The sequence below is a fragment of the Anopheles arabiensis genome, chromosome 3 (genome assembly GCF_016920715.1).
Source record: "Anopheles arabiensis isolate DONGOLA chromosome 3, AaraD3, whole genome shotgun sequence".
NCBI lineage: Eukaryota > Metazoa > Arthropoda > Insecta > Diptera > Culicidae > Anopheles > Anopheles arabiensis.
The window spans coordinates 56,262,497-56,406,675 of record NC_053518.1 but is presented as its reverse complement, the minus strand read 5'-3'; the positions used below and the strand labels follow the sequence as shown (position 1 = coordinate 56,406,675).

General features: G+C 37.2%; 5 protein-coding genes across 25 annotated transcripts; 3 read left to right on the top strand and 2 right to left on the bottom strand.

The window, feature by feature from the left end:
* The first annotated feature begins 6,137 nt into the window (after positions 1-6,137).
* On the top strand, positions 6,138-20,323 carry LOC120903697 (calpain-C). Of its 8 annotated transcripts, none has more exons than XM_040313280.1 (10): positions 6,138-6,201; positions 6,267-6,381; positions 16,845-17,496; positions 17,591-17,858; positions 17,942-18,425; positions 18,507-18,870; positions 19,206-19,317; positions 19,401-19,591; positions 19,662-19,846; positions 19,950-20,323. In XM_040313280.1, the coding sequence occupies exons 3-10, from the start codon at positions 17,033-17,035 to the stop codon at positions 19,955-19,957; spliced, it is 2,076 nt and encodes a 691-aa protein (XP_040169214.1). In that variant the 5' UTR covers positions 6,138-6,201; positions 6,267-6,381; positions 16,845-17,032; the 3' UTR covers positions 19,958-20,323. The 8 variants fall into 8 exon arrangements, with proteins under 8 accessions (XP_040169214.1, XP_040169212.1, XP_040169213.1 ...); XM_040313278.1 differs by adding an exon at positions 7,083-7,363 and having other exon boundaries at positions 6,145-6,381; XM_040313281.1 differs by lacking the exon at positions 6,267-6,381 and adding an exon at positions 7,083-7,363 and having other exon boundaries at positions 6,182-6,201.
* A 15,251-nt stretch (positions 20,324-35,574) lies between these two features.
* LOC120903690 (patched domain-containing protein 3) lies at positions 35,575-73,060 on the top strand. 4 transcript variants are annotated; one of them, XM_040313267.1, is made up of 10 exons: positions 35,575-35,642; positions 36,696-36,837; positions 49,037-49,167; positions 49,820-49,965; positions 52,303-52,520; positions 52,613-52,974; positions 53,086-53,249; positions 59,250-59,588; positions 69,601-70,127; positions 70,197-73,060. In XM_040313267.1, the coding sequence occupies exons 3-10, from the start codon at positions 49,037-49,039 to the stop codon at positions 71,880-71,882; spliced, it is 3,573 nt and encodes a 1,190-aa protein (XP_040169201.1). In that variant the 5' UTR covers positions 35,575-35,642; positions 36,696-36,837; the 3' UTR covers positions 71,883-73,060. The 4 variants fall into 4 exon arrangements, with proteins under 4 accessions (XP_040169201.1, XP_040169199.1, XP_040169200.1 ...); XM_040313265.1 differs by having other exon boundaries at positions 36,467-36,837; XM_040313266.1 differs by having other exon boundaries at positions 35,580-35,642; positions 36,682-36,837.
* A 1,305-nt stretch (positions 73,061-74,365) lies between these two features.
* LOC120903689 (telomere-associated protein RIF1) lies at positions 74,366-81,350 on the bottom strand. Of its 5 annotated transcripts, none has more exons than XM_040313261.1 (5): positions 81,170-81,350; positions 80,075-80,937; positions 79,649-80,006; positions 79,379-79,557; positions 74,366-79,195 (listed from the first exon to the last, which is right to left on the bottom strand). In XM_040313261.1, the coding sequence occupies exons 2-5, from the start codon at positions 80,905-80,907 to the stop codon at positions 74,539-74,541; spliced, it is 6,027 nt and encodes a 2,008-aa protein (XP_040169195.1). In that variant the 5' UTR covers positions 80,908-80,937; positions 81,170-81,350; the 3' UTR covers positions 74,366-74,538. The 5 variants fall into 5 exon arrangements, with proteins under 5 accessions (XP_040169195.1, XP_040169192.1, XP_040169191.1 ...); XM_040313258.1 differs by having other exon boundaries at positions 80,075-80,958; positions 81,230-81,350; XM_040313257.1 differs by having other exon boundaries at positions 81,230-81,350.
* Positions 81,351-83,586: 2,236 nt separating this feature from the next.
* On the top strand, positions 83,587-86,908 carry LOC120903708 (calumenin). 3 transcript variants are annotated; one of them, XM_040313304.1, is made up of 5 exons: positions 83,643-83,703; positions 83,859-83,892; positions 85,189-85,483; positions 85,627-86,148; positions 86,211-86,908. In XM_040313304.1, exons 3-5 carry the CDS (start codon positions 85,254-85,256, stop codon positions 86,434-86,436), a joined length of 978 nt encoding a protein of 325 aa, XP_040169238.1. In that variant the 5' UTR covers positions 83,643-83,703; positions 83,859-83,892; positions 85,189-85,253; the 3' UTR covers positions 86,437-86,908. The 3 variants fall into 3 exon arrangements, with proteins under 3 accessions (XP_040169237.1, XP_040169238.1, XP_040169236.1); XM_040313303.1 differs by lacking the exon at positions 83,859-83,892 and having other exon boundaries at positions 83,587-83,703; XM_040313302.1 differs by lacking the exons at positions 83,643-83,703; positions 83,859-83,892 and adding an exon at positions 84,300-84,893.
* A 1,379-nt stretch (positions 86,909-88,287) lies between these two features.
* LOC120903706 (LIM/homeobox protein Lhx6-like) lies at positions 88,288-135,365 on the bottom strand. 5 transcript variants are annotated; one of them, XM_040313295.1, is made up of 6 exons: positions 135,199-135,365; positions 134,448-134,889; positions 116,001-116,136; positions 95,382-95,856; positions 95,146-95,287; positions 88,288-89,521 (listed from the first exon to the last, which is right to left on the bottom strand). In XM_040313295.1, exons 3-6 carry the CDS (start codon positions 116,023-116,025, stop codon positions 89,078-89,080), a joined length of 1,086 nt encoding a protein of 361 aa, XP_040169229.1. In that variant the 5' UTR covers positions 116,026-116,136; positions 134,448-134,889; positions 135,199-135,365; the 3' UTR covers positions 88,288-89,077. The 5 variants fall into 5 exon arrangements, with proteins under 5 accessions (XP_040169229.1, XP_040169233.1, XP_040169230.1 ...); XM_040313299.1 differs by having other exon boundaries at positions 95,161-95,287; XM_040313296.1 differs by having other exon boundaries at positions 134,448-134,786.
* Positions 135,366-144,179: the final 8,814 nt, after the last annotated feature.

Here is a 144,179-nt window from a genome sequence, read left to right as displayed (position 1 = left end):
GTTCAGCCGGCGCCTGTCTGAAAATGACGTCACGGACTGGTGCTGCGCATGTTTAGCCGTATCCTATGCATCCTTGAAGTGCGCTCTTCTACGAAAGAGCTGTGATGTTATCTGTTGATGAAAATTAACCAATAATTAAACCATGTGTTTAAAAAAAAAAAACTAAACAACATTTTGCACATAGGATGATGGAAACGCTTACCTTGATATTTTAAAACCGGACACCGTCCTTCCGTCGGCAACCGTCGATTAAAATGCGCGTGCACCTGTAACTTTTTAGACGACGAGCGTTAGTTGAATGTACCCATTGAAGCACACACGAGGATAAGAAACTTACCTTAGAAATTTACAAGGATAAATCATTCCATAATTGAAGAAGAAGGAACACGGCACAAAACGTAAACGAGCAAAGTACGGGGCACAAGAAATCACACATCACTCCAACACACCCTTCCACAGTGAAAGTTCTGGACAGACTGAGGATGCCTAACACCCGGATGAGCGCGATAGCAGAAAAATCATGGGAGATCGAGAGAGATGGGTAGTCTCGTTTTAGCGGAATACGCATGCAGATGCATGCGTGTGTGTCACTCGAAGGATATCGGTTTCCCCTTCTCCCGTTTTTCGTTCATACACCACACGATCGGCGTTGTGCCGTCCAAAATCTAGAGAAAGAAGACATGCTCTCTCGCTTTGGCACTCATGAAAGTTTTCCAATAGCTTCGGTTTTACTGGTTGGGGGGTCGGAATGCGAGCGCCTACACACGTAGTCCAAAACAGCCGAAGTCATACAAAATCATGAAAAAGTCTGTGCCCTTTTGTTCCGGCATCCTCGTGAAGTTTACCGAGCCGAACCGAATAGTTGTGTTCGATAAACATGTGTGCGTATCAGGTAGCAGCATTTGTACTGCTTACCTGCCATATGCCGCTGTGATACCGAGCGAGACGCATAGACAACGCATCAAAAGGACATGTGTAGCCGTGAGGAATTTTTTCTGTGTCTCTTTTGCCTTGTCCTTGCCTTTAGATCCTGATGAGTGAAGCATGCATACCTATCGGGTACGTTCGGGGTATAAGCTTTGTCCCTCTCATGTTAATGGTAAAGATAGAATCGTATGCCATCGGCTCTGCATTCGGGCGTGGGCAGGCCCGTGGACGGTGTCTGTTCGCACGCAATGAACCCACCTTGGACAGACCCAACCCGAATTCGCTGCACCAATGGGTCGGAGTCATTTATGCTTTTTTGCACCTACCGGACCTTTAGAGGCGAAAAAACTCCGTTGGAGCCAAAGCCTTTATAAACTGTTCAAACAACAACAACCTACCGGACCTACTAGCACCTTTCGGGTAGTGATGCGACTCCGGTGCGTAAAATATGACTCCGACTCCGGATCATAACCGGATTTGACCCCGGATCAGTCCGGATCAGTCCGGACCAGTCTGGATCAGTCCGGATCCGTACTAGCGTATCTCTTATACGCGGATTCGGAGATACACGGTTTTGTAAATTTGACAGTTCTTTGTGCAACTTGTACTGATTTGACTCTTCAATTGTAAAATTCCAAAAAATTTCCCTTTAGATCGAATGCTAAAAACTATTTCAAAAGGTTCAAAACTGTTATATTCAGTCAGAATCATATCCACTTCTACAATTTTTTAAGTATCTTTAGATTCTGGCACTTTTCCTGACGTAAGGAAATCGTCAACTATGTTCCCGGTACATAAGAAGGGTGACAAGTCTATCATTGAAAACTATCGTGACATCATATCCATGTGTGCTGGAGCAAAAAAATTCGAAATTTCATTTAACCAACATGGGTTTGTTCCCCAGCGCTCTACTACCACAAACCTGTTAAATTTTGTTTCATCGTGTGTGCGCTCCTTTGACTGTCGACTTCAAGTTGATACGCTTTATATCGATCTTAAAGCGGCCTTTGATAGTGTTAACCATAAACTACTTACCTTGAAGATTCTGCACATTGGGCTTTCTCAGCATACAGTATCATGGATAAGTTCGTATCTCGAAAATAGGCGTTATCAAGTCAAAATCAAAGAATATACTCCCACCACGTCGAGGCAACACCAAATCTGGCAGGTTCGACGATGAATGCAGACAAGTGACCGAACGTAAGAATACTGCATACCGAGCAATGCAGGAATGGCTCAGAATATTCACGGCTCAGACGCAAAGATAAACGAGTTCATCGCTCCAAGAAGCATGCTTTGGAAGAGCAAAACATGCGGGAACTCGAGCAAACCAGAGAGGCGTACGGACCGACACGAAAGTTTTACCAAGCGATAGCAGGTCACCGAAACAACGTTGTACCTAAGGTAACCTGCTGTCGCAACACGGATGGAGATCTGGTCAGTAACCAGCTGCAGCAGCTGAACTGGTCAAGAATGCACGGTGCACGACTAGAAAACGAGATTCATCATATTGTTACTGAGGTGTGGAATAGCGAATCGATGCCTTGTGATTGGAATCTCGGCATCATCTACCCCATATACAAGAAGGGAGACAGGTTGGACTGCAACAACTACAGGGGTATTACGGTGTTGAATATCGCATATAAAATATTCTCCCTGATTCTTCAGAATCGTCTAATCCCGCATGTCGAAGAGGTAGTCGGAAACTATCAAAGAGGATTCCGAAACGGAAAATCAACCACTGATCAGATTTTCACCATGCGGCAGATCTTGGAGAAGATGGATGAATACAGACACGACATATACCATCTCTTCATTGACTTCAAAGCCGCATATGATAGCAAGTCAATCCAGATCCTGGCATACGTTGGTGATATAGACATCATTGGTCTGCGGCTCTCCTATGTAGCAGAAACTTACCAAGGGATCGAGCAGGCGGCAGATAAACGAGGCAAAGACCAAACTGATGGAGGCAACATCAGCAGACCTAGTAATAAATAATCATGGCCTACGTAGGCGTGACGTACAGTTAGGTGAACGCACGTTATGTCTTGAGCCTTAAGTCGTTGTTTACTTGTCTTGTCCGCTGATAGGTGAAGTCTTTGGTTCCCGAATTGCACTACGATGATTAACAGAATAGAGGCAATACAACGGAAGTTTACAAGACTTGCTTTAAAATGTGACCAATTCAGAGGACTTACAACCATGCTAAATTATCGTTCATGTTGCCTTCTGCTTGGCCTACAGACGCTCGAACACCGTTTTAAGGTTAACCAATGTGTATTTGTTGCTAAAATATTAAGACTAGAGAAGAACTAGAAAAGATACGCACTTTCGAGACCTCTTTGCTCTTGTCAACTTACTTGTCGGCGAGAACAGGCGTACCTTATATGGATACAACGAACCGTTACTAGCTATGACAAGGCAATTCAATACATGGTCCCATCACTTTGATTTTAATTTAACGACCAACGCATTTAAAGAAAAGATGTTATTAATATTCTATTTTGACGACACCGGATCAAGGGAGATGTTAGGGGAATAAGTTAGGGATTAGGTGTAGGATAGCTTTTAAGTACTTAGTTTGTCTCAGCCTCAAGAGCGCAAGACACATATATTAGTAAATAAATAAATAAATAAGAATCGAAAATTAATTAAGTATCTAAAATTACCCATATGTGCAAAATTATACGAAAATTTGTGATATTTTGGCTGGAAATATCGAGATTCGACTTACGCGGATATTCGAGATATGCGGTATTTTCTGCTGTTTACGGTGTATTAGCCCATTAACCGTGTATCACGGGGACTGCGTGTATAAAGGACATGGCGGTGTAATCAGTCTTGCACAAGGACGATTCGCGCTGCAATACTGTTAAACCAAAGATGGGCACGATGTTAAGTCGTGAATGTAACATCTTGATCACGTGATAAGCCCTTTCCTTGCTCAGACTCAGTCATTTTAATTATAAAGTTGTTCGATGCGTTTAGAAAGTATCTCCAGTATTTAAATTCCTTGTCGAGGAACTTTCGTTTTCGTCATTCGCTGAAAAACGACTAACAACAAAAGCGGAGTTACAATCACTGATACGATTCCGTTTGAACCGGCACTTTGAATTGATCAATCTACGTAAAACAGACTATTGTTTTCCCTTTCCTATACACCTGATAGCTACATTTTTTGCCTTTCTTAACAAGCGCCTTTTGCCTTCCTCCATGTTCCAAATTAAGTATACACCGATTGATTTAAAGTGAGGACGAGTAAAACTTATAAATTTCTTTGACTTTTGAGATAGCTGTCTACAAAAACAATTAGCAAATTATGAAATTTGATTCCAGTTATTCATACTGTTGGTGGAATCCCTTATTTTGGCCATTAGCAGTTGGATGATCTTCTTCTATTTTGGCTAAACAACCGTGGTCGGTCAAGACCTGCCTGTACCACTAGTGGGGATTGGCATTCAGTGATTTACAGATTTCCATCCTTAGCAGGATAGTCAGTACCATGTATGGGGGCACAGTCCGTCCGGGGCTTGAACCAATGACGTACGAGTTGTCGACTGTACCACGAAGTAGGCCAAACGTAATCTATGTTTGCAAAATATTTGGTGTATCACTAATGAGTTAAATGTAAATGAAAACCATTTATATCTAGGCATTGTGTATTAAATAACACTTGTACTTTCTAAGCTAATCCAAACTAGTTTTAAAAAACTTTATAATAATAAAGCATTTGTAAACAAGTATTTCTTTTGAGCGATCGGTATTTGTTTAAAGAGTATGAATATATGTTTAGTTGATTGTCTACTAATTCTTTTATGATCTGTGTCAATGTCAAGTGTTTGTTTACTCTTGTGCATTAAACATGCAGACTTAAATTCATGTTAATAGATGGTACTGTTCATAATAGAGTCGATAGTCAAGTTGAAAGCTTTCACATGCATTTTTCATATTATTCACATCAATACCGGTATTTCTTCTTTTAGAGGGAACTTAGCAGAACATGTCAGGAGGAGAAATGCTCAAGCAAGTGATGGAGTGGTTAAAAAAATGCGTACAAAATTCAGAATCTCCGACCTAAAATAATTCAACTATCGATGAGAGAGCATTCTTACTCTCTTGAAAGAGTAGTTTTTTGCGCAAATCTCTTTTGAAGTTAAATGTGCGGATAAACGCGAAGAAACGTACACAAAGTCCGCTATGAACTTACTCATACAGCAACATAGTGCCTACGCATACATGAGCATCAGAGTATGTTGAAGAAACATCAACATTATGCTTGCCACGAAAGTTGCAATTCCAATGCGTGCCGTATTACTTTTTTGTGAAAATAACCCAGCCTTTAATATTATTATTTGAGTCATAATTTGCTGGGTTTTTTTATCGGACTGATTCTAAAATAGCTTAAATTTCTCATGAAAAGTGTATTTTGTAAATATGTCTGTAAAATGCTCCTAGCAAGTTTTTAAACGTGTCAGACATTAGAGAACATGAGAAGATCAGAGCATTGTTGTTGCACGAAAAGCTAATATAAGGCAATAAAAAAAGAACTGTTATGAGAGAATCATCACACTCTACAGAGAATTGAAAAGAGAGGTTAAGAAAATATGACTAATCCCCCTACAGTATATATTTGGCACAAGTATGTGAACACTTATTAAAAAAAATAAATAAGATGAGATTTAAACAACCAGATCAGTCTTTTGGCAATTTTTGTAAAGTAGTGTTGTCGTTTTTTTCATTTTAATTAAATTGAACAGTCCTACGGACTGGATGGTACAGCTAAATCAAATAAACTTTGCGTGTTTTTAACTATTCCACCTTACTTAAAAAGTTATTATCCTAATAGCGAATCAAACTAATTTTGGAAATAAAAATTTACAATATAATGTATAGAGTTTTTAGGACTAGAACATAGTTCTGAGCTAAAACACTAATATGAGCTTAACTCTGTTAGAATTACTCATCAATAATTTAGGAACATTTTTAAAGCGCAACATTTGAGCTCTGAGCGTTCCACAGCAGGAGGTATGAATCACAATACTTTTCTTTTATTTCATCATATAACCATTATGGACTGGAATTGTAAAGAGCACGGTGGAGGGAATGAAATAATATACTCCTACAAAACCAAAAGGTAGAGAGTGCGTACCTGAGAGCGAGACCGAGACAAAAGCATAGTTTCTTCATGCTTTTGTGTTATTAGAGAGAGAGTGTGGCCAGTACATTGGAATTCCTCGACGGGCGTAGTCACGATCGCTGATGCTTTTTTCAGTGCGTAAGACACACATTTTTCTCTCTTACGAATGTTTAACCTCTCAAGTGTTCGAATGTTTCAGTTTTGTTTATAATTTCCGTGTGTTCAAGTTCTATTTTTCCATTTGGAGACATCAGTATTTTTGAGTAATACAACAACAGCTCCTCAATCAATGTACGTCAGCTAATACGAGCAAGGTAACGTTTTGAAACAGCTTTAATAGAATGATCATTAGGCGTAATGCTTAATTCAAGGCTCGGTTAAGGTTCATGCGATTTAGACAGTGTAATTAAAAGTCCCGCAAGTGCCCTCGCATACAAATGAAGTGATGATCGCGAATTTCCAGTACTACCGTAAACTTTAATGTGCCTCAAACGGAAGAGATTTTCCCTCGTAACCAGTTCATGGTAGGAAGAGTCGTGCGAAACGCAAGACACGAACCCGCTTGCGCTAGTATTCACCAAACATATGTGCAGTTAAGTTACGTGTTGTACACAATACCTTACCGACTAGTGTGTTAAATCTAGCAGTGAATGTTAAAAAAAAGTGTAGTTGTATAAAACTAAATAAATATTATTAACACGTGTGAGTTCGTAGTTTCACCGCAATCCATCAATAGTGGGTCATATATCTTTGCAATACTAAAATGCATCAACATCCAGTGAAACTTGCAGCAATCGGAATTGAGTGAGTGTACAAACGACATCATGCTCATGTGGCTGTGTATTCATGCTCCCAACGTCATCGTTGGCCCGAGGTGAAGTGAAATTCAGCTCAACGCACATCGCCCATACTTTCACGCTTTGCGGGTCGTTACCTTTCTGGCGGTTCATCGTAGCAAATTGGAAAACACACATTAATATTTCATATCATATTTTGGATATCATCCCGCAACTAGGTTGCCGAGTTTTAAGCGTACAGTGAACAACAGTAAGGTGTGTTTCTGCAGAAGTGGAAAACAGTGATGTGATACAAGTGCCAGTGTATGTCAATGGTTCATTCTGAACGATCAGCTATCGATTAGCCAGAAAGTTGCTGCTGGTTACGTGAAAAAACCTTCAAAAAATCAATCAAAATTTGTTGTCTCGTCTTAACTAACTGATATTTTATGATAACATCATTATTTTTAAATTTGTTTTGATTGTTGAAGTTGACGTACCAATCTTATCGTAATTTTAGGTAGGTTGAAGCAAGAAAACGTGGTTTCTTTTTCTTTAAAAAATTAAAAAATACAAAACAGCAGTGAATTTGTTGTTGAAGAAACTTGAATCATACAAAAAAGCTTTGTTTATCGCAATACTCTGGCATGTGCTGGTTGCCTCAATTGCATGGTTGTTTGTGTGTGTGTGTGTGTGTGTGTGTGTGTGTGAATGCAACCACAGCATGATGCAGCTGACTAATTTTACCGTTTTGTCGGCGAAGCTAACGGATAAATTATCAGAGCAGTATCTTGACCGACCCTATTCTACCATAGCAGTGCTACGCAGCGACGGATGATTTTATTTCTTTCGTTAATAAACTGCGTTTTCCTGATTTGTTGATTCTTTTTATGTCTGCAGGGGTATAATGGATTAATTGTAAGTCAGGAATAATTCTTCTTTTTTTAGATGTATAGATTATCGAATAGAGCAAAACTATACCGAACGTAATATTAAAACAAAGACAAACTACGGTTCCGTTCTGTTTAATCGGTTTTAAAATTGGGCATGTAACAATAACTACATACAAACCCATAAACAAGAGACACCTGATTTCGTCCGTATTCCATCGAGTATGGCGAACACAGACATGAAACGCGTAAGATATGCTCGAACGAAGAGCCATGATCAAAATGCAAAAATTTTCGTCCACGTCGACATGTCCACAAAACCGGTAACAGCTATTCCCTACGCAGTTTCGATACTCGTTGACCCTGGCACATTCACGCTTACCAATGCGCAAACGTGAACGTAAAAAACAATTGGACATTGCGCAGGGTGTCGTTGATCTCTCCGTTTTGGGAGAGTTTCAAAATGAACTCTAAAAGAGTTTTGACACATAGATTACTTTCGCTTTGCATTTCAGAACTGAATTATCTTTGGTGGGACATTTCTTCATGTATCGTTTAAGTAATCCAAAATTTTGCATAACTTGTTCAACCATCTTCTCATCTTAACTGCTTTTGCAATTGCCCCAAGATGACATTGCTTAAACCTATACAGTTTGTAGATCTGTTGCTCAACTTAAATGCTGTGAAGAAAGACATAGATATTGTTTCCAGTACACAGTCTTTTATCATAACAGTTGCCATAATTTTGTGGCCGCTCATCTCACTCAATCAAATGAAATATGCCTGATGGCCTTCTGTGGAACTTTTCATTACTCGGGGAACTAGCTGCTTAGTCATATGCTACGGTGCATTGTTTTCTTGCGTTTCTCTCTTTTCTTTCTGCATTTGTTTTTACCAAAGTGTGGTAGTTTACGCGTATTTTATGCAACACTCGTAGCCCACTTGAAAATTCCCCAAACGTCCATTCATATACCAAACAGTGTAATTATGGAATGCAAAAATGTCTACGTTTTCCAATGCAACCTTTTTTTGTTTTGTTTTGCAGCGGAATCTGGGTGTGATGATCTCGAAGCCCAATAACTGCTCATGATGCAACGCATTTAAGACTCCTACATGTGATACTCCTAATAGCCCAAGCGAGGCAGATGAAATATAATGGTGCTTTAAATTATAATAAATGTTTGGGCATTTCATAATGAACTTCTAAGCTATTGCTTATTTTGTGTTAATTTCTCTTCAAAATGCATCTTTTGTACTGCTAGATTGCTGTTTTTTCGATGAATGTGTTATAACTATGAATATTATGAAGAATACTATAGGAACTATGAATACTATGTGTTATAACTATGAAACTATGAATAGGAATATTTACAAAAAAAACTGTTGTGTTCTTTCACAATCAGCTTCTACGGCATATGGGATCTTACGTCAACTACCAATTGTATATTGCGTAGACCTACAAACGGCTGTCGAGTATGCAGAATTGCCAGGTGCAGTTGGTGCCCGGTAGTGAGTGGGCAAACCAGTTTGTTGCCACTCAAAAATGTGGCCGTCGGATCAAGTACTATCGCAGACTCCTACATGCTTTAATTCCGTGCACTGGCCAATCGCGACCACACATTCCATACTTGGAAAGTGGTCGTGCGTTCAAGTTGACTCAACTTTGAAACGTGTTTTCTATTTTCTGTACTGCCTCGTTGTCATTTGTTTTATACTTACACAGCCTGTACTCAATGTCTCTAACCAGCTTGATTCAGAATTGTATGAACAGATGTTTGGTTGTTGTTCTTCATGATGGTGTGATTGTTTGTTTGATTGTAAAATATACCATTTTTACATCATACATGACTGTGGCAAGTTTGGATGTTTTGGGAAACTAAAATCACGTGTTTGATGTTCATATCCTTAACATTTATTATCAGCCCGGTCTGGCTTTCTCTTGCATCGTTATTCCAACTATTGTTTGACTTTCTTTAGGGGTATGCTCTTCAACTCCAAATTTATCTTCACTTTTTTTAAACTTACAGCGTCCTAAACAGTGAATGTTAGAAAGAAGTGGCTATGATAAATTTCTCCCTCACACGCAGCCATAATCTAGCTACATATGAATGGACTAAGGTGACTATAAACATTGAATGTCACATGGTATCTCAAAACCACTGTCAGTGTGTTTGACTTTCATTTTTTCCGTGTACATGTTTCCTTTGTTTAAATTCAGTGGTGTGAAATGTATGGGGGAATTATTGAGCCAAGGCAATTATTTATCAATTGTTGACTTAGTAGTATCGCGTGTATTAGCTAGGAAAAGTTTTTCACAGAACTCTTTATTGCTCAAAATGATTTTTTCCGATATTAACAAGGTCATCAAATGTAGCAAAATATTAATACAAGTAGATATCAAGAGGGAGTAGAGATACAGTTGCACAAAAGTTAACGCACGACTTAACAACATGGCCGACATGGGTTGAAACCCCGTATGAAACGTGCCCTTCATATATAGGATTGACAATCCTGCTATGAGTAATCAATAATCCACTGATCAAGATAGTCACCCATTAGTGGTATAGGCAGACTTTTACCAACAGTGTTTGTTGCGCAAAAAAGAAGTAGAAGAAGAAGAAGAAGATATTAAGACAGCTGAAAACTTTATACAACCATATTCTATTGTGATATGATGTCGTTATTGAAATTCAAACATACATCACTAAATCACTTTTGTTACTGTATCTTATCGTATGAGCTTTACAATGTTTAGTATCTTTTTTGACTAGTACCTTGCAAACTGAACTCGTTAAGAGTAGGTTCCTAAGTATTGGAATCGAGCATGAGCAGTATTGTAGGAACTTGCGCGTCCATCGAAATCACTACTTGGTAGCTCGTTTGTGCTCTTGTAACACATTATTTTCCAATTATTTAACTATAATAGTCAAGTAAATGAGCTATGATGCGAGTTTTTTTTCAGTTATTTTAACATACCATTATTTGTCAAACTTTTGCCATAATGTGCTGTGTGAATTGAGTGCAAACAACAAACATGTTTTATAAACGCGCATCTAAAGCAATACACAAAAGCACCTCCCCAGGTAGCGTGTACGTGTATTGATTATAAATGATGAGTACCAAAAACAGAGGTTAAAATGGAGGTAATTAAAAATTACCGCTGCATTTCGTTTTTGAAATTAGCTCTGCGACTTAGTGAATATGTATTAATCGAACGTCGATCGGTAAGTTAAACTGATTTATGGAACATTAGGTTTGATAATTTCCAATAAACAAAATTGATATTTTACACTTAATACTACTACATCTTATGCATGACCAATTATAAACATAATTTGGTCATGGTTTATATTAATCTTCATTATTTAATATTAAACATTGAAGAGCATTGGTTAAATAAAATTTTACTTTTGTTCACTTTAGTTATTGTATCTTTTTTGAATTACTTTGTTTAACATTTCAATTAAGTCTTTTCGCTATTCCTATGCAATAAGGTGTAACAGCGTTCTGCTGATAAGTAGGAAAGCAACCTTTTCAATTTGCACGGTTGTTAAGAAACGCGCTGGATGTGCCTGTTGAAAAGAAATACAATATACACACGGTTATAGTGGCAACTATGGTGGGAATAGATAAAAGAAAATGTGCATAGCAAACTTTATATAAACAAAGAATCTTCAACCACCGAGATGGTTCAAGTACTTTCTACAAATGGAGCGATGGTCGTAAGAACATGCTCTTTACTATGTGAGTCTGTTTAGTGCTGGAACATGCCGCAGGAAGGTAATGATGTAGCAAAAAGGAAAACAGTTATAAGATACTACTTGTTCCCGATATTTCCCGTCCCATTTCCTTAGGGTATACTGTTTTTTAGACACATAAACAATCCTACCTTGTTCACCTGGTTCGCTTGCCATAAGGCAGTGACGATTAAAATAGCTAACCGTCTCGGAAATCAGACGATCTACAGTGAAAGCAGAATAGCTTGCATGGAATAGAAGCATGCAGATAACATATAGCAACCACATTTTCCATATCCAAGCTCTTATGTTCATGGGGTTGAAGGTTTTGGTGAGTAGCAATATAGAGGAATGATACTACTATTGGACGGGTTTAAATTTTAATATTTGATGTGTCTGGACTAGTCTTGTGCTGATCTTCACACGCAAATATAGTAAAATGTAATATTTTTTAAGACGTGCTGAAATAAACTATGAAATTTAATCCTATCAATTAAAATTCTTTTATCACCAATGGCATAATTTCTATTTCATACAGAAAGCAATCTGGCTGTGCCGTAGCGTAGAGCAAACCAAAACTAGTTACAATTTATTTCGTTTTGATGAAAACACAAGTTTATGGTTGTAAAAGATTGAATCAAGTTCCACAAAACTTTCACAATCTGTTGCTCTTGAAGGCAAGGAGTGTCAGGACAGCGTGGATTCGTCGAAAGCGAAAGCGAAATCTTTTTGAAATTCCGGTGTTGGGAGGAAGCCAAGAGAAATCGGCACAGCAGAGACGATCGGGTACTTCGGATCTATCCAAACAACTAACCGCTACACATTTCGTCACTGGTATTTCGATAAGCAAAATCAAATAACGTTTGTCTCATTCTGCAGAAGTTGATCTCTGTCTTGTTCCCTGCAAATCAGGAACACCACAGGAATACGCTGTAAAAGTTGATCATATCAAGATTTCACTTTCACCACCATCTTCAGTGGAAGCTGTATCATGAATATATGGAGTCGCTAGCAATACGGCTCTTTTGGACCGTTCCTCCTTAATAAAAAAAATTGAGTCGATATCAGACGATTTTGGAAAACGTATTTAGTATTGTTAAACATCAGTAAATGTCACTTTATCAGATGTTTTAATTGGTTTTAAAAATACATATTTAAATATTTTTAAATTACTATGAAATTAATTGAATAGGCAGAAGCTGTATTTCTGAATAACAAAAAAAAATGAATTAGAAAAACCGTATTCAATAGAAGATTTTGTTTTCTTATAGTGTGCAGGACGTTCATAGGGATAAGTACCTTTTTGGTAAGAATTAACTACATTCTGTTCCCGAGATACACCGTTTCCGTTTAACTCAAATATACGCGCAAGTCGAATTTCACAGTTTTTGGCCAAAATACAATTGAATACTAGGTACTAGGTAGTACTTTTATACACTTTATTATTTATTCGTTACGATTTGTGCAGGACATTATATTATTTTTGGCTTTTTCGGGGATTAAATTTATAAGAAAAAAAAATTCACTACATTGGATAGTTCTTGAAGCAAATTGTACTGATTTGTCATTTGATCTGTCAAAATTAGAGTCGAGAGCCTGGATTAACTCGGGAACATTTATAAACTATTCAGTTGTTAGTGATGATCATTTGTATGATAGCAACTTATTTCTTGTGATTTTAACAGACAAGCCGAGAATAAACTTTTCCTAGTTGAGTGATGTGGCATAATAACATATGAACTTAAGCAATAACGAAGTTGAAGTTCAAACTGTGGTCGGTATTGTTCTGGATATGTTGTTTGCATGTGTATACATATTAAATAGAAATATTTTACACTTATGTTTTATTAAAATAATATTTCAATAGTTCCTTATTTGCATCAATGACCTCTCAGCTATCTTATCGGTTGGATATTATTTGATGTACGCTGATGATATCAATGTAGACAGTAGACCCTAGTGATTGCTCGGCCTACAAAGACTGCTTACATTGTTTGGTAAATGGTGCAGTAGGAATCATTTGCTTTGTAAACTTTTTGTAGAAAAATGTGAAGTTATTCCAACATATCCAAAAATTTGCTAGCACGCTCTTCATGCATCCGCGATCTTGGAGTCTTACTCGCAAGTAAACTCACATATAACGATCACATTCAATATGTAACATGTAAGGTAAATCAAGGACTAGGTCTGATGATAAGGACTGGTAAAGAGTTTCGTGACCCAATCGGCTTGAAAATTGTGCTTTATGTCATTGTACGTGTTAGAATATAGCTGTTTTGTCTGGAGTCCACTAACTGCCTATTCGATGGAGAGAATAGAGCGTATTTGTTATTTATTGTTAAAATTTAACAGACCACATGTGGCCCCTTTGAAGCAGTCTTATTTTCTAATATCTTAAATTAGTACAATCATGACAAATCAGTAGAGGACGCACAGAATGAATGCAACATAAACGAAGATCGCGACATGTCAGATTCGTAATGATCACGTACAGTATTGAATTAAAATGAAATGAAATGAAATGAAATCCAACATTTTCAATACCCTGAATTTCATTTAGTGTTCATTTTGTAGTCAGCCTGTACTTGAACTCCATAATTTTGTGCTTTAATTTGAGCTGAAAACGCAGACAGCAATGTGCTCAAAGGTATGCACGATGGAAAGCATGTTGAAAACGTTTTAATCCAGTACTCTCTCAGCGCATCGCGCGGCCTTGCAATGGTTTATGTAAACAAAGCTGTAATAAAACACAAGCGTTTCTTTTTAATACTTGGTACTATTTACATTTCTCTGGAGTCCAAAACTTCCCTGCATTTCATATAACCGTGTACATAGAAGAATTATTCTCACGTAGTGTTACAAAACAATTGTCAATCACATAATATTGTATGGGAGCATAGCATAGTCATAGCATAGCAATGACGGTTGTCTCATGTAACAATGGTATCGAGGTTAATCGCTTTGTTCTATGTTCGATCGCGAATTGTGAAAAATTCATATTGCTCTGATTAGTATAGAAATTTATAGAAATAAACACTAGCGCCGACTAATAATATTTGCTAATCTTTCCATTGGCGAGATAAATCATAAAAAAACAATATTGAGTACAATTTCAAATTCGTTACATTATTTGCTTTAATGTTGTCCATTCATGGAGAAATGTGCCTTCTCGAAACAATTTTGGGCACTTAACAGTTAACAAATTCCAGTGAATGCAACGTTACATAAAAGCATTTATATCTTTAACATTCTCTTCGATATTTTGATAGATCTTTGAAGCGATTTAACGTTACGCTTCGTAGCAAATATCACTGTTGTAAAATTTATTAATAAAGTGCAATAACTCTTCGTTCAGACGTGTGTTTGATTTTACCAACCCTTGGCTTAGACCACTATTAAACGGTTTCTGCTGTAAGCAACACCCCTCTATGAAATCCAGAAATAGGTTAATCAAATACATTCGTATGTCATTCATGGTTGAGCTTTATATAACGGCTTGTGCTTTTGTGCATCTTCGTTAGGGTTCCGTTAACATAGCTCAAAAATTTGATGATGGTATCATATCAATATTTCTTCCGTCCTCTGACCTATCCTGTATAAATCATCCAATGTAATAGCATATTTTTATTTTTGCCACTGAAGTTATCGGTTTTGGCCTGCATACTTTATCATTTATGGGAATAGCCGAGCTTTCACTGACCTATAGCATTTTTAAATGGTGCTATCCGGTCTAATTTACGATTAAGTAATGGGCCTTAGGAATGGCACTATACGCATAACGGGTGCTGTAAGACATATTTGCAGCGATACTGTTCTATATCGAGGATTGTAAATATTCTTTTGATGATCTTCTATTTTCATCGATAACACTATGAATTATAAGAAACTAAAAGCAGCATTAACCCTACTGAAATATCTTCTTAACTTTAATTTAATGAAAAGAAACTTCTATTTGAACAGTCCTTACTACGGGGGATGGTACAACAATGTTTCTGCTACCAATTCCAGGGTCGATACAATCTGAAATATTGCATTAAATATTTTTACTAATAATATCTTCAGCAGTGTCTTCAGCAAATTTGATGAAATTCATGTTTTTTTTATTCATAAAGAACGGCTTCGGCCGTATTGCTTGAAATTCATGTTTGAATAATAGTGAAATTTAACAAGAGCTCGAGCTATTTTTGTGTCATTGTTGAAAAGCGTTTGATTCCTGAAACAGATCTGATAAGCTTAGTGTTAGCTTTTTTTTTTTACCACGGACGAGCCGAATTGATTTCCGCAGAAAGCATGGCACGTGGTTTGCGCTTATGCAATATAATTGTTAATTGAGTAACGAGATTCCAGCGCTGCTTTTCGAGTAAACCGATGGAATAGTTGAATCATAAATTAAGCTTTGGCTATGATTACGTTAGTTAATCGAAAAATTGTAACCAAATAGTCTTAATAGAATAACAATCAAACAACCAAATCTTAGAAAATTATCTAATGGTTGGGAATCAAGGTTGTTGATTCCATCTAACACATTTACTTCATACAATTAGAATCAAAGCAAATGTAATAAATTGAAATTGAATGAAGTAATAATTGCGCGTTTTGCGTAAAATTGATGAACACATATTTGCAGTCCATTGAATAAAAAGCTACTTACAAATATAAAAATAACTTGCTTATCTTGTGCATTCGTTACGCGATTTCTTGACTTTCTTTTCCGTGCATTTCAATTGGTACTGTTGCAATAAATGAAGGGTTAGCGTTATACTAACGCAACCAGACAGCGACATCACGTTTGCTTTGTGCTGTTAGTTCGTCACGCTTTACTGTATACAAAATAACATAATGAGCTCATCACATTCCCATCCTTTCCTATAGCAAACAATGCGAACACTTACGTAGGATTGCTTTACCATGAGAAACGATCACGCAAAAGTGCATTAGTAGTCATGGTTCCGTTCATGCCTTAAGCTTGCTTCGACCGTTGACACTTGCATACCATGCGTAAGACTTTGTTAACAAACGTCTTAACGCAAGGAACAGCGTTAATTATAATGTGTGACATTTCATATACATAATTTATCGTGATTTGGGTTAATGAAAAAGAGGTATTTTTTGTTTCTTACCAAAACAAAAACAAAGGAAAAATAAAGTGAACTGGGGTTTAGTCTACCTATTATGAAATGTTTATGTAGAGAATATACAATTAAGTGGTTTGTCTATGAAACCCAAATAAGAAATTGTGGTTGCTGATCATTTTCCAATATAATTTAAATGTTTTAATATGCTCCAAAAAGAGATATGTATGAATGTAAATAATATAAGTATGACATTGAATTTTTTCACACTAATGTTTATTGTTTGTTTGTTTGTTTTTCAGATAGACGATACCAACATTATGAGATGAATGTTTTGTATGGTTTGGCGCGCGAGTGTACAACGCAGGATACAGACAAATATACAAACTTTCAATAAAAAAAATTGAAAGTGCCGCACCCATCTATTTATTCTTATTGCTGACACACTAGCGGCACTCCCTCCCATCTTGAACGGCTGAAAGGCTTCATAATGACCTCGTCCTATGAACGTATCAAATCTGAATGCAAGCAGAAAGGTGTTTTATGGGAAGACGAAGATTTCCCTGCAACGCAATCGTCCGTCTTTTACCATCAAACGCCACCGTTCACCTTCCAATGGAAAAGACCACACGAGATCGTCTCAAATCCGGTATTCGTCAACGATGCGTCCGCACAGTTCGATATTGTGCCTGGCAAGATGGGCGATCGTTGGCTTGTGTCGTGTCTGGGCGTACTCTACCTTTCAAAAGGGTTGTTTTATCGAGTGGTACCGGCTGATCAGAATTTCGACAAACCGTACTATGGAGTGTTTCGTTTTCGACTTTGGTGGTGTGGCGAATGGTTAGAGGTGTTAGTTGATGATCGATTACCCACAATAAATGGCAAGCTGGCCTTCCTTCAAGCGCAGAACACCAACTCGTTCTGGCCAGGTTTGTTGGAGAAAGCTTATGCAAAGTAAGTAGCCCACTGAAACATTTTCCAAAATAGAATCGCCCGATTAAAATATTATCTACGTACGTTATTTACATCTTTCATTCTTTCGGTATAGATTGCATGGCTCATATGAAGCGTTGAAGTATGGTACACTGCTGGACGGATTGGCTGACTTAACTGGTGGTATCACTGAGTCAATATCTATCAAGGTAGAGAGTAATATCCTCATACGACCACCCCTTCTGCATAACCTATTGGACACAACGAGCATCATAACCTGCACAATCAACAATGGTACCATGACACAGATCCGTAATCAAACAGAGGCTTTGCCGAACGGAATCCACGTGGGAATTAATTATCGTTTGTGCTCGATGGACAAGGTACGTATGCCGATGATGGATGCAAGTTTCCGGAAAGCTGTGTTGCTAAAAGATAGTATTTATTTTCTACTTTTTATGTACAGGCCGAAACTATCATGGGTGACACAGTTCAGCTAGTACGCCTACGAAATCCTTTGGCTCAAACGCTCAGCAAATCATTTAACTTTAACGGCGACTGGTCATCATTTTCCAATTCCTGGGAACGTGTAACAATGAACGAAAGGAATCGGCTCATTGAGCAACTCGATCAGGGTGAATTCTGGATGTCATTTTTCGATATGACCCAAACCTTTACGCATCTTGAATGCGTTCATCTTGACTCGGATACGGCTAGGGATGAACCTCAATTAGCAGATAAAAGTCGTCGCTGGCTAATGCGACTGTATCAGGGTGCTTGGAAACGGGGAGTTACGGCAGGTGGATGTCGCAACAATCCGGACTCTTTCCACATCAATCCACAGCTACAACTGTTTCTCAGTGAAAAAGAGGATGTCATCATTTCTGTGAACCAGCATAGCGTGCTTGAACCAAAAGTAATCGGTTTCACAGTATACAATCTGAACAGCGGTACGTGTAATGTTATATGATATACAACACGCTCATAAACTTTTGATATTCATCACAATTTCATCTCTTTTTTCAAATTAGTGCAAAACATCAACGGTTGTCTTTCGAAAAATTTCTTCAAGAAGCACAAAAGCTTAGTCAACTCTCAATACACCAACTCGCGACAAATTAGTCACCGATGTTCACTTGATCCTGGCCGCTATCTTATCATGGCCACCACATTCGAGCCTGCCGAGGAAGCATCATTCAGTGTCAGAGTTTTAGGAAGTACCATTCGATTGGCTCTTCTTGAAACTCAAACCATGCTTTTACTAGATCCGTTCCCACTGCTCAACTCTAACACCAAGATTACCATTGATTCAACAAATAATAACAACAATAATGGCATCTCTTGTAGTACTGCGCAGTATGAACCAGTTTTTATGCAACTTGCGGATGATCAAAGGTAGGATATATAGGAGTTAACGAGTTTTTAATATGTTTGTATAGCCAAATTATTTGCCCACAAGAAACTTTTCAATATCTGTCATATGTTTCCATAATTTTTACACATTTTACACTAATCATATGAATATAATTTACCACACATTTTCCACACATTAAACATGATAAAGACGAAACACAATACTCGGATGGAATCTAATTATGTGGCAGATGTTGGAAAGCACCTTTGGAGAAATATATTATTCTGTTCATATTGGAGATTCGGTTCCTCCTACATGGTTGATTCGTGCAATATAGGTGTATTAGAAATAATTTATCTTTTAAATCTCATTTAAGAACGCTGAATTGTTTTGACCTGCAAGAATTACTCGAAGCGTGCCTTCCTAATGATTACATTCGAAGCTGTGCCAGTATAGATGTTTGTAGACAGGTGGTATGTTTAATGGATGTAAGTATTATTACTATGAGGTTGCTATTGCTATTGAGTCGATTAATTTCATTTACGTATTTTGATTCCATATATTTTCTCAGAAAACCAATCGTGGTCGTATAAATTTTAACGATTTCAACAAGTTTATGATCAATCTCAAAACTTGGTGGGGAGTATTCAAGATGCACACAAAGGAAAAATCGGGCATACTGAAGGCAGAACGATTACGAGACGCACTTTTCGATGTTGGATTCCAGCTCAGTACGGATAACATTTCCATCCTTATTTTACGGTATTTGTAATTTAATAAATGTAATATTAAACAGAATTTTGGTACCTAAATGCCTCATTACTCTTTACAGATATATGCGAAGGGATGGAACACTTCGATTAGCTGACTTTATTTCAGCAATTCTGCATCTAACTATGGCTTTCGAGTTGTTCAAAGCAAAGGATACGAATCAAGATGGAATCATTAGTATGGGAATGACTGAGGTATATCATCTTGTGATACTATTATTTGATTATGTTTTTGTCATTAACAAAAGTAAATCTTTTTTTCTTAAATTTCAGTGGATTAAATCTGTTTTTATGTGCTAGATTATGCACAAAGTGTATAAACATATCTAAGCATATATTTTTTTTTTCAGTCATTTAACTTTCGACCGCAGCAATCATCATGAAGTATCATCTTTTGATGACTTGATTACGAAGATGATGAAAATGGATGTGACATAACTGAAGTGCGCTCAAAACGGAATTTTAGTTGCTTTGTTTAATATACTTCTTTATGTAATATATCTACTGTCAAACTTTCTTTACTCATAAGATAGCTATTATTCCGTCCACAAAACCATAAACATAAGTTAAACGTTGTTGTTTCTACGCAATTGTAACCGAATGATGGTAGTAGCGCATAACACACAACACGACACAACATGCTTCTACAAAGCAGTGGAATTCTGAAAACCTGGAGTATGGTGGTATCAGGAATGTAAATAAATTACATGATTAAGTTAAACTACGCACGGATATAAATTATTGTAGAGCGTTAAAATATGAATGATTACTAGAACATATGGCATTCAGCAAACCAATTACTATAAAAAATGAGGTTTGTAAGATATCGATAGCAGCTAGAAACGATAATATCACTGTTAATGTTTTTTTTTACAAAAGTCATCGAGTTACTATAGGCTTACACAACTTATTTCTATACGTTACAGTACATCACACTGATAAGACGAAAGAAATAAAATAAGTATTAACTAAAAACAAAAAAATAATAATTTTGTTAAAATGCGCTTCGCAAGAGTGATTTAAGTTTGTTCACACTAACTTTAAAATAACAGTGCAAGAATGGTCATGGCCTAAAGATTCCACTAGGTCCGGGGTCGGCAAACTATGCGACTGGAAGAACCAAATTGTTCATAAATGTTCGCAGAGTTCCATGTGAAGAGCCAAATAGATAAGGTAACAGTAAAAAATGTGAAATTTCTTTGAAATATTTAAACGGCTATGAGCCCTTATCTCGAATTTAAAGATGAGGCACTTTGCCGATCGCTAGACTAGGTGCACGGAAGTTTCGTGATCAACTATGGACGAGGGCGTTAGTCGATCCTCTAAGTAGCTAAGTAGTATGTACACACTGTGCCGTCATCCGTCTATATTGGAGAGACTCCAGTCCGAAAAGGAGGCACCTGTAAGTAAGTGGGATAAGTACTATCGCAGGACCAAGGCAAACGATAGTACAATGCGCGTAAAAACCTTCTTTGAATTGTTTCTAATCTAACTTATGTTTATGTTTATTTTTATTCCGGTCACCGTTAACGGTTTAACTGATATCTTAAGTCTAGATACAAACACGTTTTACATTTACAGGCGATGAAATGATGAATATACGAGGGACATTTCAAATTACGTTATTCGCAAAGAGTTTTTGAACATGGGCATAGATATGGTAAAGTCAACCTGACCGGAATTTAGATAGAATCTACGAATCATAGCTTTGAGAGAATCTACGAAACCCTGCTATGAAGCAAACTTAAGCCCTTCCGCAGCCAATTTTTAAAGATTTCTGGCCCAGAAGTAGACAGCTTTGGTGGTAGGATGGCTACGTTGATGCATCTGTCCAACCTAATGTCCCGATGGCGAGTCTTGTAAATTTTGTTAACAAAATTTGAACTTAAATTTAAGACATTTTTTTAAAAGAAAATCCGTTCACAGTTTTTAACATACATAGAAACCCCGGTAATGTTGCCATTCAATAATCAAATGTTGCCGCATGTTCCTAGACTCGGGCCTCAGACGAGAATTTTAACTATAACTACAACTAATTCTTTATTCCGTTGAACCTCTGTACAGAACGTCTGGTCAGCAGAACCCACTGAGTCATACACACCTCCAAGACGGCCAATATAGTTCCATCTTATATATAAAAAAATCTCGTGTCACGGTGTTTGTTGCGAGCAACCTCCGAAACGGCTGGATCATTTTCAACGAAACTTTGCACACACCTTATTTTGATATGAGAATAGATTTTAGGACTTACAGAATGTTCAGATGTTTCACTAAACCAAATTTAATTGCAATTTTCTAACTTCTATACAAACAGTAGGAATGTTGTTGCTGTATACAGTACTTTGACACTTGGTGTAAGATACCTCTCGGTTTATATTCGACGATCGAATACTGTTAGGATACGGGCACGGTACAATTATCCCAAAAAGGAAAGCAATGATGTTTTTTTTTATTTATTTTTTTTGAGAATAACTAAGTTTTCCACGCCAGCTAGTAGTAGATAATAATGAACTGGGTAGTTCAGGTTCTTCAAAAATGAACGACTCTATTTTTATTAATACCATTATTATCCGAATTTTGTCATTTCTCAGCAATAAGCTGGGAAAAACTCACGTACCCAGGGTTATTCAAATGCCAAAAAGGGATTACTCTTCCCTTTAATCCGCTGTGCCTTAATGCAAGCTAGTGGTGCACAATTTTGGCAACGTCGTTGAGGCGATCGAGATACGCTGACCCAGCTAGCACTGGATAGCCGACAATGACATGTTGGATCGATTCACCTCCTGAGTTGCACTTTCTGCACATGTACTCCACGTCAATGCGCAATACGTTGCGACTTTTTTTATCAGTAGCAGTGTTGCAGTTCAGCTGGTAATCTTGCTGCGCCAGATGCAGGGTGCTGAGCCCGTGGTCTGCTTTAAACAACGAGTAGTATAGTTCATGTCGGTCTTGGCTTTCTACGAAATAACTTCGCAGCAACTGGATCTGAGAAACACAAAGAGCCTGATTGCCAATAATGCCTACACCTCCTATTTTCATGGCAGGTTTACTTTCTCGACGGACGCTTTTGGGTGGACGCATTCGGTGCTTAGTGGAAGCCACATGAACTGTTCGCTTCAACGCTTCCAAGTCAGTCTTAGACCATTTCACCACCCAAAAGCTGTAGGTCAACAGAGGCACCGCAAATATGTTTATTACTTTTACCTTGTTGCCGGTTGACAGGAAGCTCTTCAGGATACGACTAATACGATACAAAAACTTGTCTTGCAGCTCCTTCTTGATCGCGGTATGGTGTATACCCCTCAGCTACAGAAAACCGAGGAACTTGTTCATTTCACGTTGAACTATGTTGAAGATTTCCTGTTGTTCTTTGACACGTAAGCTATCGGCATCCACTACTTGACCGCGGTGTAGATGAATTGATCGACATGTCGATACCAAACTCCATACGGATGTCGTTACTGAATCCCTGCACGGTCTTCAACAGGTGGTGCAGGTTCAGTACTGTTTCTGCGAACAACTTAAAATCATTAATAAAGAAGGTGTGGGTAATTCTCGTGCTTATTTCTTTACTCTTGAGTAAGTACCCATAGTTGCATTGCTGATTGAGTGTTCAGCTAAGCGGGTTCATAGCAAGGCAAAACCACAGCGGACTAAAGGTTTCGCCTTGGAAAATACCCTTCCTGATATAATTTTTGATCAATGATTTTTTATTTTTAACCGACGGACCATCGTGTCTAATCGGCAATCTTATAATTATTTTAAGGAGCATATATACAGAACTCAAACATTAAATATGACGCAGACGCAATTTCTCCTTGAACGTAGATGTAGACATACTAAAATCGAACAAATCTAACACTTCATTCAACTCGAGGGGCATACGTATAATAGAGTGTCCTTGGCTATTATTGTTGCGGGTACGGGGTATACGGAAATGGAAATTGGATCTAAGTATCCGACAAGGAGCGAACAGATTGGTGGTGTATAGTAATGCCGGGGAATCGATCTCTCCATTAAGGAGCCGGAATATGAAAAGGCATTGAGCGTTTTTACGTCGAGAGCAGAGTGGTTCAAGTCCGAGAAGTAGACACCGTTGATGGTAGGAGGGCCGAGCGTGGTGGGTTTGCCATGGAAGGAGTCGAACCGCATACCTGTTGATTCTTCGTTGAATGGCTTGGAGGCGATTGATGTCACCAACGCCAAGCGGGCACCAGATCGGGCAGCAGTACTCCAGGCATGACCTTACGATGGCACAGTAGATCGACTTGACGCACATGGGATCAGTAAACTCGCTACAGGTGCGCGTAATTAAAACGAGTAGCTGATTTCCCTTCGCAACAACGCTGTCAATGTGAGGGCGGAATGACATCTTCTGATGCATGTCGAGCGAACCAAAACCTTGTTGAGCATAGTGTATGTAAACGGGATAGGGTTACGGGCTCTGCTGAATGATATACACTGGCATTTATCGGCACATACTTGGAGGGCGTTTCTGCTGCACCAGCTGTCGAGATCCTCTAGGATCATTTGAAGGCACACAGTCAGTGTCGTTTCTAACTGGGGCGAATAGTTTTACGTCGTCGGCTTACATTAGGTGTTGGGTTGGTGGTAAAATAAAACATAGATAAGATTTATTTTAATTTTTGGTAATTAGATTTTTGGTAATTTGTTCGTATTATGCCTAGGAAGAGAAGAAAATTCAGTAGCTATGGTTAATTCAACTGACTGTATACACGTTTGGCATCGTCGTTTGGGACATGTTGGATGTCATAGTATTTTAAAAATGACGGAACTATCAAGAGGAATTATATTCAAGAATTGTACTTGTTCGGATATTTGTGAAATTTGCCTGAAAGGAAAAATGCAGCGAATTCCATTCCCGAAGCAATCTGAACGAAAAACAAATGCAGTGATGGATCTAGTTCATACAGATATATGTGGACCTATGCGCAATGCCACTTTGGGAGGAAAAAGATATACAGAGATAGAGATGACTATAGCAGATACAGTCATCTATATGTTACATAAAAAATCCGAGGTAATACAAAAATTTGAACAATATGTTGAACTGGCCAAGACTCAATTCGGCAAGAAGCCCAATACGTGGTGAATTTACTGGAAACATTTTCAAGGATTTTCTTGCAAATCAGGGAATAATTCAGCAACTAACAGCCTCTTATTCCCCGCAGCAAAATGGAGTAGCGGAAAGAAAGAATCGCACGTTAGTTGAAATGGCAAAATGTATGCTTATTGATGCAGGTTTGAACGAATGTTATTGGGGTGAAGCAATTAATACAGCAAACTATTTACAGAATCGCCTACCAAGTAAAGCTATAGAGGATACTCCGTACTATAGGTGGTTTGGACGAAAACCTGATCTTGGACACGTGCGAGCATTCGGAACAGAGATATATTGTCATGTACCAAGTTTGCATCATGGTAAATTGCATGATAAGGCGGTAAAGTTAAGATTGATGGGCTATAGTGTCCAATCAAAAGCTTATCGTTTAATAGACACTACAACTGGTAAGATTACTATAACCCGTGATGTTAAATTTATAGAATCGAACAATTACCAAATACCTAAACCCAATTTAGAAAAATCAAAAAATAGTAATGAAGTAGTAGTGTCACTACTCGATAATTCTCAGGAAACTAAATTTCAACCTAATGAAGATGATGAAGCTCAAGGGGATGTAATACTAACTGATAGCGAGACGGATTATGATACTATATCCGAATCGGAAGAAAATTATTCAGATGAAACGTCAAATGAAGAACAATTGCGTCGATCTACAAGAGTTACACGTGGACTACCTCCAGCACGATACGCATGTACAGTGAAACCAGAAGAAAAAGAACCACGAAATTTTAAAGAAGCTCTTGAATGTGACGACAAAGAAGAATGGAGAAAAGCAATGCTAGAATAACTAAATGCATTGAAAACTAACGACACTTGGGATTTAGTTGAATCACCAAACAGAAGACGTCCAATTGGTTGCAAGTGGGTATATAAGATAAAACGAGATGAGAAAGGTAACATTTGTCGATACAAAGCACGATTGGTGGCAAAAGGTTTTAGTCAGCGTTATGGAGTAGATTATGATGAAGTTTTTGCACCAGTCGTTCGGCAAACTACTTTTAGGACATTCTTGTGCATTGCCGGAAAAAGACGAATGCTTGTAAAGCAATACGACGTAAAAACAGCTTTTCTACATGGCAACCTTAAGGAGGAGATTTATATGGAACAGCCACCTTTCTTTATAATTAAAGGTGAAGAAAATAAGGTATGCCATTTAAAGAAAAATATTTATGGATTAAGGCAAGCAGCTAGAATTTGGAACGATCGTTTGAATACAGTTTTACAGCAGGAAGGATTCAGTGCTTACGATGCAGATCCATGTTTATATCAAAAATTGACGGATGAAATACACTGTTATGTGTTAGTTTATGTTGATGATCTGCTAATTGCTTGTAAAGATGAGACAATTATCAATCAAGTAGCTCAAGCACTTTCAAGATCGTTTGAAATAAGAAGTTTGGGTGACATTCATTATTATCTTGGAATTGAAGTTGAGCGAAATGAAGCTGGTGATTTTTACATAAATCAGAAAAAATATATTAACGAAGTAGTTGTATCGAGTGGATTAGAACAAGCAAAACCTTCGAATATTCCATTGGATACGGGATACGAAAAACACGAACAAGGAGCATTTCTAGAAGATAACGAATTATATCGTAAGTTAGTAGGACAATTGCTGTACATTTCAACCAATACTAGGCCAGATATATTAGCTCCTGTATCGATCCTGAGCCAAAAGATTTCGAAACTCACGAAAAATGATTGGATAGAACTGAAAAGGATAGTGAGGTATCTCAAAGGAACAACTGATCTAAAGTTACGTCTTTCCGATTGCAATACAGATTCTGGACTTTTTGGTTAGGCAGATGCAGATTGGGCGGAATGCAGAGTTGATCGGAAATCAAACAGCGGATACATATTTAAATTTTGTGGTGGAACAATATCTTGGAGTTGTAGAAAACAGAACTGTGTTGCGTTATCAACTGCAGAAGCAGAATTTATTGCGTTATCTGAAGCGTCACAAGAGGCAATTTGGCTACAAAAGTTGTTGAAAAATCTTGGAGAAGAACATTTTAACATTATCATGTATGAAGATAATCAAAGCTGTTTGTAGATGTTAGAATCAGAGAAATATAGCAATCGGGCGAAACACATTGATACTAGGTACCACTTTGCGAAACATTTGAAGAAACTCGGGATAGTGAAATTTGTGTATTGTCCGACTGAAGAAATGCTTGCTGACATGTTAACGAAACCCTTATCGAGAATCCGCATCCAGACTCTGAGACAATTGTGTGGTTTAGTATTTGCATAGTGAATATTGCAAGTAAGAACACAGCGTTGAGGAGGAGTGTTGGATATATCATAGAATACAACGTTGTGTTGTTGAATCAAAGTAGACTTTAGTTTAGAATAAAAGGTTTTAGTTTTGTGTGTAACTTAAAAGGATACAGAACAGTTTAAGTTGTGTCAATTATTTTATTTGAAAAATCTAACAGTTTCGTCATTGTAGCTCAGGGACGGAGGGATACTACTTATATTGCGCCGTTTGTTCCAGAAGCTCCAGAACTGTGTCAGCTTAGAAAAAAAGCTGCCTTTCAGTCCGGCGGTATGAAGGAGCGGCAGAGCACACGGGTTTGTCGCCGATTATAGTTCAGTACATAAAAAAAAAATCTAATATGCAGCGATGATCTCGTTCTGCTGTAATCAGCGTATGCTTTAGATTTTATTATTTTCAACCGTCTTAAAGATTCATTTGACCAATTGGAGCCAGACAATGATGGCCTGGTCTTTGCAGCCTTGCGTGTTTTTTCGATATCCATTCATAGTTTAGAAAGTCAGGTACAGTAGGTGACCGCTAACAGGATGTGTTTTAACTGGAGTAATTTTTAACTGGAGGTTCCCTAACTGGAGTGATTCTCAGTTTAAAAACACTCAAACGTCAAAACACAAAACATCTGGAATCTCATGAAGAGAAATTCGTCGCAAGTGTCCATGTTTCACACAAATTTGGGGCCTTTTGCCGACGTTGAGGTCTGAGTATCGAATAATGTGCTATTTCGAACGATTTTCTTCGATCAAGAGTATCCTTCAAAGTATTTCCCAGTGATATGGGAAAATATAATAAAGTCTCTCTAAAGTTAATCTTCTGAAGGTATCTTCTGAATATGCAGGTAACATAATACCTATTTGCCTAGGGTCATTCAAGACATTTAAGATGAATAGATAAAACATGTATAGGTGCCCTCACACAATACGGTTCTTTGCATATGAATCTTTTCCACACCACTGCCAAAGAAGCATCGCAATCCTTTGCAAGAAATATTTCCATAGTAACCAGTACCAAAGGTTTTTGTTGCTCGATTTCTTCCTCCACGGAGAAAAAGACAGTAAGGTGGAAGATTTTCGGGCATAAACCGTATTGTCTATGGAATATGACTGTCATCTTATGGAAACTACATCCTAGAGAGATTATCCGGAATGCTTGATTTGATGCAGAATTATTTAGACAACACGTCGTATTTCTAATTTTTGGTACTAATAAACCTTGGACAGCCGTGCCGACCCCTGGACTTGCCCTACCACTAGTATCGTTAATGGAAACGACAGTATGCCACGCACACTATCATACGAAAACATAGCGCGAGACGTTTAGACCCGGGTCTATGAAATATTGTGGTAATATTTGTAGCCAAGTACACTAAATTTCATAATAATAGCCTCACCTGGCAATTTTATTGTTAATGACACTAAAAATACAGTAGATTTGCACTCCCATGGAGCAAATTAAATTTAAGGTGAATCTGTTTAAATTTACCATAAATTTGCATTACGTGGTTTGCTTGGACATACACAACATTTATCATCTTATTTTCCAGAAGGATCAGGCTGCCCAAACATTATACTGAGAGCCTATCAGAAATGATCGAATATCAAAACACTAAACTGGCCTCCCTTTTATTCAGACCCCAATATAATAGAAAATGTACATGGAATATTAGTCAAAGTGGTGTGGTGAGATAAGACACATAACGACAACCTTTTATGAGCTCAAAGAAGTCAAAGGAAGCGCACGTGAATTCATCGGTTTTTACTTTTACAAAAAAATTACTAAAGGATAAAATGTTACTTTCTAAGATTTTGACACTGTAAAAAAGCACAATGTCAGATAAATCATCTATTAGTTCAATTTTAGTTGTTTTAAGGGGAATATTCCAAGTAAATTAAAGTGAGTTATTATTTTATTAATTGTTGTTTTGAAACACCTACATTTGAAAATTTTTTTCTAGAAAATTTCTTACATGTTTTTGGCCAAAATATTGTTTAAAAACAAAAAAAGAGTGTTTTATTTTTAAATTCTTTGAAACTCAAGTATTGCCGAAAATCGACAAAAACTATGTGTAGCTATCATTTTTTGAAACGCAGTATAGTGTGTCAAACTCATTCTGCAAAAAAAAAATTGTTAGAAAAAAAAAATCGAATTGTTTCATTATGGTTTGTTTCAGGAACTTTGTCCGATTAGTTTGTAAACCAAAACACATATGCCAAATGTTGTCGCAACATGTTCATAGACTTGGGCCTTAGTGTGGGTCGTGTGTTCAGACAAATCAGAAGGTGTAGCGTACAGCCGGTCAAGCAGGACTCCCGACAGGGCACAGTAGGGTTGGCGCACGGCCGAAGTATTTTGAAATGTTTTGTATAACGTGCTTTTGTGTATGTATTTATACCGTTTTATTTATGTTTTAGTTAAAGCTTCTGTTAAAATCGTTAAAATGTACCAAAATACAACATTTAGCCATGCAAAGGTGTAATCCGTGTAGCACATCATGTGTTACTCGAAAGTGTTAGATTAAAACAAAATACATAATCTGGTATGCATTCTATTGTATTCCAATTCAATTTATTTTTCATATGTTTTTTGAACATCAGAAGCACCAAAAAACAAATAATGATGTACATATAATTAAATCGAGAACAGCCCCACATATGAGGTAATAATTTAGTTTTCATGAGAAATAACGGCTAACGTCATTTTCAGGCTACATATTAACAATGAGAAATGTCTGGTTTAGCCATTTTCGGTGCCGTAAAACTAAAAAAAAACATCAGTTAAAAGGAATGAGATGTAAATTGTCCGTACAAAAAAAAAAAAAAAAAGAAACAAAACTTTTTTTTTTTAAAAACTTTGTTGCTTCATCTGAGCACATGATTAAAAAAAACCCCATGACCCAGGAATGTCTTTTATTCCGTGTATATTATTGTCCCATTACGCGTATGAAGGCCCGATCCATGGGAAATATAAACTTGTTATATGCATGTTTTAAAGTTGTTTACTTAGCCCTAGTTATGCAGCTCCGATGGTTTCACTATTGCATTGTACCCAGCATGAAAAATTGCAATTGTTAAACGTTCATAGCGTACGATTTTGCAATCCTTTCAAGAAAGCATTTGACTGCACTTGGATGATGGTTCGAAGCAAGTACATAATAGTTCGAAGCAAGTCTTTTTATTTAAACGTTTTGAACTATACTACTACGCAAGATAAAATGGAGCGAGGTAGAATCTTTACCACAAATTTATTTAGAATCACTGGGAATAATTTGATAATTTTTTATACAACACGTTGGTAGAAGAAAACAATGATGTCTTTCGATTTGAATACCTCAATGATTCAATCAATCTACCATTGCTTGTTGCCTCGAGGAAAGGCATCCCCTTTATGAAATAAAAATCATCCAAGCACCCATATTTGGTTAGCAACACTGTTCTATAGTGAGTAACTTTTTCGTACACATAGTTTCTATAGTGAGCAAGCGTCACCTATGAGCGTAACGTGAGCGTAACGTGAGCGTCACCTCTTACTTCGTTTTGTATAGGGAGATAATACCATACACAGAAAGTGGCCAAATCTGTTTAGGTGCATCAACTAATTCAGGAATTTGTTTCAAATTAGGCTTTACTAACATATTAAAACATGTTTAAATTGCCAAGGTCATACGGCCGACGTCTACCATTTCGAATACAGTCTACTGAGATGCAGCAGCAAAATCTCGTGTAACGGTAGCACCATGATGTCATGATACTAGAACTCAGTGAAGGAAGGTGAGCTTGAAAAATGATTTATATTCATGCAGTTTTTAAGTACTTTGAGTCCCAGTTCTGAGAAATTTTATTTCAAATGTATCAAATGTTTCAAGAACAGTTGAACTGGAAAACATACAGAGCATTGTCATTTGCCCGAAACACCAAACCAGCTGAAACCAAACTGATGAAAATGATTTAATTGACTCTCAATATGATATCAGTTGCCATTTTTTCAATGGAACTTGGCCACGTAGTCCGGAAATGCCATATTTCTACCAGAGAATAATTATAACAAGTCTTGTAGCATGAGTGGGTCAAAAATACGCCTTTTTTAAGGTTCAGATGAGTTCTTGCTTTGTGCAAGTAGTCACCAATAGTCATAAATACAATAAGAATCAAGATCAGGACGTTTTTTGGTTCCATAACCTTTGTTTTCATACGCATTTTATGCCAAAAGTCTGACAGACGAATACTTTCTGCGCACCAATCTAATGACTGTTTTTAGTTTTTTTTAAATAATTTAGTTGTTATTGCACTATTTATATATAATGCTTATTTTTGGCAGTACGTGTGTATTGATAGTCCCTTTATCAAACCCCATAATTACTTTTACCACCCCATGCCTTTTGCGGCCATAATTCGCTTTTTCCTGCAAAATATTCAGCTGGACGAATACTTTTTGGACTGACTGTATATCATCATATAAAAAAAAACATGTTACTCATTACCAAGCTTGCAATATTTTGCATATGTTATTCTTTTTCTTCTTCTTTGGCTCAACAACCGTTGTCGGTCAAGGCCTGCCTGTACCACTAGTGGGCTTTGGCTTTCAGTGACTAATTGATTTTCCCCCATAGCAGGATAGTCAAATCCTACGTATGGCGACACTGTCTATTTGGGGTTCGAACCCATGACGGGCATGTTGTTAAGTCGTACGAGTTGACGACTGTACTACGAGACCGGCTAAGTTATCATCAACAATTTTGAGCCATAACAAAAGAGTGATTTTATTTATAGTCAGATAATGAGTGAATGTAAAAATACATGTTATGCGTCGAAAAACTCATCGGTTGGATAAAAGTATAGCATCATTGTTAACGAACAGTTTTACGATTGAATTTACGGTGCACACTGACTATACACGATGGATTATTTTATTTGCGCTAATAGCTGAGTGCATTATATATAATTTTTTATCAGTCTTACTCGAGACTCCATTAGCACCGAGACTATTACATGATGGCCAATTAAAATGGACGGTAAAGTGTGTGTCAAGAATGCCGTTCAACGTTTTGCGATGAGACAATTCAAGCAGTCTAGCTGAGGTCCTTCAAAACGAGCTAGATCTGACAGAGCAGTGCTGTGAGTTTAGTTTTGTTAACCACAACAATAAGCTCGAGGCTGTTGCTCTATGGATTTCAAGGTCAGAATACGCCCGCCAGAACATACCCCGTTAACAGTACTTTTGGTCTGGTAATAGACGTGTACCGTCTAATAAAATTCATGGGCACTGTTGATGAAATCTACGGACATCAAGTGAGACTTATCGGAGTTCATAATCTTGTCTCATGCATTACGGATGCGCTCTATGTTACCTTTGGCAAGATACTAAACCTGGAAATTTTTCTTCTTCTTCTAAAACCATGCGTAACGTAAATACAGGATTTACCAAGTTATGTTGCGATGTGCGCTGCATATTTTGTCACTCATGAAACTTGTTAAAACATTTACTTTTTTTAGATGGATTAGGTTCGGCCCCAGTTATATGCTTGTCTATGTATTCAACATTATTTTACACTGTTGAAAATATTTCGTGTTTTACTTTCCATTTCTATTTTTTTTTTCCATGTGTAAAAATATGTAAAAAAATAAGAAGACAAACCTGCATATAAATGTTAAATGTTGTCAAATCTAAAATTGAACGTGTGAACATTTATATTATACTTACACAAATACGTCGTAGGTGTCAAAATAAGGTTCGTGAGCGACAAAATGTGCAGCACTTATCGCAAACTGACATGGAAACCCTGTATCTTATCTTTTTATCAATAAAAATGAAATATTATAGTTTATGGTAAGTTTTGCCTGTTTGTGCAGGCTCGCATCATGCAATATCGACAAGGTAGATTTGAGCCAAATTTGGCACACATCTAGTTTATTGTTCTGGGTATGATTTGTTGTTTGATGTATTAACACCCTTACACTCTCCCCTTTCCCAATGCAATGACCTATTTTTGTTTTTTTTTGGCTCAACAACCGTTGTCGGCCAAGGCCTGGCGTGTACCCACTTGTGGGGATGGCTTTCAGTGACTTTTTTTTTAATTACCCCCTTCAGCAGGATAGTCAGTCCTACGTATGGCGGCACGATCTATTTGGGGCTTGAACCCATGACGGGCATGTTGTTAAGTCATACGAGTTGACGACTGTACCATGAGACCGGCGATGACATATAGCAGTGATAAAAAAATATTCTTCCGGGATGGTGTGTGGTTGCTGTAATTCTTAGTTCGATCTAAATAAAAGCCCTTTCATTTTTTCTCTGTTAACCTATTTGTAGTTTTACATACCATTTTTACGCTTTTTTTGTCAATCTTTATTTTTAGAAAAAAAATGTGGATTCTTGGATAATGTTTTTAGATTTCATTATCTTTAGATGATAAAAATTCAATTACGTGCATTGTTTTGTCAAGCTTATGAACAAAAATCCTCCCCTCCCCTCCCTCCCTAAATATTCCAAATTCGCCCTCTCAGGAGGAAGAGTTCTACCAACAAAGGTGAATCAAGCAATACGCAAATTAAGCGGTCGCATTGGGGCCCTCAATCCTTCTCTGCTACTCAATCCTTCTCTGGATGACAATCTTTGATACTATCTTGCTCGACACTTCAACCAGACCTATATTCGTGTGAACGCTCCACTTGTCTTAATCCGCCACTGTCTTTCAATGTTGAAAACCGCAGTCTTAGATGTTTTTGAATTGAATGAATGAATGAATTGTAGAAATCCTGAATAGTCAATCAGTATGTATACGGTCTATTTATATTTAGCCAGTTCATTAAGAATAACAGTAAGAAACACACATGATATTAGCACATCAACCATATATATGCACAATTACTTGTATTTCAGACACAAATAAAGGAACTGAAAAATCTCTATTTCGATGAAACAATTTTTTTTTTAATAGATAGTGGGATCCAATCAGAAAGTTTTAATAACTCTTACAATTTACTTAATAATGCAGTGAGACTGTGTTGTTTTTAAAATGTTTGTTCAAGACAGTTGGAAATGTTTCTATTTCTCGATGCTGAATATTGAATAATACACATGACGTAGTTCATGGCAATGATCTCATATCAGTTTCATTAATGACATGCAAACTCACACAAATAATAAAATTTAACGTCTTTTTACCATATATTTTATCTTCTATATCTGGTAAATCATCATTTAAATATTAGGTAAAGCATCAGATGCATAGTTTGGTTAATTTATATAAATTGTTAGTAAATTAGTTAAATTTTTTAAATTAATTGTTAGTAAGTGGCAATTGCTTTTTAAGCAACTGTGTATATTCTTCAATTATAAAATTCTACTTTCAAATTAATAATTGTTGTACAACCCTGGAATTCATTGGATATGATGGAGGAATGAATGAAGGCGATGGTTGAGAAGTGAATGAAGCATATGATCGTGTTTCACCATGCTCACTCACACCAAAAAAAAACACAAAATAAATGAGAGAGAGAGAGAGGGAAATGTTCATGCATGTGAAAATGACAGCTCGTGCACAACTACACGCTCTGCTTTAAAAAGCATGTGTGGTATCGCACTTTGGGATTGTGTTATTGGAATAATTCTTATTAATTAATTCTTATGAATATAGTTATTAATTATAATTCTATAATTTTTATTTAAAAAAAGCTATCAAATGACACATATTATTTTATAATAAATAATAATATATAGCTGTATAATGAGTAAATACATACAAACATATAATTCTTTTCTTTTTCACATGAGATATGCTTTCGTATATTTCATATTCTATACTTATCATATTTTAAGTTCGTTGAATAGTGATTTTGTATCTTTTTATTCACATTTTATATTCATATTCACGCCTTCTGATTTGTACAGCACAAACAACATAATAGCTTCTATTTGGTTAAGGCAAATATGTGCTCAAATAATAAGTAGACAATGTGAAAATATATTTAAACACTACAATAAAATTATATTATTATACCTAAAATTGATAACTTAAATTATTGGCATATTCAACCTGTAGAAAAAAAAAACTGGGTTGTTACTATATGGTTAAAGATACAGCAAAGCGTCGATTGTACGGAGTGCTCGGGACAGTACAGTTACCGGTTAAACGATTTCCACGGATAATAATCCAAGAAATGTCAATTTCATATAAAAAATTCACCAGTTCTATACAAAATTGAATTAATTCCAATCGACATCATTAGTAGAACTATAATTAAATTACTAAATAATGTTTTAAAAAATAGTTTTGGAAAATACTTTAGTTCAAAAATATTTCTAACCACTGGATATCGCCACTGTTTTTTTCCTACCATTCTGACATTCGCTGCAAATCTTCACCACGATTGAAAAGTTGTCAAATTCATGCGCACGGTTGAGCTGCTGAACGGTTAATCCGTTCCCGGATAATCGACGTTCTACTGTATCTATGGTATGGTTGCGATGGTTCAAAATGAACTACGAACCCTGCTGAGTTGTGCTAAAGTCTATTAGCCATGCGTCGTAGTGAGATGCGGTCTGGAAATGTTTCGAGTTTCGAATCAGCAGTTCGAGAGTGCGCACGCGTGTGCTGTGTGGTCCCCGCGTAGATCGGGTTGAAAGGTACCGTTTCCCGCGTACAAATTGTGGATTGTTATCATTCGCATGATTGAGTGAAACGTTGAGATCGGTCAAAAAATACAATTCATCAAAATGATTGTTGGAAGAGCGGTTTCTGGTGCTATCTTTACACGTATATTCGTGTAGAGAATTTGCAGAAGGTTGCTTAGCTATTCATGCCTCAGTTTAAGTGTGCGTGATCCGTCTAGTGAACTTTCATTGATATACTTATCAAACGTCGTTCAGTTTTTCTTCGTACAGTGTTGCTGAAAAATGCAGCTGTGATTGTTGCACTACAGACGGCAATTGAGCTGTTGGATGTATGTTGTGTTCTCTCTGCACAGTAACTATCAGCGGTTGACTCGATTGTTTTTTATTATTATCTTGTCATTTCATTAAAATAAAATCATAGCGGCAAACGCAAGCAAGTAGGGCAAATGCATAGTGTGAAACAGTAGTTTCAGCCTGATTGTTGTGTTGCGTTGTTTTTCCTGAATCCTGCTGTTTTGATAAGTGCTTAATGTACAAAAAAGTAAATATATTCGTGTGTGATCAGCTTAAAATAATATATTGAGCTGATGATAATTAAAGTTTCCAAACATAATGTATGAGGTGTAATAAAAAGCTGCTACTTGTACACAGTTAAGAGCGAAATAGAGAAAAATAAAAATCTAGTTTTAGTGCATCTCAAAAGTGGTCTGTGCAGTGTTTACCAACGTGCTGATTGGTTGTTTTAAATACATATCCTTAACATAACCATTATTACGATTCACTGAATGCTCCCGCTTAACATACTACTTTGTGCGATGTTTTTTGATCGACTGTAGCGTTACAGTGCAGTTAATCGAATCTATCAAAGTGCATTTCACACATATGAACAAACGTACCATCAAGCACGCACGATTGCTGGCACGCATCGAGCCAGCCAAGTGCTGTTGATCGGCATTGCAGGCGAGCAAGTGTAGTTGCTTCAGGTGCAAATTGTATGTCAGCGTCGGTGCAATAGTAAGTGGTTTGTTTCTTTCGCAAACTATCCATATAGTATCACCCTCGCAGTAGCTGTGAAACGAAACGAGACGAAAGAAACGTAAAATAGCTTGTGAAAGGTGCCGTGCAACGGCACACCGACAACACCACCACCACTGCACTTGTGCACCAATCCGAAGATCTTACTCAGGACAGTCAAAAAATAATCAAGGTAAGGGCAGAAAGTCAGACGTAAATAAGTCGTTGATTTTGAGAGCGGTGTTCTTAGGCTTAATGAACTTTCTTTCATCTTGCTCACGACTGAGCAACATTAGTAATTAGTCCTCGCTAAATTCTTGGGACTGAATATTATGGTAATTTAATATATTCTCATACACCTGTCATATTCCTGCGAAGGTATGGTGTACATATTAGACCCAGGCAATGGAATGACCGTAATGGAATTTTTTCTCCAAAGGAGCCATTCTGTAGTGTTTGCCAGGTGTAATGTATTCGTATTGCCGACTATGAAATATTCGAAAGATTGTGTTAAACCCCTTCAAGAGAACCAAATAAACCAGGTACCTCTGGAAAACTTTTTCAAGATAATTCACTTTTACACCTTCGATCTCTCGACCTTCGTTCCGGGGTGACACAGGTCAGTGAGCAGAGTGGGCTCATATTCTCCCTTCCTTTGTTTTTACGGTTTCGTTGCCTCCTGGAGAATCTGGAAATCCTTCTACACTGACATGAATCATTATGACCTGGACCGTCAAAATGTGTGTCGTTAACAAAAGTGCAGACAGAAAACAACACCGACAGGATACGGTTGTCCACGAAACAGGGTGAGACAGAATACGGCAAAATGAAAAGCAATGTGATAAAACCTGTTAGCCCCTTTTTCGGGAACAGCAGGTTTCCCGGGAACGAATTCACTTTCTCCGTGGCTGTATAGTGTGACCCCCAAGTTTGGCCGGCGTTGTTGCTTGATGTTGCAAGTAAGGGTGAGATCATTCCTGATCGTTCCCGAAATGTGAGCTTTTAACTAATGGGTCAGGAGTATGTTGAAGGGGCCAGTTCTTGTTCATCTGCATAGTATTGGATCAAGTCGATACGCTTGTGTTTCCTATTTAACATTTCTTGTACTGTCGCTATCACTAAGCGTAGCATTTTTTCCGATAATATAAGCCTTGAAGGCGTATGGTCATGTGAGCTGAAATATGAAGATGTATCATAGAAATCAAATTAATGTATTCGACACACATTCCCTTGATTGAGCTTGTGGGTTCCATGACACCAATAGTTTGGTCGAAAAATCGTTCAAAAAATAAATAGAAATTTTTTGATGTTCGAGATTGATTTCGGTATTCTTAAATATCTTCGATATGTTATAGAAAATTTGGAGAGTTTTCATGTGTTAGTTTTTGTGTTTATGTAAATATTAAAGTTGTTCTTTATATTTCTATTGAGTTTTTGTTTAAATTTAAAGAGAAAGATCTGAAAAACAGATTAGCATAGACTACCCTGGTTATTTATCGCATAAGATCACCAGAATATAGTTTATGTCACTTTAAACTGTTAAGTTATGCCGACTATGTGGATTCATTTTAAAAATGATCCTAAGCATGATTGACTATCTTCATTAGGTGTATTATTCACAATATTTTTTTTATTTTTTCTGCATTTTATCTGTGCAATGTAGGTTACATTTAGTTAATATTTAAGACATCACCGTTTTTTCATTGCTCGGCACTGAGTGTAGGACCATAATATATTTATATCTATTAGGTGCGTTCCACAATCTATATCTTTTTTAGCGAATCTTTCCCCTTGCACCAAAAATAAGCGATAAAAAAAGATTCGCCGATCTTTGTATATGCCGGTCCCGTAGTACAGTCGTCAACTCGTATGACTTAATAACATGCCCGTCATGGGTTCAAGCCGGCGATTGGTCCATGCCCTCATACGTAGGACTGACTATCCTGCTATAGGTAATCAATAAGAGGCTGAAAGCCAAACCCACCAATAGTACAGGCAGGCCTAGACCGACAGCGGTTGTTCTGCCAAAGAAAAAGAAGAAGAATCTTTCATCTTCACATACCACGAGTTTTTGTCGGATATACAAACATCGTAATTTTACAAAATAAAAGAAAATGCATCGCGTGATACAATAATTTTAGCGTAATGGTTGTAAAATACGGGTTCTTCTTGTAAGAAATGCACTATATTTTACCGTTAGGCAATTGGTCTTTGGAAGCAATCGAAAACATTATGTTTAAACACGAATAAACACAATTTTTTTCTCGGCAAGTCAGCAAAGATTGCAAGCAAATATTTTTGCTATCCATCTACCGAAAAAGATTCCCTGAAGGCTGCTAGACTTCCCCAATACATCTAAAAAAATAAACGTTTGACTGATATTCTCTAGCAGAATATGCCGTGTGAAAACGCAGCTATTGACAGGCACAATATTTGCTTTCATGACTTAATTAAGTAACACTCAGCCTGATAGCCAAGTCCTTGCTACGGACGCTCCATATGGGATTTGAGCCAACGACTGGCATGCTGTTAAGTAGTGCGAGTTGACGATTGTACCACAGGAGCGACCCTTTGATTAAAGCAAATGAATTGCATGAGCCCACCCAAGAATCTGAATACATATCTAGTAACACATTTCATTATAGATTCATATTTTGGTATATAAACGTAGTACATCGCATAATCTGATTAATAACCCATTACATGGGAAGAGGTGTTCTCAATTTCAAAGTTTTTTTAGGGTGCCAGCATACGCTTGAACTATATGTAATACGCTATACGCTATATTTCGTATTTAATGACGGTGGCTCAATAACAGGAATCGGGGCCACATGAACAAACAATACCAAAACATGAGAAAATAGTGTATGCCGGTAGTTTTAATGCAGTTAGGCTGAAACATTGCGGTTCATCACCTCTTGCCAACTTGAATCAAGCGCTCTGTACGCTTTTATACACTGTGCGTGTAAGCTATAAACTTAAATACGAGTTAAATTTTTCGCAATCCGCAATAGTTCGCAAGTAGGCAAAATATCAAGCTCCTATACACTTACGTTGCTAGACTACAAAAATGACTACTTGACAACCTGCTAAAAAGTTCCAAACTTTAAGCATTTTGCGCTTGTTCCAATAGGTTCATATACCGAAGAAAGCAGCGGAATGATGAAAGAGTATGTGTTATTAATTAGAGATAACCAGTAATGTCTTGTACTATTTGCTTAGCGGATAAAAAACTCGTACAAAAATGATTTTTAACTTCACTTTCGCATTCGTATCTCGTTATTTACGCTCTACGTAAACAGATCGTTACGTGCTTATAATGTTCTCTTTCTCTTTCTCCCTATTTATGCCTCTTTCTCTCACACACACTATCTATCATTTTCACTCTCTCTCTCTCTTTCTTTCTCTTTCAATGTTTCTAATTGTTAGATGTTTGTGTTTTGGTGTTTTGTTTTATATTTGTTTATATTTGTATGTTTTGTTTTATATTTGTTTTATCGCAGTAGCACCGAACTGAAGTCAAAAAACATTATGTATCGTTTTGTTTTTGATCCTGGAATTTGAGTTTCCATTATTTTGTTAGCTATTTTATTCTTGAACGCATGTTTGACCACATTTTGACATAAAAATTCAAACGAGGTTGCATACAAGTAATATTTTTACTTGGCACATTTTTCATAACCTGTACCCATAGTAGTTCTATTCCATATAATTACGAAATATATTACTATTAATTACACCAACCTTAGTTGTTTCAAACCTGGATAGCATTGAACGAGATGGCAGTTAGTTACTTGAAACAGGCATTTTATACTTTGTATAAAATAAAAATAATGAAAATCTAGTACTAGTAAATTGGCTGTGCATTATGGTTTTATAGTCGATAGGATCATATAAAGTACTCGATGTTGTCGGTGTTTTAATGTCATTGTTTAATTAAAACTTTAGGATTCATAATGATTTCATACAAATATACAATAAGAAAAACTTGCTTTACAACAACGCAAAATCAACTGTATACCACTGTCTTAAAGCTAGCGGTACTAAACACACTTAACTGACGAAGGAAAACGGTAATGCTACTTCGTTTCAACTACAACCATTGCCAAAGACTAAAAAATGAGAGGAACAAACATGCAATGCGCGAGAAATCCAGTTTCAACACTTGCTATAATCAAGCACAGCACGAAATCTCCACTGAATTGCCCTCATTCCCTTATTCATTCAACCGCGTGCCACCCTGGTTCAATTATCTAACAAGTGAATAGTTGTAGTTATTTATCAAAACTCTACAAAAAATGTTAAATTGTAACAAAAAAAAGGTGGCACATATGTAAAATATGGGTACTGGATAGTATCTAAGGCTTATCGGTGACAGCGAGAATAGGGTTTACCGAGATATTTTGTGAAGTCCCTAAATTAATACTAACACGATTCGTAAGAATCGATGCGTTTAACACAAATTACACTTAAGACGCCAAAGCAAAATAAAAATTAAACATACCAATTTGGAGTACTTAATATTTTCAACTACTCATGATTTATGTAATAAGGCAAGTTATGGTTGAAACGATAAATTGTAATAAAACTTAACTCTCACCCCTTCCATATTTTAAAAAAATATGTAAAAAAAATTAAAAGTAATGTAGCATGAACAGGCAAATATGCACAAACCCCGTGTTGTTAAAAATCAAATTGAATAAATAGAAATTAGTGTGGATTTATTAAGACACACAGTATTTATCAAAACACGCTTCGTGAACGATAAATCATCTAGCTCATATCACAAAATGACTCGGATACCCCTGTATCACTATCATAGTTTAGTTCTGCAGATGATTTTGTTAAATTGAGATTAAGAGTAAAACATTTATATAAGGCCGAATTAAATAAATTTGAAAACGATAATTTGTAATACAGCAATCTAACATTTTTTATGAAACATTTCAAATCATCTAGCACAGACATCTTTCAAAGTTTGTACTTTGTAATCAAAAATAGCTCTACTTTCATTTTTCTTTTCTGCCAAAATCTATTATTTTCATCTTGGAAGTAGGTGTGTTATTATGAGACAAGTCAAGCTGTTTTCACTTGAACTTTTCTGTATTGCTATGACAGTCAAGATTGGTTTGTAGCACTCGGTCAAACGCACGGCTTTGTACGTGTGCGATAATTATGTCTCCCGAAAGATCAGATATTTAAGACTACGGATCAACCAAGCTTACCAGCTACAAAGCCAGATGGTACAACCTTAGCATTACTACAAATTATACATTACCAATCGCCTGAAAACACTTCCTACACGAATATTGCTTTCATCAGTCTTCGAATTCCGGTATGGAAACTGCAGGGGTACTAACCCAGATGGAGTTTTTATCATTCCTTAGTAAGATCTTCTTTACTTTTGTTAATTACGTGCTCAAACGTTTAACCGGAAATCTGAACACGAAAGTATTCATTCTACCACACACCTATGCCTCCTAGATTGTGATAGCGGAATTTCCAATTATTAATGTATTTTTCTCTCTCAGCTGGTACAATACAGCTTTGAACGGGATAGCTTATCTAATATACTATGTAAAACAATTAAAATTTGAATTTAAAAAGTAAATATTTAACGCATTATACATAAAAATGAATTTTAGTTTTTTTAATTTTTTTTTATTTATTATTCTGGAGTAACGGTCTTTATTTTTTTATTTTAATTAATATGAATATTTGGACAATATAGTCCACAAACTTAATAAACGATAAATTATTATTATTTTTCTTATTATTATTATTAAGGCATCGCGTCTACATGGCCTACACACAACTACAACTAATGTCTTATAAACTATAAATTAAATTATAAATGTTCTTATGATATTTGAACATTTTGGGACAGTATAAGGCAAATAATAAATGGATCTTCGAGCAATAAAGGGCCCCAGCACCCTCATTACTTCATCATTGTTTCATCAAACATGTGTTATAGAGCTCAATACAGTAAAATATCGTTTAAATTTACTACGGTTGGTCAATTTGGTTACTCGGTTCGGTATACTAGTTTTGTTATACAACCAACAACCAGTTAGCCGAGCACCGCGTCAAGTACCTACAACATACTTGTGCCTTTCGCTCTAGTCCAGAGATCAGGGCAGGGCTCGCGAGCCATGTGCGGTTATTTTCCCTTCATTAGTTTCAAATATGTAAATGTTACGCATTTTATACTTTTTTTATCGATTTCGTTCTTTATTTGGAATTCTATACAAAATTATAGATGTTGACATTTTCGGTCGTAAAGTTTTCCGACCGCTTTCGATATAATCTCAGCAATAACAAGAAAGAATTAAACAATGATTTTGGTTAGACGAAATAAAAACTAGTGGGTTAGTTTACCACATAATCGATACATGTATAATTGCTTTCTATCGACAAACGATCAAAGCTTGAATTAGGGGCGGTAACATGCTACAGTCGCCACCTAGTACGACTCAATAACACGCCCGTCATGGGTTAGAGCCTAGAACAGACCGTCTCCCCGTAGCAAGGACTGACTCTACGACTGCGTGGTACTGAATTAAGTCTCGAAAGCCTGTATAGGCCGGCATGTCCGCATAGGGTACCTTTTATCCGGCTGTCCGTTTATCCGTGCTGTTGAGAACGTGCGTGTAGGAACGAGGTCAAAAATTATTCAACATCGGTTTGACCATCTTGGATGCCATTTGGCAAGAGAAAGCCATTGAAAATTAATCAAACCCTTAAACATTTATTATTACTAGAGGCATACATACTTTTCCTGTAAAATTTATAAATCAATTAAAATTGCTCTTACGATTACCAGACCGATTCATCATTACAGGTATAACCTGAGATACACGGTACCTTTTAAACGCAGATTCGGAGATACGCGGTTTTCTAAATTTGACAGTTCTTTAAGCAAATTGTACCGTTTTGACACATCAATTGTGGAATGTCAAATAAGATTCCTTTTGATGGAATGTTGAAAACCATATTCAATCAGAATCATATAAAAAAGTTTTAAGTGGTTAAATCATCCCCTATGAGCAAAATAAAGCAAAAATTAGTGATATTTTGACTGAAAATCACGAGATTCGACTTATACGGATATTCGATATAGGCGGTATTGTGCAGCCGTTTTCGGTCTTTATTAGTCACACATCTCGGAGACCGCCTGTAAAATCATATTTAAAATATGAATCGAAAGGGACTTTCAGATGTCAAACACCATGTAACGAACTTATGGCTAACTGTCAAATCGTTCTACATCACGGGATGACATTACGCCTCGTTGCTACACAGTCCTTGATTTCAGCCCGAAAAATATATAAACAAATGTCGATTTGCCGCAGGATTGATCAGAGTAGCTCATAGAGGGCCGTCCCGTGGTACAGTCGTCAACTCGAACGACTCAATAACATGCCCACCATGGGTTCAAGTGCCAAATGGACCATCCCCCCCGTAGCAAAGATTGACTATACGGCTGCGTGGTAAAGAATTAAGTCTCGAAATCCTGTATAGACCGGCATGTCCGCGTAGGATGTTACGCCAAATAGAAGAAGATCATAGAGGAATAAATTTTGTAGCTCAAGCATAAATATTTTATCAAGGTAGGTTAAAAACTGTTTGCATCGATATTTTAAAATTAATTAAATGTATAACACGCTTATTGCAAAAAGAAATATCGAAGATAAAGATTTTAAATGCATATCTATTTGCAAACAAATGGTGAAATCCAACATGGCGTTACTGTCAAACTGATAGAACCCGGACGATCAATATTGTTCCACTGAAAGGCTGAAATTTCTGCTTGTTGGCTTGAAGCATAAAATGAGGCCAATAGTGGACTAATAATGAATCATTGCCACATTTTATTTTTCTTGAGGGTAAGAATATCATCATTAAGCATAACACTCGCTCACGGGGTTCACTACATACAAATAGAAAATATGTGTATATGTTAAAAGATATTTTAAAATCGCTGTTTGTTTGGCAGTTTTTTTTTAATAAAATGGAACTTATAAAATTAATAGTTTCCAGATTCCACTTTCTGAAATTTATAAATGGTGTAATCAAATTCATTTTTGGCCATAAATTAATAATAGAATAATGGATAACCGAAATAAATTAACACAGACAGATGTTGGAACCAACACATGGCGTTAAGCAAGGTTGCCTGTACTTTTAACTGTATTTTACAAATACTGGTTTCGTTGAGTTGTTATGTAAATATTTTGACCTTAAAATGGTACTACTCAGAGAAAGAAGCATTGCGACTTGCTGTCTCATTACAGCAAGGTCTCGCAAGGCCTTTGGTATCGATCACTGTTATTCAACACAGAGGGCTGAACAAAACAAACACGGAGCGATCGTATCTGACTGATTCGCTTAGATTCAGTCGACAGACAGTATAGACGAATGATTTCCAGCTTTTACCCCCATGTAAGGTGCATGTAGGATTTCATTCTCCACTCACAAGTTCATCAGCGGGGGGAGAGTTTGGCAACCCATGGTATTTAGCGAAATTTTAATCAAAAATTCCCCCACTCCAAGAAAATAAACATTCCCCCTTTGGAAGGATTCCCCACCGGGTGAAAATCGCTGGTATAGTTGGTAACTTAAAGGGTACCATTGCAACTTACAGCCAACCATAGATCATCATCTATTATTAATTACATTTTCCAATGCAATGTCTTTAGTGAAGTAAAGAAAAAAAGGTTTCTTTAGTAAACAGTGAGTTGATAATTTTTAACAACGATCAAACAAAAGTGAAATCAGTCATTCTAAACCCGCAGAGCGTAAAACTGTAATATTTTCATGGGTTATCCGTTTCATAGGATATCCGTCATGCATTTCATTTCTGTATTATTATACTTTAATTCGGGCTTAGCAATGGAATTAAGACTAATGTCTAAATTATGGTTCAATGACGGTAATCTGTGCCAAATATCAGTCTGAGAAAGACCGTTTGTGATAGCGTCAGCGTGTCAGCTACAGCGAACTAGTTGTAAAGAAAAGAGAGAAAACTCGCAAACAACATTGTTATTGTTGCTGATAGCAAATTTTTTGGGTTCGTAAGTCTTAACAAGTCATGATCATGTCTAATGGGAAGAGACGGAACAATTTAAGATGAAGAGACAGACCGAATATAACGATCGTTTACAAAAAAGTCCACGTTGGTCTGATTATAGCAGTCATCTGAAAATAGTGCAAGGTTAATGATGTGAAAACTCATAAATTTGAACAGTGTAAAATTAGTGTTTTATTGCTTTTATTTTTCATGCAGCTCGCACTTTTCTTTTGTAAAATATATTTATATTCGCTTCCACGGTTCATGGACAACCTTAACACTACCAGCAAAGATTCATTCAAACATCTTTACTCTTTATAGTAAGGCATTTATTTCACTCCGTGAGAGTTCGCTTCATACAGGTTGATCGCCAAAAAGGGGAAACATCTTCACCCCATTAAAACTTAATCTAGAGCCGTGGTTTCAGACGAACTGGAGTAATGGAAAAAGTGGAACAAACTATTTGACGTAGACTGTCTTGTCATTAAAAATGAGTTAACACATACTTAAAGCTTATGCCGAAATTTCTATGTAGATCATCGATCAAAATTTCTTTGGCAGACGTTTAAACTAATCACATTCCGTCCGGTGAAACTGCTAATGAACTCGTCCATCTTGGGCATGCGATGGGTTCATTGAGCGTCTAATGAACTAAGACATAATTCTTACGATTTTTTTTCTAACCAGAATATAAATAGAAAAACATGTAAGCATGTATGTATCTTTGATACATATTCAATCATTAATTGTTTTCCTTTTTTTTCAATTTTATTAAAAATAAACTTATTGGTTAGAGTATGGTGTTGATTTATCGATTTCATAGTACCCGGTATAGACTGCTTCGATACCTCCTGACTCCTTGAGAATATTTAAAAATAGGTCAGACATCTTATGTACACAAAATTTTTTGACTTACTCTTTGTAAGGAAACAAGAAAACTAACAAACAACACTGATATTGTTGCTGATAGTAATCTTACTGGCATGAACAATTTTAAAGTGACGTAAACAAATTAGTGAATTGCATTTGTACACTTAATTTGAGTTGCTGTGATTTTACCCTGAATAATCGTTGCGGAAAACCAATTAAAAAAATAGATTGTGAGGTGCCAGTTATGTTCGTTCTGCGATACATTATGTTATTATTTAATTTGCAACTTTACTGTAATTCATTTTTAAGGGGAATTAAACGTTGTTTTATTATTATGTTATATTTCAGAAATTTTATTAAAAAAATATATGGTATGGAAAACAAAATCCCAGATGAATAGTTGAAATAGTTACGAAGAAAATTTAGGACAAGACAGCAGGAAATAGCTTTGAAAGAAGAGTGATAGATATAAACTGTTGGAAAAGAAAAGAACAAAAACATAATAGCCAAAACAGACAGCAAGCTTACCAAAAAAAGGGTCAGTTCGGTAAAGGTTACTAAGCAGGGTCACGAATGGCTGGCAATAACCAACGCGGTAGTAAAAACTAATGCGAAAGAAACCAGCTAAATTTTTAAAATCTTCACCGAAATAAGTAAACGAATGTTGAAATGGGTCTGAAATGAAGCTCTTTTAATATAAATTATTACCAGTTGTAACAATAGTTCATATACAAACACTGTAAATCGCTTCAACTAATATTTCTTACCTCTATAAAATGATACGTGCAGTCTACACAATAAGTAATCACTCGCGTTGTAAACGTATAAAAGATACTAAAATATTCAACATTTTCAAATTTTAAGATCACTAAACTGACCAACTTACAAACACATCTGCTAGTCTCGCTTCCTTTCTCTCGATCGCCACGGATTGTCGACCTCTGCGAGCCGGTTGCTACGTCTTACATAGCAAGCAAACACGTTTATGTTGGAAGACATTCAACGCATAAAATGCCTATCGATTCCTGTCCAGTTGATAGAAAGTGAAACGGATATGTTGATCCGGACACCTTCTGCTTCAAGAAACCTTAAGCTTGAAACTCCTCAATGCTGTCATTACCAATGTTCAATGTCGGATAAAAATCGGTTCATAATTAGCATTAGACTTTCTCGGATAACAACATAAACATTCAAGCGCAGGTACAAACTTCTCACCTCAGCAATATCAAAACGGATGTTTTAATCATGTTCGTCCGTTGGTCGCACATAATTAAAGTAACTTACATTACACTCAGATCAGTCACATGACATTAAGCATTCCCATTAGATTATCATCAAGCAAAGTGGGTCAATGTCGGATGTGATATGTTTTTTGCGTGATTGTGTGCACTATTGTTTGCTACCCAGTGGTTTGGGTAACTTCATGCCATACTACGCAATGTCCGACTGTTTACAGCTTAGGAGTAATGAAATTTTGTTTTTATTATCAAAAAAAGAAGACTTGGGTTGACAAATTAAATGAGTTTAATGCTGATGGTAGAAAACATGCAGAATAATTAAAACACAAAACTGTTTGTACAGTTGCCTTCAGATTCCATATCTTGAAACATATGGACACATCATTTAGTCCGTTGTTTGAAGTGCTTGCAGTTCATAAACATTGTATGAAAATGACGCGTATTTAGAAATATTGAGTGACAATGACGTTGGGTTTTGACACATTCACAAAACATACTTTGAAAACATATTAACATAAACTTGTTGTTCGTTGACTATTGTTTAGTTGAACATGTGATATCTTCTACGCTTGTTAAACACTTCTTTGCTTCTTTGCTCGTAGCTCATTGAAAACCAGGAGGTCAAAGCAAGCATTCATGATCTCAATAACCTTATCTTGCAGTACCAGCAGTCGACCATGGCCCTAACATAACTATTCAAATCGTGCAAATAGTGGGAAATTAACTTGGTTGAGATTTTCCCTTTCGTTTGCAGTCAAAGAACTTCGGCATGGTCGGTACAAAGCATACCATGGAAATGGAAAGTTTGGTTTTGTTGTGCAGTTAGGGCGTTTACGTTGTACAATTAACAGTACAGGTATACGGTCGGTATAATCAAATGAGAAAATCATAGCTTTTCACAATGTTTATGTTCGTCCAGCATTTCAACATACACGCAGCAGACCAACTTCGCTTTAGGGTACTTTCAATGTGGAGTACGCTCATTTTGTTCCACCCTACTTTGCTTGGACAAGTTAGGTTGCTTCGGTTAAGAGTGTAAAAATGTATCCACGTTTACCGATTGTTTGACTGGGTGCGTGTGCGTCACGTCTTTAATGCATCATTAGCTGAAAAGATTGATGAGTTCGATTACCCTTTTCACTTCATTTGTTTTTATATGTACACATGTATTGAGTCTCTCTTTTACTTTAATGTAATTTTCTCTCTTACAGATGACTTGCGGCATTTCTTGTGTGGACAATGCGTTAAACAAATCCTTCTTTAAGCTGGGTCTCTTCATCGGAAGGCATCCGGGCTACTTTCTTATAGTACCTGTTTTACTAGCTCTTCTGTGTATGACTGGGTAGGTAGATGTAGTTAAAATCGGCATAATTTGCGGCATTTCTGCATGGCCACACATTCCACATTACAAAATAAAACAATAATTTGGTAACCATTTTAATGAAGATATTATTTTATCAAATAGGGTGATATCATGTGATTAAACGGTTTAAATCAAATTCAATTTTTTATCAATTTTTGATATGTTAAATTTTTTAAGCTTTGTGCAAAATATGAAACAACTGAAACACACATAAATTGATGTGTTATGCTTACTGATGCACTAAATTTATATAAATAAAATGATAGTAAAGTAAATTTACACAGTTTAAAAGATCGTTAGCTAAGGCTATTCATTTTTTTCTATTGGCTACTCCTTATCCTGAAAAAAAGTTGCAATATAACTAGTCCCTCAATAGAATAGAAAATTATTGAAACTAACACCACTATTACTTTAAGGATGACTGTGCTTCATGAAATTTGTGATTCGTAATTATCTTTATTTAACTTTAACGTCTAGTTATGGTGCATGATTTAACAAATTTCCTAGTTAATTTACCAAGGTGCTAGGTTACGGCCAAACTTAAACATTATCGTTACAATGTGGTACATATTTTCTCATATCATGCATATGTTTACCGATATTTGTCTCTTGTTCGCTTCATGGATTCCAGCTTTCAACAAATAAAATACGAAATCGATCCAGAATATTTGTTCTCACCAGTCCGAGGGGAGGGCAAATCAGAACGTGCCATCGTTGAAAGCTACTTCAAGGTCAACTATACGCACCGTTTCAACGTTGGAAGAATTACTCGCCCGGGTAAGGATGAAAACAAGTGCAGTTATAATATCGGCAGGAAACTTAGTAGCATGCAGGGCAATTATACCGGTTTTGCATGCTGTCCTTTGAGTCAGTTCTACTTTTCAGTATATGATTGTCAGTGCCGCTAGGTCATATCTTGACTACTTTCATTTCCAACCAATCGACTCTAACTAACGGGCATGTTAAAACTGGCTTTAGTTTGTTCCTATCAAGGGATGGAGCAGTTTCGTCAACTAGTATTTCTGCGATCAACACTTTGGTGGGCTGATTGTATGTAATATGGACCGTAATATGGATTCAAATAATTTCGAATTTGTTGCTAGATTACTCTACACGATATCCTGTATATTTTATATATTTTAAGTATGTTTCAGTGATGATAAAAAAGTATTTTTCTATCTCTTATACATCATAGGACGTTTAAAAGCATTGTATCAATAAGTAGTCGGTTGCTGCTTGATCATCTATCTGTAAGGGCGAGATACAAAAAAATCCTGTATAAAACATGCTTAGCAATCACCTCAAAAGACGCGTAAATTCTTACATGGCCGGATGAGTTCGATTCCCATCCGTCATCCAATAGCAAGCACTACAAATAAAGTTGCGTTGTCATGAAAAGTCTTTATAATTAAACCTTCATATGTGATGGTTAGTATGACCGCAGTAGGTCGTAACGCCAAGTAGTAAAATAATGAATCGGGGTTCGTCGCTTTAATTTTAAGCGACAAAGTCGTTTGTTTTGCTGAGTCGGGAAATGCAAAAGGCGAAAAAATCGTTTGAAGAATAATATTGTAAAGCATACAGCTTTTGTTTATTTGTGTAGATACAAAATTCTAGATTGATTTTGTTGCTTGATATTTCAGGATGGTAAAATCATATTAGTGTTCATAATATTGAAAATCGTTTTGAATTTCCATTCTCACAAAAAATGCACATTCCTAAAAGGAACTCGGCATTGTTCATAATCGTTGCTGAGATTGTTAGAATCAAAAATTATCCGCACATACCGCACGTGTTTGCACAGATGAATGTGATGATGAATGACGTAAATAAGAAAACTGTAAATCATTATTTATCCCTACGATAAATCCCACAGGTGTTTTTGTTTTTGTTCGATCCGCTAGGCGTGCTGTTTCAGTAGCTCACAGAAAGCAACGATACGCTACATCTCCTTTGCAGTGAGGAGATACTAGCATTGTTTTACAACCGAGAGCAATTATTGTAGATCAAATTTAGTATCAGTTTTTGCATGGATGAAGTCACGTGTAAATTTGATAGTGCATCGGACAATACACAAATAGAACCGGCAAGTTATTTCAGATTATGAACACATGCACTAATCGTTGTGATAAGTTATTTGATTATCATGAGTATCAGGTTTAAAGACATTTTGGTCAGTAGGCAAGTAATTCAGCTACCCATTCCACATAACATTTTTATAATGTCAAAACTTCATTCAGATACTTTATAATGTATCTGAATGGTCAAAAAGGAATTTCTATACTTCTAATAAAACATTAGTTTTATTTTGTAATGACAATAATTTTAACCAAGTGATGATATCTTTGATTCATGATTTAAATCTAGCAGGAAAACAGTTTTGAATAAAATAGCAAATGCCAAAGATATCAAATCTTATTTAAACAACTTTGAACAAAGTCGTGCAAGTATAGTGGTACAATTGTATTTGACGTTTAGAAATTTTGTTTGTTTGAAAGCTAAGAAGTAAAAGTTTTTTTCTTTGTCTGTAATACTACCACTATAACTTTAGTAATTGTTCTAGAGGCAAAATTTCACAAGGTAAGCAGTTATTAGTAGTCGACTAATAGACTTGCGCGTGTTGCTGAAATATGTAGATTCCGTTATAGATACCGATGATCGATTCGTAAACCAGGAAACTGAGGCAAGGAGTATATAAGCTCTCTTTTATGATCGATTTTTTCAGTCAATATATTATATGCTTACTTGCTCTAACAAAAGACTACATGCATATAAATGTACAACAGGCAATATTCATGGCTGATCGTAGTATGTGATGCTCATTCGCTAAACAAGGTTCCACGACCATACAAGACGAGGTGAAAAAAGCGCAATATGATACAATCGAAACGGAAACGGAATCGAAAATGTCTCTCTCAATATTACAGCGTGATACAACTTTTGCATTCCGTGCAGGCAAAACAAAAAGCAATCAAAATTTACCCTTGGGGAAGGAAATTGGGAATTTAAAGCCAGTCACAAAACCTTGCTTCAAATGTCGAAATAGAGCAGAACATTGTCATTACAGCTAGTCTCATGCTGATATTCGTTCATTCATTTTACCTTTCCCTGTAGGGAGGTTCGGTCGAGTAATTGTCATTTCGAAGGACGAACACAACAAAAATCTCTTACGAAGCGAAGTTTGGCAGGAGTTACGACTGCTGGATGGAATTATACAGAATGCTACAGTGCAGTACGACGGTGAATCATTCACGTACCGTGAAGCTTGTGCTCGTTGGGAAAATGAATGCTTTACGAACGATATACTAAACTTGGACAAAATAATCGACGAGGTAAGATGCATGTTTTACACTAGAGCCAAGAACACAACAAAAAGTGACAAACAATAACCATGAAACAAACAATAATATCATCTTTTCAACAGGTTGAAGCTGGCGATCTAAATCTAACTTTCCCAGTAATGTTCAACCCCGTGACGTGGGATGCTCACGTCTTTCCAGTATTCTTCGGGGGAACGCAGGTATCGGAAGACAATCTGATCGTTTCAGTGCCATCACTGCAGTTAGTGTACTTTGTTACGGCCGACTCCAAACGACAGGATGCTCGAGGAGCGGCTTGGGAAGAAGCGTTTCTGGAGGCTGTTGGTTATGCCGAAGACCATGGAGTCTTCAAATACATTTCTGTTGCACGTTTCGCATCACGCACTCTGGATCACGAGCTAGAGAGAAATACGCGAACAGTTGTTCCGTACTTTAGCTCTACTTTCGTCTTGATGATAGCATTCAGGTAAGGAAGATCGACATTTTTGTAGTAATAAAGTAGCCATCTGTGAAGATGCAATTTTCACTATTTTTTTTTATTGATTATTTCGTAACTTGTTTCACTTTTAACCAACAGCGTTGTGACCTGCATGATGGGTGACGTAGTGCGATCCAAACCGTGGCTCGGACTGATGGGTAACGTATCGGCTGTGATGGCAACGTCTGCCGCCTTCGGTTTGGCCATGTATCTGGGCATTGAGTTCATCGGAATCAATTTGGCGGCACCGTTTCTTATGATTGGTAAGTCTTGCTACATTGCTCTAATTGCACCTGTGTGTAGCGTACGGAGGTACAATTGTCTGTCCAAAATCGTAACCCATTCACGCATCATGTATGCGAAGAGTACAGCTAGCTTGAACGACTCGGTTAACAGTCCCCGTTTGATGGCGTTTCTCTAACACCCAATGGCAGTCAATATAATTCGCCCGTAATTGATGCCATATTATGTAAGAAAGACAAAATATACAGGCTACCTTTGTATCAGCTATAGATTTCAGTTGACAGTCAGTGCAATACATATTTCTGACGGTATAATGAGATAATAATATCAAATTTGCACAATCAATCCACTCCACGAAAACTAGTTCTATTCAATAATTGATTGCTATTCGCACAAAGCTTCACTCATCGTTCAACTGTACTTAATGTGATTATGGCATTACGACCATGAGTACTACCAATAGCATCATCTGCAGGGCGACATTGGGTCGGCTATAAAAACCTTCCCCCAAACAATGTCACCTCAAACGGTCAAACTTTTCTCTCTGTCATGCTTACAATGCTCGCCAATATAAGGCGCGCTGTGCCGTGATCGTGAGACAACAACACAGTAATTCTCATAGCATATGACTTGAATACTAATTACCGTTTAAGTAGGCAAGTAACCTATTACAAGGTGCATCATACTAACCATTCATGGTTGGTTGTTTGTGTATCAATACAAACAAACCGTGGTCGTCGAAGTGATTTTTTTATTGTTCACTCGCAGGTGACTATTCTTTTAGACGATAAAACCGTACATTCGCTTGTATAACTATACATATAGTATAAATTTTCAATTTTGTTTAATGGTGTTCGGCCCAAACTTTTCCCTATGTTTACGAAACATACTCTCGTTTTGATTGTGGAAACAACTCCATTTCCTAAATCGATTCGATATTATTGTTATCATTAATTGTTTCTGGTAGTAAAACCATTACTCATCCTTCCTGGTTCACTATACTATGGTCCAATATTGCGTTATGATCTTAGATTGGGTAACACTCCTCTCATAACGATCAGCTTTTCACGCGTAGCAATTCATATCAATCTAAAAAAAAAATCCTTTTGCTATCACACGTTTGTTGCGCCGCGTGCCGGAAACTGTCCGGAAGCTATTTTGTTTTTATTTCTTTTCTGTTACTTTTATGCGCTTTTCTGCTTTCTTTCCTCTATCATGCACGAGACGAACGCAAACAGTACCCGTTTTATAAATACTCACTATTACCGTAATACTGCCTGCCTTGTCTGTACCGATCATTTTTGAATTGTTTGCTCATCTTGTGCATGCAATGATATCTCAATACATTACGAACACCACTGTATATACATACATACACACACGTACAGACGTAGACACACGAAAAATAAAAGCTTCGTAAAAAAGCATGGAAGAGTGAAATGAACCAAAAAGAAATCAACCAACCAGCATGCCAATTAAACATGTGAGGAAAAACTCCCATTTCGATAGGGTGCCCACGAGATACATAGCACACAATGTCAGTTACATAACTTATTGCCACTCGAGAAAAGAAATACGTATACAATTACCAAACTCTATGGTATTTGCCAATGATGCCGAAAGATAAGTGCCAGTGAGCAGTGTAAGACGAAAAGAAACACTGCCAGGCGCTTGGAAAGCTCTCGTTGCGAACAGTGGGTGCGAGCGTATGAGAGAGTTCAACAATCAACATGACCGATGCACTCAATTGCCGGCAATTTACGGTCACCGAAGGTGCGCCGCAAACTATGAATGCAAGCATAAGTGCATTTGCGAGCTAACTCCCTTGACTGGGGGTCCTGCTGGCGGGATGGTTTTTTTTAAATGTAATGTACAAATAGATCACCATTTCTAGTCCAAGTGTGATAGCTGAATGGAACTGGTGAAGTCTTTTCCTGAACAATACAATAACATAAACTTGCTAATGTGCAACGAATAAAAACACAATCGATCCCTATTGTTCGTACTTAATGTGCGAATCTATTCACCGAGAAAGCCTCAAGTGAACTTGAAATCAGTCAGCTCTTTGCCAAAAAATTTAGTTCAGTTTTCGACCTTCAATCTTCGTCACCAATTAATATTGCAACTGCCCTGCAGCACACACCCGCGGATGTTCTAGATATGTCTATAAATGATATTGTCATCACAAATGAATCGGTAGAAAATGCAATCAAACAAATTAAACCCTCATTTATCCCGGGTCCGGACGGGATTCCAGCAATAGTCTTACATAAGTGCTCAATTTATCTTTCAGAGCCACTGGTCCATCTGTTTAAGCTTTCTCTGCACAGTTCTACATATCCTACTATGTGGAAGTCTTCGTGGATGACACCCGTTCATAAAAAAGGTCCGAGACATGTTATATCTAATTATCGTGGCGTAACTTCCCTATGTGCATCAGCAAAAATACTCGAAATTCTTGTCCAGGAAGCGTTAGTCAGGGGTGGCTTGAATTATATCAGTCCAAGCCAGCATGGATTCGTTCCCAAACGATCGGTGTCGACCAATCTCGTTCAATTCGTGTCTGAATGCCTTACGGCAATGGACGGCAAGTCACAGATTGATGCAATTTATACTGATTTCATGTCAGCATTTGATCGGATTAACCATGACATACTCCTTGCGAAACTGAGCCGGCTTGGCTTTCATAATAATCTAGTCATATGGTTAAAATCATATTTAAACCAAAGATCATACTGTGTTAAAATCAATAAGTGCTTGTCCAACGTGTTCGTTAGTTCGTCCGGTGTACCACAGGGAAGTAACATTGGCCCAGTATTGTTTATCCTATTTATTAATGATGTTGTATTTGTATGTATGTTTGCTTATGTATGCGGACGATATCAAGATTTATGCGACCATTAGAAATGATTCGGACAGCTCGACACTCCAGCACAGCCTAGACGAATTTAGCAATTGGTGCTCTGCGAACTCGCTATCCTTGTGTGTCAATAAGTGTTGCGTGATTAGTTTTACTCGTAAAAAAGACCCTATCAAGCGAGACTATAACCTTGACTCGTGTATAATCCCACGTAACATAGAAACTAAGGACCTCGGCACTATTCTTGACTCATCACTCTCCTTCCGTCAACAATATTCGTACGTCATCGACAAAGCATATCGGCAGCTTGGTTTTATTCATCGTCTGACATCTGATTTTAATGACCCTTTCTGTTTAAAGCAACTGTTCGTCGCCTTAGTCCGATCCATACTTGAATTTAATGTTGTAACATGGTCTCCACACACTAACAACTGGTCCACACGAATTGAGCGAATTCAGAAAAAATTCACAAAAATAGCTATAAGAACCTTACGGTGGAACATGGACCAGCCTCTAACCTATCAAACTAGACGGCTTCTTCTAGGATTGCAGTCCTTAGAGAGACGTAGGGAAGTAGCACAAGCAGTTTTTGTAGCAAAATTAATAAAAGGCGAAATTGATGCTCCCGAGCTTCTCCTTAAAATAAATTTGTACGCCCCTGACCACGCACTTCGTCCTCGAAATTTTCTGATCAAAATAGACCGGGCCCGTACTTCCAGAGGAGCTCATGATCCAATTATTTCAATGTGTAAAGCTTTCAATAAGTTCTACTGCTTTTTTGACTTCAACATTACAGTTGCCACGTTTAAATGTTCATGTCTGTTTTCAAATATATAGCAAGTAAGGTTATTTTTAAGTATTACTTTATTTTAATATTGCAAAGGCCCCTGCGCGCGCCACGCAATTATCTTCAATAAATTGTTAAAAAAAAATTAAAATACACGTATTTGTAACCTTCCCGGCAATAACACTTTATGTACGAACAAATTTGTGAACCAAGAACTTCAAAATATTTTACGTATTAATCAATGCATCATCGAAACATGTATTAAGTTTGACAACACTACACTATACTTCTTGGCACTAACATATTTCGGTCGTAAAATTGCAAAGATTAATGAAACTTACTTCACTATGCCTCTTTAAAAGCAATGTTAATATCATAAAGATACAGCCCAGATAACCACAACACCCTTTTGGCTCATACTGATGCCTAACAAACGCGTACTGTGCAGACGCCTATCTTTTGTTGCAATTGGTAGTGAATTATGTTTCAATTGTGGCAAAGGGTTGTTGCCGTTTATATGCTCATGATCACCGCAATCTCAGCAACATTTCTTAACACAACATGCTCTATGGTACTAGAAGCCAAATTTGCCACAATCAAATCGGATGCCGTCCGTCGTTGTGGTTATTGTTTGATAAATTGTTGCGCATATTCGCAAGCCCAATCTAGGTCACAGAAGGTGTCCTTGTGACTGTGGGGTCCTCCTGCTGTACTGAATAGAGGAAACAGTTCGTTGGGTGGTAAATAGACAATAGGATTCTTCACTTATCATTTCAAAATATTTCACGTGTGTGTAAATAGTGTAAATGAAGTTACTTTGAAACAATTGAGGCGAAACCAGAAATGGTGCTAAAGATAGTACAAATTCATACAAGGTCGACTTGCGTCTGTACAATATGTGCGAACAAATTTGAAGCTTAATTAACAAAACCTTCAAGCGCTAGAAGAAGCCTGTAGTGCATTCTTAACGAAAGACTAGCTTACTACACACCATTTGAACGATAACAACACTGCTTCTAACCCTAAGGTTGGGGAAGTTGTTGTACCACACATCCGCATTTAAATTAACGATCCTTTTAGCTGCATGAGTTAGACATCATGGTCTGATTAGCTTTATAACCCGGATGCAATTCCAACGAAGGATGCATTGAAGGACAAATAACTCAATGTAAATCGTACTCTTTGTTTACATTCTTACTGTTGAGTATAACACATTAACAATATTGTTGTAAAATATTCATTCCGCATATTGAAAATAACGGCTAACAGAATCTCCAGTGGGTATGTTATTAAATATTAAAAAGACTGAAACAAACATAATTAGTCATCTTATGTCAATCGCAACCGCCAATAAATTATCCTCACTCAAGTACTCGAGAGGACCAGAGGTAGCAATTATTTGGTTTATTTCGCGTACCTGTGGAAATATGCTATCCTACGATGGCCACACAGCAAACTAAGCCAATTTTAGCTCAAATCCAATAGATCTGCCTCACTTACCACATGATTTATCTGTAGCTAAATTTAGCCGTGGGTAAACAATTAGACATATGTGGAACGGTAAACGCCACTGGTCGTATGAATGATGAAATCACGAGTAACCTTGTGCTAAGGCAAGATTGATTAGTTTGCACCCTACATGATAAGAAGTTAATTTGGTGCTGTTGCACTGATGCCTACAGATAGAAACTTCAGTTTTACAGCACCATTCAAAATGTATTTCATGAGTGGGATCGATTTTTGGCAGGTAGATCGGTATCGATCGTCCACGTCTAGACCTCAATAGTTCCCTTGTAGAAACAGCTGACACCATCACGCGTGTGAGTAAATGATTATGTAATTGCATACGTACGGCTGGTCGGGGGTAAGGGAGTGCTGTGCATGATGTGTGGGTTGCAATTATCCAACTTGCACCCTCACGGTTATTCGTGTTCACTGCATGTACTTCATTTGTGTGTGTGAGTGTATTACAGCTTTTTTTTATCAGGCGTATTGTTAACTAGATTTTTTTATAAACTAATATTATATGTTGCCGATATGGATCGACATTCATGAATATGGTAATACAGGGTTTCCCACGATTTATTGGTCAGTTACCATGATTTTTTGGTGCGTTCCCACGATTTTTTTGTAGTATCCCATAGATTGTTGGTTCGATCCCATAATTTATTGGTATTTTCCGATTGGATATCAATACAATTAGACCAAAAAATTCTGGGAAACGACCAAAAAATCGTGGGAACGCACGAAAAAAATATGGGAATCCACCAAAAATTAATGGGAACCAATCAATAAATCGTGGGAAACCCTGTAAATCGATAAGAACCAAAACTTCCAATTTTACAATATGTATCAATTATTTCTTCATTTTAGGTATCGGAATAGATGACACATTCGTTATGTTGGCCGCCTGGCGACGTACGTCCGTAAAGTTATCCGTCCCAGAACGCATGGGTCACATGATGTCGGAAGCAGCCGTCTCTATCACTATCACATCGTTGACCGACATGATCTCCTTCTGGATTGGCATCCTCAGCCCCTTTCCATCGGTTCAAATTTTCTGTGCGTATAGCGGATTTGCCGTGTGCTTTACCTACCTTTGGCATGTTACGTTCTTCGCCGGCTGTATGGCCGTATCGGGACACTGCGAGTTCAAAAATCTGCATACCATCTTCGGATACAAGGTTCTGCCGGAATCGGTTGCTATAAAAGGTAGGTAGACCCTTCGCCGTAAACGTATCGTATACGTTTCATCATAACCGTTATCTACTGCATACCGTACTACTCATTTACCGGTAAACGTTGAATGAGGCGTAAAATAATGCCAACATACGTGTTGAATCAAACTCAATGAAAGTTGTTGTAGCATAAATCAATGTTTAATGTCCCTCCTTTCCTCTTAAATGATGATCTTTACGTGGTTTTTCGTCGAGCAGTTCGGACGATAACAATCACGTCGGAGGATCATGGTATACGACAGTGTGACTTATATTTTTCTCTACCTTCTACCCACTTACGCTTATCTTTCTTACTACACTATCACCGTTTACACCAATACTTATGTCAATACCAATACTTGTAAGCTTTGCTATCTATACACCTTGTTGGAAATGATACGTAACACTTAATATGGCAGAATTCATTCTCTAGCGCTGTTAGCCAATGCTTTGCGAGGTACAATCGTTAACCAATTAACGCCTGATGCATTATCACAGGGAAATAATCCTCTCCGAAACCATTTCCTTAGGTCAACTCTATACGACCTGGCTGGTAAAATTCAGCGATGTATACATCCCACGTTCCTCGTTGAGAAATTACTTGCCATTATTCCAAGTTTTATCGTTGGCACGCAAATATACACGCGACCGCGGAGATCGACAGATCAGCCTGCAATACGCTGTGCCGATTAAAACCTCGAGAGCGTGCCTTCTGATCTGATTGTGAGGCTACTCGTTTTGCAGTACTTTTTTCAATCGCGCATTACAGCAATGCTTACAGTGTTCATATTTCATTTCAATAATTTAAGTACTTTCAGCATTGAATTTCTTATACAAAGCATGTATGCTGCTGTACGTATATGTACGTATTTAAATAATATATTTGGCTGCTTTTTACGATTTAAATCCTTCCAATATATTAGCCTAACCTGACGATCATGAACCATCCTAAGAATTAGAGCACAATTTCTTGATGCCCTGCATCACTTCCGTATATGTTGTACGTGCACCAGCCAAGAAATGAAATGTGTGCATTCGATATCGATTGAACCATGAGACGACCATGTTAGTTTTCACACACGTTGCTGTTCACTTTACTGCTAGAAAGTTTATCCAACTTCGCGTTGCTGTAGTGACCGCACCGTGCACATGCACTGGCCGCCAGTGCAACAGATTTCTAACGGTAAATAGCCGGCACGGGACCGGTCGAACCTTTCATCGAATAGAACCGACATAGCGAGTGCCTGCTACCTTCAACGGTACAGCGAACGGTGGACAAGAACAGTTTTTCGACAAATCTGCTAAGCCCACGCAAAATTTCTTTTTATCAATCTATTCCATAACAATTTATGGTCTACCGGGGCCGACTTTTTTTTCTCTCTTTTATTTCTATCGACCTTCACTGTTTGGACCAAATGCATTCCAAACAATGAATCAATCCTCAATGGCCATTTATGCTCTTCGGTCGTGCCTACCGGTACCGGAGGCAGTTTTAAACGATCGCCTTGAAAGACAGCCAGCACCTACGAGCTGCTACCCCGGTTCCTGGATATTAAGTGGGGGAGTTATTGAGGGAACCAGCAAAGCATTAGAATTAACGAGAGGCATAACGAAGCGTCGACGTCGTACGGGGAGGCGGTAACGATCGCGCGACGAGTTCTATTAGACAACCGTGTCTAGATCAATTAGATGACTGGTTAATGATCCGACCTGGGTACGGACTGGATAACGAGCGCCGGGAAGTGACGGTTGAAAGCGTGATAAGCATCTCGTGGAAGAAAGCGTCCCACATATTTTCAAAACACCACCTAAGGAGCTGCTCGGTTTCTTTTGAAGCCAAGATTTGACTGCCAACTGCCACTGTACCTCGGCTTTGGTTGATGCTTTCTGGTGGATGCAAACCGCTTTCATTTAGGTATGCTGAAGCTGGATTAATCTAGAAACTATCATGGTGGTTGCATTGCTGCATTGCTCTACCTTCTTCAGAAAGCCGAGTAGCGTTGTATGTGATTGACGCAATGCACTACTTTGAAGTGGAGCGTCTGATAACATGCAACCATTTACCGTTTGACCATCGATGGGCGTGGTTTTTATTATGTATGTACAATCGTCGGATTCGATAAAAGGGGTTGCTTGTTGATGAGAGCATTTAGTATTAATTGTGTTACTGTTGCTATTTTCTATGTTACAAAGATGGTATGCAGTTTTTCTCTTTTCCTGCTGCTTAGTAATAGACGGGATAACAGTTATATAGTGAATAACAGCGCAATCCATAATTTCATCTGATTTTATGTCCACAAAGATCAGATTAGGTGTTCAAAGAAAAATGTTCATAAAAATTCTTTCATTAACTTTTCATGTGCACGATTCAATCATATCTAAAGGCTGTGGTAGACACTCACCAAATCCTCAAGCACTGACCAGCAGATTATCGAACTTTACCAATCCCACTATACCCCGTTTTCCCGGGGGGAAACCCCCGAATGTAATTGTAAAAGTGAAGAAAGTTGAGCAGTATGTCATAGTTTTGCTCTCCCTGCTTCAAGTTAAGGTCCGCAAAACAATTTGATCTTTTGACTGTAGTGCTCAGTTTTTGAGGTCGCGGTTATGCAACGGCTTTCAGCTCAATTCATTTTTGCCAGCAAAGGCAGAGGCAGACTGGTCGATTCCTTTCGTACGATGCATATCGAACTGATTGCCCAATAGGAAATTCCCAAGAAACGACCGCCAAATCATCACCGGCCTCGGAACAAACTTCATCAAGTGAGTCTGTATGTGAGGAGCATTCAATTAAGTCCTACCGTACTGTGACCGAATCAAGGTTCGCCTAAGAATTGCTTTACTTCAAGAAAGACCTTGTACGTGAGAAGGGAAAAAGAAAATTGAAAATTGCCTGTAACTAATTTGCTGATCTATTTAACAAAAAAATAAACTTCATCAATTCATAGCAAAGTTACCTTAATGCTAACGAGAGCATCATAATTTATAAGTAAGTTTTATTGCATTTTGCATCTTTTTAAAATGTTGATTAATAAGCTAAAGGCTTTTACAAAAAAAAACAAGTTATTTTTATACGAAATATATATTTCAAAAATGAAATATCGATTGATTGATTTTATCAGTACTGATGCGAGCAAATGTATGCAACAAATAGACTTAAAAATCCATACTCATTACATGCGCAATGAAAGATCAACCATCCTTGGTTCCAAGTTTTCCTCCAACGTCGATCAAAAGTAAGCTATAAGAGAAATCCAATAAATTTGAATTGTTTATAAACACCACACGATAGGGATCCTTCACCTTCATAAGCCCACGAGCGTTCCGTTAGGTGGACAGGAGGAAGGGATGTTCGTGTAGGTTACGAGCTTGAAAAATGTGAAAATATTGTAGCGAAGCTCGTGCACTCCACTGCCCTCGTTTTCACGCCACAGTTCGCTGTCCGCTCGCAACGGATCGATGATCGAATCGTAGTAGTTTTAAGAAGCCCAGCAGCTGACCACCTCGAACCTACATGGTGTGAGTGTACCAATTTGGGGTCAGTAAACTGTCTGGCTCCCTTCGTTTCATCTTTAGTTGCGTGGTGCAACATCTGTCGCTCAAGCGTATGCCGTCCTTGTGTTTGAAACGAAAATAGCAGGTGCGGTGTGAAACACACGATATGTCCAGCGTGAAACTGGCGGCTATCATTCAGTTCCGTTCATCGATGCATACTAACATCGATTTGTTGCTAAAAGGTCGCGATCAAGGAAGCGGCCCTATGAAGGAAATCAGCTTGGAGAAAAGCTTCATTGAAGTCACCGTGTATTGTCTACGCATGTATGTTTCGCGAGCTTTATAATTGCTACTGACTGCCGGTTGCTTTGTACGATCCGGAAGCGAATTTAAGCAAGCCATACGACACTTTGAACACCTGAGTCCATATATAATAGTTGCTGGTAGTACGTTCGCTAGTTTAATCGAACAAGGTTCCATACGCTGTGGGATTTAGCGGAGCCGAGCGATAGCAAAGTGTTACCCGTACAGCCAATCACCCATCCCAGCGCGACCCAACGTTAATCCTACATCACAAACCGTTGATATCAAGCATACGGGATGAAACGTACACATTCGAGAAGAAGATTACTTTACTTGATCGCACGACCGCGAGATCAACCACGCCTTGCGAGAACAACCATCACTTGCCGGTGATCAGTAGCCGGGTCAGTAAAGCAGCATACTCGAGCTAACGGAAGCGAATCATTTAGCTGAATAAATCAGATTATTTACGATACGTCGCGGCGACATTGCGGCTAACTCAGTCTAGCACTTTTCCATTGCTTCATTCGTCCAGAAACCGCTCCAAACAAACAAGATCTGGTATCGCGTAGCGAGACAACAATTTATGTATAAATGTGTATATGTACCTACAAATGCACGCTTTAGATTACGGTTGATTCATCGGCGTCCCAATCGGAGCCAGTACCGTTACAAGGGCACGCGGCATAAAACAGTGTCTTCAAACTAAACAATCCGCTTCGTCGCTTCGATGCGCAACATGTAATAATCCAATAAAAGATGATAATTAATTTAAACGAGTAATTGCCGACACATGATCTGCATTGTGATAACCACACCCGCTGTCGTGGCATAAATGATGGGACACTCATCTGCTCTCCGTTGGCCATCATCACGAGATCATACTGTCGCAGAGCTTTAAGATATGATTCTTCAATTTCGTTGAAAGACGAGAAAGTAGCAAACAATCTATTTCCTAGTAATTACGGAGTCGTTTTTATAATTCAAGAATAAACCTTTAACCCCTTAGCTTCAATGAATATGAACTGTATATGAATGTTTTTTTAAAGTAAGTGCTACGTAGGGGTTTTTTTTTTAATACATAAGACTTTACTGTAAGAGACTAACATTGCTATTGCACTTACCTATGTACTCAATTTATCCAGGTTTTATGTCACCTTCCTGGTAACGTAGGTTTTTGTAGGCCATCTACGGGAATCCCGATACATTATCGAGGAAAATCTCAAACAAAGTACTGATTGCACACCTGAACACTCGTTAGAGAGCTTTCACGTCGCATACAAAAATAATAACAGCAAAAAACTGAAATTTCAATAATGACTGGCGATGAAGTTTGGCATTGCTTTGCGTCTGACCTGAACTTTTCAGACCTGTGCTCAACGAGACGAGGGGTTTGTTGCCTTTTCCCTTTCGCCTCTAACCAAACGATCCAGCAGTGTTTGTGCGTGAACCGCTACGGGACTGCTCGATGCCGCTGATGAAACAACGTGCTGTTATGTCACACTATTTGACACTACGTGAAGATGTAACCACGATGGTCGGATCCCAGTTTTAACAATGGGACGGCTTCATCAGGATCTTACTTGATTTCGTTACTCGACCAGTGGGTCAAGTATAATCATTTGGGTGTATACCTACCTACGGCGGTGGATGAGGATGAGGATATGCGAAACTTATCTCTCGGGTTTTGTCCAGGCAGCAATGCCTGGTTCGGTAGTATGTACGCTTCAAACCGCAGTACCTGGGTCACAACCCATTATTCCTTTTCTACGTCTGCATGTGTTCATTTGCTCTGAATCTTTGTGTGATGCACGTTATTCAACATGGCGATTCAGTGCACTTGTATAACAGAAATTGTAAATTAATCGAATCGTTCACTAAATTCACTGGAACAAACTTACTCAATGCAATTACCACACCGAGGCGGCATGATTACGCGTCTCATGGCCACGCGCGTTCAGGGGCTAGTCTGAAAAAAAAACCTGTACACCTCAGATCATCAACTGCCGCAGGGCGGTGCGAAATGCAATCGGTTTAACGCTCGATTTAGCGGTTATTCTTTATTGTCGCAAACGAAAACTCACTGTATGCAGAATTGGTATGTTCGATTGATACTTATTCAGTATTTCTAATCGATTGATATGGTATGGTAGATAGTTCACAAACAAAGCATACCAATCAGATTTGGACGAATCAAACGCCAAAATATTGTAAAGTTTATATAAAAAATCTAATTTGCTATATGGTCCAAATCAGACCAAAAATATGAAATATCTTTACCACCTTTCTAATATACATATATACATATGGCGTTCAAAAAGACGCTTTGAATTCGAGAAAACTAAAGCTAATTTGAGCATTATCTCCTTTCTCGGAGGACGGTGACAAGCCGCTAGCAGTACATAATTACCACAAGAATTCAGTAGTAGCTCATTACATCATTCTGTGGATCATTCTGCTCACACTAGATTCACCTTGTTTCGATCAGCAAACATGTTACCAGCCATTTAATGTACGGTCATTTCCACCCGTTGGCGAACCAGTCTTCAGCAACTTTGACCGTAAGCGTAGTAAAAGGATCCAAACGGTTGAAAATGACGCAGAGACACTGGTAACGCCTAGGCCATAAACAGAACAGGTGCGCAATGTACAACTGCACGTTGTCATAAGCAACGAGCGCAGGCGGTGTGTGTCCCTCAGATATCGTGGTCGACCGTTTACGGTTTATGACATAGCGCGGTGGCCAGCCGTAAGCCACGCCATTGCATGATACCAAGGGGCCTCGAGCACTAGAACACGCTTGTTTTGCGAACGGATGAACATTATTCGGATGGTCGATAACCTTTGCAGCCGAAGAGAACCTCCGGTGTGGAAGTCAGTGCCCAACACGTGCTATTTCAACATCGGATCATGCTCGCAGTGCAACGTTGTGCAGCTTGGGTGAATTCATGCTTTCGCAAATAAACTGTCACCGCTGGCAACATCAGCCGAGGCCAAATGGTCAGGTTGTTGCTATTGCAGCACTCGCTCACGGCCAGTACACGTTGTGATGCGAAATATGCACTACCATCCTTACGGTAATGTACTATTATGAATAGATCTCTCGCATGTGTGACTGTTTCGAATTAGGCTCTCCTTTCCAATCTGAAAATTGTCTCCCTTTGCGTAAATTGATTGATTATGTGCTTATTAATTTTTCCGATTCTCAGGAATTTTACTTCAACCATATCGTAAGTTTTATCAAGTTTGTTCCACGTCTGCTGGGATAATATATCATCAAATAGGGCATTGTTGCCAATTGTTACTAAATGTTGCCAATTGCTCTTCCATTTCTTCTACTTTTCATGCCAAGTCAGCCCAGCCTCCAAAGCTCTAAACTTCGCGTTTATTTGAGGTCAATAAAAGAGATAACCTGATAGTGTCGTTCCTATCAGCACGGTGGCGTGAAAGTTTTGTGCACAACTGTGACCAGACGCATAAAATATTAATGAACGACTTTCTACGGCAGAGGATGTGGGTGACCTTTCACGGCTGAAGGCAGCCGACGCCGACACTTATCAGGCTAAGCAAGATAGCAAGATAGATAGTAAACTATTAAGCCGGTCAATAACCGCACGAAAGCGTAGATTGAGTGAGCCCGTGATCAATTGCAAAGTGTACACGGTTAGCTGCATATACCACCCGGTCTTCTGTAAAAGTGGTCCGACGAGCCAAACCGGAATCGGTACTCCCCGGATGCCATAGTATTGCCATTTTTCCTATATCCGGTCCAGTAAATGGTCAGCCATACAGCAAACCAGACCAGTTTCATTGTGCTCACGCCTTGCTTTCGTGACGACTGAACATAAAGCTGAAGATTGACCATATTTCATTGACGAAACAACCAACACGCTCTCCGGGGCTAAGGCGGCAAGTTGGTACATTCATTCATGCGCAATCACAGCCACAATTTCGCTCACTTTTTCCCTTCCTGATCCCGACCAGAGCTGGTAGTCCGTGCGAGTCCAATACGCGCTAAATACCGTTTCATTACAGATGGCTGCACTGCAGTTGATGATGCAGCAAACCATGCAGGAAATTGTCAACATGCCTGCCAAAATGGTACCGGTAGTCCGAGTGCAATTGTAGACTATCGCCGCATGCGCTTTTGCGAACTAAAAACAGTCCAGCAACATCGTTGATGAGTTATGGATCGTTGCTATTGGTATATTAATGATGGCGACAACGATGGCGGTGATGATGATGATAGGATGTGAATAGGGTTTCATATTTGGTACGACATCGATGTGACTTCTTCAAGCGTGCTAGGTAGGCTTTGGTTGCCATGATTCGTTAAGTTGGATACGGTTTGATTTTCGAAAACGTGAGAAGCACCAAAGCAACATATTTTCCACGATGTTCCACTTCCGGGGTTGTGGCAGCAGATGGCGAACCCCATAGGTGCATTGACTTGATTATTTTGAAGTATATTATTATCGCAAAAGAAATGCCACCGGCTCATCAAAAGCAAGTTCCAATTCAGTTCACAACAAGTCGCAACAAATTGTATGCACTTTTGTTGCAACTATTATTTCGTGAATATGCTACTCTTCTAGTTTTTGTGATCAATGAAGCTTAAAATAGTAAAATATTGAAATGAAAACATTAGCCATACTTTCGTTTTTGTTGTTGCTGTTTCCATCTAAAGTGACAGGAAAAGTATTAGTTGCTTCGAGCAGTCTTTCTAACATTCATATGATGTGCATTCAGCACGCGATCATTTGACGCTGACGCTTACAATTCGTCAAAAGCATTAAGCTAGCATGTATATGGTAGAGGCATTTCTGGAACATCTTCATGACCGAGGCCATCGGCACCAAAGAAAGAAAAGAGTTACTGAAACCCTTCGGCACAGTAAAACCCCAAAAACACACTGGAGAGAGATTCGGTGAAATGCCCCGGGCGATGGTATCTTTGGATTTTCAACCAAATTTCAACCATTTGACTTTACTGTCCAGAAACCACTTTTACCTCGCGTTACACGCACAGACACTGTTTACGACACACATACAGCAGCGCCCAATACACCATTGCACTGGTCAACGAAAGTGTGTCATTTGCCATCGGAGGCCCCACGGCGCGTCGGAGACACGTTACGTGCACCGGACGAGGACGACCTGCCCAACGGGCGATGGTGTGGCGATGGTGGATGCGGCATGATTTTCGCTTTTCAAAACACGCGCCAACCCGTCTCTATCCACTCTCTTCTTCGAGCTCTACACTTTTCAGCAGGTTCCAACGTGCCATGTTTCTTTTGAACATATTCGCAATGAACGGGGTACGAAAGCAAGATAGTGAGGGAAAAAAATGGAAACCATCGGGGATGTATTGGCCCACTGTGGAATGGCATACGCGACATTCCGATGGTAGGGTAAAAGGGAATACTTCTAAGTCGATTTGATTTCGTCCAAATTTCATTTTCTCAATGTCTTACAACTAAGACGGTTTATCTGAGAATTGAAAATTTAATGGAGTCGTAACCATATGAGCATATGTAAATCTGATTTTTGTTTGCTGTACAGTAGCAGTGTGGTGATCTGACGGTAGATGGGAAGGTTTATGTAAAGGCTACTTTATAATCCTTTTCCCAAACTAAGGCGGTGCTCTGGCAGCCTACAAGACACACAGACTCGAACAAACGTATATAGTCATATAGTTCATCCCATATATATTCATATAGTTCATAGTCATATAGTTCAGCCAAATTCTATATACTTTTCTTATTCAATGTCTTGTTCGATTGGTGCTAGAGCGCATATAAATACACGGGCTGACAATAAATAGGCATTTTTGAGTAACTTTCTAATGTTAACAGCATTACTGATTGCATACGTTGTTTAACAAATGTCACAAATTTGAACGCAGTTACGATAAACGTCTAAATATTACGCTCTCGTGATTTTCCACATGTGAACAGCACAATCTGGATTCAATGTAACAATGCTTTTTAGCGGTTGCAAATCATGCGGAAGAACTCTCAAGGGCGATTAAAAATGCTGTTTCCATTTGAAAGGAGGTTCCGAGGGGGGGTATCTAGGAATATTCTAGTAATGACGACATGACCTTTGGTATATTACGCTTAGGAGTAGAAAAGCATCAGTCTAGAGCAGTGGCAGAGCATCATGTTAGAACAATTTAAATAATTCGTCTCAATGTTTATATTCTTTCAGAAAAACGATCGTGGCTGTATCGGAAAATGAACACAGGTGGAATCAACCGCGACGATCCGGATAATCCTATCGATAATCGGGAGCATGTACTGATGGCATTTTTCCGCGAAACGATGGCGCGGATACTGAACAAAGGCTGGACAAAAACCATAATTTTGGTTATATTTGCTGCATATTTAGGAGGCGCCTGCTTTGGATTGACCAAGATCAAGGAAGGACTGGAACGTAGAAAACTGTCCAAGGCGGACTCGTACTCGGTTAAGTTCTTCGACCTGGAGGATGAATACTATCGCGAGTTTCCCTACCGCATACAGGTGATCGTGACGGGCGATCTCAACTATTCCGATCCACATACGCAGATGCAGATTGAAGATTTGATGCAATCGCTCGAAAACACCTCTTATGTCACCTCACCGCTCTACAGTGAATCCTGGCTGCGATCGTTCATCTCGTATGTCGATCGCAATAATGACTATCTCAATCTTACTTTGGACAGTGAGCAAGCTTTTATCGATGCTTTGCGAGAGGTAAGCTATGCCAAGGGTAGCAATCAATTGCATGTTTGAAACGGTAATAATGTTTTATCTTTTCCGTAGATTTGGCTGTTCCCGGCGAACCCCTTCTCGCTAGATGTCAAGTTCAACGAGGCTGGTACAAAAATACTTGCCTCCCGGTTTATGATACAGGCAGTGAATATAACTGATACAAATCACGAAAAGGTTATGGTAAAAGATTTACGGCAAATATGCAAAGATTCCCCCTTGAACGCTACCGTATTCCATCCGTACTTCGTGTTCTTCGATCAGTTTGAGCTAGTGCGACCCACGTCAATACAGTCAATGATTGTCGGTGCACTGATAATGATGCTGATATCGTTTATCTTCATCCCGAATTTCCTCTGCTCATTGTGGGTGGCCTTCTCTATCATATCGATCGAGCTGGGAGTCGCTGGCTATATGGCGCTGTGGGACGTGAACCTCGACTCGATCTCGATGATAAATCTGATCATGTGCATCGGGTTTTCGGTGGACTTCACAGCACACATCTGCTACACCTACATGTCCTCGAAGGCACGCACACCCGATGAGCGCGTGCGCGAAGCACTGTACAGCCTGGGCATGCCTATCGTACAGGGCAGCTTGAGTACGATTCTGGGCGTGGTGGCCTTACTATTAGCCGATAGCTACATCTTTCTGGTGTTCTTCAAAATGGTATTTTTGGTGATATTTTTCGGCGCAATGCATGGACTGTTTTTGCTACCGGTTCTGTTATCCCTATTTGGACCGGGATCGTGTACATCGGGCTACCAACCGGATGACGACCACAAACTATCACCGGTAGAAAAGACCTACCCGCATCCATATTGCATCTCCCATCCCCAGCTAGCATTGACGGGTGCGTTCGGTAGTAAAAACTTCCTCGGTGCACCCTATAAAGCGTACGGCGAAGATAAGGACCTAGGCATTGGAACGTCTGGGGAAGATTCGAGCGAGAGCTCGAGCAGCAAATCTCAGCGCCGGCAGGCCATCGAGGATGAGAACACGCGACGGCGTTACGAAGAAGGGTGGAGACGCTCGACGCACAATTTGACCGGCCAGAGCCAGTTTCAACCTATGCTCGATCTTTACGGACAGGAGGCCCTGTGGACAAAGACTACCGGCAAGGCACCGCTGAAAATTGCCAACGGGCGTTACGGGTACGAAGACATGCTGCTAAACGTTGCACAAGGGCAAACTACAGTCAAACAGCCACGGTCTGCTGACTTTGAGCTGGACCGAACGGAGGACCGCCGCGATCGCAGAAAGTCGGATGACGAACGGTACAAGTCGCGGTACGAAGATAATCGAACATTTGTCGATGATGAAATGCTAGACGACACCGACTATCAGCATACCAATCGCTACTACGTTTACGACACCAGCCACGTCAAGCGCCTCTCTAACGACAGTGGAGCAGCCGGTAGCAGCACCAACAATAATCCTGCCGGCACGAGCCTTCAGCATATGAGCCAAGCGTGCAGCAGTAGCAGCACGGCAGTCGACCTGCAACAGGGTGCAAACACTAATCGTAGAAAATTTTCCGACGAAAGCGACAAACGTCGGCGACACAGTGACGAAAGACGCCCAAGGAAGTTCTCCCCGCCCGAAGGCATCTACAAGCAGAACCCCCACCGCTCTTCATCCCAGCATAATCTCTACTACCCGCGGCAACCGCCCCAGCGAACGGCCTCCCAAAGCAGCCTGCATCAGCTGCGCCATATGGGTGACATGAGATTTCCTTAACTCATCCTTACATACCCCACAACTGCGAGGGGATAAAGGTTGAACTACTGATTCCATTGTAAACTGTGTACGTAAGAGTCAATCGAATTGTCCATGTGTGAGTGTTTGCGTATGTGAGTGTGCGAATGCGTGTAAGTGTGACTCAATGATAGAAAGCATTAAATAGAAAAAAAAACAAATACCATGGAATGAATGTTCTTAACCGCAGCCTAATTGTAAGTAAAGGAAATTCCAAGCACTTCATGATTAGTTTTACATGGCTCACACCTCACCGTTCAAACGGATGCCACCATAGTTAGATAAGCCACGAAACTACGAAGCTCATGACGCTCACCATTTCATTAACGTGTACTGTTTAAATTAACTTTATTACTATCTACGGTCGCTTTCTGTACAAGGCAGATGCTTTGCAAGTTTAGCTAAAAAGGGTGCGTTGGCGAATAGAATCGGCCAGTCTTATTCATTTTTTACTGAAGCAGACTTGTGGATAGGGCTTATTTGCGGTACTGGTTGAGGTTTGATACAGGACTAGTTGTTTCGTGTTAGTAGATTATAAAATGTCTTCATCCATACAAGCAAACAAACAAAAAACACCTAAGCAAGAAAGATTAAATTTGGAATCCTCATCAATGCATCCCAAGCATAGTATTTAGCGCGATAGAATTATATGCATATGCTTATGACAGAGCGGATACGAGTTGTCCTGTATAGAGAAGTTCAGACGAAATGACGTGGCTGCTATTATTGGCTGCTGAAGGACTATTCAGCTCAGACTGGTACTGTTTAGTGATGGCTTCTACTCTGTGCATGGCTTCCGATGATTGACTTGATGCTAACAGATAAGTTGTGTATAGTTTGCTAGTAATAATATCTTCCTATTCCTGAATGAGCATATGTACGACGCTTCATTATTCAAATTATATTACTCGTGATTTTTATTTACCATTCTCATACTTTGTTTTTCCCCCACGGGTGTGATTCTTCCACTAGGCTTAAAAGACGCTGTTGACTACTAAAAGTCATAGGAAAAGAAATAAATAAAATGATAAACAAAGCAAGGAGCAATTACATTGGGCAAAGGATATTAAGATAAGCTATACGAACGATAGCCTGACTTCGATGATGGCTATATTTAAGAAACGATTTGGTAAATAAAATCCAACACTGAAAACCATTAATCGTCCGTCGCATCGTTTGAAATGAATAACAATTTGAGAAAAAATTTACAAATTGAGAAACAATTTGAATCGCTCTCTAGTTGGCCTGTTCACTAAATAGCACATCGTCGTGATATGGTCCAGTCAGCAATAATTTGCCTGGACGCTCGGTCCTTGACTGCAGCTTCTCATCCATATAGAGATCTAATCTCTGACAGGTCTTGCTTCACCTGATCCAGCTTTCGAGCTTGCTGTGTGCTTCTGCCCCTCTTGAGGAACTGGCGATCGCTGTCGAACACCTTCTTGGTGGGGCATGAGTCCGACATCCTCATGACATTCCCCAACCATCGTATCCTGCCAGCCTTAGCTTCCATCAAGATGCTCAGTACGCAAGCTCGTGGTGCATCCTTCTCCTCCACACTCCATGCTCGAACACACCGCCAAAGATAGTCACGTTGGACAAGTAACCCAATTACACACTCTAAAACCAAAATACTTCAAATTTACAATAAAAAGGCTCAGGCTGAAACTGAGCCTGAACCTACACTGGTTAGGAACTGATTGCTTTACGATATGGACGGCGATCTCACTGTCGTGCGGACACTACTGCAGCAACTGCCGAATAGCGGTTGTAGCGCCGGATGAGTAGGTAACTTCTTATAAGATTTAACGTCATTCAGTTCTATGCGCACAATAAGATGATAATGGAATAGTTTTTATCCTCTTAACTCAGCTGTTCCACCTATGTTACAATGATTCTATGATGAAAGAATTACCGTTTGATAGTAATGAAACTATCTCATTACGTATGTCACACATTGATTTCGGATTTCGGAATGGGCACGAGGAGCTTTAAGGCGATTAAGGCTTCTAGAAAATTACTATTATTAGTTTTTATATAACTTAATTTTATTCAGTAATATAAATGTGCAAATTATCAGGATAAGGTTTGATTTGTTGTTCCCTGGTTAGTGTTTTGTCCTTTCTTTCCTTCGTCCTAGTCTGTTATTTTTTTACTTTTTTCCGTTCTTAAGCTTGCTATCACACTTACAACACTTCTTATGGACAAAATAATGAAAAATATAAGTTAAAGTGCGTACGCATCAAATTACCTATAAAAGAGAGCCTAAGTTACTAGCTAGAAGCTTATATGTTACAGGGTATTAATGCAAAATGTTCTTCGTATTTGTTGTGCTGATTACATAGACAGAATTCAGATTTCGTTACATTTAATTACTACCATGGAATCAAGAAGGTTTTTTGTACAGTATTGTTATGGCGTTGAATATTTTATCGTTTAAAGAAATTCAGTGGAAACCGAAAAAAAACAAGTACAATAAAAAGTTAATTATATTACAATAAATACTTAGCGTCATCTGAAACGACATAGTAAAATAATATTTTCTTCTAGTAGATATTGAAGGACTATTCGCAAATTTAATTCACCAACACGCACAGCAGCAGTTGTTGTCAAAATACGTAAATGAAGGCTGCAACGATCACTCTGAAGAGGAAGATTTGAAGTAATGTTCTAACAATGCCATGATCTCCAAACGACTTTTACGCGCTAGTCCTTGTTTCAACAACTGCTCCCGAAGATCTATTAACTTTGGACTATCTGTTTCAATGATGGGCAAGCTTAATAGATTTTCGTAAATGTTCTCTATTAACCGAATTGTCTCTTCTTTTTCGTTCTGTGGAACAGCAGGAGTTTTATCACCCGACGGTGCGTTGTACGCAGTATGCAACTGCTTGAATACATGATCCATCATCGCCAAGGTTGATAAACGTTCACAAACCTTAGCGTTGGAGTTTTCCTGTATGGCATGGTCCAGGAATTCCACCGAATGTCGCTCGGATAGCTCATCCAGCACTATGTCACGGGTTTTTGAATCATCCGACATTTTTGACGAAAGTTCCTTTGTTAAACTTCGAATTGTCTTTGTTTTTTCCAACGTTTTTCCAGCCGCAATGTAGCGCTCAAACATATCATCCAGTGAGTAACGGTTCATCACATGCTCCAAAACGGCATCCTCAGAAGGGAAAATGTGTTTACTCTGTGTTTCATTAGATTTTTCTAAAATTTCTGAGAATCCTTGCTGCTTGTTGAATGGACCTAATGTTTTCTGTTCTTTTCCATCGTCTATTTTTGATTTCGAATTAGATTTGTTTTCATTTCCATCCACATCCATACAGTCAGAGGAGACCTGCAGCGCGGTCATATTATTCGTACCATCATGCATCATGAACTCGTGCTCATCCAACGATTCCGGCGAAGATGTTAGCTCCTCTTCCTCACCTTCCATATTCTCGTCATTCGGTGCATTCTCGGAGATCGCGGCATCCGTTTTCTTTGCTGCATTTGTCTGCTCGTTGGTAAAGTTTTGCAGTTCTGAAATGCTATCTGATTTGCTTTTACGTCTCATCAGAAACTTTGCCCTATCAGCTGACGACATAATGTTGCTGTTTAGTTGCAGACTGCGACTCACCGATGCTGGACGACACTCTTCCACTTGTCGAATATATTCCTTGGTAAGAGATACAGGAGGATCGTGAAAACTTACGCGTTTTCGCTTGTTAACCGGTGAATCAATATCATCACCACTCTCATCCTGGTTGTGCCTACGTTTCAGTATGCTACCTGCTGGCGATGCTTGTGGTGAAGGAAGTACTTTCGAGAAAACCAAGTACTGGGATGGATTATTGTGACTCATTTCCTCTCTTTCTTTCAACGTTTCTAAGGCTGTGCTGTCATCAACTGGTGCTGAAGAAGCGGCACTCCCCACAATGGCTCTCTTGCGCATCATGAGACGGTTTGCGGTAGCTGATGATTGGCCTCCCTTCGGTGTCGATGCATTTTGGGGAGGAGTGTTCGGTTTTGGAGATTGATCGGTTTGTTGGTTGCGAATCAAATTGATCAGTTGTGCACCACGCCCACCCATACCGATCATACTTGTCCTTGGACTTCGTGTAATAGAGGGCTGCTGCTGACGGCGAGCTTTAAGTCCACTACCCGATCCTGAAGGAGTCTGCGGTGTTGGGTCGGGCTTAGTGCGACGGGACATAAGAGGTGTTTGTACGGGTGTGTTGCTGGTTGCAATTATTTCCCGTTCTCTACCAACAATCCGTCCAGATGAACGTCTATCAGCGCTACCGGCCAACTCTCCACTATCCACGCATTTAGTCATGGTACCTTTCTCTTCCGAAATTGGAGAAATATTCAATGTACTATTCAACAAATCGGCATTCCTATCTTCCACACCGGCAAGATCTGGCGATGATACTATGCTACGATTGAGCGACTTATTCAGCGGCTCCATCTCCTCGTCCAAATTCTTAATAGGAGAAAGTTGTTCCATGCCAAGTTCTGATTGTTCACGGGTGGATTGCTCTACAGATATCATCGGTTGTTCTGGACACATCTTAGGGGTGCAATCGGCATTCGTATCTACATGCGTGGCAGGAGTAAGGTGTGATGCACGATGTTCTTCGGATGGTTGTGATTGCTGTGCATTGCAGCTAGAAAGTTTCTCGTCGTTTTGCGTTACCATCGCTGAGCTGATGGGATGAGAGATGTCTTTTGGTTCACTTCCATCGACGTCCTGCAATGGCTTTCCGAGATTTACAATCGGTTCCAACACAACTAATGGACTAAACCGTGCAACCTTGGGGCTAGACAAACCGCTCCGATTCTCAACTAGTTTACATTCATCTTTGTCATTAGTGGTGCTGTTCGACGAGCTGCCGATCTGTAGCGCTTCTCTCATTGCGTTATTGCAGGCATCATTAGTGTTTTTCGATGGCGTACCTTTGCACATTATTTCTTGCTTATGAATTGATCTGGAGGGACTGTATAATAATGTTGTCACATTCTTATTTTCCAACAATTTCTTTGGCGAAAAAGCAACCAACTTGCCAATGTTCTGCTTGTTATCTTCCAGAGACAGCCGAGAGGAGCGTCTGTTTGGGGACAGCATAACGGTTGGACTTGTTACTACAGCATTTTGTTGTTCACAAGCAGAACTCGTTGAAGAACTTTGTTGGTGTGTTTCCGGTTTCGTAGTGCTGTCATCGGAGGCAATCCCTTTATTAGGTGATTCTTTTGTTTCTGCCGGTACAGTTACCCCAGTTTCTTTTTTTTGATTCGGAAGTACAGAATTGTCTGATTCATTATTTTGTACGTCGTTTACTTTAGTGCCTGTGCTAGTATCAGAAGCATTCATTTCTTTGATGGGCGATAGATGAGGGGTTTCGTTTTGCAGCGTGATCTCTTCAGTTTGCTTCATTTCCGTGCTTGGCGCCGGTGGGGCGATTGTTTTTTCTTTCGGTTCTTGAGCTTTTGGCTTTGCAAAGGATGTTCTTCTGTTAGTCGTTTCAGATGAGTCGGATTGAGATGATTCGATTACATCATCTGATACATCAGCTTTGGATTGATGTTGACTCGACGAAGACGGCGTTGAATTGGTAGCTTGTTCGTCATTGTCAAACTTTAACAGTTTTCTAGACATTCGCCTTTCTCGTTGTTGTGTTCCTTTCGATTTAACTGCCTTTGACGCAGAAGCACTCTTGGTGTCGTGGTTTATAATTTCACCATTATTTCTTTTTTTCTCGTTCCCCATTTTTTGACTCGACATACTTTTCCGTCTTGTGGTTCTTGTTTCCAATAATTCCGAATGCCGGGTGCGTGACAAATTCATCACATTAAGATTTTTACCTTCCACTGTGTCGATGCGCAGTTGATCTAAAATAGATTTTCTTCGGTTTTGTTGCTTTTCCGCCGTCTTGTCTTCCTCTGATTCGGTTTGCCCCTCCTTTTCTAAGGATGTTACAGATTGGTCACGCAGAACATTCCCATTGTTGTTTTCTTTATCTAAACGGTGCGTGTTGGAATCACATGCACTGTCCGTTGTCGTCGATATAAGTGGATCGCTTTCTACTGTCGATAAAGTTTCTATGATTTCTTTTGCTGCAATACTGCTTTCTACCGGGTTTGGAGGCGCGTTGTCAACAGTGGTTACAGCAGCGGTAGCTTTAGTACGTTCCTGTTTTAACGAAGCAACACCCTTACTTGGTGTCCACGGTTTTATAACGAAACTGTCTTGCGATTGGCTCATATCGTTGTACAATGCAGGAATATCTGTTCGCTTCTCCATCATTTTTTCCCGTTGATGTTCAGTTAGCATTTCCGGTTGGAACTTCCATACCTTTTCTATCACCACGAACTCATCGTCAGGTGTTTTACGTGTTGGAGTTTTGGTGTTGCTAATGTTACCTTCACAGGCGATCATACGCTTTTTCATTTCCGCAGTTTTCCAACCCTTTTTTAAATCCTCTGGTAAATCTAATAAGGTCTTGAGTAACATTTTGTAATTCCATTTCACATCATTGGACTGAGAGATCAAATCCGTAGTCATTTCCTTCAGAAGCATTTTGTTGGATACAACTTTAAGTGTTTTTTTCACTTCGTTCATAGCCAACCCATTTTCATTCGAAACCAGCTCGTTAATTGCATTCCTTATCGGTAACACCAAGATCAATATATCTCTGGCGTCCAATTTTTCCAAAAGTTCCCGGAAGCAACGTACCATTACCTCCACGCGATCCAGATTCGATTTGTAGGCGAGCCCTTTTCTAGAAACATCTTTAAAAAGCTCCAACACTTTTACGGGTGGACTTGTAGCTTCGAAGTGCGCTGGCAGTGACTGTATTATGTAACAGAAGAAATCTGCCAGAACTGCGAGATTGTAACCATGCTTTGCGACCGTCATGGCTTTTATCATTTCGCAGAATGTATTTTTTAATTCGCAACATTTTGAGTCATGCTTTACCACTGCATCATACAGCTTAGTCCAGAGTTCCTTCACGTTCTCAACTAAAAGTAGCTGGTCATATTCCAATGGGTACAGTAAAAAGGACATCACTGTGGTTTGATGAGCTAGAAATCCTTCCGAATCGGCACTCATTTGATCAGCAAGATGATTTCCCAACAGTATGTAAATGCGAGTTCGTATCGTGCGAAACTGAATGCTGTTATTGGTACTGTTTTTGTCTTGATGGGAAATGTATTGGATAGTTTTCTGAAGCATGTCCCAATACGCGTTTTGAGCGGAGTATCTTTTCAGATCAAATAAGCAGTTTGTTATTTCTTCACTTTTCCTGTAAGACAATAAGTGGATTTGTTTGGGGAGTTAGATAAAAAAAATCAAAAAATAAAAATATGTAAAACAAATTTATCTTTTTACATTTAATTTAGTTTAATAAAATTTAATACGGAGAACAGCATCACAGAACTGATCTACATGATTTTTTTTAACTATTTTAAAATAAAAATATACTCACGAATCAGGAAACGGAAGATGAGAGTTTAACACAAATGGCATAATCATCTGATAATTAAACATCAACTGCTCTGGTGAATCGTATCCAATTTTGACGTGAAGTAAATCACTCTCCGCAATGATTAACAATGTATCATACAGTAGATCACGAAGGGCAGTGTCGTGCTTGGAGTTAAGACACTGCAATAACAACAACAAAAAAAGTCCCATGTGAAATTAAAATCTCCATTCGGGTATATTACACCGCAACGGGATGGGTGGATTTTCTTACCAGTTTTAAAAGCGCGTTCATGTCCTCTTTGATCCACTGCAACATATCATTTTTGGGAATCGTTTTCTCATTTTGAATGCGTCTTATCAAATTATTCCAAACACATCTGTTAACTGCTCTATAATCAAGATGCTGCATTTCTGAGAGCAGTACAGTACACTCAATACAGGAATCAATTATTAATTTTGCTTTTGTCGAAAACAGCATATCAGAAATGGCCATTTCAGTTTGAGGGAATTCAAAAGATAGTGTTGAACCACTATTGTCCGGACAGGTAAGTAGCGTTTTACAAATATCCGTGGCTGGTCCTAGAAGATGAATTAACGCAATGCCTGATAGTTGTTTGATAGACTGATACCTAAAATAAATTAATTTAAAAAACTGTAAAACTTGAGTGCACTTTTGCAAACATCGTGATTTACTTACATTTTACCCGGAGCACCGAGCTCTTTATATGATTCATCAAAATAATAGCACAAGGGCGTCTTAAATGAAGGTCCAAAACAGAAGTATATAAATGGTTCAAAAATCGTTTCGGCCATAGTGTCCAATTGCGGACGTAGTTGGCATAGCAGGTACCACCAGATGTCAAATTTTTTCAATGCAATTGTTTCCGTTTTGGATTTGGAGCTTTTCAGCGGAATGCATATCAACTTCACCCGTTTAGGTATGTTGATCTGTTTGTTATTGGCAAAGATTTCAACCAGTAACCTCCAGCAATCAAATGATTGTTCCCGGATTGATAGCTCTGGAGAACGAAATCCAGCTTCAACGATCGATAAGAACATGTTTATGATTGTCGAGCCCTGGCAAAGATCTCGATTCATAATTCGCACCAGAACCGACCATACCCGATGCCAGTTGGGATCCTTCTCGCTGCGGGCTATATCCAGCAGGGATGTGTATTCCTTGCTGACTATCTCTCGTAATTCACTCCATGATGAATGATCTTGATAGTCCGTGGTACGGATGTGGACCACAGCAGACTCAAATGCATCCAGAGCTAGCTCTCTAGTTTTAGCCTTTTCTTCGAACATCAGGCGCCCAACATCGATGAGCCAAAATTTAAGTTCATCCTTTTCGATGCTGCGCTTTTTTTCGCATTCTTTCTTGTCGGATTCTTCCGCTGCGGTACAACATACTGTTTTAAGCTCGATCAAGATGCTATCAAGTTCATCATAGGATGCCAAACGTAGAGCTTCCCGTAGACGATCATAAAGCTCATGGCCAGGTAGGGAGTGGTGGTGGCTTGGAGTCATCGTTTCACACGTTTACAGTTCCCGGCCTCTCTGGAAAAGTGGAATTAGCAACTGCGAATGTTGTAAGATTCATTTGCACAGACTAAGGATTGCTTCAAAGATTGACAACTGAATCAGACAACTGAGATCAGACAACTAAAATCTAATTCGACCATTCGGTCTTAACATTGCTTCAGTCATGTATGATAAAAAGAAAACAAAGGATGGAACCTTCTCTTTCACACTAGCACCGTACCCAGTCCTACAACCATCTTCAAGGTACCTTTTAAAAACACCACTTGCAAGCTAATAAAACCGGTACCTTCGACATTGTTTCAATTACCTATGCTTCGGGAAATAGAAGAACTATCACAATCCACACAATTCGTTGTTTTAACCACGTAAAAACAAAATTCTTTCCACTGCTATTATAATCCGCACTATCAGGGAGTAAACAATTATTGGCGCGCATGAGCTGCAATAAACACAAGGTTTATAGAAGTTGGAAGTTAGAACAGATGTCTTGACCTTTCTGCTATGCAGTTTTCGAACATTCCCAAGTAACCGTCCAAATAGACATACAGCGACAACGCCGCGCGTGACAAAAAGTAGCTCAGTTTTGCAAACAGAGCTACTCGTCGCGCGCGGAAATTTTGCTTCATCCGAAATAATCGAATTATCTAGTTTTTTTACAAGCCAGATAAATGCCAAACACAAAAAAATAGATTTGAACACATTTTAACCTATTTTTGTGTTGTTTCAAATATAAAACAAGTTGGTTGACTGAGTCAAATGAGATACTTTGATCTACACAGAGGGAAATTTAGAGCTATTTTTCGTCACGCGCGACGTTTTCGCTGTATGTCTAACTGAACGGTAACACTGTTTCTACACGACACCTTTTTTACGATAGGCGCTAGTAAGACGTCATTTAAAAAAAGGACGCAAGCGCAATTGTATTTTGGTTCTGTACGACCACTGCTTCTATGATCCTCCCGTCGGCGAGCGAAATCCTAACGAAATTGTTATTAGCATACTTCTGGTGCGCCAAACATCAATTTCACACAAATTAAACTTAAAGGCAGGGGTAGATTGCCCGTACTCGCTAGCGTAATTTATATTTTCCCTAGCGCATGTGGCGTCGGCTGGTGGAAGTTTTTTATAGTAATCGATGGAATGGTCGAGCCGGACTTCAAAATTAAATACAGTAGAACGACGATTTTCCGGGGACGGTGGCGACTTAACCGTGCGCATGAACTTGACAGTTGGTCTATAGCGGCGAAATTTTTCTGCGATGGAACGGTTACCAAAAAAAAATTTTATGCAGCAATCTAGTGTCTAGTGATATTTTTTAACATCATTTTTGACAAAAGACAATTGTTAAATATATTGTTATTGATTCAAAAAATATTCTACTGATGATTTATCGATTAGTTTAATACGAATCTCTAGAAAAACTAGTGATTTTTAAATTTTGTTCATGAATTTGACATTTTTGGACCATTATTCGTGGAATTCATTTAATCGGCATTCCGGTCACGAGCTGCCCGGATAATCGACGTTCTACCACTGACAAACCGACGTGACACTTCGAACAAAATGAGCTTCAAAAGTTGTCTCCTTATTTCAAATGAAAATACGTTCTTCGCAAATTCCAATGCTTATTGTTTTATGTACTTCTTATATCTTGTTCATTGATTTGGAAACTTATAAAATGATTTTCCTGGGTGTTTTGTCCAATAATTCTCACAAAACCGTGCCTCACACTTCCTTCGCATGTATTTAGAAAAGTTGTTTAAATCGAAGCAGCAGTGAACAGAGCTTACTTTGACAGAAGTGATCGCCTCACTAGTAAATGACAGTACTTTCGTGTGGGACACTTTTGTAACGCCAGTGTCACGTCGGTTTGTCGGTGGTTCTACTGTAGTTTTTTCATCGTTTTTTTGTCACGAAAATGGTTGACATGCATGCAAAACATGTGCGTCTTCCTTTTACAAAACTTTTCTCCTCCGTATTAGGCTGGAAATAGACGAACCGAGATCATCGCGGTACTGCGAAAATCGCGTATGACTTGAGCTGTCAATTTTGTTATAAAATCTGACAGAAAGCCGAGATAATCGCGGTTCGTGTAAGGAACCATCCGAGGTCTGGTGACGATAGAATGTGCCAAGAAGAAATATTTTTCTATCAATTTGCGAATCAAATTATTTATTTAACATATTTCATGCAAAATAAAATACAAAACTCATTTCTCGACACGAGTTTTCACACAAAACCGCCAGAAAAAGTAAAAATAATCGGTTCGCGCTTCCCCGAAAATCTCAGCAATACCGAAGTTGAGTATCTCTGCGAAACAGCAGGCGCGATTGGAGGCGTGGAAGATTTGACAGCTCTATTGTTATACAACTGTTATAAACAAGGCGCGAATTTCGCGGTACCGCGATGATCTCGGTTCGTCTATTTCCAGCCTTAAGTAATAAAAATAGAAAAATAACTTCACGAGAATTCCACGCAAAATTGACAAATATTTGAGCATTGTATTGCTCCCGTTGTCTTGCGCCATGCCGTTGTATGGCAACAGCGAAATTCGCTCATCGCCAAGATGTGTAGACTTTATATTCGAAAATGCAGCTTATTTTATTGCAGCTTATGTATCTTGGTCGCGGTTTTGACGCAATCTGTCATTCATCATCAGCACAATGTCATTTTATAAATCGTATGAGACCTCTACCTATTCATTATTCTTGTGTTTACAAATATGAAAGTGTCGTGATTGGTGAATAGAAAATTATTTCAATGTAAATTGCCGGTAGAGTTGTAAGTATTTACCTATTTACTTTTTTTATTTAATTATTCACTTGCATATTGGCAAACAAATTTAAATATCTCAATGTCAAATTCGATATTAGCTTCGTTATGTTTAATTATTAGTCAAAAAAAATCTCTTTTACTATGTTGTACATATCTTACAGTGAAAAAGTGGCGTGTTATTAGTGCTATTCATACGTAAGTGATATTGAAAATCTTTGAATAAAACATTTCCCTTGTTCATTTTGTATAATGGTTCTTCGAAATGCTCAAGATGGCTTGGTATTCCACGTAGCGCTGGTTGTGCCGAATCGGCTGTTATTTTTATGCCACTAACACCATCTGGAATTGTGGAATTGTGAGTGAACTATTTTTCGTGTTATTTGCCTACACGGATACCGCCGCCTCCGTTGTGTTCATCGTGCGCTACACATGGTTTTTCCATCATCCGGCACCACATGCAACAGATTCCCCCAGCATGCAGATGACTGGCACTGTGAGCAAAATGAATCCCCCCCCCCTACTCTCGTACTCTCAGTCGAAAATAATGAAAGAATTTGTGTTGTGTTATTTTTTTTACAATTTTCTTTCTTTTATCTAGAAAATATGGCTTAAAATACGTGTTGCTTTGTAGCATTTTCTAAACAAACATTAACCTGCAGTAACATAAAGAAAGCAAGAAGTTTACAGCGAACGAGCATTCAAAATGTTGGCGATTTGATGGAAGGAAACTGCAAGTTTTTCCCGTTACAGTGTACAGCAAGATACGCTTATCGCTCCAAGAGCCGGCAGTAATAACACCAATACCAACGGGTCGCATTACATCAGCATAGGCGTTCATGCGGTGAAGAGTCATATTCTGCTGCATGTCGCTTTGGCCATTGGTCGACCGATGTTTGAACCGACGAAGTTTTCTTCTCGTCTTGGTTTACTTCCGCTTATGCTCATTTAACCCGTCTATCGTCTCCCGTGGACCGCCGACGCAACGTGGTTTATGTTTATTTGAAGAAGCAGTACAGAATTTAGTTTTAGTTCAGCATCCACACAAGGCACATCAGAACGGTGTTAATTCTGTTACACGTCCAGGCCTCATATATTTCGTTATTGTAGTGTCATTATGAATAGATTTTACCTATAAGAGGAGTTCTTTTCTGTGGTAAACTCCAAGTTCGTGTGACTCAATATAGAGGCTCAATATAGTAAGTTCTATTTCACATTATTTGCATCCTTCTGGTTATTGGACAGTCTTGATTTACGGGATATGACGTGGCCTAATTTGACACACTGTTTTAACGTTTATGGCGCTCTTTACTGAATGGTCCAAGCTTAGTGATCTTTAGAATTGATATTAGTTATTTTTTCTGAAGCTGGTACTAATTGTTACTTTGACAATGCTCATATGTTGTCGAATGCTGCACATGTAATTAAAAATGAAGTTAACACATTTCTAGTTCTAATGCTTGGAGATCATCCATTTTCTTTGGCCGTTTCCAGCATTTTTAGGTGAATTGAACGCAAACGGAAACTACACCCGAAAAAGTCCATCCTAAACAATAACAATGAAAACGATGTTCGTATTCGCAATGAGCATCTGCTTGTTGTTCAACTACGCCGTGTCTGCTATCCCAAAGCCGGAGGAAAAACGAGTGTTGGATCATGATCCCCTAAGCCATGCGCAACATTATCAAAACGATGAGCATAACAAACAGTACGATCACGAAGCATTTCTTGGCGAAGATGCTAAAACGTTTGATCAGCTCGAAGCGGACGAAAGCAGAAGACGCTTGGGGTAAGTAAACGCGAGCCGACGCACAATATGGTAAGCTTGGATAGATGGGAATTAATCGCGTAATCACGTCGCGCCGCGTAGCATGCATTAAAGTGCAACAATTGTGTCGCTAATTGGTTAAAATGATTTCACTATTTCGCCAGACTCATCGTAGATAAAATAGACAGAGACAATGATGGGTTCGTTAATATGTCTGAGCTGAAAGCGTGGATTCAGTACACACAGAGGCGCTACATCGACGATGATGTCAACCGTCAGTGGAAGACGCATAATCCGAACAACACGGAGAAGGTGCACTGGGACACATACCGCAAGAATGTGTATGGATTCCTGGACGAGCTTGCGGCGCAGGAACCGGACCATCCGAGCGATGAACATTTTTCCTACCGCACTATGATGAAGCGCGACCGACGCCGCTGGAGCATTGCGGATCGTGACGGAGATGATGAACTCACGAGGGAAGAGTTTACCGATTTTCTCCATCCCGAGGAAAGCAGTCACATGCGCGACGTTGTAGTAACGGAGACCATCGAGGACATTGACAAGGATAGTGACGGAAAGGTGTCAGTCGAAGAGTACATTGGCGATATGTATCGGCAAGGTGAACAGAATGAAGAAGAACCGGATTGGGTAAAACACGAACGCGAAACCTTTACCAACTTCCGGTATGTATGGTTACACAAAAAGGTGCGAAACCGTCTTACCCTGTTGATATTTTACATTGCAGTGACAAAAATAAGGATGGCTTCATGGACAACCAGGAGGTGAAAGATTGGATCACTCCGGCGGACTTTGACCATGCGGAAGCCGAAGCCCGTCATTTGATCTACGAGGCAGACTCTGACGCAGATGAAAAGCTAACAAAGGAGGAAATTATTGAAAAGTACGACCTGTTTGTCGGGTCGCAGGCGACCGATTTTGGTGAGGCTTTAACGCGGCACGACGAATTTTAGGCAAAAAGAAAAGAAATTATGATCCAAGTTTTCCATTCATTCGTGACGAGATTGAATATTTTCGTATACGAATACATATTTCTTTGAATTGATATTTAACAGCGACATGTCTTAGTGCGATTACGGAAGGCATTCGATTGCGACTGACAAATTTAACATACTCTTTTGTTTGCCATTCAAAAATAGCAAAAGCACTGCTGGTAAAGAAATGTAGTGAATAGGATTAATAATTATTTCTTCGAAGAATGAGATCTGATCATCGATATGAATATATCGTTCTATGCTTTTCTAACATTTAGTTTAACTATTAATATCTTTACATAGGTTTAACAAATCGTACCATTTATGTTCGCCTTAGCCAAAAGCCTTGGGCAAGCTACTAAGATCAACTAAAAATGTGAAATATATTCAATTTGTAAACAAAATCTAGAAGAAAGCATGTTTATAATTGAATAAACAACATTGGACCGAATTAAGCGTTTATATCAAATTATTGCCATTAGCTGATCGCTCCTTTGCTGGCTACAAATTGACAATTGGGTCGAACGACAATCAACAATCACTTGTGTATATTTCAGAGCAGAAAGTCGATACCTATAATGTTGTGACTTACATGTATGTGGTGTTCTTTCCGTGGTTCTTATTGTTCGCATTAAATGAACCGCCATGTCACCGCTAGTATGCTGTAAAGAATCGCATACAATTGGAGTCAATGTAAGCGAGTTTCTTCATAGATGACAATTTTATTGTTACTTTTAGATTGCAGTTATTATTGAAATCGTATTTACATTGGCTTTCATTACTATATAAGTGTGCGAATTATTGTTAGGTGTAGTTCTCAGGTCAAACTTGTTTTTACATCCGAGTGCAATGTTCTTCTTATAATATTCGATTTGTTAAAAAAAAACCTTTTACACATTACCTATGCTTGGAACATGTCATTGCTACAGTGTCTTCCTTTTCCATCGTATAGTAATACATACTGGCACGACTATCCGCATAGCATGTTTACATGTTCTGTGTAAATCGTAATGTATTTACGGGCTGCTACAGCTACTGCAAGTCTCCGAGGTTGTGTTTATTTAGTATTTTATATTAGTCTGCCTAAAATAGTTCTTAGAGTAGCTCTTCGCTTAGTTGTGATTTGAATTACGTGTAAAGCAAGCAAACTGTACATAGTCTGGTCATTTTATTTTCTAATCGTTTGCCTTTATCAAAGCAAATAGTAAACTGACGTTGCTTAAAACAAATACATACTTGGCGCCGTACTTCTGCTACTACGAGCATAGCATGAAATACTTTTACTACACCGCTGTACCTAGACAATAATTTAACAGTTTTTACATTACTATACACGGAACAAAATATGAATCTGGGATATGTTTAAAAAGAGGATATAGCAGAACAAAATGTGCAATTGATGGGATTAGGATCGAACAATTAAAGCAGTTAAAGAAAAGAGGAAAAAATCAACATTGAAGAAGAGCGTGTTCGCTTCCCGTCCAGACATTATTCCCATATGCAGAACCAACTATCCAGTTATGCTGCGGTACTTTGTGAAGGAAAAGTTATTACACTTTTGTATTTCAACGTTACGGAGCGGCCAAGAGGTTTATTGAAGAGTCTGCCGAAATGAAACTGGTTCTTGTAAAACCGGACGCAGCTTGGTTCTCGTTCATGCACTACCTTCCGGATGCATGGACTCACTGACTATTCCGTCATGATGTATAATTATGTCAAGTAAGTCTACATTAATCTGGTTATCTCTGCGTAGATCGTATGCGCCAAGAAGGAGAGACACGTATCTGGAATGCTAACGTGCGTGGAAGTGGGAAAAAGAACACGTTGTTCTTCAAACTATTTATTCAACAATTTATTACTGCGAAATAATACATATGAATATTTCGATAACATTGTAAAGTATTCGACATAGTTATCACTATGCACTGAACTTTTTGTCGATATAGTTTTATAAAAATAATGATAAACTAAGGAATGTAATGGGACTTAAAATAATGGGCCAGTGGAAAGTTTTCAACGGTACAAAAAAATTTAAAAAATAATCAGCACGTACTTCATAATGCAGGACAGTCTTTGGAAGACCCAGATTAATAGAGTTATTGGTGATAGTGAGGGCGAAAGTCGTTTCGATTAATTATTTCCTTGCGTATGGACATGTGAAGTCCGTTGATAAACCTTTGATATTTATTATATTTGCCACCGGATTTGTATTACCTGCGGTACCGTGCTTTCCTATTTTTTCGCCGTTACGCTGCCATTCGCCAGTGTATTGTGATAAGGCGTTCGCTATCATATTATATAGATAATAAATTGGAGCAAGAAAAGAAGATTGCATTCCTTTTATCTATAATGAAAAGCATAGGAACGAAATTGAGCCTATATTCAACCAAGAGAAACTCTTATTTAGCTGCTGGATTCCCTGCTATGAAAACTGTTGGCTCATCTAATTTGACTAGAACTTTTGAGTTGAGTACATAGAGTCGCCTTCCAATAATTACGTAAAAGTTTGCAACGTAAAAATGCACCAAACTTAACTTTTCCGTTACCGCGTTACTGTCGCAAACAAAAAACATTCTTTTGTGCATCATCAGCACATTTTGGTAATGCCCGAAATCAAACGTCATTGATTGTTGGACATTTCGAACGTTTCTGAATCGGGACTTCCATAGCCGCTGGAACCATCGTCTCGATGTGGACCCGGGTTGCTTGGATGATGATGATGATGCTGTTGTTGTTGCTGCTGCTGCTGCTGTGGGTGTTGCGGCTGTTGTGTGGAATGTTGCTGCTGAAGATTGCTACTTCCGGGCTGGATTTGATGCATTGAGGACGAAGTAGCTGGTAAGCAGGATGGATGTGATTCGCACGTTGTTGGTGCTATCGACGTTGCCGATGATGTAGTCGCTACCGCAACTGTTGCAGAGGGTTGTTGTTGTTGAGATGGTGATTGTTGGTGCTGCTGTTGTTGTTGTTGGACCAATCCGGCCTTTTCTGCTACGTATGGAGATCGATTAATACTGGTTGGTGGCAAACGTCCGGCACTCGCGAGATGGTTTTCTCCAGTGGGCTACGGTTTTGCATGGATTTCGATTCATTTCAGACAACAGGCAGAGCGCAAAAGAAGGAAAAGAACAAAAAATGTACATATTTAATTAAGGCGAAACATCGTTAAACATTTTTACATTATTTATGCTTTTATATGAGGAATGCAGGGATTGCACAAGAAATGGTTATAATCAAGGGAGAAAGAGTAAGAGAGGAGAGAGAGAAAGAGAGGAGATGGAGAGAGAGTGTGAGAGAGAGAGAGAGAGAGAGAGAGAGATAGAGAGAAAGAGAGAGATAGGGGGGGAGGGGGGGAGACTGCGGAACAATGCTATATATTACGAAGGAGTGCGAAAAAGGGGAGCTGAATATTAAAGAATGGAAACGAACGAAAATGAGTAAATATAGGACTCGTTTTAATTAGGATTGTAAAATGTAAGGAGAGAAAGATGTGACAATATTTAAAAAAAGAACACGAATGAAAAAAATAAAAATCCTTTTTAAAACTAAATACTCAAATACGTGCATAATCTGCTAAAAATGCATTACAAGTTTTTCTTTTCTTTTTGGAATTAGGGCAAGGTAAAAGAAGTACTCGACATTAATCAATACTTCACAGCTTACACTATTTTTCTCCAAACTTTCAATTATTTTCGTAACACGAATCCTTTTTTTCCTCTTCATTTTCGCATGTAAATATGAAGAGTGAGTACTAATTATTTAGCGAAATGGTTTTCCAGTGTTTTATTTGTCGTACGTTGCCGTGTACAGGTTCCTTCTTGTAGCTAAACACACACCGAGTTCCATTGCACTCCATTCCACTTTATCGCTAGATCTGTTCTCTGTGTATTCTAATTATAAATTTTTAATTATCTGCAAAAGATTAAAGATGCACAAGAAAAGTTATTATCCTGTTTATAATTAATTTTCTTTTGTGCTCTCAAAATGAAGGCGTATGCGCGCTAATTTGCGTTGAGCTTTTTAGCTTATGTTCACAATAAATGTGTATCCGTTTTGTTGACCACTGCCTTTTTATTCTTTTAGTTACCTATTTTACCCCGTTTTACTTTACGCCACGCGTATCATTGTGCATTTATTATTCTAAATCAGCTCTCTCGTACACATCTGACCTGTACACATCAGTACGTCAAATAATTTGTAGCCATGACTTAAAAAAACATCGCTCACTTGAGCTTAATTGGTCAGCTTTGTTTTTTCATGACGACGATTTTTCGTTTTCGGTTCAAATAATTAGCTTAAAGTACTGCTACACAAGCTACTAAATGACCAGTTGTTGGAAAAAATACCTTTCAGACCGAGGCTTATGGACCGAGCTGCAACAAGCTATGGAAACCGAACTCTACCACAAATAAGTAAAGTAAATTCATATATTATAGCATTTATGTTCACCATATATCCTTGAACGAGTACATTCACTCGCTGAATTTGTTATTATTTAAGAGCGCCGGCTCCTGCAAAACTGATTTATTCGTTTTAATTAATGATAAAAGTGCAACGAAAAACAGTCACAGCGTTGACAAGCGTTGCATACCATTTTGGCAAACGTTTTGGTTGGTCGTCTGTGGATTTGTTTCGTAAAATAAAAGAATAGTACTGTTTTTTTTTGCTCTCAGTCAATCTCAGAAATGGCTTCGAATTCATTGCCACAAAAAAACGAGCAGCTTATTAGGAGTATATAGGAATGGGAGACAAAGGATCTGTGATAGGACTGCATATGGTGCGGTCCTGCTCTGTTACAAAATTTTAATTAAATTCATTAAACATATTTGTTGATTTCTCTTGCCCCATTCATCCTTAATTTATACATTTTCAAATGCCTCCAACCACGACCATTGTGTGATTTTATCCGTCCATTAGTGTGGGTGTGTATTCCATTTTGTTCCAACATTCAACGCATCTATTTACGACAGTATTTGTAGATGGTGTACGTCATGAATTTATACACACATTATAGAAAAACAATTTGAAAGGGTTTCGCTTGAACAAAGTTTAGAATGTTATATTTTGTCCTTTTTCTAACTATGCATGATATGATCAATATCCAGTTTTTAAAATTTAGGTAATTAAGATCTAAAATAACATGCCAATGCAAAATGCATACAATGTTGATCTGTGCATTTAAGTCATGCATATCTGCTATCAAACTCACTAAATCACATGTGCCATAATTTGTTACTGGATAGCTAATCAAGAGTCGTGTTGTTTGCATATACCTAATTATAAAGTAAAAACGAACTTCCAACAGTCCCATCACACGTAATGCTAGTTTGATGTTTGACCTCATCGCGCAGAGAATGTCTTGTTTATGAAAGTGCGGTTTAGCACATCACCGAAAACCAAGTCATAAACTACTTCAGGTTGCAAATTGCTTGAGATTCGCCATAGATTTTACGAAGCGGCAAAGACGAGCAAACTAAAAAAGCAAACAAACCAAACAAAACATGACCCAAGGGCATGTATGGTTGTTCTGCGTCATATTTTGCAGTGCTCGCTGACACTGCTTTGTGTTGAAAGGCCATAACATGATCTCAATCATAGATAACAATGCAGTTACACATTTTAAAATAGTTCATACTTTGAAACTTCTACACTTTTTGCCTTGTCTATTCTCTTTCGGCGCTAGGGATATTCTTCAGCCATAAGCGACGGATCGTTTTCGCGTGCCGGCATCAATACAATGGTTGAGCTGATGATTCAACCGCTCCGTACGCAAAAGTGTATGTCGGATGGTGTTAGCAAGTATGATGGTATGATGGTGCCACATGAAAGTTTTCACAAATGACCCATCTCTCTAAGTTTACTGAGAAACATATCCAAATAAAATCTAATTATAGTAAATTGTATAATTTTCTTCTACATACGTAAATAGTTATTCTTGTCGTTTATCCAATAGAGAGAGAGAGTGTGTGTGTGTGTTTTTGGTGCTTGTTTTACAACGAATTCACAAAGACGTTGCGTTGCTTATGGCGAAATAGAGCCGTATCAAACGTATATCTGCTATCCATAACAGGCTAGCTATGTTACATACGAGCTTTGGTAGATCACATGTGACCTATGGCTTGTTTTATCGGTAAGCACGAAAGCAAATTGTATAGCTCCTGGGTGCATCAATACGATTATCAACCATTGTGGTATCTAGGCAAAACGTTAGTAAGCCACATTGTACTGAATTTATAATTTTAGTCTTGACGTTAGAAACTCTAGTTCACTTTGCTGCTTTGGCTACGTTTACTTTATGTGGCCCTGTTTGTTGGTACCCACAGTTGTTTTTTTGAAATCATCCTTGTTAATACAACAATCATATTAATAATTGAAAGTTTTACAACAAAAATGAATTTCAGAATGAAATTAAATGAAAATTAAGGTTTGTATTTATTTTGATAATTGAAAACTACAAGCTTAGACACACTCCAGTTTCGACATACTTTTTTTTCTAGTAAAATATTTCAAAGTCGTTGGAAGAAGTATTGTTAGAACCAGTTGTTCAAGCGATATAAATATTGCACTCTTTAAATTGACAACAGCACTATGCGATGCACTATAAATTTTCAAAACAAATCTAATGAGTTATTTTCTAATTTTTATAAATAGCGTCTGTTTACATTTAATTTTTTGCATGTCAAATAATCTTCGAAAGTCCTAGCGATTGAAATGTTTGTCCCGGTAGTCATGATAACATGGGGGACAATTAGATTCAGTGAAACTATTTAATACAATTTAAATGTATGTTCCTGAATGTCAGAAATCATAAATTTATAAAAAAAAATCTTTTTCTTCTTCTTATTATTATTCTTCTTCTTCTTTTTCTTCTTCTTCTTCTACTTTTTTTCTTCTTCTTCTTCTTCTTCTTCTTCTTCTTCTTCTTCTTCTTCTTTCGCTTTTTCTTCTTCTTCTTCTTCTTCTTCTTCTATTTTGTTATCAACATATGGCGTCTTGTAAAATAAATATAAATTTATTATTTTCCCCAACTCAAAAAAGAAGGTTATTGCATATGTTTCATATGTTATTGCAGAAAATAATGTAAATAGTTGTGGAATTGAATACTACTTCGTTTTTTTTCTATGGAATTTTCATATTTGCGTTTTTGTGTAATTTGCAAGCTAAACATTATCAAAAAACTATATTTTGTATTCTTTTCACTCAATTTAATTTAGAATTTTAATTTAATTAAAAATCAATAGAAAATATGAAATCGTTTCCTTTTTTGAAAATATTTTTAGATTTTATTCAATTAATTAAATAGATTTTATTCAATTAATACTAATTTAATACCAATAATACCAATAATACCAAATTACACATATTGTATAGAGTAGATATGTCAAACTGGCGTCCCGCTGAGGGTTCTGTATGCGGCCCGCGACGCTACGAAGTTATGATTAATCCAGTCTGTATTTGAAATGGAATACCTTTAGCATCGATATTTAAAATGGACGTAGGAATATTCGGCACACGAAAGGATTTTCTAGTTAACATGTGGCCCTTGAGCATGAGACCATGAATAAATGAGTTTGACACATCTGATTTAAAGGGTCGGTATGTGGGTTCATTCAGAAATCACAGCATTGAATTGGATTGTTCTTTTTGTTATACGAATACTAAGAATATTATTACTTTAAGTTATGTGTGTTCTATTCTATTTTCGGTCGTTGGTTTCTAATATTTTTAAATATTTAAAGGTATGTTGGAATTACACAAACACAGTTTTTTTTGTTACACAATTTGGGTTTATACACTAGCATTTTAAAACAAATGGTACGTAGATTTTAAAGCTGCTGTAATTGACCAAAGAAGGAGCAGAATCAACATTTGCGTCCCCATGCCGTATTCGCTACACATAGGCTGAAAGACGCAACTGCAGCAGGCCGTAAAGAATCCAGTTTATTTTGAAACCACGTGTTGATGAAATATCAACGGGGTAACGTTCAATCACGTTTTATAGACATTTTGGGCGTTGCTGTTATAATCTTTTGAAAGCAGGCACAATAAACGTGCTTCCAGATGTCAGTTATATTTTCTTGATGACACAAATCGGGCAACCAACAATACCTTCGGTTGTTTGTAATGCTCCATTTATTGTCACAGGCGTGATATTAAACTCGTAACCAAGCTTTACGGTGTCTTGCCGATGCCGCGCGTAAATTATTTCCAACCATTACACAAGCACCCTAAAAAGCTACTATTCGTTTGTCATACTTTGGATCCCTTGCACACCGTCATTATAATATTGAGCTTCGTGTATCATCAGTAGTGATCAGGAAGCGATTAACGATAAACTAAATCTAAATAATAACATGTTTATAACAGCAATGCCTGCAATGTTTAAAACTCTTATGATCATAATGCCTAAAGGTAGTCATCCCACAGGTTACTGGCTAAGCGAATATGAGGCTATTAAATCAAGAAATTCAGTTACTGCCCATTTTATAGCTACACTTATACCTCCGAATGATAATATAATGTAAATAAGGAAATACACACAAAAAAATGAATATGGTATGTCGGATTAAAAAAATCGGTAGAGGTAACAAACGCAATGTGAAAATGTAACATAGAAAATGTAAGCCATGATGTATGCGGGAGCATTCAAACCGGGGAGGGATTCATCTAAGGGTGTTTTGATTTTACCTGTAAATTACTAACTTGCCTCCGAATATGCGCCAAGCTAGACGGATTACAGGCCATACTAGCAAACACCAATCGCTCTTCGTAGTCATATTCGCATAGAATTTTATTATCACATAAATAGAAACGATCGCCAACGCAGAATCTGGTATGAATGAAAAGAAGAAAAGGTTAATATATAAATAGGGTAAATTGCTTGCTAGTATCGAAGTTGCAAAAATGATTCCTCTCTTCCGTACCTATGATTGCACTGTTGGCATGCGAAGCATTCTAGATGATAGACATTGTTTTTGGCACGCATTACCATTTCGAATGCCGGTATCACCTTGTTGCAAGCGGCACAGTATCCAGTCGTGCCGAATAGTCTAAGGTAGTCTCGCTTACATAGGATAAGATTCGCTTTAGTATACAATGTTGAGCCGACCTCTCCCAGGCGGCAATCACAGCAACCACACTTGAGGCAATCTTCGTGCCAGAAGATATCTAGTGCTTTCAATAGAAAGCGCTCGGTTATACGCTTCCCGCACCCGGCACAGTCCTTGGCTAAGCCGGTCGCGGCAACCAGGTTTGCAGTGGCTGAGACCGACGATTGGATCGTAGTGGCGGGTGTATTAGGTGTAACTGTCGTGTGTCCCATTGTTGTTGCTGACACGCTGCCGGAATGGTGAGTTCGAATCGGCTGTACATTGATTGTGTGGTCGTTGATTGATTCCACTGCAAGAGAAAAAGTATTAAAAAACTTTTAATCAAGCAGCACGAGAGTGATTAATTAAGTGATTGTAAGTTATGTATTTATTTGATTATTTATTTACATGAAATTGAATATTATTTTCGCTAATTATCGTATAATGGTACTTTTCACAATCACTCTGTTTCAAAAATTAGAAACGGCTTTATTTTATTTTATTTGTAAACGGAACAATCGTGTATGAAATTTAAAAGTGGTTTGTTAAACTCTAACAACTTGTATGTTTTGCTTATTTATGTGCATTTGTTCCATACTCGAAACCTATCGGAAACGTTCTGTTTAAGCACACACAGACCATTTCGTTTAAACGCGCATTACCTAAACTGAATATCTTGAATCCCCGGTTGACTAAAATGCTTACAAGCGAATAATTGCAACCAACCAGTTTCCAATCTTCTGGACGTTACGTACGTATCCGGTTCCGGCTGTTGTTGCAGGATATGGAGGTTAAGTGCGTGTGTCACACAATCCTTATCTCTTCCATCCTCCTTCTTTTAGCAAATACAATCAGCATTTCACTTTGAGACGACCATCACAGCACAATTGCGACATCCTTTTCCGTTCATCCGGTTCAGTATCGGACCGAAAATCAATTTCTACTATCCTGAATTCGATTCGGCCACGGTGCACCCTTCCCTTCCGAGTGTGTGTCTCTGTGCACAAATTCATAAATGTAGATAAACTTTTTCAATCAGCAGAAATATGATTGCAATTTTTATTACGACCTGATCCGTTTTCTGGTATTCCTTTTGTAACGTGTGTTTGGGTTTTATTCCGTGTTACTTGTTTATACTGATCCGAGTGTGTTTAAGGATGAGATGATTGTAAATTGCCGGCAAAACAGGAATTTTGAATCAAAGGAAATGGTCAATCATATATAGATTTCACATAATAGAAAGATTTCAGGTTGCTTGAGAAATAGTTTGCCTGAATTGTATTATATGATTGATTGATTACATTTTAAAAATTACAGCTATTTTGAAACAAGAAATATGTTTCCTGTTGTAGATTATGCAAAAAAATCATTAAAAATAATCTTTTTTTTTCATTTATGTTTCAACACAATGCTTATTTTTTTCTTTTTCTTTGATACAACAACTGTTGACGGCCAAGCCCTGTCTGTAACCACCGTATTGGGATTGGTTTTCAGAGACTTATTGATTACCCCATAGCAGGATAGTCAGTCCTATACATGAGGGCTCGGCCTTTTCGGGGCTTGAAGCTGCTATAACGGGCATGTTGTTAAGTCGCGCGAGTTGACGACTGTACCACGAGACTGGCTCGAACTATACAATGCGTATAGTTTACGGAAAATGTGTTAAAAATATAAGAAAAAATAAAAGTATTGTTTCATGGCAATGTGAATTTCAGCATCCAAAGATTTATTTTCCATCCTTTCCGTATAAAATTAAGAGGTGTAGTTTTCCTGTTGATGTATTAAAAAACCATCAAAAAAGTAATTGTTATTGGCTATCGAAATGAAACAAAATGCCTTCTGTCATAATCTCATGCGAGCAGAAACGTAGCGATTGAACGAAAAGGAATGAATAACATTTATTAATAATCCCATCATATCTTGTGTAAAACGCAAAACCAGCTCACTGCTGCATTCGGCATCGGTTTGATAAGAGAAAATCAGTCATAGCATAACATTAATGCTACAAGCTAAACAGAGTTATCAACTCACATGTGTGCTTCTCATGTTCATATGGTTGAGCATTTGTATTGTATGCGATGTGAAGGAAAATTTCAGATCGTAGCTGGATTGTTAATTGGAAAAAATAAATAAAATAATACTGGTAGATAAAGAGAGGAAGATAAAAGATAATTACCACATCGACATGGATATTTGATTTATTTCGATAAAAAGCACATTTATGGAATAATTTGTAACCAAATATCAAACCATCTGCACAGGATATTTTAACTTCGCAAATAAAATGGAAGTAGTTTTCTAGGGCTTTTTCAAACATTTTCTAAAACGCCGCAAGCTGTAAGCGTGAATTTGTTTTTGACCAGAGTTTTTCACCGTACCGTAATGTTCATTTTTAAGTTCGGTTGGAATACAGATGGGATGCATTTTCTTCCTTTATTTGATTCCGTATGGGATGAAATTATTTAATTAAAATCCCGTCAAGTGCACGGTGCCGGTGTCAAAACGTCGCGATTTTGTAATGATTAAAGAGAAAAGTAATTAGCATTAATTGCATCCTGGCCAATGAATATGTAATTAGGTAGAGGATGTTTTGTATTCATTAATTAGCATCTTATATGTAGCTGCAAAAGTTTGTTCTCTTATGCGTACAGACTTCGAAGTTAGATGGGAATACGTTTTCGATATTTCACCCCTTGCTTTGCTGGCATTTTTTTTTCGCTGTATTTCATTTAGTAATCTTATTGTCACTTCTTTGGGTGCGAATAAAGGAAGGTTCCTTGTTTTTTTGTTAACTAAACAAAAACTACATCTTAACTTGTTTTTCTTCAATAGTCCTTTTTCCTGCACATGCACTAGACAAGATTGAAAAAATGGAAAGTATATTATGTCCAACAACACAGATTTTGCAGTAACTGGTACACCATTTTGCAACGCCCGATAAGCGTGCTCTCTATTGCACGGTATCGGTGTTTATAACGTAAGGAATTAATTAGCCGTGGGAGTTATGCCCATCTTTTCACTGCCACAGGCACAAAAGGTCCTTTGAATGGTATGTGTTCTGCAAATATGTCCAATGCTATGATATAGAGGGGCGTTTATGTTTGTTGGAATGTGGCAAAACTTGGCTTTCCCGTTTCTTCGTGCAATGAACTGATGTTTGTTTTGTGTTTCTTCGCATACTTTATGTATATTTCTGAAATAATTTCAGCACCGGAGCACAGCTGGCTTGTTGGCATTGCTTCCCTATAATCATCTGTAAGCTGGTAGGAATGGTTGGTAAGGTTCTATAAATTTTAATTAGGCTAACGTTAGCAATTATTGGGATAACTTTGGCCATAGTGGGGATTATTGTTGCTGACGCTGTCCAACGCAAGACTCAAGAAATGGTTTAGCCTCGGTTTGTTTGCATTGGCCGTGCATAGTGCTTGCTAATTGACTACAAAATGTTTGCTAAAGTGATGACGTAGCAAATTTACTTTCGGGGAAAGACAACAGATCGCTACTTTCAACTCTTAATCCAATGGCGGCTAACAATAGCATTTCTAGCATTATTTTTACATGATAGCTTTAATAGTGAGTGCTTTGTACTTATTTCGTGACATGGAGTAGTTAAATATTTTCATCTATATTAAAATTAATTTTAGAAAATGTTTTTAATTTCTTTGAAGCCGTTTGTTAAATTGAAACTAAAATAATTATGTCATGGCGGTTTATACAGACTACATAGACTTCTTAGTACCATGCAATCGAATAGTCGATTCTGGTCCATGAGATGGTCCAGTATTGCAGCAGCGGCGCGTGTTTCGAATAGACCGGATGTCTTAATAAGCGTTTAAATATTTTTGTTAAAATAAAGCAATCAAGCAAATGGTATGAAAAAAAACAACATCAATTTGTCACTAATGATACAGGTTCGACACAGTACTTTGTGAGTTTACACTCAGCATAAAAAAAGTGCGGCGCAAGCTTCCCTAAAAAATTAGATTCCTTCGAAAATAGACCGATTCTCTGTATGTTTGTGTTTCGACGAAGGATGAAATCTCGTATGAAATGAAAAGTGCAACAACAGCAAAACTTTCTCTGAACTTATTTTCAATCAAATGGCTGCACCGCAGTAGCGTGCCACGTTTGCAAACGCTCGTTCTGTTGCAATTTGCTGAGCAAACGTGGTACAAACGATCTATTTCATTGGAATAGTAAATGCTTCATATTTTGCACTATATGTGTCTCCTGTATCCTCTGAATATCTCTCCATGAACGAAAAGGATATACTGCAAAACGACATTCAGAGAATCTTGTGACAAAATGCATGAAGGATAAGGCCGCATACTGCAGGATAAAGACAATGGGAAGAAACAAGTAGAACACATTTGAAGTTTCATTTTATTATATGTTCGCTTGTATCTGGACACAGTATGTTCACAGTAACATAGAGCAGAATTTATGTAACATATAGCTGAGAAACTAAACAAAATTAATTGATTCATGTTACCTGAAGAACTTATGCAATTTTTCTAACACCGCCTAATACAGGAGACCCTTAATTTACCACCCAGTTGAGTTACGACGATTCCTAGATACGAAGATTTTAATTACCACCGTTTATATTTGTCATTTTGTTAAAAGCGAGTTTTTTTAATTTTTTCATTGATAACCGTTACATACACATTTATCAGTATTCTCCAACTACTCAAACTTAAAGCGCATTAGGGTTAAGCAGGTAAATGTAGACTCACAATAGTTGTTGCGCCAATCATCATCTTCAACAAAAAAAAAAGAAGAGGAAGAATGAAATACAAATGCTGTTATACTGTTTGAAAACCAACTAATCGTAAAACTAGTTATGTTGTTTATTACAGTTATATTGAGGTCCTCAATCCGTTTTTTTTGTAATAAGTTGAGTAATAATAGTTTAAAAAATTGGAAATAAACATGCAAATTCGTAAAATACCAGTGCATACAAATCATACATTAACATGTTTTCATTTATCTCTTCTGAATTTGAAGTAAATTGCCACAAACAGTTGTCACTGTTATGGTAGCTGCTGAATTAAAATAATTAGAATTAAGTATTACGAATAACGTTCAACGCGTTTTAAAGCAGCTAAGCACATTGTATTGTGTATGGATAGAATCCGGCTTGACCAAAAATGTCTTTAAAATAATAAATTACATGATATTAATGAAGTAGTTTTATTTGCCCTATTCAATTTAAATGTATTATTTATTTATTTAGGTATCATTCATCACACACACACACACACACACACACACACACACACACACACACACACACACACACACACACACACACACACACACACACACACACACACACACACACACACACACTTTTGTTCCCACATAGTTTACATGCTTGGAAAATACAGATATGTCGGAGAAGCACCTCTTCATAATCTTCATCGTCGGCTAAAGAGTTTGGGCACTTTTCCACTGCAATGCGAAGCAATCACTGCACATCTTCGTGCGAAGTTGATGCTTAAAATGGGCTCTTATTTTTATGCTTCGTTAAAGGATAGCTCAGGGCGCGTCTTTTGCGTGACTCTTCAACTGTCTCTCTATCTTCCACTCGTAGCTGTTCGTTAGAATGGTATACATTTTCGCAAACAGCAAAAGAAGAAGAATGGACGGTGCACCCGAGGGTATTTTTGTTTTAATGAGTTTGACCCTTTGGGAAGAGTTTTCAAAGTTAACTAGCCCCATTAGTAAGTTACCAGTTTGTTATTCATATGAGCATTATTCAGCTTCTCATTACTGTTATTTACTTCAATTATGACCATTTTTATTTTTTATAGTGTTCAAACGTTTACAAATGCGAGGCAAATATCGTTCCAAGCTGTATGATGAATTCACGTTCCATCCAAATTATCGTATATTCTTAAAAAAAAAGAGTGGTATTCAGTGTACGTTGCTCATATTTGCCATTGCCTGAATTATTGCAATGAACATGATTATTTATAGAAACATTTACATTCTACATTCAATGATTATCACGGCTATTATGTGACTCGATTGTTAGAGAGGAAGTAACAAAACTCATATCTGGTATTACAGGGCTTCTGAGCCAATTTCCAATGTGCACAACATTTTTCATTGCTTGCGAGATGTTTTTCAAAAGCTATAAAATAAAGGATTTTTCAATTCACTTTCGAATGTAAACATTGTTATTCTCCGCTTGCAAGATGTTAATCCACATCAATCTGACATTTCATTTCCATCACAATAATTTTTAATTTCTCCCGCATTATTTTCAACACGAGCCAAGCTGGATTGAATTTGACAGTTCTTTATTATGTGCTGAAAATCATGTGTTGAAACTGAAATTTCATTTTGAAACAAATAAACCATTTGGCAGCTGTTGAAAAACATCTTGAATGCCGTGAATAATTATGTGCACATTCGAAAGTGACTTGGAAAACCCTGTACTGCATTCGCATCACAATAGTTCAGTTTCAGTTCTTCCACATGATTTTCAACACGTCTCAAGCTGGATTGAGTTTGACAGTTATGATGTGTTGAAAGTCATGTGGAAGAACTGAAACATTATTGTGATGCCAATACAATGTATGACAGCTGTTGAAAAACATCTGGGAGGCGGTGAAAAACATCTGGGAGGCGGGGTTTTCCAGGTCACTTGAAGTCCAAGTGCAAGAAGATATTTCACATCACTCTGATGTTTCATTTTCATCATAATAATTTTTAATTTCTCCAACAATTTCAACACTTCAACTGTCAACGGGTGATGTGATTGGGAGTTTCGGTGAAAAACGATGGCAGTTGCCTGTTGAAGTGTTGAAAATTATGCTGAAGAAAATAAAAATTATTATGATGCAAATGAAAATCAGTGCGGAATAACATTTTGCACGCGGTGAATAACAATGTTTACATTCGAAACTGACTTAGAAAACGCTGAAATGATGTGCAGAAACGGTAGAGACTTGGAAAACCCAATATGATGCGTGGTTGACATCTCGATTTGTCTCTTATTTGACATTTATAACTGAACAAAGAGTTTTTTTTTTCAAACATTTGCATTACCTGACTTAAAAGGAGAGCAAGTGCAATTACGGGAAGTGTTCTATTTTCTATGACACTCAATGCAAGTAATTACATTCCGAAATGAATAATGAACAATTATTGCAGTAAAAAGGACAATTATTGTAAGAATAACAAAATGCATAAGTGGTATAGAAAAATTATCAATTGGTTTCACTTCAGGATAGATTTGGAAAAGCTAGTTCTCTTATAGTAAAGGTCTCCCTAATAAAATGCAGTGGAATCCCTCACAACGAGTTTAAGCCATTCCAGTGCTGTTGCACACTGCAACAGGACTCGTCCGCAGTAAATTATTGTTTCAGTAAAAACAAGTGTTTTTAAGCTTTCTTATTATTTATTTTTAATTTAGGGACACTAAAAAAAATTTTCACTTGTCGTGGGATTTGACTAAAGAGTGACCTTGCATCTTTCGCTTAGCTTGCGATCAGTGGTAGACGCTAGCCACACTAAACATATTATGTGTCTGCCTCTTTCGGGAATCACAAAAAACAACACTGTGCCAGCGAATCGATTGTTAATAATTATTAACAAGTGCTTTACTTGTTATGCAAGTGACTCTTTTCCGTATTATTTGTTTTGAAGGTGAAATAATTGTTTTCAAGATCATGAATGTCAAAACATTCATCCAAAGAATAAATTTATATAAGTCGCTAATAAAGGAAAATGTTTCCATCATTTCAGAAAAAAATGACGTTCAGCTACTAAATATTTCCTGCTAATTTTTTAATCCAAAATAAACCATGTTCATTACAATAAAACAATTGTTTGTGGTAAATATTCTTCAGCACGAATCATTTTCAATACGAATTATTGATTGTTTCAGTCAAAAACTGATACCATAGAAACAAAAATGGATGCGTACAGTCAAAAATTGATGCTATAGAGCAGGGGACTCCAAACTTTTCAGCTCATGGTCCGCATTGCTTCAAAAATAACTTACAGGGTTTCTCAAGCCAGCTTAACATCGTAACACTATTTTTCGAAAACATTAAACGATTGTTAACATCTTACATACAATTCGAATCCGTAAACTCTTTTCGATTAGATACTACCTGTGAGAGAACATAGTTTTGGTGGTATCTCTTGGTATCCAACTGGTAATACGAATAATTTTGTAAAACTTTTGCGTTTTGTTTAGGATAAGGCTCGTATCGTGTGGATGCAAAAATAATCACGATATGTTTTTAGCAGTGATAGGGAAAAGATTGGCCAGCAAAGAATCAAAGAAACATTATGGTAGACTATAGTTCAATCGTGTATTAATCAAACTATGTATTGTGGCAAGTGACATCAAAGAGGGTCAGTAAACAACTTAACGTTTTCGTTCACAAAAAATCAACATAGACTTTAAATATTCAATGGTTCATTACAATGAAGGAACAGCTGCATTGAATGTATAACATAAGATGCAATGGCTAACTAAATTGATGGTAATCTCAACTTTTTCACAGTGTTTTGCAAATATCGTGGCCAGTTCTCAAGCCAGGATTAAAATGTTGATGCTGGGATTGGATAGTTAATCTTTCTGAGCACCGAAAAAGTGTTTAAACTGAAAAATTATCATAGTTGGTCTGTCATATTCTGTTCAAAATGGTCAAAAACTCGATAATTTGAAGTCAAACAATTGAAACATTTATGATCAGATGGATGAAAATGCCATATTTTATTAATTTATTAATTTATATAATCATAAACAAAGAAATTTTGGAAAAATTTAAGCTTGAAGACACGAGTGGAATAGCATAAAATATTTCACACATTGCTTTAATCTGTAATTGTAATTGTTAATTAAATTCACATACTAAATGTTCGTTTTTGATTGAGTAAATCTTCAGATTAATTAACCAAAGCAATGTTAACCTAATTGGCTCAAAAACGACATACACAACTGTAACCATAAATGAAGCGTTGCAGACTGAACAAGTTACCTGACAATAGAAGTGCATAGAGCTGCAAAGGATCTATTATATTTTGGTATTTGTGAGGATTCCTTACATTATTTTTATTTTATTTGGTAATTGTATTAGTAGTAACAACACAATGGAATTCCTTTTCTTTATCTCTTTTAATTTTGTTTTGTTATGAATTTCATCTTTCTTATTGATGACAATTTTGAAACTGTATTAGCAAAGGCGAATGCAAAAGTATGGGAAAACATGAAACATGTTTTTTTTTTTATTCTTTTTCATTCTCTAAATGAGAAACCGAATGAGTGACAGAACACTTCAAACTGTATTCAACTCCTTAGAAACTGCTTTTGGAGCTGACTAAAACTGTGAAGTGAAATTGCTTTTTCTCACTTCTTGATAACACGAGCGTGTCACGTTCGGTAGGGTACCAATAGATTTGCCATTTTTGGAACCTAGATGACGCAGTGTGCGTGCAAGACGTTGTTCGTTGTTCTTCGGTCAAACTAGAACCAACATCGGAAGGACCAACACATCAACCAACAAGGACCAGGAAAACAGTGTGGACGACAGTAAAAGAGAGAACAAGAGAGATTGATTGAAGCTGGAGGAGGAAAGTGAAGGCAAAACTGTCAGGACGCCAAAACAAAGTATGCACATAAATTAAGTTAGATTTCTGGGGCTTGCCGGTAGCAATGGGTATGCGGGTGGATGTGGGTGCGTATAGACGCTTTATGTACGTGTGAGGTGGGAAAGGACGGGATTTTTCCAGCAGTCCACACGAAGGCACCGCAAAGAACAGTGGCAAAGGAAGCGTACCGGAGAAAGGAGTATGTAAGAAATTAATTAAGAAAATTTTCTTGATTACGGTACTCCAACTCCATCGCAACTGCGTCCTCCTTCTGTTTGACCGGGTCTGAAATTACGCGCGCACACTCTCTCAAACACACACATACACACGCATAGATGCAAGGCGTGTGCGTGGTAGCAAAGAAGGCTGCTTTAGTCTGCGGTCCAGCACGAAACCGCCGCTAGAATAATTCGAAAGATGTATGACCGATGGAGGGACGGCTGTTTGGAAGTAGAAACATAAAACCTACAGTTTTCGTCGCTTCTTTTGCCGCCCTGCTCGGGACGAGCTCGATAAGGAAGTAGGATGAATCAAAACTGTTGCTACTTTTCGCTCAGAGAGCGTTTTTCCAGATAACCGAATACATTTTGGGTTGAAGTTTAACATATTCACGCAAACCAAATAAAATTTATAAATACGCTCCTTAATTTGATGAAAGATTAAACCAATTTAACAAATGTTTGATAATAACTCAATTAGTTTTGCGTGCCAATTCATGAAAAGTAGTTGTAAAAAATGCTGGGAACTCAAAATCAGCTTATGGCTCATGAAACATAACTTGTATAGTTTGCGCTCAAACGAACCACAAATAAATATTGCTAAATAGTAGCATACACGTATTAGCTATTAGACTAATGATTTCCTAATTTGATTCAACTAGAAGTCGTTTCATTTAAGTCTATACTTTGCTAGTGCAGAATAAGGTAAAGCGGTAAAAAAAAAAACAAAAAAAAACTTTAAACGAAATAAAACTGTGCCTAGGCAAAGGGAATACAACAAGTTTTTCTTCAGCTTTGGAAACTAAGCAAATGTTCGTAGAAGAAGTTAAAAGAACGTTAAGAAAATCAGAGAGCGTCTGTAAGAAACGGGATTTGAGAGACTGATAAGGCATGACTATTTATTATGGTTGTCTTGTATTCTCACTAATGTAAAGCCAATCAAACCAGTCTATCAACAGGGCAGACTATTATATGATTAAATAAGGGAATTTTCTTGTTTTATACTAGTTCACATTAAAACCTACCAGGATAAATTAATACAATATATCCTACCTATCAATAAATTCGATGAACCGACAGTCAATTCGGTATTTCAAGATATTTATCGGCATGCCTTTAGTATGAATCTCAATAAAATTTCTATTAAAATATTATGACAATTTTAAATCGCGTAGATGAAGTATAATTCAAGTTGATGAATTATAGTTTAAAGATTTTATATAAAAATAATACCATTTTGCTTTCCCAAATCCTAACACTCTCTTAACCCGACCAAGTAAATAATAACAAGTGAAATTGTTTAGGCTAAAGTCAAAAGACCCATCATATTTGCCGAATTTTCCTCACAGTTCGTACGCCACGTGCCATAGTTTTCAATTTATTCCAATGTGATCTTTGGTGCTTGATAAATGGGTACAAACTTAATAGACTTTCTTACAGCTTGTTTCTGCTGAGGTTCATTCACCATTGTCTGTGTTAAACATGGGAAAGGAAAAATCCCAACTGTTAGAGCCAGGAGCGTACGGGTGCTCGAAGATAGGGCGAAGGAGCACCGAACACCAGCTGCTTTAAATGGGGTTGTCGCAACAGTAGGAAGATGCTGCAGGGGCGAAGTTTAAACCAATCAAAAGCTGAGAGTATATTTTGTGTGGCTATTTTTATCGTCGCAAATGAACCGTATAATTACAATATCAAATTGAAATTCCATTATATGGGGAACTGTCTTGAAATTTGAAGGTAAGCCTTACGTTATTATATAATAATGCTGACGAAGAGATGGTGATGGCGACGATGACTTGTTCCCTTCTGCGCCTGAATCCCGCAACCAGACGTTCTGTTAGTCGGTGCTTTAGCGTGTGCAATGTGGACATAACATGAGTATCTAATAGAATGCCTCCTCAAATGTGATCCGAGGTCAATGATAAGAATGCTGGCCAGTAAAGGAGGGCCAGTACGTACAGCGAACGGTGAATGTCATTTTATGCCCATTTCAATACTGTAAAACAGTCTCTGAACGGAGAAGAGCTGGGTATGTATCTCTCAACAGAAGCTGGCTATGCAAACGGAAGCACTCTACAGCATTGTCGGATAAAAGTTAACCTCACTGCACCGCACAGAAACGAAACGATTTAAAGGATTTCCTTTTACTGCACATTGTTGCACTATGGCTTTGGATCGGATGAAAAAAAATGGTAATTTCTGAAACGTTTTAAAAATTGTTACGTAAAATCTACTGAAAAATAGATATTTTATTCGGTCGAATTATTTCAACCAAATAATTCAACATTATTTATCCCAAGTATGAGGGTAAGTATTCAGCTTATGGCCAAATATTGTCCATTCTCATGCCATTTGATTCCTCATGTGCAGTATAAACAGTACAATGTGGTAGAACATGGAGTCGAAATAAACTCAAGTTCATAAATACGCAGTGACCGAGGAACCGACTATGGTGCCACTCGTGTTGTGTGGGGCAAGAGTGCGAGTTGACAGCAAAAGTAGAAAAGCTTTTAATTGCATTCATTCACTAAAATTACAGACATCCATTCTTCTTGCTTCAGACATCATTAGGAAGCACTTTGCCTGATCGTTTGGTTTTGTTCTGGTGCTTTGGATTATTGACCGTGTGGAGTAGAATGAGAATGGTTTCTTCATTCGCAAAAAATACACATTCACAGCAATTGCGTTGAATGGCGGCGAATTTTGGAACTCGGGGATCTTTATCGTTTTTTTTCAATACTAAAGTTAAGTCATTATATGTTGGGCAAAAGGCATTATATGTATGTTCATATAAGCGAGTATTTTTAAAATTTGTGGTCAAAGTAAATATGTTGGATTGTATTTATTTGAACCACCATTAGGGGAACTGGGTGTAGTTTCGACACCTTAAGGTTTTCCTCTGATTGCAATACTTTTGCCAATGTAAACTTACTAGTAGACATCGAAAAAGTTTTTTTAGTGTATTATGTACCATCTTACTACGGTTCCTGGATTGATTTTGATAACATTTTGATAAAAATAAAAAAGTGTGTTTTTTGTTGCGTCACGACTGCAGTGCGGGTAAGTTCGACACCATGATGGGGTAAAATCGACACCTTGGGGGTGATTTCGACACATTGGTTTTAGCTTTTAAAATAAGAAATTCTGATGGCCTGTAGTTTTCATTGAAGTTCAAAAAAGTATTTCGTACCAATTTTATGAAAAATTAACATAAAACATTATTGAAATATACGAAAAAAATGAAGTTACAAGCAAGAACAAAAATTTCATTACAAATAGCATTGGACCAGACTACATATAGTAGAAGCTGCGGCGATAGCATTTGGTTTACGGAATAATTGGTTGAGATTCCTTTAAAAAAATAACCTGGCCATCTTCCAGTAATCTTTTTCTTTTTTTGTAAAATCGAAGGGTGTTCAATTTTATTTTTCTCTGCCATCTCGAAAGCCAAAAGGCGAACATCGGTCAATGTGATTCCAAACCAACGACTATTTTTCTCTTCAGTTAAGCCTACCCGGCCTAAAGTCAGCCTAAAATACGGTCAAAGCCATAACAATATCAATTTTCATAAGCCTAAACCATATACAAAGTACATGTTTTGAGTCCGAGTTTGGCAAACGTTCTGTGAGAGAATAATAGCTGAATTCCATAATTATAACTTCCTAGGTTTGTTGACATTGAATTTTAAAGCGGTGAATTTTAACGGTATTTTTAATTGCGTGTTTGTTCAGCTTGATTATTACGTTTGTCGTACATCGTTAAGGGACATCTTTATAAAATATAGGCACTTTCAAATTACGATATAAAAAAAGTTAACATGCTACAAATAAGCATTACACTACTACCAAGTGGGGTGTCGAATTTACCCCCATTGACCGCACAAGTTTTAGTGACATTTTATATTATATAGTTTAATATAAAAATTACGCCCTGTGATACAGAACTAATCAATAGTATTTATAAAACAATACTATTAACACGGAAACTATAATTTTGTTGAAATAACGCCACAATTCCTTAAGTCCTAGAAGTAAAAACTTACATCGGCTGTCAATCAGAACCACCATGTGTTTATTTTGTTGTTTTTTGATAATTGACAGGTTTCTGATCAGTGAAATGTGACTCAAATATTCGAAACAGTTGACATAATATGTATAAGTTTTTTGTCTTCAAAAAGTTCTATAAATACAAAAACGGCAAGATGTCGAACTTACCCGCAGTGTCGAACCAACCCCGACTTCCCCTACTTGAAAAAAAAGAATCACATACACATATTAAAAGATCAAACAAAGTATCATTGGGAGATTTTACTTATGTAGACATAAAAACTGACTGTCTGTTTTTGACATTAGTATAGAGTCATACATGAAAAGAATCATCAAAATCATTATCTATTTTTCTCTATGATCAATAAAATTAGATAGCCTATCACACCGTTTTCCGGGCCAGTTTCCACTCCGAACGGCATTATTCACCATTGTGTTTTTTATAGCCTAGCTGTTACAAGTAATGAAAGATGCTGAAAATCATCTTGCAAGAATTGAAAAATGATGTGCTCAGACTTTCATCCTAGTATACAGGCGTCCCCCGAGTTACGAAGATTCGCAGATACGACGATTTTGATTTTGACAGTTAAAAGTTGTCATTGCCAAGAAATTGATGTATTTTTGTTAATTTCTGGACTGATAACCGTTATACACACATTTGCAAAGATTCCACAACTACCCTATCTTGAATATCTACATTGTATACGGCTTTTAAAATATAATTATTACATTATCGGACATTGTTTTAAATAAAATACACGATATCATAGATCCCAACTCTTCAGCTTCGGTTATAGACTTTATATTCATAGATATTCTACATACGACGACATTTCGAGATTTTATTCGACATACAAGATTCATCCCATGTTTGATCAGGTTGACTCATGCATGATTCAATTTTTCTTCTGTCCAAGGTGGCTAAATAGCCTACAGGTGGGTATTTTGGATTGAGATGTGTGTGAGATTGGCAGATATGGAGTAATGGTTGCTAAGGACTTTATATGATTAGCTAAGTAACTTCGGACTTCCTAACTATCAAATGAAGAATTGTCAAAGTACACTGGACGGACCAACCAGTAGTAGTTTATAAACCTTGTTACTGACGTATAGTTTATACTAGTTACCAATGTATCTAGTTTATCTATTTCGGTACCACTACAGGTGGATCAGGTGATCCTTAAAATCCATGAGCAGATCGTTTTATGAGGTTTACACATTGTTTGACTTTAACATCTCGGTACAATCTTTCAAAGGCAGAGCGCTCACCAGGTGACCTCAAACATAATGCAATCCAATATATTCGATACATGATTAAGGAACTTATAAATGAGAGTGAGTTAAATAAGTCTTGGTTTGACATTTATCTCGCTCAGTGTTTTTGATTTCAGTTTGTGTGGAATGCTGCATCTAGCTCATAACTTTTGGTTTTTTAATTCGTTTCAAACAGAATTCTTTAGTGATATGTTTTTGGATTTATATTAAAGATGTGTCAAGAAATGCTCACGCATTATTCGCTCCCAGCATATATCAAAGAGCTATCGCTGGATCCAGAATTCTTGAATAAATAAATAGTTCCGTCCCAAGAAGAGCTTTACAAGAGCCAACGTTTCTATTCTTTGCTATAAGAAACACACGTCATAGAGAACACGAACTTATCAGAGCTAAGGGAATCAGTTCCAATATGACCGCTAATTGGTTGGCTTTGTTTGCTCGTTGCACACACTTTGGTAACGACTAAATTTTATGTGATTTATCTCGTTCTATAGTTTTTATTAATTATTTGCATATGTTTTTATTTATGAATGCATTGGCATAAAATATAATAAATATTAAAACTTCAATAAGATTATTATGGTTGATCAAGAAATATTGAAAACAAATAAACAAATAAACAATTATTTATCCGAGTCAGACGCCATACACGATAATTTTCCGCCGAATTATTATTACGAAGTATAATTTTCAAATCAATCGAAAAAAATATATTTTCTATAAATGTAAAAAAATTGATTAAAAGCAATGCGGTTGATAAAAAGTCGTGCTGATCAAAATTCAATTAAATTGAATTAAAACGTTAATTAAGTGACTAGTCAAGACGAATGCTTAATATATGACAAACATGTTCGTTATTACGTATGAATTCTATATAATCCGTAACTACCCCCTTGTTTTAATTTTTATATTTTTACCAACCAACCAATATTTCTTATTTATGAAATTAAAAAAAAAAAAACTGACAACAATTTCATGCGAGAGCAGATTTCAAAAGAATCGCATATCATTAACAAACGAAGAAAGAAACAAACTCAAAAGGTTTCTTCAGCGCTTCTTAAAATAAATTCAACCACTTCCAACTCTTTTGGAACCGTAGCTCGTTTTTTTAACCAGCAAATTATTTAATTAAGTTTTCATTTAATTATACTCATCTCCCAGTTACTCATGGTGAGTAAAATGGCGTCCCCTCGGCATGTGAAGGCGAAATAAAAGCTAGAGTCTTACCCGGCTACTTAATTACGAAGAGTGTGCAGAGACGAAACATTATTACGATGATGTTTACATTACAGATTTATTAAATTAATTTCATTATTCAAGAAAAATGATGGATTTTTGGGCAGGCTGCGTCAACCAACACAGCATTTTTTTCGGTTTTTCGGCTACCCAAAACATCTAAAAAAATCGCAACAGAGGAAGGATTAGCAAGTCCGAAAGATGGTAAATTTCATCTCAACATTTCAGAAACTCGGTTATACCTCGGTTCTGCTACTTATAATAAAAAAACCCCACATAAACATCGCGGCAATTCAAAGGCAACGCCAAATTGACTGACTTCTTGTATGATTGCGAAATGACTGTTTGGAATCCGAAGCTGCAGCACTTTCTTCTTCGATGTGGTGTGGTTGTTTGTCCGTGGGTGTAACACATTGCCTTTCAGCCTTTTGACAGTAGACCGCATGCAACAAGGATCATTATTCGTCGGAAATTAGTAACATTAGCAGCAACGCTGGAGTGAAGCGGTTTGCGTCGGCGAAATGTAATTTCAATTACGTTCTCTTTTCTTTTCGATGTGAAGATTAGTATTATTCTTGTTCTTATTATTGTTATTATTATATAATTATATTTCTGATGGTATGGCCTCCTTGCATGAAACGGGGTGGCACGATGGCACCTCCACTTCTGACGACTGCTACGTGCGAGCGTAGTGAGTTGAAGGTAGAAGCTATATCCACTGGGAGTATTTACTGAGATCCTATGCTCACAATACGCTCTAATTGGCTGTTATTTCATACTGCTGACACTCATACACACATACTCTATTACTTGCCAAATCAAAGGACTACATTAAATAAACTACATTACCATAACTTTGTTGATGTATTTCATGCGTGTCTTTAACGAAGTGTTAATCTTATCCGAGAATGTGATTAACGCATGGTCGCAGCGCAAAATTAACAAGCTAATTATGTTCCTAGGCTGGTCTTTTTCACTCGGTTATATTACGCGTAAAGTAGCACAAATGTCGTACAAATACGTATGAATAACAATAATAATCGCAAAATATTCAAAAATTTGCAAAAGAATAAATGAAAATAATCATAAAAATTATATTACACTTTCAGTACATGAAATGAATTTACTATTTGTTTACATGTAGCACTTGTTGTTCATGCAGTCATTGTATGTAGTCATTTTACATTTCAATTTCATTAGTAAACTACGAGTAAAGGCCCGCGTCGCCATTAAAACTAATGAATGAATTGATAGAGCTCTTTCCGAAACTCAACTAGTTAAAAAGAGTGGGTGAGCCTTGAACCACGGAGAAAAGGCTCTGCAGTATTATGTCCGGCTATATGTCACTAATTGAAATCGGTACATAAACGCGTCAAGGCATCAAGCCCTAAGGCAGCCACATGGAAAGGTTTCTGATGCTATTATCGTTTTATGGAGGACCAATACTAACTTACTTCTCCATCGTTGATGATGATAGTGATGATGGTGATGACCGGGGATTGATTCATTGGTCGTTGTTGCCGACTAGAACGACTGCCAATGTCGAGGATACTTTCGCTAAATTCGTGCTAGAAAGGATAGGTTACGGATGAGTCTGGTCGAAAACGGCACCGAAAAGTTCAGCTGAAAATGGAAATCTTTCAATATAATTCACTTTTCCGGTTCGGTGACAGTTTTGAATTGACTTTCTTCAGGAACCCCCTTTTTTGCCGGGAGGTTGATAGTCGAGCATTTTTTCTTCCTTTTTCTTATGTGTCCAATTTTACCCATTTCCCTCACTATAGCCAAACATTGAATATGGCAAGAGGGTTGGCTATACTAGCGAGTTGGAATTGTCGTATGGATAGTTTTCCCTCGCTTTAGAAAGCTAACCTCACAAATGTCTCTCAAGGATCAAGTGGTACAACTGGTTGACCGGAAGGAAAAACTGTGATGGACAGTGAAAATAACGAAGAATTTATCCTATTTCGTCCGCACTCACACACGGCGTAGCTTCATTTCGTTATATACTATTCTGCTGTGATTGTCTTTTGCGTTGCCCAGCTGGGTACAATTGGCTGGGTTGCTTGTCCTAGTATTATTTCTCATTCTTTCTCTCTCTCTCTCTCTCTCTCTCTCTCTCTCTCTCTCTCTCTCTCTTTCACACATACACACATACACAACGGTGGAAGTGGACTTTTGGAATGAATTGAAGTTTAAAATATCACACATTGATTCAGACTACAGCACAATTTCCCAAATTTTCCAAGTGAATGTTTGCGTTTTTTTTTCTTTTTGGCTCTGTTTCGCCCACTGTCGTTTAAGGATGGATCTATAACGTGTTGGACACAATTGCACGGAAAACAATGTTCAGAGAATACCGAATGCCTTGCTATTTACCATGACCGTAGGTGGATAGATCAAGTTGGAGAGCCTTGGAACCGACAAACAATGATAAAGTATCGAAAAAAGATCCCAATAAATAAAACAACAATTTTCAATATCCATTAGCTGGCAAAGAGCACAGCTGAACCGAGCTTTTCTACCGATCGGAGATAGATGTGCCTCAGGAAACAGCAAAACCGTGTTCCATAGTTTTCCACTTTTTATGTCTTTGTTATTTTTTATGTTAGAAGCTATTTTCATTTTATACTGCCCTGTAAGGATGTAAAACTGAATCAGAAAGAGTAGGGAGCGAAAAGTAATTGAAATAGAATGGACCGATGGCAGCTTATCTTAACTAATAGTGCCATTGATGGTCACAGCAAATCACAAAACATTTTTATGTGAATTAAATTTCGTAAAATTGTATGCACATGGAAAACCTATTCCGTATATTTAATTATAAGTAACATTAGGCACTATTGCTTATTAACGATTCTATTGTCTTCGCACTCATATCCTCATTTAACTCTATAAAGCATTTCATAAATTCAGTACATGTTGATGATGTAATACTTTCCTTCTAGCTTTGGTTAATAGTACAGTTGAGAGCTTCATATTTATGTCCACACGCATGAACTTGTGTCCCGGTGCAGATAAGTTTACAAGCTAGGGACTGGGGGATGATTGCTTTTCCATGTCTTTACATTAACGAGATTTTAGTAAGAAAATGGAGCATCATTCAGCCAGCCTAATAAATTACGTAATCGATTACGTCCATACTGCAACGAAAACCTTTTAAGAAAATTGATCAATCAGTGAACAAAATTAACACCTGCATGCAGTAATTTCAGAACTAGCTCAGAATTAGAAAATTTACTGACAATATATTACTCTTTATAAGGTTTTATATTGATTTGTAAAGCAAGGTCAACTAGAAATAATGCTTTAATGTTTTTTTAACTTTCTTTTTTATTGCAAGAAACGTTGTAATTTATTTATAATTTAATTTTTCTTCATATTGCATTCATATCATGCTGTATTTTGTATTAAATTGATACATAAATTTAAAAGTTTTACTCAGACGTTAGGTTGAGCAATTTTGTCAACATGGAACACACTTTTACTTGCAAATAAGATTTCAATGGATGATGAGACAAAGACATCATAATTCAACCAAACTGGTTTGTACTATTAACCCATTTGAGAAATATTTTAATTAGATTTACAATGAGAATACGTCACAAGATGAAAGTAATGAACCACATCCCTTAATGGATCCCTATTCATGTTTTCTCTTCCTGCGATTCTTTTGTTACATTTCATGCGGTCTGAATGTTCAACATTAAATGCCATTGGCGAACAGCGCACATGGAGTTGATGTTCCTGTTTGTTTGTGTCTATGAATTAATAGACTGCTCAGAAAAGTAAGATGCTGTGCTGGTATCAGCATCACAAGATGATAATTGGAATGAAAGTTTTATCAAAACATAGTGAAACTGAACACTTCTCAGTGATTATAATTATTATGCTCCCATAAACAGCTTAGGAAAATAAAAACCACTTTTTCTTTATTATGTTATTTTTTTCAGTGTGATACGTTGCGTCAAAATTACTACGTTTGCAACCTACTGATATGTTAAAAATATGAAAAAAAAAAAAATCTGGCCACTACGGCTGGTTTTTGTTAGTTGAAAACTTACCAGCAACATTTTCAGTGCTGTGCATTCCTGACAATGGCCGATTTATGACTTTGTGCTGCAACGTAATGATTTACACAATCATGATCTAGCTCACAAACCCGTGTTCGTCCATTCATAACAAGTTTTGTGAATTATGCTGCAAAATATTAAAAACAAAACTTAATTAGATTAGTGAATACGATGTTGGTGAGTGCAAATGAAAAAAACAGAAAAAAATGAAATTTTTGAAAAAAGTTTATTTTTAGACTGGTAAGAGTAAAGAGTAAAGAGTAAGCTTTACAGTTATTCGATTAGCTAGCTGTCACTAACTGAGTATTCTGTTATGGATACATCAGCAAGTCACAGAGCGTCAAACCCTATTAGTGGTCAAGGCAAGTACATACCAACGGTTGTAAAGCCATATAAGAACAGTTATTATTTAGTTTCTATGGGTTGTTATGAATCAGAATGGATCGTTTGGATAGTTTTGAAGCGCGTTTGGATGTTTTGCAAGGTCATCTACATCATTTGAACCTACAACTGTATTTGAATATTCTATATGTTGTTTCAATAATTTTCATTGCACGCGGTAGTCGCACATGGCGGATTTTTTTTATAACAGTAAAGCACAAGAAAATAAAGTTTTAATGAAAGCACTAACAAATCCTGCTGTATTCTGTTCAGTTGAAACAAATCATTAGCCATTTACAATTGAGTACAAACAATTATGCATCGAGAATATTTTTCTTTCCATTTTTACGTTTTGAAATGAGTAAAAATATTTTTTTATTGTTCTTGGGAGGCATCAACGCGTATGTTATTAAGCCAGGTATAAGAAGAAGAAAAAGTAAAAGAAGAATTCTTTTTAAAACATCATTTCAAAAAGTTTTCAATCTTTCTTGACAAAATATGTATGCTATAGCAGGCTTAAACTTAATAATGGGGCCCTTCACGATTCTAGTTAGTTTTTTGTATGGAGTTTGACAGTTGGAGGCTGAAATCATGTAAACACTCCATACAAAACCACAAATAAAACTAGCCAGCAATTTTCAGTCTAGATTATTCTAGCTTCAAAGCTAGAATTAGATTCGAGTACCTGCTCGAAAAATGGCAAAACAAGATGGTGTTTACATTTATCTCAAGGTGCATTAAAGAGATCCGGTGATGGAATCCAGAATCAAAGTGCATGTAGTCCAGGTGTTCTCATAGCATGTTTTTTATAACCAAATTTGAATATCACTTTTTGACAGGATGGGTGAAAACTTTTGTTCAAACAAGCTCTCTGCAGGCTTGACGAATACACAAAATATTCTTAAAATCATCATTTAGAAACAGAAGCGATAAAAATCAGCTTTCTAAATTAATATACCTTGGGATAAGCCCACCTGTATATTATATTCACTTAGATAGCTGCTCGAAAACTGCTATACAATGCAAACAGCTGACAGGCTGAAATTTCAGCCCACGAACATAATATGGAAAGCGCCCCAATCTAGGTTTTAAACCTGAGGCGTTTAGTTTGTGTGTAGTTTTGTATGGAGTGTTGAAATGTTTTGAGTCTAGCTTTCTAGCTTCATGTGAAAATTTGGTAAATATGGTTTGAGTTTGATAACATTCTTAAATGTCAATTTTCAGTGCAACAAATTAATTTGACCCAGTTAAAGGGTTATGCAAGATAATTTCGGAAGTATTTAATTACTTGAGGATGCGTGCTCAAGATTTTTGAAAAGCCAACGCAATATGCAGGTGATTTTTAACTCTAAGACACACATTAAGAGAAACTGATTAAGAACCCATACCGATCCTGGGACTGATCCCAAACGCATTCTGGAATTTTACAGAACTCATGCTGGAGCTGACCCTTACCCAGAATCACTGGTTCCGAACCCATACCAGAACTTACACTGAAACCCATATCGGTTCTGGGACTGATCCAGAACCCATACACTTCCTTTAATATATACCTACCGATACTTGAACTGATCGCAAACCCATACTGGTCCTTGAATTGATTATGATTCCATATCGGTCCTGGAACAGATCCTGGACCCCATTCCGGGTCCTGATATTGTTCTCTTTTTTTTATTTCTTGTAAGGACGGCCTGGTTGGCCGCATCATTAATTGTTCTCTTTTTAATTGAGATCAAAACTAATAAAAAATGCGTTAAAAAATAAAAATAATAATACCGGCTGTTGAATAGCCTTTTTTCCATCGAACGATTTCTGCTTGAAAACTTCTGTCAAAATCACAGTTTTCTATGGCCCCGGAAATCGAACAGGATTCGACGAATTATTTTCATGCTTTTTTGGAAGGCACGAATCGTCGTTGCTTGTAATTATTTGACAGATGCAAAGAAAAACTGTGCATTTTGGTATATAAACTTAGTTTTGTGATCCCTGCGCATAGGATGTGGCTAAGTGTTTTAAGTGATTTCAAAACGATGAAAACATAGAATTGCATGTATATATGAAATTGTCATTTTCTAATTCATAAAAGAATCTTGTCATGGAAACGCAAAAAGGTTCGCGATTTTTTTTTTAATTTTTGACGATGGCAAGGGATTCGTCATCAAACAACAATCGTTCTGTTGAATGTTACCGGATTGTCGTTTTTTAATTGACACAATTTACCATAAGGAAAAAAGAAATGATTTGTTTTTCTCAATGGACCATCAGATTTTAATCAAATTGTTTAACATTGTCTGGTTTTCAATAGAACGCGTGCTTTTTTAATTAACTGTCAGCCAATTAGCGTTATGAGTAAAATGATGGATAGCTTCAAATTTCATACACTCACCTTTTTTTTAAAAATAAATTTAATTTAATTAATTTCGCTTTTAATTGTACATGATTGTAATGATGTACTAATATTGTCGATAATTCATATTAATATGGTTCAGTTGCATTGAAGTACATCGGAATGTAATGTAGAAGTAATTATCAACGTGAAAATAACAGTGGAGTGTGGAGAGATTTTACAGATTAAATTTATATTAGTTAGAAAATATGAAATGATAAAAATGTCTTAATTGTACGTAATTCCAAGAAATACGATACTCGCGTGAACGATTACTTTTACTTTAAAGCGACAACTACATCAAGCCTACAAGAATAAAAATCCTATACATTTCGTACAATAATGATAATGAATTAACTTAAGAGATTCATAACCTTCAGTCGATTTATATCCATGTCCGGGGCGCCTCCGTGATACAGTCCTCATGTTACGCGACTTGACTACATGCCCATCGTAGGCTAGAAGTGTAGAATGTACCGTTCCCCCGTAGCATGGCCATATTATCCGGCTTTCTGGTACTGAATAAAGTCTCGAAATTCTGTATAAGCCGGCATATCCACGTAGGACGTTAAACCAAGTAAAAGAAGAAGTAGGATATGCATGTCCATTATGAAGCATATTTGTTATCTATCCTTATATTAGGGCTTTGGTATAACATGCCAAAATGAATGACAACATTATGTAAAAAGACAATAAATTTGAATTACATGTTACACTAAAATCGAGGAAAACATAAATGTGGCAATCTATTACAACAGGACTAGCAAATTTTTTATGCAAAAGAGCGAATTGAAGATATTCATGAACACTGCGAGCCTGTTTATGAGAGAAAATATTCAAATTTTTAATGTCATTGATATAAAACTTATAGAACATTTTTTACGGTACTCACGTTCTCAACGAACAACACATTTTAGTTTTTTTGTAGTACTATCTATCTGCCAATAGAATTTGTCCCACTGTTTCCTCATTGTTTGAGCTGTTCATTTTAGAAAAAGCTGAAAGTATAGTTTATCATAAACAGTTGTCAAAAACAACATAAGTTTGGGAACAATGACAGTCGATCTCGAATCTTCTGCTTCTCCTTGTTGGCGTAATGACCTACGCGGTCATGCCGGTCTAGATAGACTTTCGATACTTTTTCAGTACCACGTAGCCGAATAGTCAGTCCTTGCGATGGGGGGACGGTCCATATGAGGCTTGAACCACGAGCGACGGGCATGTTGTAAGCTCACGCGAGTGGACTATTTTACTACATAATCGCTTCAAGTGGAAAAAGGTAAATTACTTGTAATTGAATGTTTAAAGGTAATCATATTGATAGTAGCACCATAATTGGTACATTTACCATATTTATGACACCACATTAAAGGTAGTTGATGGAAAACAATACGCGAAAGAGAGGCTCAATTTCATAATTCTTATGAGTATTAGATAATTTAATATCGAGCCGAGGAACTAGACCTTACAAGTATTTGTTTGCATAGGCAACGATCGACATAAGGAACGTTCCTTATCAAGGATGCGAGATGCGGCAAACAACGGTTGGTTAATTTATTTTTCTTATTCCATAATAAACTTTGCCAATTATAACCATTTTCAACGCAACCTCGTTTTTGGTATCATGCTGCATGACAAAAGAGTGTCAATAATGATGTATCCTTGTGTCATGTATAAGTTTAACATTATATTATTAGAAGAATGGTATTTCTGAGAGAAAGTCAAATTGGGTTGTAGAGAGAACGAATGAAATGTAGTGAGAATAAATACTTGAAAGAGGGAAAGAGAGAGCGAGAGAGAGAGAGAGAGAAAGAGAGAGAGAGATAGAGAGAGAAAGAGAGAGAGAGATATAACCAGATTCAGATAAATAAAGTGGGAAAGATGAGATATTAAAAAAGAGAGCATTTTTTGCGTTCATTGGGATGGTTTAGGTTATTATTTTTGATAGTATCAAACAAACGAAAAAATAAATTCTGTTTTATTTCAAGCAACAGAGTGCGACCGAATTTTGAAAGCATATTACACTTTCTATTAAAATAACGGGTTAAATAGTCTATGTTCAAAGCATTTCCACATGCTACATATACAAAGACGTGATTTTTTCAGGAATTCAAACCCTTTAAAACATCACAATTAAAATCATGTATTTTGCGTGATTTGTCTTAATATTTGTTATCCATATATTTGATGGTAACTATTTGCTACCTTACATTCGGTAAGTTAAACTAAGTATTTTGCCATAAAATGTTTATTATTAATTTGTTGCACAGCCTCCTTCAATGCTTGATGCTCATTACGCTCATGCGCTGGGATGGGGAAGTGCCATGAAGGCAATGCGAATTAATCCAATTTGTGGGAAAGAGGAACAATACTGCAATAACGCTGACCACGGAATTTTGCGGTAGGGACATCGGGCTGGTTCCTCCATTCCATTAAAGTGTCAGCGAACAGAAAGTCTCTTTTTCGCATTGCATCCGACTCTAAAACATTTGTTCTGTGATCCGTTAGGGTGTATGCGCATAGGTGCTCCTGTAGCTCATTTTACTTCTTCCCTGCAAGGCAACATATCAATAAAAGCAACATCAAAAACCACATTCGAGTACATAATAATCTCCGCCGCCATGCAGTAATTTGCATTCCCAATCGGTCTCCAAGGACAGGGTTCGTGTCTCTACCGAATCCGATAAACCGTTTGTGTGTCATATAAAATAAAATTCGAAAAACATAAACAATATGTACAAACCATAAATAAGCCAAACAAATAAACTAAACATTTTGAGCTACACAAACTAAAGACAACCAACAAGTGTAATGTAAGCTGATGCGGGAACCCCTGTATCATCACTATCTGTAGTGCAATATGGCAATGGTAACCCGTCTCTACAATCGCTCCCTCAAGAGTGTGCGGCATTCATGAGACAGGAACTGAATTTTGCACGCGTTAATTAATTTATATTATAATTGCTTGTAAAATGTAATTAATATAATCACATGCAACGCCATGCGGATTTCATCCCTCTTTGCGTGGTGCTATAGGGAAGGGCTAGAACAAGGGGCGAGAAAATTGTTTGGATATTACGCAGCCAGAGGAAATCCGAATGGTAGGGAAAGCGCTTAATAGAGTACCAAGAGCAAATGCCGTATATTCATGATGTTTATCCTTTTCTGTTATGCTCTGCTCACATTCGATATCCTTTTCTCTCTTCGTTACGCAAGCACGCTGTGTGAGGAGTAAATGATCTGTTTTCTGATTGTATCATTTTTTTACTACCTTCTGATTATTACGATCCTTTTCAATGCCTACATAGAAATACGCAAATGTTCAGAATCATTTACTTGTACGTATACACACTAACACCACCATAAAGTAGGGACACTCGCGATGCATTCGCTTTTAGCCGAATCAGTAGGCACCGACCTCTAGTTTCCACTCTGCTCTTTTGCTGCGGTTGTCCAACCATTTACAAAACGCAGCAAAGTTCATGGGTACAACATGATTGATCGGGGTAGCTAGCAGTACGGTGATGGGAAGCTGATGAACAAAAACAAGCTGGAAACGATAAATTGCGGGCTGGTTTGGCAACATCCAAAGCACACATTTTCATCGCAATTAATTTGCATTGCCTGTTATTGCTCTACCCTCTGCAATATGACGACCCTCCAACTGAAACCGCGTGGTGAAAGCAACAGTGGGTCTCTTCGTACAACGACACACGCGTCAAGCGAGTTTAAAGTCATATTTAAGGATTTTGAATGCATTTTCAATAAACATAACAGTAAACATAACAGAACAAAATGAAAAACAGTAAAGAAAATTAGAGCTTTGTAATAATTACTTTATAATAATAGGTATATGCTCAACTCAAATACTCGCTTATACTCGACGAAACAAAACGTGGATTCTTTAAGTTGTAATGCTTAGATCGTACGAATTCTCCTTTGAAAATAAGTTCTAGAATCTTCCTCTTTTTTGGCACAACCACCATTGTCAGTCAAGGCCTGTCTGAACTACTAATGGGCTTGGCTTTTTAGTGACTTATTGATTACCCCATAGCAGGATAGTTAATCCTACATATTGGGGCACGGTTCATTCGTGGCTAGAACTCATGCATGATGTAAATGGTGTAAAGTCATACGAGTTGACGAATGTTCTACGTGGCTGGCTGAATATCTAGCATAAGTTTTTTAATTTAATGGTATGAGAACTAACAAATATCAAATAACAAATAAAATTCAATTTACCCTAAAATATTATTTTATCAGCATGGTGCACATTTTTGGCATGCATTGTAAATTGTTGATGCAATCTCTAGAATCGGTTCGAGTGGGGATGGCTGCGGTAGCATAGGTTTGAGGCAATTTAAATTATCACCTGCCCGACACACTCTTCCCCATAACAATGTGCCCTGTATACATTTTCTGCATGCGCCACCGCAATGACTTTACACTATAATGCACCCTTGCTAGAAACAACGAGTGGATGGTTCAAAATACTCAGAACCCCTCCACACATGCAATGAACACCCAATTCGCCGAGAGGGATTGAAACCGAATGAATATGCAGAGAATTAATGCATAAATTTGCGAATTGCTTTCTGCATTCTCTGTTAATTTAAATTAATTTCGTTTCAATCGAAATTATACCAATAATAATTATGTACTTCGGCCTGTCGCTGCCAAGCGAATTCTCTTCTACCTCGTCGCACCAACACTCTTATATCCTGTACACGCGAACACAAGCGTGGAGGTTTGTTACTGGAGATCGCTTTATTTATGGATGCAATCATGAAATTGAATGGTTTTAACTGTTGCACTTTCATGCATGTGCATGCACCCATTTCGATTCCCCCTCGGTGCCCTGAGGTTTTTGGTGGTAGACGAGTTAATTGTTGTGTGCTTGTGTCACAGACTTTTCAAACCACAGTAGGACTTCATCATTAGTATAAATGCAACGTTTGGTATATTCTATGCGCTATAATTTTCCTTTTCCGAAATAACGATTAGATAATGCAAAAAAAGGGCAAAAATCAATGTTTTTATTTCGGGATCTGTGTTTGTAATAACGTGGAGAGAGTATGGGTTTTCAGGTCTCGGAGATTTCAAGGGAAACTATTCTGTGGTAGATATGGGGAGTCTACTACTTTCAGATAATTCCCATTTTCATAAAAACATTGCCGGGTCTTAGTTTTCACACGATTTTAAATATAAACATTTTCCAAAACTGTGCGTTTAAGCTTGTATAGATTTTAACTATCTAGATATATAATTCTTCTTGTTCTGCTTTATCTACTTGATTTATTCTTGTTCTTCTTCCTGATGTTACGTAATGGATTTTTATTCTGTTTTACTGAAGTTTTTTTTATTGTGAATATTTGCCAGTAAACGCTTGCATTCCTGTATCAGCGTCATTGTCATTATGCTTAAAATCAAGCAAATGCATTATTACACATTTTACAGAAACTCTACAAATTCTGTAAATAATGTGACGTTACTCAGAAACTAGTAGAAAAAGAAAACTAAATGCATTTCAGTAATATCATTTTTTTCCTAACCGACCATTTATTCAGAATTTCAAATCAAACATTGCAAACAAGATTTCAGCTTTGGTGATTTTTGATATAAAGCCTTGGAAGCCTTTTTTAACATAAGATACAAAGCACAAAATAACGCATTTGGTGAAATCTCGAGTAGTCGAAAATTATGGTAATGCTATCACCGTTGATGTAGCTGATAATCTCTCGCTCTCTCTCTCTCTCTCTCTCTCTCTCTCGCTCTCTCTCTCTCTGTCTCTCTTTGCATAAATAACATTTGAATTAGAAAAAATATAGAGTTAATTTTTAAGACTACCAATCAATTAAATCACGTCGGATATACGAGGCCTATTATATCGTGGAATACATTGTATGAGAAATATTCCTCTAACTAGACGCAACAATTGCAGTCGGCTTATGATTGTTCCGAATTTGAGCCCAGGATATTTTATTGGTTTATCTCGAATCATTTTTTTTTAAATTTTACTCGCATTTTTTATTGTTCTCACTTTCCAATTTACCTAATGTGGCTGCTAATAAGAACCACTTCAAGAAATTTTAGTTCAGCAATATAGCTTTTGCTGGTTAATTATAGTTCAAGCCAAAATTAAATTTTCAAGACCACGGGACAGCGTTATTAAGATAACCGACAATACATTTGTATCTTGTAATCGGCACGTTACACGTAACATGTCAAAAATTTACCTATGTATCCTTAATTACAGTTTAATTGACTCATTATCAATAGCAATACAGTAATACATCAATGAAGCAAGAAAGTATAAAATATTCACGCAAATTCTATACTCGTACCGTAAAAACTCTGTTTGCGGACGGCATTTTATAAGCTCTTTACCGACCCCTCGAATAATAATGAATAAGTTTTGATGGTAAAATAACGCTTAGTAACAATATAGGTTTTGCAAACGTTTTATGATCATACCAAATAAAATGTGTTACTCCTTTTTCTTTGATTGAAACTGCTGTAGAAACTAGATGCTATAGTGTATTTTTACGTTAAAAAAGTAATAGCATAACTCCATGCAACGACACTGACTGACTGGACTGAAGGAAGAGACAATCAATTAGGTTAATAAAAAGAACCATTTTTTCATTCCTTAATTCCCTCGTGAACGTAATGCAAGCGAAACTGAATCTCTTTGGACATTCGAAAGCTACATTGAACGCACGAGCGTAAATTCAAGCTGATGCCATGTAGAGTGTCAAATATTCATTACATTAAGAACAGTGTTTTGTTTAAATGATGTAAGAAATATGTACCGTATTGTATGTAATGCTACGCTAACGTCATCACTATTTAGTGATAATGATACTAATAATAATACTTATACTAGTAATAATAAAAAATATGAAAAATATAATCTAGTCTTCATAATTTCAAGACACACGTGCGTGAAATGGAATTGGCCATCCTGACGCGTACTGATTAGAAAACTATAAAGCGAACATAAAATGTTGTCCAGCCCTATTGGACATTTATACATTTATTGTAAATAAAAAAAAGTATCTAAATTGTAGTTCCGTCCTTCTGGACCATATGCAGGGGTAGAGGTGTGACCATCATCATAAGCATCATCAATACAACTGTTATATACGTGAATAAAAAAACATATCTTAAATCATACTAACAGAATGAATGCATATCAATCTTCTCTCTTTTCTCGCAATTTCAGACCATATCTAAATAGTATTCGTATCAATGTATATTAACCTTCTCTCTTTTCTTAACATTTCAGAACATATCTAAATAGTATTCCTCCTTTTCCAGCCTATGCAGGGGTGAAGGTGGAATCATCATTATCATCATCAATTCACGCATCGTTCGATCAAGGCAATCTCCAAAGTTACTGAAAAAATATTATATAACTATATACTACTATATGAATGTAATTTATTTGGAATTTACACAAAACTCTCGAATTTGTTCAAAAGTTATCTTCTTTGTTTCACTATTTCTTGACATTCATTTTGAAATACTATCAAAAAAGTAACTTAACCGTTCTAAAGCCTTTCATGGAGACCGAAAGGATGACAACAACAAAAATTAAACACCGTGATAGAAAAGGTCTCCAGTATATGTGTTGTCGAAAGGAAGATTTCTGACCATGCATCATGGCATAGAAAACGCAGCCGTTATATTCTCTTCCGTCTCACATTCCGAAATGTATGGTGAAAATGCTTTTAAAGGCGAATGGGTTTTGCTTGTAGTCGATATAAATGTTTCAAAGAGCATTTTAATGTTCTACGAATATCCAGGACGCATCTGCAAAGCGCAACAACTCAGCATACACCGAATCTCACACGGACCCCTTCCGCAACTTAGCAGCCGTTACAACGGTGTTACGCGATATATGAAAGAACACCATTAAAAATGAAAAGCGCTCAAAATAAAACGAGGAACGCAATAGGGTGGTGGAAATAGTGCCAACGTTTGAAGGATAAAAGCCTCCAACCGGAGGCTGATGATATTTGGAAATTCTGTTTTCCCTATTTAATAAGATCGCTTTTCAATTGATGGTACTATTGTGTGATGTGTGAGTCAAAACAAGTAATTAAAAGGGTTCCAAATAGGTACCTTAGGCACTCTAAAAAATATATTATAAAATTTTTAATTGCATTACAAAAATAACTTTAAAATTCAAATATTTTTCTAAACGTAAACTAAACAATGTTGGCATTAAAAAAATTAAAAATGCAGAAAAAATATTTAACTCAATATTTGAATTCATTTCATTTCGTAAAAGTTTTTTGTATCCTGTTCTTAAGATGAAATCAAATGAATATGGACATAAAAATCACTAATCAAATCGTATGTAAAACAAATACTTTTACTTGTCAATGGTTAGGGGAATATGAGATATAAATGCCATATTAAAGATTGTGCTCTATAAATAATTTAGTGCTTACATTTAACATGTAAGATTTTATTTATGAAATATGACTTTGGAAATGGGCGAAATAGTCACACCAAAACATCAAATGTCAAAACAATCGGGCACAATTGCATGTTTAACATGATGAAGTTTTGTGTTTTGTGAGGTTTTGGTTTAATGGTGGGCTTTGGTTTTTCGATTGCTTATGTATCTGATATTTGGTATATGTTTTGAAGTTTGTTTCATGATTCATTTCACATAAAATATAGTAGAGTAGCTGTATCTAGATCAGTGGCGGATTAAGAGTATCGGGGGCCCTGGCGGTAAGACGAGTTGAGGCCCCCTGTAAATGGTGTTTTAGGGGAGGGGCTGGTTGGTACTGATACTGAACTTGCTCATGGGAGAATGAACAGTAAACTTGAAATGCCGTCGGGGGGCCCTACGATCATCAGTCACAGGCTCTAAATTTTTTGATGGCGGGGGTGGATGGGGGGAGGGGGAGGAGTGCCTATGAAACGCCAGCCTTGGGGCCCCAACGTCCATCCTTCCGGGAGCCTTTGTCGCTAGTACTCTATCCATACGGCATACTATAGACTAGCGATCTACGGGGCCCCTAAATCGGCGGGGCCCCAGACGACCGCCTAGACCGCCTACCGTTAGATCCGCCACTGATCGAGATTCAAATGTTGCTTACTTATTAAAATACGACGGGTTAGCTCTTTTAAATTTAATTAAAAAAATAATCGTTGTATGCTAAATGATGGTTATTATATGGAAAAGTATAATATTTAAAAAATTCTTCAAATCATTAATGTGGATGTATTAATTTATATACTGGTCATTCTGGTAGTTCTGTTTTTTCGTTGATAAATCTCATGATTTTTTGTGCTTTCCCATTATGTTTGGATTCGATCAATGATTAATTAACAGTTTTCCGCATATTTTTTACCCATTACCACAATTAGTAGGATTAGATTAATCCTAATCTAATCATTTATAATCTATTTTTAACAAATAATTCAAAAAATATGGAGCAACATGCAATAAATTGTCGAATAGATCCAATAATCAATTGTATCCAAATAATTTATGAAAGCTAACAATAAATAGTTTAATCTACCCGGACACAAATCAAAAAGCATTCAAAAAATTTAGTAAACAAAACACGCATACCCTGGAATCATTGTTTAAGAGCTCTTAGAGATATACAATCTGTATGAATATATTATAATGAAACAACAAATCTTTCAAAAGTATGTTACTCAAAAACCCGTTACAGGGTATCATTGCATTGCAGGAATCGGAAAAAGATGATCGTGCTGATAACTATATTGTGGCATGCTGTCTTTATCTTAGCGTTTGTGGGTGTGTAATCAATTTTTCCGTTGAGTTTGCAGATTAGTCTATGACTTATAGTTACGTTGATATACAGTGTATAGTACACTGTATAGAGTAACTATTTATAAGAAATTTTAGTCACACTAATTTTGTCCTATTTCGGTTACATTCGTACAACAGTAACAGTATAGATGCTCATTCTTACCATTGTATGGCTTGCGCATCGACTACTCATCGAATATCATCGCAAGTCATCGATATTAACATCATGGCGCGACGCTATTTGGCGAATCTTGGACAATTGGCTATCATCGGAATAATGATAATCATAAGCAGAAAAAATCATAATAATGTGTTTATGTTTTTTCAGCGTTAAATAATAATAATTTGAGGGATGTTTAACGAGTGTTCAATTAAATCTTCAATTATGTTTTCTTTCTAATTCGAAGTTTCCTTTCGTGCTGTAAATGTTTACCTATCATTTTCTTGGTTATCTTAAGTAATGAACAGCCGCTCTAAAAGTTGATTAAATGACATTTTTGTATAGGTATGATGATACTTTTGTTTATTTTTCTCAGTATACCTTAAAGCCATATTCAGCCATCACCACGATTTTTTTACACCTTGAATATCTTAATCTTGTAGAGGAGAACTTGACTTTAATAAACCATTAAAAAAATCAAATAGTATATTCAACCATATTCATGTAATGCTCGCTATATTATACTAATAAGCTATTCATATTTATCATTGATATGTTTCTGTTTTGGTAATCAGTAAAATTACACATTGCGCTAGTTTTTGGCTGCTATATTTGAAAATGTTATCATTCCTTGAAAAGTTTCTTTTATTTTGGTTTTTATATTATTCTGATTCTTTTTTCGTACTGTAAATTGTTCTGATTCTTTTTGTTTACCTAGCTTGTAACGCATCTGGCCTTAACATATTGTTAAAGCAATAACCTAGTATGAGGTATGGTCAGTATGAGAGCATCATTCAAATTCAAGAAGAATGTTTAAAATGCCTAACCTGACATGTTGTTATAATAACTTCCACAACAGCTACCTTTATTAAAACACATACATAGGACCTTCTTAACGAGCAATAATATTTGCCTGTATGATACATTATTTTCATCACGATCGCGTTTATAATGTTTTTAGAATGAAAAGAGAAGTAAGAAAGAAGTATCTTGGGCAAAAGAGACCCATTCCTCTATTTAAGTTGCTAATTGCAGAAGTGTCGTATTGGCCAATTGTAGAAGTTTCGGCTGAAGCAAACTAGCGCGCTAGCATGACCATGGTGAGTTTTTGACCCTGAAACTAATAATTTTACTGCTACTAATTATTTTAATTGATACTATTATACTTTCATTATGATAGCATTCAATGATTATCTACTGTACAACAATAACACTTCCAATAACACTACGGTACAACAATAACACTTCCACTCTATTTTCCCTTTAAATTTAATTATTGATAGTTTTGTATTAACGCTATGTCAAATGGAAACAAGTATATTAGTAATTAAATAGGTCACACTTTATTAGTACTTTGAAACTGATGCAAACTTGTTGGCAAATCTATAAAATTGATTTTGCCGTTGCAGGACAATTCTCTCGTCTATTGAACGCAAAGCAGATTGAACAAAGAAGAAAAAATAACTCAGCGTGGGGTACAGAGATGCAGATTTTGGGACCTAGCATGTGATATCGTTCCGAAATAACAAAGGATTGCTAAAGCGTAAGAAACGAAGCACAAGCCAGCAGAATTGAACAGAGTTAGTAGGTGGACACATACAGAAAATTGAAAATGGAAAAATATTAAATTGATTTCGTCTACCCTTTTGCATCTCTTCTGCTTCTTGCAAAGGTTGGCTCTTCTAATAGACAATGTGTGTGCCCTTACCCCCTCGTTTCTCTGCGCGATACTTTCTAGTCAACCAGTGGTCACGTGGTGCTGGCAAATCCAACCAACCACACATAAGACGCTTACAGTTTTGCCGCACACTGGCGGGCCAAACCGGCAAAAGTGCCGGTAAAAAGCATTTTAGGCTAGTCGGAGAAGAGTACGATATAAAACGAATCCGATACGGTTATATCCTTCTGAGTATATTGTATGGACAATGCCATGCATTTTGGTACGGAAGTAACTGAATTGTGATTTGGTATGTGACGCTCATGAAGTGTGAAGTGTGGAGGGTTTTATGTGTGAGTGTATTCTGAGTGAATTTTTCGTCGCTTTACTGATCATCCCCTGACTGATACTTCAATGAGAGTTCGTGATATCCTCTGACTAATTCGCATTTTCTACATGCAGAATGTAATTTAGAGGAATTTTCATGTTTATTGTACCTAGCATGAATGTATTAAATTGAAGCATCATAAATGAATAACCTGATTTCTTCACCGATTGAAACATTTCCTTTTTTTTCGAAATATATTTGTTGTATTTTGCATACGAAGTTAATAAGGTTTTATTCAATGCCCTCGATATTACGAGACACTGAATATATAAAAGATATTGTAATTCTTTTTTCGTAGTGTACTGTAGAAAAAGCATTCATTTTCATTTATGAGAGAAAGTTTAAGAAATTAATTAAAATTTAACCTGTTGAAATACCGCCAAATGAATCGCATATGAAATTTTATCAATATATGCAGAAAATTCCGATATTTTCTAGGAATGTATTTAAATGAGACTCTCGAGAACTGAGAAATGAGACTAAGAACTGTATTTTCCTATAAAGTCGAATGTAAAGTGTCCCTCAAAACATTTTACTAATAATAATAACAAGTAATAATAAGTCCTTGCTACGGAGGGCGGTTCGTTGTAGTCTGGAACTCACGATGGGCATGTTGTTAGGTCGTGCATGTTGACCGCCCCTGGGACTACTTTTTTGTTTTTTTTTTTAATGTAATAATTATACTACAACCCTCCTTCACACGTAACACACATGATCAGATAGTTGGAAATTTTCACGAATATGCATGTAAAGGCTAATAAAAAATTTGACAGTTTTATCAAACTAACAACTGTCAACTCATTCAAAATCGTTCTCTTCACATGTCTAGAGATTCTTGTAATAAAATAAATACTTCATCACCTATTGTTATAGCAAATATTCCTATGGAATATTAAATGTAGTTAAATATTCCATAAAATTGATTAAACTACAACAAATTTACAACATTGCTTTACATTCGTAATAATTTCGGTAATAATTTTTAAACATATTCTATTGCGCTCATTTTCTGATCCCTTTGAATGGATGCTATATTGCTTTATTGTATGCTTTTAAGAGGAAAAATTTATACAATAGTTGAGTAAATATTTATACAATATATTTATATTGTATACTTATTAGAATATAGACGTTGGGCTTATTGATTTTATTGGCCTCTTATTAGCGTGTATTAGCGCGGAAGGCACGGGTGTCAATTATTTTGAATGCTTCTACCTGCTCCATAGATATATTTCAAATTATATTTCACTCCAATTTAGATCAGTTACTCATCGGGCACCGTAACGAAATATTTCACAAAAGACAGAAAGGAGCGAAATGTTTTGTGAAGGGAATAGTGATCTCGAAAGCATTCAGATTTTTATATATTATGCTGGTTGTTAGATAGTTAGTGAGTTAGTTAGTCAGTTAGTTCGTGTGCTTGCAACTGTATCCTATTGAAGAGGAAGAAGTCGGACTGGCACTGACACATATAAAAGAAAGTTTTTCGCCAGCTTCCTGCTACTAAGCTTGCATATTCATTATATGTGAGTTAACACTACAACGGGTACCTCATTGTTGTTTGTTCTCAAACCTTCAGTATGACGACTGAGAGTGGGTATTGTTTATTTGTTGAAGGAGTACGCGAAGCTTATTAGCACAGCGTTTGGTATTTGGCAGCATAAAATAGAGCAAGAAAGACAGAATAATTATGTGTATGTTTATTTACATCCATACATAATTCACTCCACAATACAGAAAAAGGACAATTAACAGTAAAATATGTGGCTTCACCACAAAAGAAAAATTTATGAAGTCAAATTCCCTACAGTCTGCAAATGCACATTTATTTGTTGTGACTCTTTATACCATTCCATTATAAACCAGTGTAAATATATTTTGAATTTAAAAGGTTATTAATCAATCGTAAATCAAAATAAAAATAATATCAAAGTATAAAGAAATACATATCTCTTTTAATACTAAACTTACTTGCATCACAGTGTATTATTTACCAATGATTTTTTGAAGTAAGAACTTTTAAAACTAAAAAACTAAAAACAAAAATGATTCTGCATTGCATCCGTCTGATGTTTTCTGGATGATATTAATAAACTAATTTACAAAAGCATGTAACATTTCTTCACACCTCAATGAGTGTATTCTTTTGTTTGGAAATCAATCTGTCGATTGTTTTGTAACACAGTTGTATGAGTGGTTTCTCCATACTTTTTGTCAATCTATCTTATTTTATTGAGAGCTCGTACACGCTCGAAGCAATATCTTCCAACTCTCATGGGAGCTTCCCCTTTGAATGCAACTCATTCTAGTCCGGTAAGCCAGATCCAACACCTACACATTCCATTAAACTTATACGTCCATCATTCCATTTCCTTCTTCCTCTCCATGTTTACTCTGTATCGCTAGCTTGGAAGGACTGCGACCCAATCTGAGAGAGCCTTTTTCGGAAAATGGCAATCAAGTGATTGCAAAAAGTGCCGCTCCCCGAAAAAAAGCATTACTCTTTCACGGCAGCATTTGTTGCTGATGCTTTGTACCGTATCGCGAATCAAAAGAGGAGTCCGGAAATGGGAAAAGTAAAGAAAGACTGTGCACATTTTCCCTTGTTCGCGCTAGAGGATAATTTTACCCTCCAAGGCAAACGTTTTCTAGAGCTTAACTTTGTGTGGCACGTGGCATGGAAATATTCACAACACAGTGCGATTAGAATCATACACATCACGAAGTATATAAATTTGTTAAACAGTTCACAAATAATGGTCCTAATTAACTTTATTATTATTTCATATTTATTACAACATTTATTTTTATTTTGAGTGAAACAAACAAACATACTACAGAGTTCTACATGCAGTGTTAGGAACTTCTACGATTTTATTTTAGTACGTTACCATGTTTTGTTATGTACAGAATAGGCTTTTTGTGTTCTCTTGAGTTACGTATCAAACAATGTCAATCAATCAATTTTGTTTATTTTTTGCTTTCTTTGCTACCAGACACGTTCAATCTAATAAAAAACCCACAGGTCGTTACTTCGATCGATTTGATTCAGGGGGAAATATAAATGCACAACAACCACAACCTTTAGATGAGATGAACGTTCAAACATTCCAAACAAACATATATTGTGATGAATAAATGCTTATTACCAGTTGTCTTAATTTTTATGAAAAAAAAAAAAAACTCATGTACAGGAGTATTTTACGGTTACTGTTATCTTATTATATCATTATGCCTCGAAAGCATCAACGATGTAATCTGACTTTCGCAGTCACATTATGAATGCAAGTGAATTAATAACCAAACCGCATCAACATTCGCCAGTTAATTGTTTATTATGCTTCTCTCTCTACACAATGTTTCATTGCTTTAAAAGACGCGTAATGAGATTACTATTAGAAATAAAAAACTACTTTACATTACACCAGGACCCCTGTCCCAGACGTAATTACTCTTTCTGTGTTGTATCCGAAAGTATGTTCCCTTCTCTGCTCATACATTGGTAGATATAGTTGAAATAGAAAGGATGGAAAATTAAAAAGGAGGTTATGCAAAACTCTGCCTTAATCTCTTGGTACCAAACATGTTTCATGGAACTTTTAAAACTAACATTTTTAATTTGTTTTGTGTTATGATTTTATTTTTTAAAAAATGCACTTACCGCAATTGATTATTCTGCTTGATGTTAGCAGTTTGGAAGATATATTCTCTTCAGATTTGAGACATGAATTAAGCTTTGATTTTGTTGTATGTACTAACTTGGTCGTACATGTATTTTTTTTTTTTACTTTTTATTTATGATGCTAGAAACACATACACATTTTGACCTAATTTTGCACAAACTTTTTCACTCAATAACTTTAATACTTCACTCTTTATAAGAGTCGATGTTAAGATCCACACACATTGCCTTATTTCTCTAAAGAGCTATGTTTTCTAGATACTTTCTCATACTACAATAATGCACAGTGATTAAACGTTGCATTGATTGTAATGTATGCTTAGTTACAAAGAAAAACACAAGCAAAAATCACAACTGCACATTAAATCTAGTATTTTTTACCGTCATGAAGGGAAGCGTAATCAAAGTATATTACTGTAAACTTTGAAATAAAATTGACGGATTATAACAAAATTTCAACAATCGTCGAAAATAATATTACAATAATTAAAGTCTTGAACTAAAGGTTCGCCACTGCACTTTCATCTAATTAACAACATTCGATATTATTTTTTTAACAAGCACAAAGAACACAGACACTTTGAAATAGGACGAGATAACAAACATAAGAATGCCCCATCATACATCATGTAGTACGAATACCGTCGTTATAGCTAAAATAAGTTCTATTTTACCACACAATTTGGCATAATACCGATTTTACATTGATATAACGAGATCATTCGCTTACACTTTTCAATCAAGAAGTTTGCATTCCAGAGTTACACGCGTTTAAAAAAGTATGTTGTTATTTTATCGACCACCGAATATCTTTTTTACTCAGCCCTACTACGATGGACAAGAAACACATCCTTGCTGCGTGAGCCTATCTACACAAATGTTGCCGCTAGTCCAAATCATTTCAGCTTCACAAGCATCCTGGATGCAGGAAAATGAGAACAAATTGTGGATCTCGTGGAGCTACGGGTGGAAAAAATCAAAACAGAGCGCAATACTCTCTGAGACTATATAGTCTCTCACACACCGAGTCACTCGTTCTCTTCGAATTTCTCTAACGAAGGGGTCTCACTTCCATTCTGCCTAAGTGTCTTCGACCCTACCCGGCTTCCCGTACAATGGCCACTTTTCTCGATTACGGCACAACCACTAAAGGACGATCTGGCGCCATTACGATAATTGTAATTGAATGAATATCACTGTGTTTATGTGCACGCTTATGGCTACCACCACCGAACATTCTTCTACACTATGTAAGAGTGTGACATTGTATTGGTGTGTACGTGTAAAGGACGGCACGACTAAGGATTCCATATAAATAAACAGAGCTTACCGATACGCAACGCAAGAGGGGAAATAATGTAATTATATCACGAATCCTGTTGTAAGCTACGAACGAAAGGAATCAAAACAAAACTGTATACATTCCCCTGCCGTGTGAGTGAAACGCCAAAGATGAGCGAGTGGTATAGCAAACATCGAGTGTTCGGAAGCACTGCACGAAATTTCCCCGCTTAAACTTCAGCACGAATACGAGCCGAAGCTGAACAAAAAAAAAATGCAGCGTTCGCATGCGGCGGACTGGTAGCGTCTGGCAAAATTTCCAATATGATCAAAGCTATTTTCCCACAACACAATCACTTAAACGTACCGTCGTCATTCCACACAATCCTCTCGTCCTCAAGCAGCATTATCAAAGTATGCTAATGGTATCGTACAACAGGCGGAAAATAGGATTGAAACAGCATGATAAAAGGAGATCATAATTGCATACTTTATTTACTCTTTCACTCGTCACATTCCTTTCGCACCTCCATCGCGACCGCTGTCGAATTTTGTCTAAATTTTCTTCGCTTTGCCTCCCACACGTACCCATGCTTCTCTCTCTCTCTCATTCATTCATTTAGCTCACTATATTTGCGCTCTTTTGCTCTTAAACACACAGTTTTAGTACCAATTTTCTCTCCCCGTGCCCGTCGCCTTCGTTACCTCCGCTTATCGTACTTTCGGCTCTGTATCAACGAACGTTTTCCCACATCCTTCTTCTGGTCGAAAAGAAAATGTTGATATACTTGCTGTACAGAGTGCGCGTGCTGCTGTTTTGCACGAAGCATCTGAACGAACATAAAAAATCGACCGAGACACGCCAGACAACAGATAAACCGGAAGCAGAACGAATCGTTTCGCTTTCTGACGTATCATTGCTACTGTTATTGTTATTTTATTTCATCATTCAGCGACGGTGATGATGCTTATTTAATATCAATTTAAACTCAACCGGAAACCACCGTTACGGTGAGCATATCGTCGAAAGAGATATTCTTCTTATACCTTCTTTTGGCACGTGTATTAATATGGCTGATTTTATTATTCGCCAAGAATGTTAAAAATTACATTGTTTCGATCATTTACAAAGTGTAACTAGTTAATTCTAGGCACAAAATTAAAAAATGTTAAAAGTTCTATATTTTCGAAAAAAAAAACTAATTCAATGAGAAGAAATGCAGACAACTTCAATGTTATTACAGCCATATTGATTATTACATTTTAACATTCTTCTTTGTGTTCTCCATATTTTGATTATTATTATTTTTATTGTGATTTGGCATCTAGGCCTTGAAAGAGCTGGTGCATCCATTTAATAGACCACTAGACTGCCCCTACGTTATTTTGCTCTCAGTTAAATATTTGCGTATGTTATTTGCATGTTAAGCTGAAAACCAAATGCAAGTTGGCTCAACTTTATTGTTATAATTGTATGGCCAATGCATAAAATAGACGTATATTTTGTCATATGTCCGCTACTTGTGCTAACATAATTTAACTTCTTTGCAAATGTGTCTATGCGTATGTGATATTCCAAACACAGATTAAATATCTAGACAAGCCAAATACGTTCAACGTTTCCAAAATCTTAATGCGCAAGAGTTGCTTCTTAGCGATGATAAATTGATTTATTTTCTTCGTGCTACATAGAAAAAAGCTATCAGCTTTTATTTCACAAGTGGATCTATTGAGCTCAAGGATGTCCATCGTTTGGTCAGCACAAGAAAGCAGACGGAAAATAGATGCACGATGTACAGCAAACTGATCCCAAAACGAGAAATCTAAAAGTTAGCCAGAATAAATTGAATTTGCAGTGTTCTTTGACGCGATAGTTTTCTTCGTGCTTGGTACAATGTATTGCAAACGTGAAGAAATAAAGATTACATTTTTCACTCGGAGTCACTATACAATATGTGAATGCATTTGCTTGCAGATTAGTTTAAGAAATGTTATTGAACTATTCATATGACTGTAAAATACACAATAAAAAGAAAATTTTATTAGCGTGTTTGCGTACGATCTTTTTCTTCGTCTAAGTTTGTTTCCTTTAATTTCACTATAAACATTAAATGTATGTAACTCCTTTATTTAGTTCATTATACATTTCGTCGATTGATATAAAAGTTATCTTACGTCGTAACAATCAATATTTGGTTGTATTTTTTTTAAGTTGTTGGTTGTACTTATTTTAAGGAAGGTAAAACGGTCTAACGATCTTCGCTTTCTCGGCCTTTTCCATTGCATCTATTGACCAATCTAACAAGAACAGACGGATCGTGAAAAGATAAATTTCGTTGAGTGCATTCTCCTATTATTTCTACTAAATCTCTATCGATAAAATTTATTTTCAATTCTCGTCCATTCATGGATTTAAATATATCCTTTGGTGGGCACATGGACAAAACGCCATACAGTGCATTCTGGCGATGCCAAGGGCTTGGGCCACTTCCATTCTTTGGACATGTTTGCGATTCAGATATTTGAAAAAGTTGAACGACAAATAAATCTACTTGAGCGCACTGTGTCATGTAGCATTCCATGTCTTTTCACATTTCGGAAGAGCTGCATTTTGGGAATTGATTCGCCATGGATTCCTTAATATGCTTACCGTCGTATAGTTTACGGAATCGTCCCCGAAGCGAATATCCCATCGGCTGATTGTGAGTTTTGTTGAACGCAAACCTCCAGTAGTTGGATCGTGAACGGGTGCAGTATGGTGAATGATTCATTCGCTTACTCTATAGAGAATAATACTTCAAATGGATGTTTATTTACACTTTCGTTACAGACAACATTCATTGATTACATTTGACGCACTTCTGGTTTAATTAAAAGACATCTAATACATCTAATACAATGAAACATTGGTTAGTTAAAACGGGATAAAAGAGTACAAGACGACGAGTAGCGCTTTGCTAGGTTGGTATTTTAAGCTCGTGTAGCGCAGTTCTATGAAAACTGAAAGAGCAACAGCTTGCGCGGAATTGTTATCGATCTTACTATTATAATTTAGTATAGTTTAATCTGATTTGATTTAAATCAACTATTCATCGGGTAATTTATATCCACACCATTTTCTGAAACTATAAAGATTTTAATACTTAGATTTCTACCTGTACAATAATACATTCCGCCTAATGATGTCGCACCGTGAAGCGTGAAGCAAAAATTGATGACATTCGATGATATTCAATGAAAAGTTCATACAAAAACAATATGTTTGAGGTTTACACCAATAACACTAGTCACTGGAAATTTTTCGAAAGTATATAAATATAAATTCGATTTTCCTTTATTTTTTGTGTTTAAAATTACATAGTTTTACTAACATATAAAAAGTGACATTTCATATCAATACAGTTATTAAACAAAGAATATTAGTGGCCATACACACATACTATAGCACTGTTAAATGCAGTTAAAATAAATTACTGTATTACAGTTAAATGTATGAACAAATAACAATTATTTAATTTAATTCAATTAAACAAATTTAATACTAGATGGTGAAAAGATCACATTTTAAAACTGCAATACCTGTTTTTAACCAGAATGTGCTGCATTCACGGCTTCTGGAATCTTTACAATCAATCTATGTTGGTATCTATAGTTGCTGCAAATATAGAGTTGCTACAGAAACATAAGTAAAAAACACACAAACCAAAGAAGTGAACAATGTGTGGTGTGGGATTCGCGTTGAAATATCAATCCCCTTGCTAAAAACTAAGAACGTTTGATTTTCCTCCATTTCACTAACGTGTCGGAGCGAGTGATGTATGTACCCTACGGGTATTTACCAGTCTCACTCTGTTTAAATAAGCTTTTCAATCCATAGGTAATGCATTATTCCGTTGTGCAGTTGTGCTGCTCGGATTGTTTCTTCAATCACGGTACTAGTTTCGAATGAATCCCTGCTAACCAAGGAGCGTTGTGTGAAAGATCTATTCGAAAACAATGAATTCGTTTTCAATGATTTTGTTTATTGTTTGCGCACTAAGCCTTAACAGGACACAGATGAAATGAATAGGAATGAATATATCGATGCATGTCAAACAGTGAAAATACCTAGTCCAATGCTTTAACCTTTAAATTGTTTGTACAGTACAATTTGTAGGAAAATTGAATTTAAAACCTCATTTTTATGAGCTCAAATATCACTTTATCTGCCCTTTTTCACTGCACGAACGGTATTATTCAAAAATAAGTGCAAACAAATTATTCGGTGCAAAACCTATGAGCACTTTTCTTAAAAATTACCTTAAGGGTGTAAAAAATCCTGAACCTGTTAACATAGCTGCGGTGCAATGTAAAAATCAACACTTGACAGTGAGAGTATATCTTGGGCCCTTGCCCAGTATCGCACTGCTTTTGATTATGCTTGCATTAGGATTAGTATATTAGTTAGATTTAGTATATAAGAGCATTGTCCAGCCATGTGATAAACAGTGAGATATTAGAAGTGCTGACATTTTATTCTGGCTTATAAAACCCTGTTTTTTAGGTTTTTTTTCAGGTTGATGATACCTGAATTCATAGGACGAAATGCTAAAACGTGCTGGACTTTTCTGTGTGTGTGCCAGTATTATATGGGTGCGATATAATTCCAGCTTCGTCTTAGCCTCGCTTTTTTAGGCTATAGAATGACCGATTTGCAGCCACCATCCTTGCAAAGAACTCAGCATGTGTCGGTGTCTACAATTTATTTCAGAACTAAAATTTGATTGTACTTTATTGAATTGAAATGATTCGCCCTTGTATTCGATAGCGACCCATAGACGCTTTTAAAAATCATTGCAAACCGCACGCACAACATCATTTGGATTTTCTCCACATATTTTAATCAAATGATGCTTGAATTAATACTAACGTCCTAAAGCAGTGGTCGGCAATCTTTTGAGGTAATGATATTAGTGATATAGTTGTAATAGGTTGTATGCGGCAAATAGACCGTGTCGCCATACGTAGGACTGACTATCCTGCTATGGGTGGGGTAATCTAAAAGTCATTGAAAGCCAACCCAATAAGTGGTACAGAGGCAGGCCTTGACTGACAGCGGTTGTTGAGCCAAAAAGAAGAAGAAGAATAATGTTTAATCATTTAGGCATCGGCAACAGAGAGACAAAAGCGTGATCAGTTAAAAATATCAAGGCAAGAGCAATATTTATTCTTGAAGACCCATCCTCCCACGATACAATAATTATTGGGAATATTCTGGGTGTGATACTAAAGCTTTTACGACTGAAAAATTATTGAGACAAACGTGCATTGAGTAGAGGATCCTGGGGCAAAATGGTAAACTTAAACATAAACATAAAATGGTCACCTGAATAATTGATAAATAATTTATTCACGTTTATAATGAATTATAATACTTGAAAAACATCAAATACAATGTTTAAAGCCCACCATTAACTTTTTATAACCTAGAATTCCAAAATAATTGAATAAATTAGCAAATAAAATGTTTGCTCAAAACGATATAATTTGCACCGTCTTCAAAATAAGCTTTTGTAAGAATTTAACATATAATTCGAGCAAATAAGGAATGTATATCCAAGGTCATGATGTTTATTTATGATTTACGTGAAAAATATAACCAACTAATTTAAAGTTGTATTGGCAAGATGTACTGATTTTTAAATCTAATCAAAATCCAATTGTTGCACACTTACAAAAACTCCTAATTATATTATTGCACACTTTGAACCCAATTATTGAACACTTTCCAATATGCTCAAACCGATGAAAACAGAGCCCTAAACTGGATGTTTTTTCTATCGAATAGTGTTTAGGACAATACGAAACGCTGTTACATTTTACGTTTGTCTTTGGTTCAAGCCGGAAATCCGCAAAAAAGTAACGAACTTGCAACTGCTGCCGCACATTCCGAAAATCTTATTGTCTATTGAGTTCGAACATACTGATTGATCCGTCATTCCATATTACTATAATTAAAATTTTATACGATGGTATAAAATGTCATACTAAAAGATCTTCTTGGGCCGTTCTCGTGCTACAGTCGTCAACTCATGCGACTTAACAACATGCCCGTCAAGGGTTCAAGCCCCAAATGGACCGTGTCGCCATACTGGCACTGATTATCCTGCTATGGGGTGTATTCCATAAGTCACTGAAAGCCAACCCCACAAGTGGTACAGGCAGGCCTTAACCGATAACGGTTGTTGAGCCAAAGAAGAAAGAAAGAAATATTCTTTCATTTATTTAGTTGCCCACTTCTTGGTAAAACCAGGATATTGAAAAAAAATGTCAATGTAAAAATGTATGTTTAAATCTAATACAAATAAGATATAATGCTCTTGCAGTAGATATAATTATGTCGTTTAATGAATGTATCTCATATAGTAAATATATTAAATATATTCAATTAACTACTTATTTAAAATGCTCTTTAAATTTATTTTCAACTAGTTAATTTGGCCCGGTTATAGAGTTATGCAAGATAATTTCAAGAAATTGGGTAACTTTAGGATGCGCGCAGAGCATTTTTTTAATTCAACACCAATTTCTGGTGACTTTTAAGGGACACATGAAGAGAAATTGATTCAGAACCCATACCGATCCTGCGACTGATCCCGAACGCATGTCGATCCTGGAATTTGACATATCTTATACTGATGAAGGAACTTACTACAATCCCATCCCAATTGAGCTTGACTTTATACCGGTCCTGGACCAGCTTCCAAAGCCGCATCGGGCCAAGAATTGATCACGAAACCATACCAGAACTTACACTAAACCCATATCGGTTCTGGAACTGATGCTGGCCCCTTACAGATCCTTTAACATGTACTTACCGGTACTGGAACTGATTCCAAACACATATTGGTCCTTGAACTGATTCCTTGAAGATTCGATATCGGTTCTGAAACCGTTTATAACCTCATTTCAGGCCCTGATACTGCTCCCTTTTTAAGTCGGTTCCAAAACTAGTAACTGCATCTGTCTCAGTCATGGAACTATCCAGTCCAGTAGTTTTCCTTTTTTTTTGCATTGGAAAGTCCCGCAGTATTATCGTCAATTCCGCCACTTAATACCATGCCCGTTCTAGGTTCAATACTCGAATAGACCGTCGCCCTAAGCAAGGCTTGACTATCCGACTGCGTGGTAGTTAGTAAATCCTGAAAGCCTGAATAGGCCGGTATGACCAAGTACCCCTAAAAGAAGGTCTTTTGTTAGAGTAACGTTGTTGTTGAAATTTTGTCATAACATTTCCACACCGACAAACCGACGTGACACTGGCGTTACAAAAGTGTCCCACACGAAAGTACTGTCATTTACCAGTGAGGCGAACACTCCTGTCAAAGTAAGCTCTGTTCACTGCTGCTTCGATGTAAACAACTTTTCTAAATACAAATGGCGAAGGAAGTGTGAGGCAAGGTTTTGTGAGAATAATTGGACAAATCACACAGGAAAATCATTTTATAAGTTTTCAAATCAATGCAAAAGATGTGAGAAGTACATAAAACAATACGCATTGGAATTTGCGAAGAAAAACAAAAAAGGGGTTTAGCAGTTTCTTCTCTGTGCCAGTGTAGTAAGCGAATCATTATAGAGATGGCGCTAGTGTTTAACGTATTTTCATTTGAAATAAGGAGACAACTTTTGAAGCTCATTTTGTTCGAAGTGTCACGTCGGTTTGTCGGTGATTTCCATATATTTTGTCCTATAGTAGTGACCACCTAAAGTACTACACCTATATTCTGACTTTGAGGCTTCCTGAACAGTTCCTTTGACCACTTTCTGAAAAAAAAAATCAAGTGTAATTTAGGTCCGTATGCGGAAAAATCTAGAAAATCACTGAAAACGTAAATTTATTCCATTCAGACTGTAATTCGTATCATTCTTCTCCTTACCTTTAAAAACACCAAAAACTAAGTCGCCGTTGCGTTTTCCACAACCAAACCGTTTGTTAACTCAATAAAAAGCATCCCAGCATCCGCGGAAAAGTAACGCTATACTAGAAAAAAAATCAGCCGTTACTAGAATTTTATTATTGAGATTTTTAGTGTTTTTACATTTCGATGGCTATTACTTGTGAACCTCAGTGTAATGATGGACAAAATAAAACTTTTTGGTACTTATAATGTAACAGTTAGCTTATACAATCAGAATTCAATAGTTGAACGCTTTTTAGTTGGCATGCTTTTTAGTTGAACGCTCGATATATGGATGACAGTTCAATTAAAAAGCATGCGTTGGTATCAAAGTGAGTTGATATATCAGGTAGGCTTATCCAGTGCAATTTGACGTCTAAAAACGAAAATAGGAAGAAAACCTGGTTTGACGGTTAGATCCATAACAAACTGGGTGCTTTGATGATTGTTCTGTGTTCTTTTTGCTAATTCTATTCTAAATTTTCATAATTTT

Bases quoted from the DNA above. Each gene is read 5' to 3' on its own strand.
- LOC120903689 (XM_040313261.1), bottom strand. From the start codon at position 80,907: ATGACTCCAAGCCACCACCACTCCCTACCTGGCCATGAGCTTTATGAT. The intron at 80,007-80,074 runs GTAAGTAAATCA...AATTTATTTTAG, and splicing joins CTCGGTGCTCCGGGTAAAAT to GTATCAGTCTATCAAACAAC. The intron at 79,558-79,648 runs GTAAGAAAATCC...TTGTTATTGCAG, and splicing joins TGAACGCGCTTTTAAAACTG to TGTCTTAACTCCAAGCACGA.
- LOC120903708 (XM_040313303.1), top strand. From the start codon at position 85,254: ATGAAAACGATGTTCGTATTCGCAATGAGCATCTGCTTGTTGTTCAAC. The intron at 85,484-85,626 runs GTAAGTAAACGC...CTATTTCGCCAG, and splicing joins GAAAGCAGAAGACGCTTGGG to ACTCATCGTAGATAAAATAG. The intron at 86,149-86,210 runs GTATGTATGGTT...TTTACATTGCAG, and splicing joins GAAACCTTTACCAACTTCCG to TGACAAAAATAAGGATGGCT.
- LOC120903697 (XM_040313280.1), top strand. From the start codon at position 17,033: ATGACCTCGTCCTATGAACGTATCAAATCTGAATGCAAGCAGAAAGGT. The intron at 17,497-17,590 runs GTAAGTAGCCCA...CTTTCGGTATAG, and splicing joins TTGGAGAAAGCTTATGCAAA to ATTGCATGGCTCATATGAAG. The intron at 19,318-19,400 runs GTAAGTATTATT...ATATTTTCTCAG, and splicing joins AGGTGGTATGTTTAATGGAT to AAAACCAATCGTGGTCGTAT.
- LOC120903690 (XM_040313267.1), top strand. From the start codon at position 49,037: ATGACTTGCGGCATTTCTTGTGTGGACAATGCGTTAAACAAATCCTTC. The intron at 49,966-52,302 runs GTAAGGATGAAA...CTTTCCCTGTAG, and splicing joins TGGAAGAATTACTCGCCCGG to GGAGGTTCGGTCGAGTAATT. The intron at 59,589-69,600 runs GTAGGTAGACCC...ATATTCTTTCAG, and splicing joins GGAATCGGTTGCTATAAAAG to AAAAACGATCGTGGCTGTAT.
- LOC120903706 (XM_040313295.1), bottom strand. From the start codon at position 116,025: ATGCACAGCACTGAAAATGTTGCTG. The intron at 95,857-116,000 runs GTAAGTTTTCAA...TTTCTCTTGCAG, and splicing joins CAGCACTGAAAATGTTGCTG to TGGAATCAATCAACGACCAC. The intron at 89,522-95,145 runs GTAAAATCAAAA...GCAAAACCGTAG, and splicing joins GGCAAGTTAGTAATTTACAG to CCCACTGGAGAAAACCATCT.